We start from the raw sequence: 144,179 nt of genomic DNA, 5'->3' as shown, positions 1-144,179 counted from the left end.
ATCCAAAATTATGATATTTGATATTTGCTTTAATTTTCTATTACCTTCATTTAGCCATCAAGCGACTGAACCTATTGTGCTTGCATATGCTTGCATAATATTTGCTACATAACTGGTCACACAGTGAGGCTGCATATCTTGCTGCATATTGCTAAGTGGGCGCCCATATGGAGTGTAGCTGCATAGATTAACCACACATAGGGAGTGTAGTGCAGTCAGAAGATGAACTCTGCATATGTGGCCACATATACCGCTTCTTAAAATGGTGGATGAACTATTACTAGTTGCAGATTGTCCTTATATCAATCTCATTCAGAATTTGAAGTAGGCCACTTTTTCTTGGTTCCAAATCTGTTATGGTAGGTCCGAGGGTCTTTAGATAATTTTCTAGATTCAATAATTATTACTTTTTCCTTTGGAGACATACTCTGGGAATCTATTACCAGGGTTGAGCCCTGATCCTCCCTCTAGTAGAAAGGGATGGCAAACAGCTGATATAAGGTTGGTTGGGCAATAATTACCACCTTTAATCCTGATATAAAGCTTCTTTCATGACTAGCCTTTGGGATGGGGATGAAAGAGAAGAAAAAAAATAAGAGAGGAGAGAGAGAAGGGTTGAAGAGAGGGATGTTGAACTAACACATTTTTTTTGCATTTGGGAATAAGCATAAAATTCTAATTTTCTAGTCTCACAGACACCTGAATAGTACTGCAGGACGGTCCTAATGAATTTGCAACATTCCTAGCTCAAACTATCATACAACTGGGCTCTTTTGATTTAAGTGTATTAGAAATGAGATTCTAAATCAACCAAAATTTTGACTTCCTGAGTCAAAATGTATTTCTCTGTCAATCAAGATTTAGATCCTCAAAACTCTGAGGAGTTTTGAATTAGCTGTGGTTCTTTCAACACTTTATGAATTTTTAACACTTAAATAAATCTAAAATAAAAAAATAAAAATTAAAACAACCAAGCATCATATTTTCATTATTTGCTTCTTATTGTGGATCTTGCTGTGACATCACTAAAATGAACTCTTGTCTTTATGCCTGATTTTGCATTTCCACAATTTGACGGGACTAATCTGCACCACTTTCAATTTGACAATTGACTTTTGGCTGCACCCAATCTAGATCTAGGGTACAAGTTCACTAATATAGAGTTGAATGAAACTGCTGGAGTGAAAATGGACAGGTTATATTATTGGATATCCTTGCCCTATGATTCTCAACTCAATGGTTACATCTTGTCATGGAACATCATGCTAATGAGTGCGATCAGGGATCAACTGTTGGGTATTAAATGAGTGATCCATTAGCAATCCTCGATTCTTCTACTATGACATCTTGAACAAGCTGATCTTCAGTTGATGGATATTCAATCATATAATCTTTAAGTCATATGACTTCAATAGCACAATCAATGACTCCTAGATTTCAACCACCGGGCCTTCAATTGCTTGGCTTCTTGTGCATAGATGACCATTGGTGTTTTGCAGTGGATGGCCTTAGTATTCTACTTCTAGCATCATTATATCATCAGTTGATCTAGTACTGGACTCTTAATACCAATGAAGTGGGATTAGCGGCATTTTTTTTCTCAAAGGCTTAGGGCATGTTTGGTGTTGCTTCTGCTTTATAAAAGAGAAGGAGAAGCTAGAAGCAAGGTTTTCTATCTTCTCTTAGAAGCACATTTAAATTTTCTTCTTGTAGAAGCATTTTTCTGGTACTATTATCAAACACATATTTTTCAAGAAGTGCTTTGTTATTTTAAAAATTACAAAGCACTTTTTGAAGCTATAGCAGACACACATGTAACCTAATTGATTTAATTAAGAACAACTGTATCTAAACATAGCTATGCCTCAATATTTTTTCCCTTTTCTTTTTATTAGCCACTTCCATGCACTCTTGTCTTGTGGCTTTCCATGTCCTTGACATGTAATTGTGGACAACCACACTATTCAGCCTTTGGAATGATGTAGCTGATTGCACTATGAAGAAAGGGTTATGTAGTTTGGCTTTGATACCCAACTAATGTAGCCTGAGGAATAGGGTTATGTGGTTCTGCTTAGAGAGAGAATGAAGCAAGAAAACAAGAGGTGGAGAAGAAGAAAAAGAGGAAGAAAAGAGTTATGATAAATTACCACATCATTTTTCCAATGTATGATGATCCATCTCAAGGTACAATTTTCAGCCCTTATATCCTTTTGTAAAAGAAAAGAGTTAAATGCATCAAAATGTAATTCCAATAAGTGCAAAACTTTTCTTAGCTGACCTACTACCTGATTAGGAGCATTCTGATTTCTGTCTATAAAAGATTTTACTCCAAACCAGTGAAAATACTTAGTTTCCTGATCAATTAAATTTTGAACTCCCGAATTTGAGAAGTTTTCGACTACTTAAGACTCTGCAAGCACCTTCCTAAATTTCAGATTTCAAATAAATCCAAAAATATTGAAATTAAAATAATTTAGAATCTAATTTACATATTTGTTATGGTTTAACCTATATAAGGCATATCTGACTGATGGAATTCCTTTTGCCATTGCCTTCCATCCATGGTTGCTTCCTGTGCTCTCCTGCAAAGCAATATTTGTGTATATTGGCCAAGGTATCTGCATATCTTACCAGGTTTAGAATTCATTGCTCTCCTATGTCAGTCAAAATAAACCTAGGATCTTGGTTCATCCCGGTATTGTCCACCTACCTGCATAAGTGAAATATCTGATATTAAAAGCCTTCACTTCTGTGAACTGTTCAATGGACATACAGAGAAAGCTAATAGTTCTTGTAGGAATCATCAGGGACAGGTAGCGATCCTGTCCTGGAAGACCATCACCCATTCCAGTTTGCTAATTGCTTTATTTAGGCACATTGGAATCAACTGGATAACATGCAAAAATATTTAATATTTTTTTGCGGAGGTGTAAACGTGAAGAAATAGAGGTGCTACAGGTTCGTGATGGTAACTACAGTAGGAACTTTTGTGGTGCTTCTCCTAAATTGATTCACAGTTGCAATTTGCTGTATGGTCTTTATAGTTTTCTGTTTTGGTATCTTTATCCCCATTGCTGTTTCTGCTAAATTTCTAGCTATAATTAGTGAATAGTGCAGCCTTATTGTTCATATTACAATTTTGAGCTAGCTGCGCTTGTGTCTTTATCCCCAATGCTGTTTCTGCTAAATTTCTAGTTTATAGTAGTGAATAGCATGGCCTTATCATTCATATTATAACTTTAAGTTTGCTATCAGCCCATTTAGATTGTGCATGATGTAATTGGCCATGCTAGCAGCATCTTTACACTGCTATTCCAATTCCAGCATTAACAATTCTCAAATGCATAGTTTTCTGTGCGTCATTTTTTATAAAAAAATTTTTGTTTGAGTTTGGATAATTGAAATCAAATTACAACAGAATTTTGCACAATGGGGATTTATCATCTTTTTTAATGTTGTATTTCCTCCCTTGCAAGTAGACTTTACAATTATTGTATGCTTCTCAGTTTAACATGGCCAAACTGATTTCCCTCCTGATTAACTGTATCAGAGGTGGCCTTTCACTTTGTTTGCCACCCACTGTCAATTTTATTCTTGCTAGTGGTTGTCTTGACATCAGCCATACTGTTCCAGCTTGCAGCGGCGGATGAATCCTCAAGATCTTGATAATGAGGCTCTGGCATTTAAACCTGTACTGGGATCCATGCTTGCGAGGATTTACGATAATCCACATAACAAAGATTCTAACCAGTCACGGTTGGAGAAGATTTTACAGTTCTGGGCTTCGAAGGAAGTTTATGACAAGGAAACTATTGCTATCCTTGAAAATGAGATGACAGGTGGAGCACCTTTGCGTTCAACAACACAGAGAGAATCTTCAGATCCCACAGGTCTCTCTCTCTCTCTCTCTCTCATGTGCTTGCTCAACATGTTTCTGCACGCAGAACATCTGTGAGCTTTTCAGAGCTTATTTTTCCCCAGAATTGTTTTAGTTTCTTAGCTTTAATCAAGCCTTGAGTGAACCAAAACTTGAGCATGCTTGTGATTTCCCTGACCTTTTTTTGATAAGCATTCGGTGAGGTTCTTCACCTATTAACTTACCAAGCTTTTTGATGGACCACTTCAAAAATTGATCACGTACAGTACGTCCTTTATGAATAGCCTCTCAGAGCACTATGGTCATTGCACCTAAAATTTCACTAAATTTTTCATGCAAAATCATGTTTTAGCAACTTGTATAGGTAAGCCATCTGAGGGATGTACACAGTTTAAGAGAAGTTGATTGATTTGAGTGTGGTAAACTGAGCTAGTGACATCCTGGGTGAAAAAGCATTTTTTTTCCAAGTTTTGTATATCGTTGGTGGTGTATATGTAGCTTCAAGCCCTAACACCTTGCTGCATTTGTTTGTTCTGTCAAATGACCTTCTTAGTCCTGGAGCACTCTCCCTTGCCTAAGATTCCCATGCATCACTTGGACTGACGCACAGGTTCAGAAAAGCTGTTAGTTATAATGGTTGCAGGCTCCCCCACTCTATGCTCGAACTTTTTCTTTATGAGTGAGTTGATCTACCCTTTTGTACATTATCGTAAGGGCATAAGTTGTGTCAAGTGTTAATCCTGGTCATAATCATCATCTAAGAATATCCATGGAACACCACCTTTCCAAGTTCTAACTCAGATTCTCCCCCTAGCACGAGTTCAGAGGAGAGAGGTGCCAGCCAGTGACTGAAGTCCTCATGGCATGCGCCAAGGCGTAATGATTGGATGGTCAATAGTTATCAGTTATCTCTATGCAAATCTTGACTTCATTTTACAGAGACCTTGTAGATAGCATACAAAATAATTGCTAGTGTTATAGAGGATTTTATTCTTTTTGCTAATCATGCAACCATTTCATAGCTCTGAACACTTTGAAAACTTTTGTAATCTTCTGTTTTGACACTCTCTTGGCTCATGCATATTCCATGCCATCTTATGCAAAAGAGTCTTCTTTCCTACAAAATATGTTACTCCATTCTCATGCATGCTGGATATGTTACTATGTGATACCTTATAAAAGATCACCATTGTTTGGAGCCCTGCAGACCTACTTAAGCATGTACCTCTAATGATTACTATGGACTACAACTAGCAGTAGTGTGTATCTAAATCAACTTTGAGGAGTTTTATGGTTCTAAGCATTTTTTTTTTATCATAACACTCCAGGATTGCAACATATACCTCAACAGTGGCATCTAGATCAGCAGAACTCTTCACCAGGTTCCCTAGATCAACAGGAGATGGAGAAACGACTGCCTTCTGCATCAGCCCCACCATCCCAATTTGCACCACCTTTGTCTCAGCCATTCCTCACAAACCAATTACAGGCTGGCATTTACCCGCATGCTGCTACGAATTTGTTTCCAGGGACTGCACCAGTACAATCAAATGCCCCTATTGTGGCACAACCACCAATTTCTCACTTGCAACCCAATTCTGCAGCCAACATAACTGACCAAAGCCCCCCACCATATCCACTTTTTCCCCCTGGTCTCATTCCTGGCATGGTCAGGAAGATGCAGATTGGTAGTGGTGTTCCCTACTCTCCCATGAGCCCATTAGATATACCCACTGTGATTCCACCATCCACTGTGTCCCAGTCAGAGATTCTTGACAGAGTCTCAAAATTCTTCAAGGAAATTGGTGAGGTGAACCCATCCGAAGGGCCTATGAGATCATCCGAGTCAAATGATGAAGATGGTGAGTATGAACATGAGCCTCCTGTTCGCAAGGGAGGGGCTTGCATTCCTCCACCTCCTAACTTGCAGGTGGACCCAGAGACTGGAACTTATGCAGATGGGAGCGTGGATCGCAAACCAGGATCAAGCAGCTCAGGCCGGTTGGGACTGGGGGCTACTGCCAATCCTAATGAAGTGAGTCAATATGATGATGTCTATACTTCGTACCGCAAGCAGAGAAGCACCAGCTACCATTCTTCTATGAGTGCAAGAGCTGCAGCAAGGTGATGAGAAGATTCTCGTGCTCGATAGGATTTTCTGTTTTCTTTTTTCTTTTCCTCATCAGAGGTCAAGTTTCTATAATGCAAACCTGAATGTTGTTGGTTGTTAGGTTAACTTTGCTATTGAACTTTGCTTCCTTTGTTATGGAACCTTTTCCCCTGTGCAAGTATTATGATCAAGGAACAGGTTTTATTATCCTTTCCTAGTAACGAGCCCAAGATCAGGAGCCTTAGTTCATCTAGTTGGCTGTGGAATGCATAAACTTCCAATTTTTTGAAGGTGGTTTGCACTAATATAACGATCAACACGGCCAGAGTTTTGTTCAGTTTCAGTCATATTTCGAGGTCTCTAATAAAATGGTATTCTAATATCTGTAACGGGCATGGTCTGGATTGGTGTTTCATATACAAAGTGGACTAGCACTCAACCTCTGTATTGTGTCGTGAGGATTTAATTAATAATAATAATAATATTTTATATTAAAAATTATTTTCATCAATTAATTTTATGATTAATTTTTTTTTTTTTTAAAGATGATCTCTCAAATCAGAGAAAGTTATTGCATTTAGTATTATTTTTTTATTATATTATTTATATTTTTTATTTAAAAAATAAAAAATTTGACATGTGGTGTTGCAGGAGATTATCCTATAATCTTATGTATCAATATAAAATATTATCTTTAATATCTGTATATTATTTTATTATTATTATATAGATAGATAGATGGATTTTTTTTATCATATTATTTATATTTTTAAAAAATATAAAAGATAAAAAAATAAAATTTGACATATGATTTTATAAGAGATTATTTTATAATTTTATGTATAAAAGGTTGCTTTCATCAATTAATCCTATAATGAGATCAAAATGGTCTCTGATAGCTCTTCTTTCCAAAGATGGCTTTCCAAATTAGTGAAAATTGGTGTATTTGAAATTATTTTTTATCATATTATTTTTATTTTTTATTTAAAAAATATAAAAAATAAAAATAAAAATTGACACGTGACGTTACAGGAGATTATATTATAATCTTACATATCAACACGGAATGCCACTTTTAATACCTATATATTGTTTTACTATTATTATATAAATAGATAGATTTTTTATCATACTATTTATGCTTTTAAAAATATAAAATATTAAAAAAAATAAAACTTGATATGTGGCATTGCAGAAGATTATCCTATAATCTTACGTGCAACACAGAATGCTATCCCTAATAGTTGCGTATTGCTTTACTATTATTATATAGATTATATAGATAGATAGATAAATTTTTTTACATATTATTTATATTTATATTTTTTATTTAAAAAATATAAAAAAAAATTTAGACACGTGGTATTGCAAGAAATTATCTTATAATCTTATGTGTTAATATGAAATTCTATCCCTAATACTCGTATATTACTTTACTATTATTATATAGATAGATCTTACGTGTTAAAGGTTGCTCTCACCGATTAATGCCATGATGAGATCAAAAAGATTTCTGAAAGTTTTTTTTTTTCAAAGATGACCTCCCAAACTAGTGAAGATTGCTGTATTTAATATTATTTTTTTATCATACTATTTATATTTTAATTTTTTATTTCAAAAAAATAAAAAATAAAACTTGACACGTGGCATTATAGGAGATTATCCTACAATCTTGCATGTCAATACGAAATGCTATACCTAATACCCATATATTACTTTACTATTATTACTAGTACTCAACCTCCGCATTGCAGGGATTTAATTGATAATAATGATAATATTTTATATTAAATATTATTCTCACCAATTAATCTTATGATGACATCAAAAGGATCTCTGAGAATTTTTCTTTTCAAAGATGATCTCTCAAATCAATGAAGGTTGCTGCATTTGATATTATTATTTTATCACACTATTTATACTTTTATTTTTTATTTAAAAAATATAAAAAATAAAAAAATAAAATTTGATATGTGGCATTATAGGAGATTATCTTATAATCTTACATATCAACACGGAATATCACTCCTAATACTCGTGTATTGCTTTACTATTATTATATAGATAAATAAATTTTTTTATCATACTAATATATTTTTATTTTTTATTTAAAAAAATATAAAAAAATAAAATTTGACATGTAGTATTATAGGAGATTATCCTATAATCTTACATGTCAATATGGAATACCATCCTTAATATCCATGTATTACTTTACTATCATTATACAGATAGATATAGATAGATAGATTTTTTTTTATCATACTATTTGTGCTTTTATTTGTTATTTAAAAAATTAAAAAAATAAAATTTAACAAGTGACGTTGTGGGAGATTATTCTATAATCTTACGTGTTAGCATGAAATGCCACTCCTAATGTCCATGTATTGCTTTACTATTATTATATAGATATAGATAGATTTTTTTTATCATACTATTTATATTTATATTTATTATTTTTTATTTTAAAAAATAAAAAATAAAACTTGATATATGGTATTATGGGAGATTATTCTATAATCTTATATATCAATATGGAATACTACCCCTAATACCCATGTGTTGTTCTACTATCATTATATAGATAGAGTTTTTATCATACTATTCTACTTTTATTTCTTATTTCTTATTTAAAAAAAATAAAAAATAAAAAATAAAAATAAAACTTGACATGTGGTGTTGCGGAATATTATCCTATAATCTTACATGTCAATACAAAATACCACACCTAATATCTGTATATTGCTTTACTATTATTATATAGATAAATAGATTTTTTTAATCATATTATTTATATTTTTATTTATTATTTAAAAAATATAAAAAATAAAAAAAATAAAATTTGATACGTGCCATTGTGGGAGATTATCTTATAATCTTACGTGTTAGCACGGAATGTCATTCCTAATACCTATTGCCTTACTATTATTATATAGATCTAGATAGATTTTTTTATCATACTATTTATATTTATTATTTTTTATTTAAAAAATATGAAAAATAAAAAGAATTGATGTGTGGTATTGTGAGATATTATTTTATAATTTTACGTGTCAATATGGAATGTCATATCTAATACCCGTGTATTACTTTATTATTATTATATAGATAGATATAGATTGATACGTGGCATTGCAGGATATCGTTGTGGGAGATTATCCTATAATATTATATGTCAATACGGAATATCATCTCTAATATCCGTATATTGCTTTACTATTATTATATAGATTGATACGTGGCATTGTAGAAGATTATCCTATAATATTACGTGTTCCGTGTCACCTCTAATACCAATATATTGCTTTACTATTATTATATAAATATTTTTATTTTTTATTTAAAAAATATAAATAATAAAAAAATAAAACTTAACATGGGGCATTGCAAGAGATTATCCTATATCTTAATGTTAGCACGGAATGTCACTCCTATTATTCGTGTGTTGCTTTACTATTATTATATAGATATAGATAGATAGATTTTTTTTATCATTCTATTTATATTTATATTTTTTATTTTTTATTTAAAAAATATAAAAAAAATTAAAATTTGATATGTGGCATTGTATTGTAGGAGATTAATCTATAATATTACGTATCAACACAGAATGTCACCTCTAATACTCGTATATTACTTTACTATTATTATATAAATTGATACGTGACATTACGGGAGATTATCCTATGATATTATGATATTAATATCATCTTTGATATACATGTATTACTTTATTATTGTTATATAGATTTTTAACATATTTCATCCAGACACTCAAATTGTAGTTACTGGTCCCTCTTTTAATTGCAATATTAGTATAGAGGTTCAAATCAATTAACCTCCCATCAATGTAGACTAGGCGAAACCACCGGCTGTACATATTTGACTTTTAAATAAAATTACGGGGAAATACCTCTTTCAATCAAAAAAAAAAAAAAAAAAAAAAACCTAAAGCCTATCAGTAAAGGGCAGGAAACGGTGAAGCATGAGAGACTCGAAGCAGATGTTACTCTCCTTGCCTGCAATTTTGGGATTTCAGAATCCAACTAACATGAACATTGCGAGCCTTTTGGATTGTAAAACCTATGATCTCTACGGTCTCTTGGATTTCTCCTGCCTGACTTTTCAGATCTTTCCACGCTCAAGTGGGAGATATCACATGGATGCTTTGGTCAAGCGTCTCAAGAAGCTCTTCTGTGAATAAATCCAAAGCCTGGAAAAAGATCTCATGTCCTCTGAGGCCTCTGCAATCACCAGCCTTTGTTCTTTTCACTTTTGGCAAGGCCACATGGACATGTGCCCTCCGATGCATAGCCTATCTATGAGGCTTGTAGGCCAATCCAATCAAGACTCCAGTGTTCAAGGCATGCCTGTTTTCCTCCAAATTGGATTTTGTAAAAGTCGGAATAAACTTAGGAAGTGTTTAGTTGGGAGGAGTGGGATCTGAAATTGATGACTCCCATTCTAACTGTTTGATTGAAAAAAATCTCATTCTGATTTCGATTTCAAGATGGAATAGGAATTGCTCAATTTATATAAAACTCAATCCCTACTCTTCTTTATGGATTCAAATTTTCATTTCAATTTCGATTCCAATTCCCATCACCAACCAAACACTTCAAAAAATTTGACTATTTCCATTTTGCTTCCAAGCCATTCCGATTTTCTTTCCTATTTCAATTTTGATCACAAACCAAACACCTTTTTAGTACAATCATGGCTCAAAGATCATTAAAAGAACTCCAAAATTTGTAAGAGATATACATGTTCTTCCTTGAATTTCTTACTAGTGATAAAATCAGAAGTTGGATGGTTCAGCATCATCTGAAGTTTCTGCTGCTTCAGTTGTTTGCTGATCCAAATCTTAGAGGGGCCTTCTAGCAGCTTGCAAAGGAAACGACCAGACATAACATTTTAAATTCCTGTTGTTAGACATTTATACAACTTTTACATGAGATATAGTAATTATTAACACATTTTTTATATAAGAGCTTCACAACACAAATTAAACTGTCTAAAACGTAAAAGCTTTTACCCTTAACATGTATCACAATGCAGTTTAAGAAAATGTTGTTTAAGAAAATGCAGTTTAAGGTGGAATAACCCTACTGGTCAAATAATAGCTAACAAGGCTTTGAAGAATGTTGCTGCTAGAATAAGCACTTATCCAAACCCCAATGCAAATTGGCCTGTAAGTCACATAATGTTGCATCTACTTATCCAAGCCAATCCAGGACCAAAAATGCAGAAATTCAACTTCTGTTCTACACCATAATATCCAATTCACAGCAAAGTTACAGCCTTTATTGAACCCATCCAAATGCTATCGTTTCATAGAAACATGCAATACCGGGTTAAATTTAAGCATCCAGCGTTGCATAGGCTAGAATACTAGAACATAAATACCTTAACCAATTCCAGAAATTCAGTTAAAAAGCACATTCTTGACAATTGCTGTTCATTAAATTATTTCTTTATCCACAATTTTCAAATGTTACAGTATCAGAATGAAAGGCTGCCACTAAATCAAATCAAAATCATGAAGCTTGGATGGATTATCATGCCATAAAGCTTGGATTTTTACGCAAAGCAAGTAGATCTTCAGACTCATTTTGTCTAGCAAATTTTGATTGAATAAGTTAATAGAACCTTGTAGCTGTTCCTCTTCAGCTTCTGCTTCTCATGTTGATGCCACTAACAAGTTTCAACCACTAACAAGTTTCAACCAGTTTGCACAACCATGCTTTCAAATTTCCTGTTGGTTGAGCTTTTCCAGATCCACCATGACATCGAGCCCCATGTTTAACAAAGAGGTGACCATTGCAGGGATGTCAGTTTCAAAGGATTCAGCTAATGTATGGCCAGCGCATGCAAAAAGAGGTGCAGAAATATTAATGGGACAGCAGGAAGGGGGAAATTTAAATGCTGTCACAAGTTACCAGTCGGCAATTTTTCCAGAAAAAACTGTGACTACTAAAAAGGAGTAGCATAGAAAAGTTAACAGCAATATTTGAAACTAACAAGAATATAGAGGATATACAACAGAGCTTGAGAATGAAAAGGATCCACATGAACATGGCATGATATCATGATACACAAACAATTCAGAATAACCTTCTTGTCTTCTTTCTTCTATCTCTTTATCACCTCCGGTGGCCATTCACCAATGACTTGGGTAAAGACTGGGTACGGTAAAGGAAGTCATCCACAAACAAAGCCATGTACGACTTGCCATAATCCACTCAGAAGAAAGAAAACCTAATTACATGTTATGCAAAATCTTTATACACAAAATCTATCATAGATCTTACTAGTTCCAATCGATGCACTGCAAGGGACAAAACATTGTGATGCCCGTGGTATAAACTTCCTATGAAAGATTATTTTTGGGATTCAACCAACAGGAATTCAAGTCACGTTGCAAAAATAAATCTGGGATATTTGTTGAATGGACCCTTCATGGTTGGAGGAAATTTTGGAAAGATGAATTACTCTATGCTTTGCATATAGGGTAAGAGCGCACTGTTCTTCATCCAAGCTTTACTGGTGAAGCTGATCGCAGCCCAACTTGAACCGACACTTCAAGAAGCAAGCTATTCTCTAAGATACATCACTCTTATAAAATCTGCATCAGTTTTGCAGATTGTCTGGGCCATTCATGGATGGGAACCTACAAGATAGAGGGCAAGAGACGCACATGAGCATTATGATTAAAGCCAAACAAAAAAAGATGAGGAAGAACAAGACAGAAGAAAGAAAAAATGATTCTTGCTGCAGGAAAAACCACCAAGCTACCAGCTTCCACAATATCCTTTGTGACAGAGGTATTTGCTGCTAGTCCAACCGGATACCCAAGACAGGATCATGAGCAAATCAGTTCAGACTGTCATGGAATTGTAACAAGGCCAAAATAAGACAACTCAAGAATTCCCTACAATAGGATAAAAACACATTCTGATTAGAAATGCATGCTGGATGTGCTTTATGGACTTTGCAGTGGTGCTGTCACGTATCAATACTTTCATGTTTGTGAATTAAGAACGCATCACCCTCCCTGTGGATAACCAGACCACAATGTTACAGAAGCATGGGAAACTTCTCCAGAGGTGTTAATAGGTACTGTGGAGCTGCAGAGACTTGATCATGACCTGATGCTGAATTAACTAAATCCAGGCCAGCAAAGCTGGGCATGCTCATCATTGTATCAGGATCAAACCCACTGTTGAATAAGCAGTTCCAAAGTTCCATGGGTGGATACAAATGTATTGGGTCAAAACATGCCGAACGTGATAAAACCAGACCAAATTACATCCCTGTATCTTCCTCTGAGTTATATCCTCATGATCAAGTAGTGCAATCCAAAACTATGTCCACCCATCTAATGTTCTCAACGTTTGATGTTATAGCTTTACTGAATAACAATGGTTCTTTGCATTTCCAAGGAGTTCTGACTTTAAAGATCACAAGCTGCATGACTGAAATCATGACTATAACCATCATGGACAAGCCTGGATCATTTTTCCTTAACAATTCATATGACAGAACCTCTGGTCAAATTGCACACAAACTCCCAAAACAACAAGCAGCCAATCGTAAAAGATTGAAACATAAGGAGGTATGAAGGGAACTACCATCATAACAAATTTATAATTCTTCTTATGGAGTCAGCAATTGTACAAGTACATTAAAACCAGACTGTTGGATTTGGTTGAATACCTTTGAAGCAAAGGAAAAATGATCTTGTAAAGCTACCTACCTCCATAAGCTAAAACCTAAAGAAGAATGTAAGCATCCCACCAATTTAAGAAACCCAATCAGAATGAAGAATTTAGATATCTCAGTATCTCCTTCTATTAATCAACTCCAAGAGCTTCTTCTAAGCCTTGATCCTCCCGACAGCGCTCCGGTACCCATCTTGTGATCGTTCGCTCCTCAACAATGAATTCTTCCAAACAATTCAGCGAATTCCTATCACTTCCATATCTTCTAACCGTAAGAACTAACAGTGTCTTTGCAACAGAGCCACAGACTCGAAGGGTGCAATGCAGGTCAGACCACACCCTCAACCGACCACTGCTTGCATCGCCATCACCATCTGCAACCACAAGCACTGCATACTCTGAATGAACAAGAGCCGGGTGATGACGGTAAGCCACATAGTCCACGCCATACTGAATCCCCGAGCGAACAACCCAGTTCTTGGAACGAAGATGAAAATATGCTTTGTAAAACTCAGGAAATGCTTCCCTATTAGATCTGAAGTGATCCCATAACTCCATTTCACTCATGCAGGTTTCGTTGTCTCTCGAGACCTTAAGGCATTTTAAAGCATGACACAGATAGAAAGCCTCCTCTGGACCTAATTGGAACCATTGTTTGCCCTTGTTAGAGGTAACAATTCCTCGGCCAAAGGAGGCCTTACTTAGAAGATCAGCCAATTCCAGTCCAGCTTCAAGAAGAATGTCGCAGCCAGAGAGCATTGCATATGTCTTTGATTGGGTAAGAGAGACTTGAAGTTGAGTTACTATTTCCGACATAGGATTTGCATGGGCTATGTCTGCGAAAGCTTTCCCCTTCCATCTCGGCCGACCTAACTCCATGGAGAATAATGTGCGAAAAACGGATCCAATTGGGTGAAATTCCTGATAATGAAGAATGGCATGGAAGAAGAAATATATCAGCAACAATCTCCCCTAGAGTAGCATAATTAATCAAGAAAATAACAGGTTCATTTGGACTAGTGTGGTTTAGTTGGACATGAACGCTTGCCGGGCCCGGGCTCTACCTTCGCCCTCCTCCGCCGCATCCTCTCCCTCCCCACTCCCGACGGCCTCCCCTTGCCCTCCGCCTCCTCGCCGCCCCCGCCCTTAAGCTCCTGGTCGCCGCCCTCTGCCGCTCACACCGCCGCAACTCGCACAAAATCCCTTTGAGAAAAACCCCAAATCGGAACCTAAGAAACCCCTCCTATCTCCCTCAGGTGCTCTCCTTCCCACACAGATCTCCGAAAAAAAAGAATGAAATGAAAAGAAAACGAAGCGAAAAGGGGAAAAAAGGCTTGAAGCAGCCGAACAAGAAAGCTTAGACGATCGGGAGGGGCTTGTGTTTTGTGGCTATGTATAACAGTTTAAACGTATAAATATATATATCGATCAATTTAAAAATAGATGCAACTGTAGCTTATTGGTTAAGGCAGTCACAAGTTTCAGAGTTCACGTCTTCATAACTTATAATTATTTTTAATTATGATGATTAATATAAAATTTTGATAATGATAAATTTGTTATTTAAAAAAAAAAAAAAGAGATCTTGAATTTTATTTTATTTTTTGATTATAAATACTAAAAATTTATTATTTCAAAAATAAAAAGAGATCTTGAGTTTTAATTTATGATTATAAATTCTAGACATTCAAATTTATGATTATTTTTTAATTATGATGATTAATATAAAATTTTGATAATAATAAATTTATTATTAGAAAAATAAAGAAAAATTTTAAATTTTATTTTATTTTATTTTTTGATTATAAATACTAGGCATCCAAACATGCTCTTAATAAATTTAAGATATGCACATAAACTAGCATCTGAAGCACAAAATTAATTCTATAAGGAAAAGCAATTTATATTAAACTTATTGTTGCTTTGCTGATGTGGCAAAAAAAATCGAACATTTTACTCTCAGTTGTAATAAAATAGGTAAAATCTAATTTTGCATAACAAGTTGTCAAAAGCAGAAAAGGCTGTTCTTGATACAACTCAATTTTCTAATTTTAGAGCTTATTAGGATGTTTATATAAAAAGGGGTCTGGTATGGTATGTAGCATTATGTCTGGATAGCCCATAGCTTAGGCAATCATTGTTGTCTCTCTGCAAATGAATTTCTAATAACTAATTTCTAATAAACCAATAGAGAAGAAACAATCAAATTATATTCTTGAGATCTTCATATTAAACAATCAAATTATATTCTTGAGATCTTCATAGTTGTTCAGGCTTCGATAATGATCTGATTTATAAAATGATGTGACTTGCAAACCATTGTGCCAGTTTTCCCTTCAGGAAGATTGGAATCAAAGTTTGGACATAACCTTAAAATTGATATATTTTTTGTCCTTGACAAGTCTAAATTTCTTGTAAAGTTTTACTTTTAGCTATTATCCCTCCTTTTTATCAAGTGTTCCTTATAAATGTTGTTATGGATCTATGAGATGATCAGTGAGACTGAATCACATACTTCAGATGGAAAACCCATGTCATCTATCGACATGTATTTAATCCAATCACATTCCAGAATGGGATTGAGAATGCATCCAATAATTCTTCCAATTGATCATATTAGAGGACATCACATTCCAGAATGGGATTGAGAATGCATCCAATAGTTCTTCCAATTGATCATATTAGAGGACATCAAAACATGGTAATCACAAGTCATACTCTGTTATCAACAATTACTTTCGCCCATTTTTTGAAACTGCTAAATCTTAACGTAACCCAAAGAAGAGGTAAACAGATCACAACCACACACTTTGTCCATGAATCTGATGGAAAACTGATTGGATCCAAATACCCCACAGAGAAAAAATAATCAAAGAGAGAATAAAAGATTAAAGATCAAGATGGAGAAGAAACACAAAAGACTTTCTGAAAAAAAGGAAAAAAGGATGGGCACTCAAAAAGCTAGATGTATGTGGCGTTTCCAGGATCAAATGGCACGGATGGAGAAGCCATAGATCAGGATGACCACAAGAACCTAAATATAGCGCCCGAGCCATTATACCAGGAGGAACTTGTTCTCCCCCAGAATTGGTAATGGACGCATCTCCATTCCATTTCCATTCACATATTACCAAGATTATGTATAGATAAATTATGAAATAATAGGATTTGCATATTAGATGTAAAAGAAATAAATAACAAGATTAAAAGACTATCCTCATGCCTATAATCTAAATAACAAATACTAACTACAATAGATCAGCGATGCATTTTGATGTCCAATAAAATCTATAAAAATTGAGAAAAAAGACCAACCGAGATTTAAAATATTCATGAAAAGAAAACAAAAAAGAAGATTTAAAAAATATTATTAGAATATGATGTTAGAAGTACCGAAAGATCACTATGAATGGATTAATTTTAAATAGGAAAAAGAAATATTTCTTCTGAAAAAAAGAATGAATCTTACAGAGTCGAGAGCTCAGACAGCCAAGGGGTAGTCTTCAACCACTGGTACAAAAGACCAGGTATCAGAAACTCTAGTCCACATAAAGCCTCATCACAGCATCCTAAACTAAACTAATAGTAAAAATCAAAACCAAATAACCAGAAACTGAAACATTTTCAGGGAAAAAAGGGAAAAATTTAAAAAAAAAGAAAAGAGAAGAGAAGAGAACCCACAAAAAGAAAGGAGAGAGAGCCTGCTACGAAAACGCTAAAAGAAAGAATCCACTGATCAATCGATCAAGAGACTTTGAGAGAGAGAGAGAGAGAGAGAGAGAGAGCGAGGGAGATGACATTATCAGACCCATCAGTCGATGGAGATTTATAGGCGGCAGGGGTTAGGGTTTCCACCAGGAACCCGGTTAAAGTTTAGAGCCAGCTGAAAGATTGTGGCCCTTGGATTTGCATCGGATGGACGATTGTAGATGGCTCGTTGTTGGTCTTTGCAGGGAGAACTGGGCCATGCTGCCGTGCGTGAGCCAAGTATTGACTCCATGAACATTTAGGCGGAGATTGACTGCACAGTCCTTGCTCGGGCCCGGCCCATATCGACGGGTCTTGGGTTGGTCTGAGCCCATTTCCAGCCCTCCTCCTCCTAAACCTTTTTAATTCTACATTAATGTTTGGTGAAATTTTTTGTACACTGCATACGGTGCAGAACCGCATGCACCATCCATGATGATTGACTCATGTATAGAGTTGGAAAAAAAAAATTTTTTTTTTCTTTTCGCACGCCGCTCTTCAGCTCTGTGCATAAGCAAATCACCGCGGGCAGTGTGTGCATTCTGCACCGCCCGCAGTGCACTAAAAATTTCTCTTAATGTTTGTAATGCCGACCCAATTTATAATTGGCTATTTAGATCACCTGATCCAAGCCCAAATAAGTTCAACCAAACCTCCCAGTTATGTGTAACTCAATTTGTTTTGGGTTAAAAAACTGCATTGTAGCTTCAGATTTGGGTAGCCATATTTAGGGTTAGATTGGCCTTTAGCTTGATTTGATACATTCAAGTTGCAATCCTAGATATTGTGTTGATTTTTTATTTTTTTAATTTTTGTTGAGTAAGTTTATGTTAAATATGGTTTTACTAGAGTTGTCTGACCCCTATAAGCCTTTGATAGAGCTGAAAATACAATGTCATTGTTAAGGTGGTGGATTAGCTTTGAAACAATCGGAGATAATAGCTATATATCAAGCTTCCTTTGAAAGTCGTGTTCCAACGTTGAAATAATTGAAAAGCCCATCAATCAAATAATATCAACTTTTTTCGAATCACGAGCAATGAAAAGGCTTGATCAAGTGCATTCCTCGTCAACTCTTGTTGGAACAAGAAGAACCAACTGATTTCAACACTCTTTATGTCAATTTTAAACCAAAACTATTGAAATATTTTAAGTAAAACTTTATTGGTTAAAAAATGTTAAAGCAAAACTTTATTAGTTAAAAAATGTTATAATAGCATATGAGAGTATGTTTCAAAAAAATTATGCTTAATTTCTTAATTATCTTCCTCATATCCATCTTTAGTTTCTCGTCTATTAGTTTTCTTAAGTTATCAATGATGGTTAAGTCTGATGCCACAGTTGTCACACTCTTCTTGAAGGAGGTTTTGAGTTTGAACTCTAGGTGATGCGTTATCAAGAATCTGAATATGAATAATTTACATCTAAATGGATCTTCTCTCTCAGAAGAAGAAGAGGAAGAAGAAGAAGAAGATTTTAAACGATATAATTGGAGCATAGCTTGGGCCAAGGTGATGGAAACTACATAAACTATCTTGGACCTAAGGCGATCCAATAAAGAATAAAATTTATAAGCTATCAAATCTAAACATGCTTATCTGTAAGTGATCGATTGATCGAACATCGTTTACACTGTACAGTCATACATACGCAGATTCTAAGGTACAAAATTATGTTGTGCCAGCTTCATTATAATAATATCATTAAGATATATCCCATGCAAAGTTGATAGGTTGAACTTAATCACTACATCACTATATGCTAGCATATGCATGCAAAGAGAACATCAGGTTTTTCGTGACAAGTACTTCAGATTATAGGGATTTTGATATATTAGGCCTCCTTTAATTTGCCAATGCAATCCTAAAACGATCCTTTTTTGTAAACAATAATTAGGAACTTATTTTTTTTATTTAATGAATGTATCATGACAATCCATCCTTAACCTAGTCAACTATTATAAGTTTGTAACCTTATAAACATGAGAGAATAACAGGCCAGCAATTACTTAGCAGGATTGTTTTGTCCTGTTCACAAAACCAAAAAAACCTTCTATAAGGAGGATTGTTTTGGAATTGGATTAGAATCAGTATGTCAAGAACCCACAACATGTATCTTCTTCCTACAACATATACTTCAAAGGCAGGACTAAATAGCATGAAATGCTACAGCCTGTGACTTCTATTCCTCTTCACGATGGACATATGTACCTATAAAATTATTGGAGATGTCTGGCTAGGACCCCATCTTTCAAGATCTTTTCGATACCACACATCGCAGAAAAAAGAGAGAAGAAATAAAACAGAAACAATCAAATACGTGGATCAACCAAAAAAAAACTCGTCTCCACGAGGCATGCAAGCTTCATTATGAGAAAAGAAAAAAAAAAATTATAAGAAGAGATCACACCCTCAACTTTTGTACACCCAATCTCTCTCTCACAAGAAGCTCTTCCTTACAAAAGCTCTCTCTCTAGGAAGACCCTCCTGAACCTCTGAAGCAACTACTGTCCATTGTCTAACAGTCTGCTTGAAGCCTCTGCTCGTACTCCTGTTGGCGCCTTGCCTCTGTTGGTCTGGATCCTCTGCCGAACGAAACCGCATGCACACACACATCTCTGTTTATGGAACAGAGCTTTTAAAGCCTTAAATCCGTGAAAGAATAAGAGTACAGACTCTTCACAGCACCCAAAAACCTTCCTGAAATCTCGGATCATGACCGGCAGCACCGCAGGCCATTCGATCGCGACCTGGTCCATGAAAAGAGGCGTAGACCGCAAAAAACGTACAAGAAATGGCTCTCAATCCATGATGGACCACGAGAAATTGAGGAAAAATATCCTCTTGATCCACGTAGGTTGTCGTGGACCGTCGGTCCATGCGCTGTGTGGACCACGTGGGAAACACCTCGCACGGGCCGTGCAGCATGCGCCCGCATGGGCCGTGCAGCATGCGCCCGCATGGGCCTGGGTCGTACCTGTGTGCATGCGCCCAGGCCTGGGCTATGCACCACACGCGCCTGCGTGTTCGTGCACTCGCGGCCTGATCGCACGCCACCACTGCCTCCATTGGCCCGCCGCCGGCCTCCGCTGCTCTGCATTTTGTGCCATCTTCAATCGAACATATCTCCTTCATTCGGACTCTGTTTAAGATGATCTTGGATTCGTTGGACTCCGTTCGTCGTTGCGGACCTCCCCGTGGCTTAATGTGGACTAAATCTTGAAATATCAAATCTTAACAATCTCCATCTCGATTCGACATTCGATCTCCTTCTAACTCTGAGAGCTTCTGGATCTCCTCACCCTCATGTCTTGAGGCAATTGCCTACTGATTATGGATAGACAAATATGGGAGCTGAGTCAGGTCGCTCGATCTCATCTCCGTCGTATGCTATGCTCCTCCTGATCTAAGATCTGCTCGGGGTATTATCCTGCAGCACTAAAAATCTCACCTTGCGATATCGTCTATTATCCTCTCGAGTCTCGCATCTCATGCTTGATCCACCTCTACCTGAAGCTCCACCTCGCTCTGGACTTCTCTTAGCTCCTGAAGCTCCACCTCGCACTGGGCTCCCCGTCAGGTAGTAATGTCATCTCATCTTCTTCTTCTCCTCCAGAATAATCCTATCACTGCACAACATCTTCAAAAATTTTCCATCAGCTATCGTCTTGTAGCCTCTCGAATCTAGTCTACTCAGTGAGATGAGATTCTACCTGAAATCGGGTATGTATCAAATCTCTCTCAATCTCCTCACTGTACCATCATGTGCCCTCCAGCTGACCATCTTGATATCTCTGATCGCATAGCTCGATCCATCTGGTAGATAAACAGTGCTCTCACTGCTCTTCAAAGAGTTAAACTGCTCCTCTCTGCAACATACATGATAGGTGCATGCAGAATCTAAAATCCACTACTGGAAAAAAGTAGATACTGAAAGATTGCGCAGGGGTTTCATGCATGCATTTTAAAAATTTTTAGCGAAAAAATATTAGATTAAACTATTTAATCTATAAATACATGCATAAGATCTGATCTTAAAACTCCTACAAATAGATCTATGATATGAATTTTTATGTATAAAAATTTGAATCTAAAATGACAAGCATGTGAATCAAAAAAATAGTATTTAGTAATAGATCTAATCTACCACTTCTAGGATTTCGAACCCAATACCTGAGCATGTATAGTAGAACTTCATGATCGAAAATGTAGATCTGGAAGTCCTCTCGAGTCGCTCGTAGCTGCACAAGCGTTCGGCCTCTACTGATGGTCCACACGAAGCCCTCAGATTGATCAGCTCTCTGTGAGAGTGCTAGCTTGCGCTGTCGGCTTCTGATGGCAGATCTAATTTGATCTCTTCTTTCGATCACCTCGGATCTTTTCGATGTCGAAGATGGATTAGAGAAGGATACTGCATGATGGAGAAAAATCTGTTGAAGACTCTCTTCTCCTTAGTTTTTTTCTCACCCAAAAATCCTAGAACAGTTTTAGGTCTCTCACTCGAGAGGAGATCGGTCTCCTCCTTTGTTCACTCCAAGGAAGATAGAAGCCCACCCAAACCTTACACCCCAAAGAAGGTTTTTGGCCCCTCTTTCTCTCTGGTATCTCACGATGAAAAGTTCTCTCTTGTTGGCACACAAAATTGTGGCTTTTTTATGATTGTCGCACAAACCAGATTAGATAAGATAAGAGCTGGAGTTTGTTGTAATTCAAATCATTTTGAATTTCAATTTGACTCCAACTTTTTTTCACCCTTATCTGACTTAAAGAGAGACTTACCAGAGAAATTTTGACATGGAAAACAATCAGGAACTCTTCCTTTTCTTACACACAATGGGTGCTTTGAAAAGAAGCCAACATGTGGAAGGATAGGGATAGGGATTTAGATTGAAAGTCAAAAAATTTTGAATTCAATTCAAAACCAACCAAATCCTATCCTTAATGGGTGACAAAAGAAGGGTTAGCTTCTAATTTTTTTACGTACAAATTGATTTTGTGCAGTGAGAAAAGGTGTGAGACTTTTTGAGTGGCACAAGGGAGAGAGTCTCATTCATTTGGGACTCTAGGATTTAACCAATTGAATTTCTTTTAAAATCAATCCAATTAGATCCAAATAAAATATGATGAATCTAATCTAATTAGACTCCTATAATCTCAATTAAATCTGATCAAATTAACAAATTAATTGAGCCATAGATCTGATCAAATCAGAATTATTTCTCCCTTATTGATTAGGTCATCTCATAACCTAATCAGACCTGACCTGATTGAATCCAATTCAATCAAACTTGATCCAGACTTTAATGCTCAATAAAATTGAAATAATTAGTGATCTAATCACTAATTAATTCTTCATTAATGATAGAATCCAAGTCCAGTGAAACTCTTCACCAGAGTTTCCGTCCAATGGGACTCTTCACCAAAATCTCCGTCTACTAAGACTCTTCAGATTAGCCATGTGATCGGAGAGGAACTTCTAATGTGTGTGACCCTATAGGTTCGAATCTAATCCGGTAGCAAAGGAATAGATTTTTATACCAATCAGAGTAACCATCTAGCAATGGTATCCGACGTCCGGATAGGCTGAATGTATGCAAAGCAACACTCAAGAATCTATTTGGATTTAGTTACCGTATAATTCATCCCTTTGACCCTTGATGCTAGGATGACTTAGAGTTTAAACTATCAACTCTCAACAGTACATCCATTATATGTCTCAACCTAATAAATCCTGTGACCCCTCACAAAGATTGTCCTAGTCAAAGTCTTACTAAATTGAAACATAAAGTATTCTCTCCAATCCTCTGGAGTGGTCAATTCTATCTTGATTCATGCACCGACTTCATAAATACTTGACTGTACCCAGAACCTTCTGATTCTGAATTAAAAATTCAGGTAGTCCGGTATCAAAGCACAGTGAGTTGCTTGCAAGTCACCGTGGTGATCTTAAGTCAGAGGGATACTTATACCCATATCCCTTCAGAGTGACTCTTGACAGCAGAGTGCTCCGGAGTTGGTTACGTTTAGTGAAATATACTACTACAATTCACCTGCATGCCATATCAACGTCTCTATGCTCCTTGGTTAAGAGGACAACCAGTCTATATGCCACACAATGACCTATACTTGATATGTCTATGGTCCTAATAATAGCATATCATTTGGTCGTGAACTCATTTAAGGACTAAATGATAAATTCTCCTTTATCGATTTAAAATAGTTCTAAGGACTTTCATCATAACACAGAAGTTCGATATAGAAGATATACAAGCTTATGATAAAAAATTATCAAATAAATTTTTATTAATTAATTTATATATAATTACATCAATAAGCTCAATCATCAACAAACTAACGATTGACTTTGGGATATAATTCCCAACAGATACCTTATCAGATATCTCTAGGGCATCACCCTCTGAGTCGCTATTGGCTGTTGCTGTAGTAGCCCTCTTTCGATCTCTGAGTTGAGAGCAATATCTGACTAAATATTTCAACTCATCACACCAATAATATCTGATCTTACTCAAGTCCCTCATCTTGGACTTGGACCGCCCTTGTCATGATCTCCTGTCGCTCCGTCTACGGCCTCCTACTCCTCCAGAAATCACCAAAGCTGAGCTACCGCCTGAGCTCGAAGCTGGATTCTCCCTTCTAAAAATCTCGTTCTGAAGAATCATCACAGTAATCTCATCCATCTTGATGGTGCTTTTCTTCACTAGAAGAATAGTCACCAAGGACTCATACAAAGGGAGAAGTGACGCTAGCAAGACCAGCGTCTTGGTCTTCTCTTCAACTTTCTCGTCAATGCTGAGAAAGTCGGTGAGGATCTTTTGGAAGTGGCTAACATGCTCCTACACGTTCTGTCCCTCAATCATCCGCAGCTGGTAGAACTGCCTCCAAAGAAAAAGGGTGTTGGTGAGAGACTTCGCCATGTACAGCTCCTCAAGCTTTAACCACAGCATCATCCGGGAAGTCTTATTAAGCATATGGATCACTATCTCATCCGTTAGGTATATACTGATGGTACTCACCGTCTGCATCTGCAGCCACCTCCAATCTTGCATCTCCATGGTGGTCGGTTTCTCCTCGTACAAAAAGAGCATCGATCAATCTTTGTTGGATGTGCACGTCCTTCACCCTTGCCTGTCATAAGGAGAAATTATTTTTTTCATCAAACTTGTTGATCTCCATCTTGATTGATCCTGTCTTCTCCATCTTCAATCTTGCTTACCACCACCGCAATCTGCATTCTTGTACCACCTCGCTCTGATACCACTTGTTGGGGATGTCTGGCCAAGACACCACCTCCCAAGATCTTTTTGATACCGCACGTCGCAGCAGGAAGAGAAAAGAAATAAAATAAAAACAATCAAATACGTGGATCAGTTAAAAAAAAGCTTGCCTACATGAGGCATGCAAGCTTCACCATGAGAAAAGAGAAAAAATTACAAGAGAAGATCACATCCTCAATCTTCGTACACCCAATCTCTCTCTCACAAGAAGCTTTCCCTCACAAAAGCTCTCTCTTTCAGAAGACCTTCCGGAACTCCTGAAGTGACCGCTGTCCGCTGTCCAACAATCTGCCTGAAGCCCCTGCTCCTACTCCTATCGGTGCCTTCCCTCTGTTGGTCTGGATCCTCTACCGAACGAAACTGCATGCGCACACATATCTCTATTCACAGAACAGGGCTTTTAAAGCTTTAAATCTATGAAAGAATAGGAGTACAGACTCCTCACAATGCCCAAATATCTCCCTGAATCCTCGGATCATGACCGACAGCGCCTCAAGCCGTTCGATCGCAACCTGGTCTACGAAAAAAGGCATATAGGAAACAGCTCTCAGTCTACGATGGACTGCGAGAAACCGAGGGGAAATGCCCTCTCGGTCCATGCAGGTCGCTGTGGACCGCCGATCCATGCACTATGCGTGGACCGCATGGGAAACACCTCGCGCGGGCCACACAGCGCGCGCCCACGTGGGCCTGGGCCGCACTCTGCACGCGTGCACCTGGGCCTGGGCCACGCACCGCAAGCGCCCGCACATCCGCACGCTCGCGGCTTGGTCGCACCCCACCGCTGCCTCTGGCAGTCTGCCGCCGGCTTTCACCGCTTCAGATTTCGTGCTATCTTCAATCGAGCATATCTCCTTCATTCAAATTCCGTTTGGATGATCTTAGGCTCGTTAGACTCCGTTCGTTGTTGCGAATCTTGCTGTGGGCTCAATGTGAACTGAATCTCGAGACATCAAATCCTAACAGAAATGCTGCAACTTGTAACTTGTATCCTCTCGCTCTATCGTAATCATTTCGTTTATTCCTCTGTTCTTTATCTGCTTCTTCTAATAAGTTGGGTGGCTGTTTTGTCCCACCCATCATCACAAAAATTAAAAAAAAGAAAAAGTAGAAAAAAAAAGAGAAAAAAAAGGAACCAATGTCTTGATAACACCTCCCAACCGGATCATTGTCTTTGTTATAATCTGTCTCCATAACATCTTGTCATCATCAGCATCATAATGGTCATTAGGAAAAATCTGTTTTTAACAATAAAAAAACATAGCTCAACAGCTCTCTTGTCATCATCCGTATCACAATGGTCATTAGGAACAATATGTTCTTAACAATAAAAAAATAGCTCAACAGCTCAATTTAATTGCTAACCCGTGACTCACCCACGATGCTTCTCAATACTTTTGGACCATCCTCTTAATTTCCTATTCAACTTTTGCTGTCTCGCAGTTATAGATCGAAACACGCCATTCATTCCATAGAATTTTATAGAATTCTACTTTGAGACTTTTCCAAGCAAACATGTAACTGATGAAACTATTCAAATTAAACTGCAGCTAATTTGTGCTTCACAAACAAAAAAACTCCTTTGCGTTCCAATGCTTATTATTCCTTTCTACAACCCAATTTACTAAAGGTGATTCTTTATTGAAAGAAAAAAAAAAAGAAAAGAAACTATCTTTAGAGAGCAGAACTATAACAACACACCATTCAACATTTTTATTCTCACATACAAAACATAACATATCAAAGAACACAATTAAATGGAACCTGCCCTGATATATTTTATTCTAACTATTCACAACAGCACAATTCTTCCTGATCTCCCCAGTTGTTCCCGCCTTAACCTCAATCCTGCCCATCTTCTCCATGGACAAAGCGAATTCTTGGAAGAAAACTTCAGGAGGGCTATTAACAAGGTTCATAATGGAAGACTTGGTGGGAGCATTGGTTATCAGAGCTGCATCAGATTGAAAGAGACCTCTTCTCTTGAGTACATTCTTATAGTACCCAAGATCAAATGTTCTAAAACTTCCTGGATCCATTTCGACAAAAGTTACATTGTCGTTCAGGGACTTGCACGCCTTCTTCAAATTTGCAGCATAGAATCTGTCCAGAGAAGGATCCTGACCACCTTTTCCTGTGAAGTTGTAGAGACGACTGCTAAAGGATGAGCAATGGCCAATACCAATTGTGTGAGCTCCTGATACAATAGAACAAATGTTAGTCAGCTTTCTCTTTTAACAATGAGAAAATTTTATATAATCCCTCATTAAGAATATCAAAGTTGTCAAACCTCCTTAAGATCCTATGCTTCAGTTCGATATGCTACAGAAAACATGCATTAATGTTTGGTTGTTTTGCTTCAGTAAAAACTCAAGAATACATATATAGGCAAAGTAGTATTTGCTTTTTGTGTATTAGTTTACCAGATAACCAAATTAGATCTGTCACATTGAGCCCTTTGTTAGCAAAGGATGTTTGAAGCGCACTAAAATTAAATGTAGGGGCTGGAATGTTGTTCAAAGCTTCTGTGGAGTTGGAGATCAACCCATCCCTGCGCCCTGTTGGAACTCTCCAATAGGGTCCTCCCTATTGCAAGAGAAAAAGAAGAATTAAGTCATGCACCAAAAACGGAAAAAAAAAAAAAGAAAAAAGATCAAATTTGAGTCCAAAACTAGTAATTCTTGAGTATATATGGGCTTCTTACTATGACTCCCACTGCATCCCTTGCAACTAATGCAACAATATCTGCACATGAAACAACACCTGGGCACTCCTTCTCTACCAAGCTCTTCACACTGTCGATGAAACCGAACCCACGAAGGGTCAAGTTCGGAGTTGCCGCTTTCTCAGCTTGGTTGTTGCTAGTGGAATTAATGAGAACAGAGCCATCACAACCCTGAAAGTATAATAAACATAATTCATTGTTTGGTATTAGAAAAAAGAAGGCAATATGGTATATATAATGGAAGGAATATGATACATACCCTCACAAAGCAGTCATGGAAATGCATTCTAAGGAGAGGTGATGCCAAAGTTGGTGCGTTTGGGATGTGCTTCTTAACAAAGTCCGAGATGATCTTCTCCGCCTTGGGACAGCTTTTGTCGTAGAAGCCTAATTGCAGATCAGCTTTCACACAGCAAAATAGACCTAAGAGTAACCAAACAATAAAACCCATAAAGCTCATCCTCATCTTTGCTAACGAAAATATAGGCCACAAGCCTTCTGCACAAACTTTGGATTTCAAAGCATTCAATGCACTAAACTCTTAAGACATGGAGGCAGATTTATAGCCCTTCTCTAACTCCCCTGCCCACTAATATTTTGAAGCTTCTTCACCAGAATGGACAGCCATGTGCTGCCTTTCTCTCTTTTATATTTGTTATATTTACAGAGAGGTTAATAGTGGGATTTGGTTATGCCCAGGACAAGGTAGAGAAGATTTGAGTTAAAGGAATAGGCTTGGGGTTAGGTAGGTCTCCTCCTATAAAAAGACGTCAAATTTTACCACAATTTCACCAACTCCCCTTTGGAAAACGAATGGCGCTTCTCTTTAGGGCATATGCTGGCTTTCAGCCTTTATTCTCATGAGGCACTCACCCTTCCTTCACACAACCAAGAATGGTACCTTTGGATTTTGGAACACAGCTAATTTGCTCTTGTTGTTGATTTTTCCACAAGTCCTACCGCACAATAATGGATGAACAGCCTTACCACATGAATATATAATTCTAGAGCTAAAAGCATGGTCCCCAAAATGTCTGATTCCTCTCCTATCATTGTCGTCATTTGTATTCATTTGACTAAATTATGTGCATGTGCATGTCATTGCATGACTCAGTGTGTGGTGGCATCGCTTGCGAAGAAAGAGATAAATGTATAAAACTAAAGGCTCTTGCTTGTTGGCAACTCAAAGATTAAAAAGAAGCTTACCAAATCTTAATGATGTTGTTTTGTTATATGATTTGGTTCATAAATTTGTCACATGCTGTGAATGGGTGAGTGATTGAATTGGTTGAGTTTACGTGGCCTCTAATGATGACCATATAAATTACTTCAATAATTTTTCATTCTTTCCCTCAAAAATCAATTTTTGCTCTTCCTCATTGTCATTTCCATCTTATTTCATATTGACCAAAGGTTGCGGAATATAAATTTCAGTATGCCATGTTTCCATATTTGAGGACAGAAGTCTAGAACACAAATGATTGAAATTTAAGAATAAATACTAAAATAACTAGATATAGAGAGATGTTAGATTTATGTATTGTAAGACAAATAAATTAACCAGTTATTGTTGAATCTGAACCCATGGAGCATTTTAGTCTGGTCTGATAAATATGGCTGATTCCTTGGTATTTCCACCAGATTTTGTAGATAAAATGGAAGATTAACGGTAAAATATGGAAATTTACACTTCATGGATTTAGGGAACCTTGTGAAAATATATAACCAATGAATACTATGTTTCTTAAATTAACTGCACTACTCTGCTACCTACAAATCTACGGGGCAATCCGCATGGAAGCAAACTTCATACTTTTGTGTTATTACAAATGTGTCTCTACATATCACCTTAATTTTTTTTTATTATTATTAGTCAAATCTGTATTAAAAATATACTGATGGATATGTAAAACGAAATCTTACAAGGTTCCAATAAAAAGAGGTACTTCAGTTTGCGTTAAAGATTGCAAGAAAATATTGAAAAAACTTTTAAGTGACGTAAATAGAGGTTGTAAGGATATGAATAAACTTGACATAATACCAGAGAAAGTCCTAAATGGAAATCTTTGGCGAATGACGGTCCATAAAACCGGCTCCAAATAGTTGGAACAAGACTGGATAGTCATAGTTATGATATTTAATTAAATACTCACAATTGCTTGCAAGACATGGAACATGTGAGCTGGCCAGCACAAGAAAGAGGATATTTTATGCACATTCCTTGAACTCTACTATGAATTCCAGTAAACAAAAAAAGGAAGATTGTAATATTAACTATAAAATTTCGTTACTTTATTGAAAAAACTATTTAACCATGTCACGCTCACTGATCACTAAGAGATACTCTATTCTAAGCTATAGTTAAATGACCTAGTTACCTTGGCATCATTATCTATATTTTTATAATCGAATTGTTCGGTCCAGTCTGGTTCCCAGGAAAACAGAACAAAGCCAGATAAGATTAGGTGACACTTTATTTCAATTTTTAAGCCCCTTTCTTTTGTCCTTCATATGATTCCTTTTTCTTCTATCTTCATTAACTGATCCAATTCCCAAAAAATTCAATAGACCTAGGTACTGAATTGATATTTGATATTATGACTACCTAGCTTAACCCAAGGCCAACATCAAGTGTGACATGGAATGGGACAAGGAGTGGAGTATCCAAGCACAAGATGCCGGCAAACAAACTAGACCAGTGAAGTTGATCAAAACTTTCTCATGGAAGCAAAATTTATGTCGGATTCCGCAGATGTTTAGAGCTCCATTAGTTGGTCATTATTTCTTTATTCTTCATTTTGCTTCTTAGAGCTCACTTTCATCTAATAGTGCAACACATCCTGTTTTCTTGCCGTAAATGCTTCCATATGGACCTACATTTGGTCCACGGATTCAGGAGGACAGCAGTTTAAGGGCAACCATGTCTTAATTGCAATCTTTGGTGGAATAAAACAAAAGTAGGAAGGAAAATAAGGAACATTTTGGCATCTTTTCAACTATTTTAATTTCACTTAGGAGATTTAGGTCAACACTATCCATGTGCAACTTTTGGACGGTGACCAAGCCATTAGTATAACTGTATACATTATGGTTGTTATCACTTAGGAGAAAAGGAAAAGGAAAATGTTAATTTATGTAACCATACAGCCTCCAAGTTCAATTGTTAGAAGGATCACAAAGTGGTGGGCCTCTCTATGCAACAGTAGCAACCTTAGTTCTCACTTTCAAATGTGTTGGTACCGGAGTTTGATATTTCGACCAAGTATTTGTACTAGTCTCATATACTGAATCGTGAGGATCAATGCAAATATGTATTTGATTTCATGAGAAATTATTAGATAGATCAGATCTATGGTGGACCTAGCGTGAAATAATCTTACATGAATTTATTTCATTCAAGGGTAAAATTATTAGATAGATTCATTTCATTTTAAATCCATGCTAGATCTAGTCTACCTAACAATTTTCTATTAGTCTCACGTCAGCTATATAATAGATAGATATTAGATACTTATACAATCCAAGAAATCTACATAACACATTCCGACAAGTTCTTTTAAGGAAGGTTCCGAGTTGTTGCATGAATACAGTAAAATATAGATGGAGTTTAGGTACAAAGACTAGAACAGGATTTCTTAAAAATAGATTTTGGATGGCCAACATGGGTCGATCAATTAACAATTAAGGCTATTTTGTCTATTAGAAACATGAAATATATAATATTAATGTACAGCAGATTTTTCATTTTCACCGTGAAAGCAATGCAAAAGCTAACCGACTTGTACTTGCAATGAAGCTAGAACCAAGAATTAAGTTTCCTTCTCTCTCTCTCTCTCTCTCTTTTTTTTTTTTTGGTAACATCTTTCTCTTTTTTTTTGCCCTTCCTTTTCTTAACGTAAAGGTGGTTCAGCTATAACTTCCTTTCTAATTTTTTGATGAAAGTTCGGCTATAAATTTCATTGAGACAATAAACTAGAAAGAAGTACAACACACCAAAGACTTGCTAACTTAACAAAAAGAAAGACCTCAAGATAAGGAAAGATAAGAGAAAACACAGGGGCCATGATAGGACAAAGAGAGGTGTTCTGCAGCCATTACGAGGCTTTACTTTTCTCTTATTCTTTCGACCCTTAATTTAAGATTTCGGCAAACGAGTGTCAATCACACACACACGCAGATAGAGAGAGAGAGAGAGAGAGAGAGAGAGAGAGAGAGAGAGCCCAAATGTAGCTCGAGTTGGCTTGGGATTCTAACATTTCTTTCGGTTGATGCAAATTATGTGCGAAGATTTAGGTGGAGGATGTGAAGATTTTAATTTAATTTAATTTTGTTTTTTTTGATGAAAAGAGAAGCAAAATCCATCCACACTTATAAAGAAAAAAACGAGTACAGGAGAAAAGGTATAGAAAAGTAGGAGGAGCCTCCAACAACCTCTCAGTATGGAAATGCAAATTTCAAATTTTCTCAACATCCGATCAACATTTAAAATTCAATTTTTTCTATACAAACAAATCACTATCTTTTAAATTTTAAAATTGAGAAATCACTATCACTTTACAATTAAGAGTAGAGCATAGCCGACCGTTAGAGAAGATCATCAATTCATGAATTTATCCCAAGATAGGAGAGAAGGGTTCAAATCCAGTTTATAGTCTAAAGAAAGGGACTGGTGGCTGCTCAACGATCAAATTTAACCTACGAGATCTATCAGAAAAAATAATAGGACTAGTACTACAAAGCAATTGGCAAAAGCCAAATTTTCCCCCAAACTTGTACTACTCGAGTGAGGTTGGTGCCTGGGTCCTTTCAAATCCATATCTAATGACTTACTTTTTCATGCAAGGTGGGGGATTTATTTAGTGCATTCTTGGAGCATCTCTCTCTAACGGCTAGTATGAGCATTCCCTTTCTCCTCTTACACCTTATCTAAAAAATAAAGTAGTGAAAGATAATATTTTTTTATATTTATAGTTATTTATTAAAAATATAAGAGTATATATTTTGATTTATATTCTTAATTTGACCATTTTAGGATGTTTTAGTATCCAAATTATGTTTTTGTCTTCCTGTTGGATTCAAAATTTTAAATAACATTGACCGACATATCTTTAAAGACAGCTTTGGTTTTTTGAAAGATAATATTTAAATTAATTAAATATTATAAAATAATAAAGAGTGCAAATATAGATTTTTGAACATTCCATGTAAAGTAGACAGATTCAAATTTTTGATAGGAGGAATTTGGTTATACTTTATCGTACAGCTAAACATTTATTATTGAAAAAGATGGCTCACAATCTTCAGAAAATATATAAAATGATATAACATTATCAGATAGTTGCACATCCAAATGCACTGTAGCCATGATCCCTCTTATGGTTCAATTTTATTTCTTTTATTTATATAATTTGTTCAATAAATTTTATTTTTAAAAGGTACATTGAGATCTGGTAGATGCAATTGAGTTTTATCATCATGAAAAAGAGCATCAATAAATATGACAATTGCATTGAAAGACGTATCAACGGATCAATACCCCACAACTTCCTGTGGAGGACCCGAGTGCAAGTTGTTTAAGAAAAATCTATTGCTATTTTACGCAAAATGCTTCTCAATTGTTATTTTTTTATTATAAATTTTAAGAGAAGATTCTCGAATATTGTTATGCAGCTGGAAACTTCATATTATATAATCTAAGATCTAAAGAACGTTACAACTTCAGAGGTACGAAAATCTAGTCCTCATCTAGAATATTGATCCCAACATAGTAAAGAAAAAAAAAAAAAAAAGGCCAAATAAAAGAAGGTGGAAAAAAGAAACCTCTCTTGGAATATATAAAGCGGATGAAAGCGAAAGTTTAACAGAAAACTCAAAAAGTAGACAAAAAAAGGTTTGGCCAAAATTCTAAAACAACGTGGAGTGGGTCACGGATGTCGACAAAGCAGTAGAAAAAAAGTGGTGTGCTAAAATCGGTCACGTCATTGCTCCCTCATGCGGTGATTCCATCCTTTTCTTCCCTCCCCCCCCCCCTCCTTTGATTTGTTCATAGACGTTGCTGCCGATATGACCGAGAGGCGAAGCCTGGTCCACCAGTTCATGTCACGCCAACCTTAGGAGATGCTGGAATTTTGTAATCCCTCGGGCACTATGAATTGATTACAAGAAAAGTTAAGCTAGAGAGAAGGTCGACGAGGGAATAAGAATAATGCCAATCATGAGGCTCAGAATGAGATCCAAAGGCCATTGGATTCCAGTCCAAGTTTGCATTATTAATTATGGAACCTAACTTTGGACAAACACAAGGGAAGGAAATCTTGTACGGTCCCATTATTTATTGATTTGAGAAAGAAAAATTATATCCTGCATGTATCACATAGCTAGCTGTCCATACTACCGATAACAGCTGCATTCTTTAAACATTCATCTCGATGCATCACTATAGAAACAAATAACTATAATTATCAGCATGCATGACTATATAGTGCATGTAGTGTATGATATATAATTTTTTTTTGAGAAGTAGACAGGCATGATGGTTGTGCATATGACAACCCAATGATGGTTCAAAGCCAATTTTGATCAATCTTTTATTCAGTACAGTATATATATTGCACATTGTCATTTTTTTTCTTTTTTTTCTTTGTGATAAAACGAAGGAAAAATGAGAACAAACATGTTTACATAAGAGTACACATGGTAGAGCATACAGCCAAAATGAAATAGAAACAGCTTCCTACGATTGAAACAAAAACACGGGCTTTAAAGGCAGAAACAGAATCTGTCTTTGGAGATACAACATATAAGTAACACTCTGTCATCTCATTCAACGACAAGAATAACCATATAAATTGGCATATATATACATACACACACAATATTGTTAAAATAGATTAGTATATGGGAGAACACAAGAGAGAGAGTTTTCCACTATGCATAACGTCCATGCAAAATCACAACTGATAATATTTAAAGATTATTGGATGGTATGTAACAATCATTTTGCTAAAGGTGTCGCATGTCATTGTCGATATTAGGTTGGATTTCACAAAGCCAGCACGTTTACGGACAAAGCCCTGAGAGAGTGAGGCAATTGCTGTCGAAGATTTTGATATGTTTTTAAAATATCTAAAAACCAGTACCATGCTGGCTAGAGCTGATTATAAGATTGAACTCCATTGCCTCCATTTTGGAGAGAGAGAGAGAGAGAGAGAGAGAGAGAGAGAGAGATTTTTACGTAAACTAATCATGCATGTTGGATAATCTTTTTGATTGTTAGTATTTAATAGAAAAGTACTATGCCTTCCTTGCTGATTCAAGCATTAATTGCTTTCATTTGAAGGTAATTATCTTTTTCTTTATTCTTTGTCTGAATAGGACTAAAGCATGCATTGCTTCCTTACCTACGGCCATCGTGGCTGCTATTGAGCTACGTTAGCTTTTTAATCATATGCTTCCTGTACATGAAAGCCTGTTCGAATACGTTCTTTTGTGCTTAGCTTCTCCCTTTTTCCTCGCAGCTTTATTCTTTTGATGAAGAAGCGATGCCAGGGCTGTGAATCTTTTCTTTTAAGGACCCCCTCCCCTCTCAATCTCCCATCATCGATTTAATTTCTTCAACTCCATTAATGTTGCATCAAGGGGAGATGACTATGAAATAAGAAAAAAATAAGTACACACTACTTTTTTAGATCAGTCTATTGATCTATATATATTTGTGGATGAAAATGATAGAAAAATTTCCCTCTAAAAAATTGAAGATTATAGAGTCCAAAATTTTCTCTCAAATTAATCCTAACCTCCAATATACTCAATCTCTAAAATACTCAATTATTTTCTGCTTTTAGGGTTACAACACACACATATATAATAGAGTAGGTTAGTTTGGACTCAAAACTGTTTGATAATAATTAAGTTAGGCCGTTCTATTCCACTGGCTTCGCTCTTTGAGCTCCTCTCTGCTTACTTTGCGAGGTCTATTTCAAAAAAAAAAAAAAAAAAAGGTCTCTTTTTATTTTTCTAAAGCTCGAAAACTCAAACTGTACTCTTGAAAACTGTTTTATCAGTGGATATAAATCTCACCCCAGTTTCCATGGCTTAATTGGCAACGATCAAAATTTCGTTTACTTTTCTTATTGTTGTGGTTCTAATAATGTAGAGGACACCAATAATCTCACATCAATTGTAAGTCAAGAAAGACTCGTGTTTATAAAGAGAAAAAAAATTTTCCTACGTAAGACGTCTTTTAAAAGATAAAATCGTAAGGTCCATGAACCAGAGTAGATAATACTTCACGGAGCTCTTGTCCGTAACAATGATGCGTTAAGTAGGAGACATCGTCAAATATATATATATATATATATAAATATATATATATATATATATATATATATATATATATATATATATATATATATATATATATATATATATATATATTATGAGAAAAGGGGGAGGGAAAACCCACTGCACTGAACTAGTGGCAGCCAACGAAACATGGCCCACCAAGCCCCGCAAAACTCGCACGTAACCCCCTGGCAACCAAGGTTTCAGAGCTGGAAAACAAAACCAAGGCAGAGCGGCATAGCTTCTCCAAGAGTTGGAGAATATTCCAGTACTCCTCTCCAACCAGATACTAGAGATTAAAGCCTATCACTTTTGGTCCCTTGCTAGCCTCCTAGCTGGGTCTCGGCACGTGCCAGATCAGCACATTTGGTGGACGCCGTTAGACTTGATCCAGCCCTTTTTCTTAGCCCAGAACATCTACGGCCCAGATACACAAGCATATGAATAATTCTAGACGTGGATTCTAGTTGTATGTTTTGCACGAAAGAATGATTCACCATTTCTCATGATATGCACCGTTGGATTGCGCAATAGCCGCCATGAGATCTATGTAGACAGATGAAAAAGAAAGTTCGGAGTGCTTTGAGAGCTGTGCAATGCAGGAACCAAAGATTGTTGCCGTGAAAAAAACATCAATCATTTTTTCACGCGAAAGATACAACCAGATCTCCCATAATATATATTTTCAGGTAGACTGGAGGAACCCCACCCCGGTAAAGTGATCTAAACATATAAATTAGCGGTCAAAGCAAGTGCCAGCACCTTGGGGAATCAAACCCCTGTGGAAGATGATAACACCTGAAACAAAATTCTATATTTTTCTATAAAATGTAGATCTTTCGTCAAGTAGATCTATCATACCCCTGGCCCGAGATCGTAAGCAGAAGGTCGCGGCAACCACCGTATACTTATGAAGAACTTTCTCTATAAGCATACAAGGCATCTCATCACGATATCAATGCATCACAGTAGAATAAATTCAAATAATTATTATTCAATTTTAATTCAAATAATTAAATCAAATATCTTATATCCAATAAAATTTTACTAAAATAAAATAATAGATCTAAATTCAAAGAAGTTGACAATGCTAAATCTCGCCTCTAAAAGCTCTGTTCCAATATTTCTTCCCACGCTAGTAATTAATTATCTGAATCTGAAAAATAGAAAGAAAGGTAATGAGCTAGACAGCCCAGTAAGTAACAAATATCTCAACTAGATATTTTAGATATTATATAATTTTCAAGAACAATGCTGCAAATAAACATAAAAGTATATTTCATACTGATTTTATACAAATCCAATCTTTTAAAATATTTATATATAATATAATCATAAATCCGATTCGATTCAAAACACTCGTAACTCAACAGTCTCGACTATGACGAACGTTTAACCCCCATTGGCGGGATCCACTGAATACTAGAGCACAACCCCCACTGGCAAGGTCCACAAACACCAGCATACAATCCCCATTGACATGGTCCACTAAATACCAGCGCACAACCCCCACTGGCAAGGTCCACTGAGTACCAACGTATATCCTCATTGGCGGGGCCCACTGAAACATAGTTAGGCTGAGAGCATAAATCCGATCTGTATTAAAACACTTTTGTATCATAACATATCATAATTTTTCACTGAACATGTGCATAATCGACGTACCATAATATTTCAAAAGCACTTTTCTTTCAAAATATAATTTCATAAATCATACGTAATTTCAGAGAATAATTATTTATTTTCAGAATAAATATGAAATATCTCGAGAAAATGATTCATTACTTACCTTTCACAGAGCACTGAATAAACAGATCGACTAACTTCTAGGAGATTCTTCAGTGCCTATTATCCAAAATTATATTTTTATATTATTTTTAATTCAAAATTAAATCTAAACAAATTTCAAATCAAAACCTCACTTGGAATCGGACTCTTCCCTAAACTCGATCAAAATCATCAAAATGAAGCTTTTCACTACGCTAATCTTAAAAGGATAACTTTAGAGAAAGAAATCCATCAAGAGAGAAAAACAATCTAGAGAGAAAAATTTTAGAGAGAAAAAGTTGAGAGAGAAAGTCCAATTTTAGAGAGAGAAAGTAAGGATTCAGACTGAAGGAAGAGAGAGAAGAGAGAGAAACTCTCTCTCTCATTTTTATTTTGTTATTATTTATTTATTTATTTTTTTCTTTTCCTTTTTTTTCTTTTTCCTTTTTCCTTTTCCTTTTTTTCTTTTTCTTTTTTTTCCTTTTTCCTTTTCTTTTTCTTTTTTCTTCCTTCTTCTACTTCTATTTCTTCCCGTGGCTTCCCCTGGGTGAAAAAAAATGAAACAAGGGACCGAATGATCCCCTCATACGGTTGGCCAACCGACGATCGATCGGCACGAGAATGGCCGACAGTCGGAGGAGAGCGGACCGCCATCCCAAGGGTCCCAAACCGATGGCCGGCGACGACCACCGACGTTCGAAAATAAAAAAAAAAGAAATCTCTCCCACGATAAAATCCGACAACTTCGATCACCGACGAGCGTGCACACGGCACGAAAAAGAAGGGAGAGAAGAGAGGAAGAGAACCACATGCTTACCTCGAGCTCCGGCGACCTCTCCGGCGAGGAATTGCAGCGGGCACGATGATGGTTTCTGCGAGCGATTTTCGGCGATCTTCGTCGTTTCGCTTTAGGATTCTTTGGTAGGAAGAAGGAAGAAGAGTCTCCCCCTTAAATAGAGCTGGAGGAGAGGAGTTTGACTCCTCTCTGATGAGATTTCAGACTCCAATTAGAAGCCGGTCGGGAGAAGAAGACTCCTTGCGGGAGTCTTCTTCATTTTTTTTTGTGCGCTGGGTTTAAGGCCCAATGGGCCGAATGTTACATTCTTTCTTCCTAAAAATAAATTTCGTCCTTGAAAATTTTCTTACCTGTCACCATTGCATTGGAAGCCTGTGCATTCTGTTGAGTAAGCACATAAACTCTTCCCTGGATTTTAAAAATCTGTCCACCACCCTTATTTTGTCCTTATTAAGTTCTTTGGCCAACTTGATTTTTAGTATTTAGCGGACAGCTTACAATTTTATGATCCATCTGACCACATTTGAAACAAGCACCTGTATTCCAATGGCAATCCTTGTCTGCATGATTTTTGCCATATCTGGAGCACTGCTCACTATCAATCTGTTGAGTCTTATTATCTATTGCTCTCTTAGTTGAACTTTTGATGTTTTTATTATTCTGCCCTTGTGTATCATTTGATTTTACTCTTTTTCTTTGCTTTCTTTCCCTTTCCATTCGTTCTTCATTGACTTCTCTTTCAATTATCAGTGCTTTGTTTACCACATTTGCATAAGTTGTCAATTCATATGGAACCACTTATTTTCGAATCTCAGTTCTCAGTCCCATCTCAAACTTGTGAACACGTTCTTGCTCACCATCCACTAATCTCGGAGCAAATTTTGCTAACTCTGTAAATTTTGCTTCATATTCAGTCACACTCATATCCTTTTGCTTCAAATAAATAAACTCTTGCTCTTTCTGGATCCTTATACTTTGAGAAAAATACTGATCATAGAATGCAATCCAAAATCTTTCCCAGATAAGTATTTCTCCGTCTTGTTCATACTTGCACTGTAGTCGCTGACACCAGTTGTATGCTTTTCCTTGTAGTAAATAAGCTGCATATCGAATCTTTTCTTCATCATGACACTTTTGGACAGCGAAGGCCTTCTCCATCTCCATTATCCAGTTATCAGCCTTCAAAGGTTCAGTAGTTTCCTTGAAAGCTGAAGGAGCAAGCTTTTTAAATTCTGAAATATTGTTCCGTTGTACTAGTTGCTCTCCATATTGTGGTGGTGGATGCTGATGTTGTTGTGTATCTCATTGTATCTGCTGTTGTTCAAGCATTTGCTGCTGTATTTGTTGTTGCATTTGTACCATCTCGATTAGGGTCTGCATTAACTGAGCCATATCTGATTTCTGACGTGCTCTCGAAGTACTCCTATTAGGATCTACGACTCCCTCCTCCTGAGGGGTGCCACTGGTCAGATGGAGAGTGCTACCATCCTGTGGTTGTGATGTCTCTCTTGCAATTCCTTGAATAGTTCTTGTCATTCTACGGGAAGGCATAATAATCTTGTAGCAGTAAAATCTTATTAAATTCATTTATCTATTTGTTAGGATGGGTTTATTATGATGCTCATACTTTAACATCCCAATATTTCTAATGTCTACCCACCTACACTCATACTATGTCTAATTCTATGTGTCATAATTTATCCACTTAGGCTCTGATATCATATTTAATTGTCACGCCTCCGGTCCGAGATCACGAGCAGGAGGTCGCGGCAACCGTCGCATACTTATGGAGAACTCTCTCCATAAGCATGCAAGGCATCTTATCACAATATCAATACATCACAGCGGAATAAATTCAAATAATTATTACTAAACTTTAATTCAAGTAATTAAATCAAATATCTTACATCCAATAAAATTTTACTAAAAATAAAATAATAGATCTAAGTTCAATGAAGTTGACAATGCTAAATCTCGCCTCTAAAAGCTCTGTCCCAATATTTTTTCTTATACTAGTAATTAATTATCTGAATCTAAAAAATAAAAAGAAAGGTAATGAACTAGATAGCCCAGTAAGTAATAAATATCTCAACTAGATATTTTAGATATTATATAATTTTCAAGAACAATACTGCAAATAAACATAAAAATATATTTCATACTGATTTTATACAAATCCAATCTTTTCAAATATTCACATATAATATAATCATAAATCCGATTCGATTCAAAACACTCGTAACTCAACAGCCTCGACTATGACCAACATTTAACCCCCATTGGCGGGGTCCACTGAATACCAGCGCACAATCCCCACTAGCAGGGTCCACAAACACCAGCGCACAACCTCCACTGGCAGGGTCCACTAAATGCCAGCGCACAACCTCCACTGACAGGATCCACTAAGTACCAACGTATAATCCCCATTGACGGGGCCCACTGAAACATAGTTAGACTGAGAGCATAAATTCAATCTATATCAAAACACTTTTATATCATAACATATCATAATTTTTCACTAAACATGTGTATAATTGACATACCATAATATTTCAAAAGCACTTTTCTTTCAAAACATAATTTTATAAATCATGCATAATTTTAGAGAATAATTATTTATTTTCAGAATAAATATGAAATATCTCGAGAAGATGATTCATTACTTATCTTTCACAGAGCACTGAATGAACAGATCGACTAACTTCTACGAGATTCTTCAGTGCCTATTATCTAAAATTATATTTTTATATTATTTTTAATTCAAAATTAAATCTAAATAAATTTCAAATCAAAATCTCACTTGGAAGCGGACTCTTCCCTAAACTCGATCAAAATCATCAAAATGAAGCCTTTCACTATGCTAATCTTAGAAGGATAACTTTAGAAAGAGAAATTCATCAAGAGAGAAAAATAATCTAGAGAGAGAAAGTCTAATTCTAGAGAAAGAAAGTAAGGGTTCAGACTGAAGGAAGAGAGAGAAGAGAGAGAAACTCTCTCTCATTTTTATTTTGTTATTTATTTATTTATTTTTTTCTTTTTCTTTTTTACTTTTCTTTTTTTTTTTCTTTTCTTTTTCCTTTTTTCTTTTCTCTTTCTTTTTTCTTCCTTCTTCTACTTCTTCCCGTGGCCTCCCCTGGGTGATAGAAAATGAAACAAGGGACTGAATGGTCCCCTCATACGGTTGGCCGACCGATGATCGGCCGGCACGGGAATGGCCGACAGCTGGAGGAGAGCGCACCGCCATCCCAAGGGTCCCAAACCAGTGGCCGGCGACGACCACCGATGTTCAAAAACAAAAAAAAATCGAAACCTCTTCCACGACAAAATCCGACGACTCCGATCACCAGCGAACGTGCACACCAGCACGGGAAGGAAGGGAGAGAAGAGAGGAAGAGAACCACATGCTTACCTCGAGCTCCGACGACCTCTCCGGCGAGGAATTGCGGAGGGCACGATGACGGTTTCCGTGAGCGATCTTCGCCGTTTCGCTCCAGGATTCTTTGGTAGGAAGAAAGGAGAAGGGTCTCCCCCTTAAATAGAGTCGGAGGAGAGGAGTTTGACTACTCTCCGATGAGGTTTCGGACTCCGATTAGGAGCCGGTCGAGAGAAGAAGACTCCTGCGGGAGTCTTCTTCATTTTTTTTTTTTGGGCTGGATTTAAGGCCCAATGGGCCAGATGTTACAAGATCCCTTCTTGATTAATAAGTCTAATGAATCTTGTTTGGGTCATCAATAAGACCTCTGCACTGTTACTGTTGGTGCAAATATATTACGTAATTTATATATAAAGATTTTTTATGTATGTTAAAAAAAATTGGGCTAAATAACTGTACGCAAATTTGTAGATTAAACTATGAATTATGGGTAGAAGCTCTGCTGATAAAGAAGGGAAATCCGCTGGTAGTGGTGTTTAAGGTGGATGTTTATGATGAAATTGCCCTCAGAAGGGAGTCTTTTTGCCAGGATGAAATTGCTTATTTCGGCGATCTCAGTCTATAGCCCGCACCAAAACAGCATAAATCAATCACCGACCAGGTTGACTGGGCTTATCTTCCAAAAGATCACCTAGCACAAGGCCCTGATCGTTTTTTTTTTCTTTTTCTTTTTGCTCTTTTCTCTTTCTTAATGGGAGGAAACAAAATGCTTCCCCCAACTTTATTAAAGGTGTGTTTGGTTATCCATTAAATCAATATTTTTTTTTATTTTTTGGTTTTTAAAAAATAAAAATCAAAAAACAATATTTGGTAACACCATTAAAAGCAAAATATAAAAATCAAAAAAATTAAAAAAATTACTTTATATGTAAAATAATTTTTTTTATTTTTTAAAATTTATTTTTTTATTTTTTTTTGCTTCTGCATGTTTAAAACGTCAAACCAAAAGGTAAAGAGCCCGAACCCTTCTTCTTCGTCGAGCTCTTCACCTCTCCACCCCCTTCTCTCTTTTTTTTGAACCATTCTCTCTCATCGAGTTGTTCACCTGCCATTCCTAAATGTTACTTTTTGCTTTATAACAACGTAGTTAACAAATATATTTTTTATTTTTTATTTTTATTTAATAATAAAAATAAAAAAAAATAAAAAATATTTTTTAAAAATTAAAAATCAAAAAGTATAACTAAACGCACTCTAAAGAAATTTAAATTGAGATTACATAAGCAATTATAATTCAACCATAAGAAACCCCAAATTACAGCTATGCACAGAAGACACCAAGGGAAATGAGCCACCCATGTTCATTCATTTGTGGCAGCAGAGAGCCAGAAACTGGGCCAGTTTTGCGGTGGGATTCTTCTGCTTTTCTCTCACATAATAAGATCCCCTAGAGTAAGAAGGAATGTGGAGCCTTATGGAGAGTTGCATTAATAGAAGCCTTCTTCTGTAAAAAGACACTGGAGTTGTTTATCTTCCTCTGTGTCTAGGATGTCCAGAGATCTCTAATGTTGATGGCCAACCCCTGATTTTATGACGCATTATAATAATGAGCCATAAGCTGGACATTTTAAAAATATATAGATCACTGATTTCACTCTAGATCCATGGAAGATGCAACTGGCTCCATCTCCCTATCTTTTTTTTTTTTTTTGCTAACAAGTTGCCCGTGTGCAGGCGTTTTCCAAAGCAAGCCATATGAACACTTTCACCTTTCAGGGAATTGATGCTTCTAAACTTGTCCTTCTCCTTCTAAGTGCTGTTACTATCTTTTCATATTAATCTATATGGCTATGTTTCTTACCAGAAAAAAAGGGGAGCACCATAAAATCCTGGAAAGTGGAGGGTGGAGAGAGTGAAGTCGTTCATTATAAACATTGATACACACACACACACACAATTTCATGCTTTTTCTTCCTTTCTTGATGCCAAAGTGATTGCACTTTCTTCATCTTTTTCTTCTTTGTGTTCTTACTTTCACAAGGAAAAGGATTGCCCACCAATTTAATGAAAAAATTAGAACATAGAGCGGTACATGGATATTCAAGAAGAGCTGGCAAAAACTTGTGGCACCATCACAGTGTTGTTTTCCAAGGTTTAAATGAGAATCTAAACTCTTAACCAACACGTGCACTCGAGCATGCGCAAAAAGATAATGATAAGAATATGGAAATGAAGAGAATTGTCCCATAGAATATTGACTATATTCTTTTTGGTGAAAAACAGGGCCAAATCCTAATTACACTATCCTTTTGGAAGTAACAGTACAGAGATCTTACTGCATAACGCATCTCAATGAGTCACACAAATTTATACCACCATGTTTTAGCGCCTCAAGGCTCCCCTCAACAGCATTCCAAATTATCAAAATACAAAAATGATCTAATTCAATATTTACACCCTTGGCCGTCAAAATTCAGTTTTTGTTTACAAAAACTTAATGAACACCCATAAACAATTTAGAATAAACTAATAGCAATTCTGCATTTGAATATGATGTGAAATTCTTTATAGACCTCATCTGATAGCTTTTTATACCTAGAGAGCAATACTTCACCAAAAACCTGCTGCGGAACTGTCTTGTATATCCCATTATTCTTTTTTCCTTTAAAAATTCTCTTCATCCGCTACCATTTACACCACTTGCAAATAACATATTTTCAAAAAGCTGCTTCTATTGATTCATGTAGCACTGCGATCTGTTCATCTTAAGGCTCATTCAATCATGAATCAACTCCCATCAAATCTGGGTGAAAGAAAACTCCTCAGCCTCCAATACATCAAAATGGTCATCAATTATGGTCAGAAATCCTGGATAACAACATATTTATCCTCCTTGGATAACAATCCCTGTAGAAGAGTCTATTTCAAATTTATTTTTCTTTGAATAAAATATATGAACTTATATCATATAATTTGAGTACTCTTGTCTGGACTGTATACATGTTCTGCTCAGATTCACTGGGTGCACCTGATCTTTTTACATCTCCCATGAGCAAGGTTATCCTGTAATGCAAGATGAGAGGGTTGATTATTGAAAGTCCTCGACAAACCCTGAAAATCAAAAGACCTTGTCAAAATCTGAAAACAATTTTAAGTTAATTTATTGACGGGTATATAAGTTGTGACTCTCTATATACCCGCCATCGCAGAACCAAAATGGGAGCTCTCAACTAAAGCTTCAAATCTGCCTCCCAAATATGACTGCCATGGCAGAACTTCTCTTCTCATGACATGATTCAATGCTGATGCAGAATTCCAGATAGACCAGAATGCCAAATAGTTTGTCCCATAGATAGGAAGACCAAAGTGATCTGCATGGATGATCAGGAAGAAGAAGCTTGATTACAAATCAGTATGGAAGAAAACAGACAATTCAATTGTCCTAATCCAGAGAAGGAAATATAGTTACTTACCCTATGTTAGATACAAATTTAAATAAAATGTATGCTTATCAGTAATTTTAATCACAATCATGCATTAGCAAGAGATAAACCATAGAAAATAACTACATCCTAATATTGCCATGACCACTTCTGCAGTTGACGACAACACCAATTATTTTAAGCAAAAGACTAAAATAGGGGTTTTACTGGGTTAACCAATGGACAGGCCATAAAATATTGGATTGCTTTGGCTAATTGGAGGCCAAGTAGAGAACCCATGAGCAGGAATTTAGATAAAAATCAAGGCTCTACAGGCAGCAGGCTCACGATCTCCTAAACCAACCTGTATAGCCATTTATCTAAACATGAAACATGTTACACACACCCCCTTTAATCTACATCCAGAACCAACCAGCCATTAGTCCCTTATTTTCCATGATGTTTGATAAGGACCGTGAGTCCCATAATCAACGCATGACATTCTTCAATCAATTCTCCTCTCTCCGAAAACAAGAGAAATACAAAATAGAAGGTGAGAGTTGATTTACAAGTTTCTATTCTATTGTGCGTGCAAACTTCCCTGGGCATTAGAAGCAACTTGATTCCCTATTAAATGTAATTACCTCTATTCTTCAAGATGGAAACAAGAAGGGCACATAAATGAAAGAAGAGTGGATATACTCACAGTAGCGTTTGGCATGTGAACATGCAAGTGATGCTTTGGTTGTGTTCGTGAGTAGCTCAGTTTATATTCACTGCTACAACACTCTTTTGATACAGACAGAGGGTTACAAGAGCTCCTTAGTTGTGACTCTCTATAGTAGTGCCTTTAGATATCTTACATTTAAGAAAGAGTGAATGAAAGAAATGCACCTCGTAAAACAAAAGTGTTATTAGCTATTACTAGTTCCCAAAGTTTTTAGAGTTAGTTCAAGGGCAAAATTGGAAAAGAAAGAGGAGGGGAATCTCTCCTTGCAGTCTTGGAGTCAAATCGGCTCAAGAATTTGATACTGGTGTCTTTATATGATAAACAGGATGATATATACGAAAACTATGTATGTGTGTATGTAAATATGAGTGTACGTGCACATATACATACATAGTGTATGCATATATGTATGGTTGTATATCCATGCATGCATGCATGCATGTATGCATGTCTGAGTTTGATGACAAACTTCTTGCTAATGCAGGGACCAAGGCTGAAAGGAAAAGGTGAAGAATTGACAGGAGATTACAGCTAGTTTGTAAGAGTGTCAAATTATAGAATGGATCCAAAATGAATATCCATGAATGTTAGTGCAATTTACCACCTAAATGAAAAAAAGAAATAGTGAAGAGGATTCATAAAGGCAGTCCCAGATAGTTGAGATAAGACGATGTTTAAGGTTATGACCACATTTCAATCTGGGTATCAGAATAAACAACATTTTATCTATAGATATGCACCAAGAAAAGTGTCTACATTATCTTTAACACCAGTGCTATTACCTAAGCAACAAATACCATTCAAGACGAAGCCACCTTTTAGGCTCTTTTGGTGCACATCAATGGCCAAAACGTTGTTAGACACAAGATTTGACAAGAAAGGTACCGATACATATAAACATATATGCCCTCTGCCGAGGTTAAAATAGCTTTGTCAATCAATAATTGTGCAACAAGAAGTACATATATATACACACTCATTAGAACATTTTTTTCTAATTGTTATTTGTCTTACAACCAAAAACCGGTCTTACACCTGAATGCTACTATATGACCATGTGAATATGCAGGAACTAAAATAAAAATATATGAACTCTGTCCAACAACCTAGGCACAAAACCGTTATCTATGCATGCAGGAAACTCATATATACTTCAGATTCATAAGGGTAATTAATTAGGTTTCAAAAATTAAATCATGTTTAATATTCTCGAAAAAAGGTGAACAACTAAATAAAGCATGTATTATCAAACCTTTTCTTCTTAGGCTGCACATTTGTTTTACAGCTACCATCCCAGGTAAAACATTTGCCCATCAACTCAAAAGTATTTACCTCAAGCATCTTCCCTTTTTGGCCTTTAACTTGATAGCTATAAGAGTTTTTTAACATGTGATACACATGTTTAAAAGATAGGGAGATAGGGACACAATTGGTGCGTATGTCTATGTCTGCATATGTAGGTAGGTATAATATGTACATACACATTCATACATAAGATACTGTGGAAGTAGGGTATGCCCTAAAAACCATTTGGTTTATTAGACATAATATTTTGAGATATTTCATGGGCATCCCTTCCACATACACTCATCAACAGTTAGAGGGTTGTGTTATATGTTGGTCTATGAGTTGGAAAAGAGTCCACACCTACCACTTGTATGTAGAATGAACAAGTGGATGGTTGTGTTTTTCCATGGGAAGAATTGCATCATTCTAGACACTTGAAAATGCTTCACAGCTATGGGTGAGGTTGGGCATCACGGCTATGGGTGAAGCAGAAAAAACCTATGTTGAATATTTATTTTAGAATTATCATGCAATCTTCATGAATATTTATACAAGAGCAAAGACATACCATTATAGACATGTATTTCTTTGCGAAACATTTTAAGTTTTTCCTCTCAAATAATCCACATCTCTCCATTCTATAGAAGAGCCTCAATTGTTAAGCATGCCTAACATCTAACCACATCATTGACCTGATTCTCAGATGGGGCTTGAGCATCAACTGAAGGTGGACAGTAGCAGACACATATGTGATGTTATGCACTCCTCATCAAGTAAAATGTATATCTCAAATCTGATGAATAGAAATTTCGGTAAGGAGAAGAAATGTATTTTCAAATCAAAGTCATCCATTATTTAAAATGGAGCAAGTAGCAATTGCAGGCTATGCAGCATTGTGGTAGGTGAGCATCATCATATTTTTTTATTGGTTAAGAAGAAATTAATGACGGTTCAAGTTTTACATGGTTTTTCTCTTTTCTGTTAATGTTAACTGAGTAAAAGGGCTAAGCAAAATCTGGAGGAGGAACAGCATACCTGAATACATGAGCAAACCTATAAAGAAGCAGCAGCATAATTGAGAATATATGATCCTTTGCTGGAAGTATAAAATAATAAGGATGTCCAACTGATCCTGCCAATTCGGATATTACATATTTTAAGAAGATATTCACATATAAATCATACTCAAGCTTGTTGATTTGCAGATTGAAAAAAATACCTGTCCTGGATATTTCAACATTTTCCGAAGTCCTGCAAGAACTCAATTTGTTTAAAAAATGTTCTCTTTTTTTTTTTTTTTAAAAAAATTAAATATAGCTACAGCCTGCATCTTTCTTTGTAGCTCTTTGCAGCATCAACTTCCTTATCTTCCAGGCACTCTCCCACAACCCTGCTGATGCATACGTATTTGCTAGGACAACATAGTTTACTGATCTTTCAGGATATAAATTAAGAAGATACCCTGCAGCAATTTCCCCAAGAGACGTGTTACCATGCATTCTACATGCCCCAAGCACAGCAGCCCAAAGTGATGCATTAGGCTTAGCATCCATCTTGCATACAAAATCATATGCTTCTTGTAATTGACCTCCACGTGCAAGAAGATCAACGGCACATGAATAATGTTCAGCTCTGGGGTGGATCCCATACTTGCTAACCATAGACTTGAAATACTCCATTCCTTTATTAGTCAAGCCAGAATGACTACATGCAGATAGAAGAGAAAGGAATGTAACATCATTTGGCTTCACCCCATCATCCTCCATCTTCACAAAGAGTGCTATTGCACCTTCTCCAGAACCATGCTTTCCATATCCAGCAATCAATGAAGTCCATGAAATAACATTTTTATACTGCATCTCATCAAAAGCACAACGGGCATCCCAAAGTTCTCCTGATTTTGCATACATGTCAATGAGAGCATTGCTCAAGGCTATATCATGGTTGGACTGTTTCTTAATTACATGAGCATGAATTTGTCTTCCCAAGCTCAATGAAGCTATATTGGCACATATATTAATCATGGAACATAAAATCACATCATCAATTCTCATGCCCATCCTATTTATTTCACAAAAAAGCTCCAATGCCTTCCCACTGCAGTTTCTTTCCAATGAATACCCAGTGATTAGTGCAGTACAGGAAATCAAGTCTTGTTCATACATCGAGTCATATACCAATCTAGCATTCTGCATGCTCCTACATTTTGCATATGCATCAATCAGTGATCCAGTGACAATAGATTGATTCTCATAACCCAATTTGACACTGAAAGCATGAATCTGATTCACATGCACAAGAGTTCTAACTAAACCACATGCCTTCAAAAGACTTCCAAAAGTGAAATGATCAGGCTGAAGACCTGTTAAAATCATGAATTAAGAAAGCAAAAAGGTTCCACAATAAAGAAATCCACACATTACAGTGGTTAAAATAAAATCTCTGGAGACTTCATAATAAGAAGGAAAACGATATTATTAAAAAATAAATCAACAACGTGGTGAGTAGCATCTAATATGCAACGTCATTTGTTATCAACTAAGAATGAGATATGAACAGTATCCAATATCGAAATTGATTATGCGGAACCAACAAAAAGTAACAGTGATCGTCACTGTGCAGATATTGGCCCCGTCATTTACTTAAAAGTCATGTTCATGAGTGACTTATGAATCTGTAAACATTTGAACCAGAATGATACATGCTAGCTTCAGATTACACAGGCACAGAAATACTCTTAACAGCCAAGGTGTGTACTTTATCGATTAACATAGGTGTTGATTAATATACGTGATAATTAATGCATAGCAACTTACAAAATGAACACCTGAAGCATGATATTCACAAAGATAAAAGTAATGTTGTGCAGTAGCTCATAACAGTGCATGATGGGCTATCATCTATTTTTCTTGACATCATGGAACACAATCTAGCACAGAAGCCAGATACTCACAAGCATTCACAATTCATACAAGCATCTAATAAGCTTTTAAAGCATAAGTTTTAAGCAATACCATCTCGAAGCATCAAGCAAAAATATCCAAATGCGTCCTCTTCAAGCCCCCGCACCGCACACCCTCCAATCACCGAATTCCAAGCAACCACATCTCTCTTCTCCATCATCCCAAACAAGCACCAAGCGTCCTCAACCGAACCACACTTCAAATGCAAATCCACGAGAGCACTCTGCACAAACAAATCCTCCACAAATCTGCTCTTCACAATGCACCCGTGAATCTGCCCCCCGCTCCTAACACAACCCAGACCAGTACACGCCCGCAGAGCACTACCATAAGTGAACTGATTTGCCTTAACACCCAACCGACGCATCCAAGAAAAAACCTTTAGAGCTTCATCTGAATACCCATTCTGAGAATACCCAGAAATCATCGCAGTCCACGACACGACGCTCCTCTCGGGCATTTCAACAAACACCCTTCGAGCAGCGACCAAGTCTCCAACTTTCGCGTAGAAGATCACAAATTTGGTGCACAGATGCAGATTTGACGCATGCCCGATTGCTGACAGGTAATCGTGGAGTGATCTTCCTTCTTGTTTGGCATTGCAATCGATGCAGAGCTGGAGTAGAGAGGAGTAGGTGGAAGGGGATAAGGGGGTGGGATGGGAATGGAGGACATCAAGAGCTTCTTTTAACCTGCCGAGCTTGCACAAAGTGAGAACTTTGGATTCCGGATTCGATCGGCGGATAAGTTCTGCGAAATTGGCAATGGATTTTGTTTGGATTGCGTTCATAGATAGATAGAGAGAGAGATTTCGTTGGAGACAAACTGGTTCGAGTTCAGGAGAGCCTACTGATCTCGCCGGATTCTGAAAACCAACGGTTCCATAAACCGAGAAGATTTATTATCTCGGTGGAGACCGAAGTCTGTTATTATCTTCCTGCTCTTCATTTCGAAAAACAAAAGAATAAAAGATAGAAAATATATGGAGCATCCACAATCTTAGATTTTGGAAGATCTCGGCAGGGTTGAAATCTATAATTAGTAATTAATTTAAAATATTAATTAGAATATCTTGTATAGTGAAGAAAAAGGTGATTGGGAAAAATTTGGCCCAAAGTTTCCAGATTGCATCAACAAGCAACCAAAGGTTTATCAATTTGTAATAGCTGGGATTTAGCAATTTATATGGGCTAAGATAATAAAGTTTGAAATATTTTATATATACGTGGAGAGATGTGCAAATCAAAATTTGGCACTTGGCCGGCTTAAAAACAGGTTTTTCTTAAAGGGCCAGAGAATTAATTTTTGGTTATTTTTATTGTGTCTTCAGGGAATAGGAAGTATAACAAATTTAATTAAAAATGTTACCAAATATGAATTCTAACTAGCGTAATTTAGGTTGAGAAGTCAATTAGAAAAATTTAAAAAATCATTAAAGATGTTCACACAAATGGTTACTTCTCACACAAATGGTTACTTCCATGGTTCACCCTCCTTTGCTACAGCATATCCTTTTTCTTCTTTTTCTTTTTCCCTTTTTTGTTAGGAAAGCGGAAGGGGTCATCCAAACCCAGCTACTTAAGACTGTAAGCCGGATTCAAACAAGGTGATTGGATACCAGCTCCAATGACTTTACCAACTTTGACAAGTTAGAACCTGCACTTCTACAACATAATTGAACTAGCTGAGAAAACTTTGCGCACCATGATCTCCTGATGCTTTGCATGGTAATTAAGTTTTCACGAAGAAAAAGAAAAAAAAGGGGTGAAGAAAAAGTTGAGTGGCCAATAACCTATGCTCAATAATTTGTGAAAAAGGTGAGCTGAGCGGTAGTATCGAATTCAAAAATTCAAAATTGGAATATGTTGAGTAGCATCATTCCTCAAGAAAATTCAGCACCAGTAAGTCCTGGGTGTGCCCCAGTGCTGAGGCTAAGAAATTCGACACATGGTAATTAAATTCCACGATAATCACGCAAAACTTAATAGCCAAAACAAGCTGGAGAGCAAATATAATAGCAAATTGCTGACACAACACGTACTTCACATAAAACACAAACCAAAACTGCTTCCGCTCCTACCACTAGACATAAAAGCACAAACCAACACTGCTCAAGTGTGTCTGGGGGTTCAATCTCTGGGAAGAATGCAATCAACCCAAGCCAAACAATGGAACCGCAACAACAAAAATTATATGCGAGGAATCAAGTTGGATTTTTTACTTTAAACAATGTTTTAAATTTACTTAAATGAGATCAACATGTTACAGGGGTAGCCACGGGATAAACAATAAACAGGAAGTAAATTTATATATCATCGAACCGAGTCAACAGACTGCCATATAATAAATTAAACATAGTTAATGCCGATCAAAAATAAAAAAAGCCACACTGTGCTAATCCCAGTAGGAAACCACCACCGGGATATGCTTAAGAGAATAATGTACGAGCTAGTTCCCACAACAACGACAAAATAAGAAAAGCACAATCACACATCAAGCAAATATAATAATAATAAGCTAAAGCCAGAGAAAACCATATCTAAAATACCAAATACCACTATATTATTACCACTAGTTACTGCCGCTCCATCGGGAGTTTCGTATTTCATATAACCATGAGACTAAAAAAGAAAACAAGAGGTTGAAATCGGTTCAACCCACCATGAACACTGGACAACACACAAATACGGCGACACTTGACAAAGCAGCACAGACACTAAATAACAGAGACCTTGACAGTAGGAGCAGCAGTATGTCTTGAGACCAGAAATTACTGGCCACCACGGAGGCGGAGCACCAAGTGAAGAGTAGACTCCTTTTGGATGTTATAATCCGCCAGGGTGCGGCCATCCTCCAGTTGCTTTCCAGCAAAGATCAAACGCTGCTGGTCCGGAGGAATGCCTTCCTTGTCCTGAATTTTAGCCTTCACGTTGTCAATCGTGTCCGAGCTCTCGACCTCAAGAGTGATGGTCTTCCCAGTGAGGGTCTTGACAAAGATCTGCATACCACCACGAAGGCGGAGGACGAGATGGAGTGTAGATTCCTTCTGGATATTATAATCAGCCAGGGTGCGGCCATCCTCCAGTTGCTTGCCGGCAAAGATCAGCCTCTGCTGGTCCGGGGGAATTCCCTCCTTGTCTTGGATCTTAGCCTTGACATTATCAATGGTGTCAGAGCTCTCGACCTCCAGGGTAATGGTCTTCCCAGTGAGGGTCTTGACAAAGATCTGCATACCACCACGAAGGCGGAGGACGAGATGGAGTGTAGATTCCTTCTGGATATTATAATCGGCAAGGGTACGGCCATCCTCCAGTTGCTTGCCGGCAAAGATCAGCCTTTGCTGGTCCGGGGGAATTCCCTCCTTGTCTTGGATCTTAGCCTTGACATTATCAATGGTGTCAGAGCTCTCGACCTCCAGGGTAATGGTCTTCCCAGTGAGGGTCTTGACAAAGATCTGCATACCACCACGAAGGCGGAGGACGAGATGGAGTGTAGATTCCTTCTGGATATTATAATCGGCAAGGGTACGGCCATCCTCCAGTTGCTTGCCGGCAAAGATCAGCCTCTGCTGGTCCGGGGGAATTCCCTCCTTGTCTTGGATCTTAGCCTTCACATTATCAATGGTGTCAGAGCTCTCGACCTCCAGGGTAATGGTCTTCCCGGTGAGGGTCTTCACGAAGATCTGCATGCCACCACGGAGGCGGAGGACAAGGTGAAGGGTGGATTCCTTTTGAATATTGTAGTCGGCCAGAGTACGGCCATCCTCGAGCTGCTTGCCGGCAAAGATCAGCCTCTGCTGGTCCGGGGGAATTCCCTCCTTGTCTTGGATCTTAGCCTTCACATTATCAATGGTGTCAGAGCTCTCGACCTCCAGGGTAATGGTCTTCCCGGTGAGGGTCTTCACGAAGATCTGCATGCCACCACGGAGGCGGAGGACAAGGTGAAGGGTGGATTCCTTTTGAATATTGTAGTCGGCCAGAGTGCGGCCATCCTCGAGCTGCTTGCCAGCAAAGATCAAACGCTGCTGGTCTGGGGGGATGCCCTCCTTGTCCTGGATCTTTGCCTTGACGTTGTCAATGGTATCCGAGGACTCCACCTCGAGGGTGATGGTCTTGCCAGTGAGGGTCTTGACGAAGATCTGCATCTGTAATAAGAGATCCAAGAGATAAAATCATTAGGGACATCAAAGCAGAAGATCAACCATAAAAATCCCAAAAAATCGACTAGAAACCAAAAGAAAATAGAGAAAAAGACAAAGATCGGCTCAGATAAGCAAATAAATAGATCGAGGAAGATACCATTTAAGAAAAATTTAAATCGACGATGGCCTGAGCATATCACACCAAAAACCATGAAAAGAAAGAATCTGTGACACGAAACATGAAAAAGATACAGATCCGAGAAAACTCCGACCCCCAAATTTATAATCTTAAAAACACAAAACATTTCAAATAGAAGGTTAAGTAACAAATAAACCAGAGATCCTTGAAGCCAGATAGGCAGAAACCAAGAACAGAAAACAAAATTAACTAAGATTCGATCATCAGATAACCGACTCTCATGATCTATAATACCGAACCAGATCGGATAACTAAAATCCACAAATGAAACGCAGATCGGATAACCAGTGGTAAAACAAATAACCACCAGACGGAGAAGATCAGATCGCATAGATACCACAAAAATTAAAAACGCAAGATCATAACCAATAAACCTAATAAAAATTACTATACGAAAACAAAATATCAAACGCAGATTCACCGATGCGCACGTACGCTCACCATACAGAACGAACGATCGCCGGTTAAAGACAAATAACGTAAACGAAAAAAATTAAAAATAAGCAACAAAAAGAACATAAATTAATAATTTTAAAACTAGAGAAGAAATAAATACCTTGAGAGAAAATTTAGGAGCCTTTTCCCTTAGCGATCGGAAAGAGGAATAGAACGAGAGGGGAACGACGGGTTGGGGCTCTATTTATAGCTGCAATCGACCGACTCCCTTGGTTAAGATGACAGCCCTAACGTTACCGCCACGGGCTACCCTCCAATAGAACCGTCACACGTCGATCCGTGGGACGTCCGCTTCGACGGGAAGTTTACCGGGAGGTGGCGGGAGAAAAGGAAACGAGGCGGTCCCCGCGTTTTAGGTGACCGTTAATCATGCCGTTAAAGATGACGGCACTAGAGCTGATGAGAGTTGTTTATCTCATGTTTATTTGTCTGTTACCGGTAGATATTCTGATATTTTTCTCGGAATTCGGATCGGGTCGGACTAGGATCGGGCCCTATTTAATATTCCTTAAATATTCAACCCGGGTCCAAAAGGAGTATCTTGAGAGATTCGGAATTCGCAAGATGGGAGGATCCTGACCGTTTGTACGGTCCACAATAGTCTATCAGATCGTTCTAGATGCCAACGATTCACTGACCCTAACCAGCTACCCATGGTCACATCCGCATCACAAATATTCCACTCTCATATAATTTATATGCCCTCTTCAACGTAAAACGCTTGATCTTTTAGTTTTGATGAACTTGGACGGCAGATGTTGTTCCCGCATAGATATTTTTATGAAGGCTTGCGTCCAAGATTCTATCTAGGGCCGGCGGCTCCTAGTTATTTAACGAGGGTAGGTTCTAGATCTCTCACCTTATCCTCAGCCTTCGATCTCTCGTCTTTCGAGTTTTTGGCGCACCGATTTGTAGGGTTTTGCGAGTTGGGAAGCCCGATCTCCGACCAGGTTTCGAAGATTTGTCTCTGTTGATTTTGCTACGTTCTTTGATGGTGGAATTATGGTTTTATTCGTGGTTCCGTGGATTATTTTCTTCAATTATGTTTACTTTGTTTCACTTTAGGGATTTCCTTTTGTTTTGCCCTATTTAATTCTTCTTGATGCATGAAATTTGTTATGTGACGGTTTCTTGGTGGGATTCCTTCGGAGTTAATTGGGAAATTAGGTTTTTTTTTTTTTATATAATTTTTTTGTTGTTGTTTGAGGGATTGGAATCGGTTATGGTTTGTTCTACATGACTGCTTGAACAAAAAAAAAAAAAAATGCTTTTTTTTTTCTTTTTTCTGTGAGGAGGTAGGTTTAGATGTTATGGATCTAATGTCGGTGCTACTGTTTTATTGTTGTATAATTGATACCTGAAATTTGGTTGATTATACTTGATTTCTTTTCGTAGTTCATCTAGATGTAGTTAGTTCCATTAAAGAAAAAGATAGTTGCCAAACTTTAAATAAGAATTAGTCTTGGTACATGATAATTCTTGTACTCATATTGCATCGTATATACAACTTTTGCTATTTAATTCTAGTAATTATATTACAAGACATTATATTATTAATTGGTTTGCATTTTTCATGTTGGTTGACTGAATTTTCTGTTGTATATTCACGATAAAGTTACTTATTATTTTTTTTAATGAAATTTTCCATTCTATTCTTCCATCATTCGTTGTAATTTATGATATGCTTGCTGCCATCTTGACGTGCGCATGCCTAAGTTTTGGAGTTCAAACTAGTCTTTGCTCCAAAATCATGTGGGCTCAGGACACTTTGATTCCAATCTTGATGTGGTGACCTGGATCTGATTGTAACTCTGAATTGATTTGGTAGAGTCTAGTTTGGTTCAACCAGAACATTATCTAGTGGAGTTAAATTAATTAGTTTTTTCGAACATTGTTTGTTTAAGATTCGGTGTTGCAGAAGACCGAACTTGGGTTGAGCTCGCTGTTGTTTGTAGGTTAGGTGTCACATAGGACTACTTTTCCTGTCCTTTTATTATTTATTTATTTATTTTTAAATGAAGTGAGCGGTTCAAAGTACAAAATCTAAATGAGCACCAGGATTCATTTGTGAATGTGACTTGTTGGAACATTGTGAAATGGATTAATAACATTGTGCTGCATAATTTGTGAATGACTTGATAAGAATGATTTTTGCCATTGGATTGTTTATAAAATTGTCATACTTCAAAATTGAGTTTAATGTTTAATTTAAGGGAATGTGCATAATTGTCTTAACATTATTCCTACAGTACCAGGTTCTAGCTATGAGTTTCTCTGTGTTGTATACCAATTTTTGGAACAATATCCATCAAGTTCTGCTTCCTTGCTAATGGTACTTTCCTGATAGAAAAATGGTTTGCCAAATTGTTAGCTGACAATGGTTTTGCATAATCCTCCTTAAGTAAAATTATGGAATATATGGGAATAATGGCTGCTTGAATAAATAGCCTAAATTGAATTTGTAGCACAATGTTTTTTCCGTTAAAACATGGATTTTATTTGATCATGGAATGCATGGTGATGTGAATCTGCTATATGTTTGATGCCTTGTAGTTTAATATACATTGTAGCGAGATGTATTTTAAGGATGGAGTTCCAAGTTTAAATTTCAGCAAGACAAGATGACTATGAGATTCAACCGTTTTGGTAGTTTGGTTGAGGTTAGAAAAAAATGAATCAGTATAAAAATTATGAATGTTTTAGAAAAATAAAAATGCAGTATTTCTATGTCTATGGATTTCTCAAGGCTGTATACTGAATCCGTTGACTATTATTTAATATAAGATAGTTATAGAATTTTGTTTAGTGTGGTACATCATTTAATATATTTGATGGAAATATAATGTATGGTAGCATGTTTAAAAGTTAAGATCTAGGATTCGTGAAACCTATGTCAAAAAACTTATTTTTGCTCTCAAGTCTCGTAAAACTTAATATTGCAATGGTACCAAATATTGGTAAAACCTTGAAACTTGAATTTTCAATTAAACAATTCCTTTCTGATTTTTAGCACATGGATTTAAGTGCTAACTGGTGTACATGGCATGAAAATATGTACCAATTTAGTGCTTTTTAGCAATGTTCAGCACTAGTGCAGTACCTGCTGTCTGCTGGTAGTTGGCATGCTGTTGTACCAGTGTGTGTCAAGCACTAGAACTGCAGGGGCGTGGTACATATTGAGCTAGTATGTACCACCCTGTTGACTTTAAAGAAAGTATGAAATGATAAACTTTAGCAGAGACACCTGATAATGGCTCAGCTACTTTTGTTTTGAAATATGAAACAAACCCTAGTGTTGGATCCTTTTGGGCTACTTTTGTTTAGAAATATTTGATTTTGGTTTGGATTTTTGGACAACATTTGAAAATAAAACATCTGTTGAGGAGCAAGGCAAAATTGAATTCAACTGAAGTCCGAACTAAGGAAACACATTGTCTTACTGTTCCCACTTTTTTCCTCCCAGAGTGATGTGTGCTTCTTTACATTGAAGTTGAATAACATCTGAAAAGCCTCCTGTCTAGTTATTTCTGGAAATGGGAAAAAAAGCTTTGTCAGATTTTTCATGAGCAAGTGGCATTTTAACTCACACATGGAAGATTAATAGTGTTCGTCTCATACTTTTTCAGGCCTAACTGATAAGAAAGCAAAGCATTGTTTATTTGTTCTCTTCAACTCGCCACAGTCAAGAGTTCATGTCTGATCTCAACGTCCAGCTCCCCACCACATTTGGTATTTTAACTGATGATCGTTGATTATGAATGTGGAGATTTCTATTACAACTATTGATATGATAAAGGCATGCTAAACCTGCGTTAATCTTTTGGGGTTTAGATCCGTTTGCTGAAGCAAATGCTGACGACTCTGGTGCTGGTGCAAAGGAGTATGTCCATGTGCGCATACAGCAGCGGAATGGCAGGAAGAGTCTGACCACTGTGCAGGGATTGAAAAAAGAATTCAGCTATAACAAGATTTTGAAGGATCTCAAGAAGGAGTTCTGCTGCAATGGTACCGTTGTCCAGGACCCTGAGTTGGGCCAGGTATTATATTGTTATATGTAGTTGAGGGATATGACATGTGAGTATTCTCATATATATGCGTCCATGAGCTTGTGAAAAGATTAATCGGTGTCTTTCTTTTCATCATTTATAGGTTATTCAGCTTCAAGGTGATCAGCGGAAGAACGTCGCTACTTTTCTAGTTCAGGTACAACTTGCTACTTACCTTTCTGGTTAGAGTCTCTGCTATGGTGTGATTTAGAAGGCCTAGTGCATGAACTGATAGAATGTAGTACCAACATAGAGACCTTGAAAAGTTCGCCATTTATAAATTTCCTTCTCATTTTGTGGGCCTGTTTGGACGCCCAAGAACCATTTCCTGTGTGAAAAGGGGAGCTGGAGGATAAAAAAGTTGAAGATTGTGGGGGACGGGTCCAGCAAATTTTGATGTATTTGGAATGTTACAAATTTCCAATTTAGATTGATATAGCATCACAGGGGAATGTTGGTGAACACATGGATTAGGGGATCGATTGTCTTCTAATTCTTCCTTTCTTTTCCCCTCATCATCTCTCATCCGGTACAGTGGTCAAGAATCCATACAGGGGATGTTCGTGCACCCATGAATGAGTAGACATTGACATTCAAACAACTCCCTTATTGCTTAAGAGGAAACCAAACAAAATGCGCACAAATACGTGTGTGCACTCATAAACACGCTTGTCATCTGTGTCATCTTCATGAAGAAGATGGTTGATCTTGTGCTTATTGCATACAAAGTGAATTGTTCGTGGGGACACTGAAAGAGCTCTAACAGCCTTGGTTTATTATCCATGGATGCATCATCCTGGCTAACCTTGTTTTATTTTATCTGCAGGCTGGCATTGTTAAGAAGGAACATATCAAGATTCATGGATTTTGAGTACGTACGTATTGAGAAGAAACCAAACCAGTCTGTAGGTTTTACAGACTGTAATGTTATTGTCGAGCTAGTGACGCTGATAATATTATTTATGTCTGTTTCTGGTTTGAGGTTTTAGTGGATCTGTTGGCAAGATGACCGGCTTCTATGTCCTTATCTGTAATAGGAGAATATCATCTTTCCTGACTTTTGCTTTAACTTTTCGATTGTCCATTTACATGTTCAGGATTTATGGATGTTTCAATCTGTTGTTATGGGTTATAACGCAGGGATTGACATCTAGCCTTCCAACTTCCAGTAGCTGTAAGACATCCTATGTTTTCTTTTAGTTGCATCGATATGGCTGTAGCTGGTGCTCGAATTTTGCAGGGGTTTTGGTTAGCATGCGGCTGACACTGGTTTCACAGGAGGGTGGTTTTGGGAGGATCAATATCAAGTGGTCAAAAAGTGTCCGGTACTTTTGGCTGAATTTTGTTAATTTATGAGCATCCATTACCGGTTGAAAGTGAGCGACCCTGTTCTTGGAGTAGTCTTTGCCTGCTAGGGTTGGCTTACGAAGCTTTAATATTTTTTTTTCTCACAGGGCTTGTTTAATGCTGGACGTATTCTTGAGAATGATTTTTACTCTTGGATGGCATTAGAAATTATTCGAGCAATACCCATATATGGACGGTACTGGGAAGAAAAAAGATTCTACTAATTAGAGGAAATTTTAGGATCATAAAATTCATAGATGAGCTGGATATGGTGACCTTCGTGGCTCTGTCAAATTGGCTAGCCCTTTGTATTGCTGTTTTTGTTTTATTTATTTATTTTTTTAATAATTATAATGGTTGTTCATTTCACCTCAATTACAGTTTGAACTTTGGATAAAAAACATAGGATTCTTGGGTAAATTGGAGGGTCAACTTGTGGATATAAAAAAATTAAGAAAGCCATAGAATGCAAGTGAGGCGGGACCGGGTGAGCTATTCATTGCTATTTTGAATTATAAGCAAATGATCTATCCTATTGAATATTTTGTGCTTCCTCTAAGATCACATGGGTTGAAGGTGGCTAATCGATCACCTTTTTTGAAAAGGCTTGCTAAACAATCTGCTAAGACCATATCCATTGGTGGAAGGTTAACTTTGATGAACTCTGTTCTGTCTTCTTTACCGGTTTATTTCATCTTGGACTCCAGGTTGGGTAATCAAGAGGCTACATCGGAGGCATATTTCTACATTTAAGGCTGAGGAGATCTTGAGTTGAAGTATTTGAGGGAGATAAACATAGCATTATGAGGTAATGGAGATGAGCAGATTTGGAAGATCGTGTGTGAATTATGCGAGGATGCCTCTAAATTTAGATAACCTCTCAAGTCTTCTCACTTCTAGAAAGTAGTTCTAAGGGTTAAAGATATTTTTCGCTACTGTAATACCCTTCTTTTGGGCAATGGGGGGACTATTAAATTGTGGCATCATGTATGAAACAATGATTTACCATTTTGATATTTTTAAGTTGTACTACATTGCCTCGATTGAAAATGCTGCTAGCGCTTCTCAGTGCCAAATTTCTGATGGGGTTTTCAGGAGTTTGATGTTCAAAAGAAATCTGGAAGATGGATTGGTAATTGAATTTAATAATCTCATGGATTTCTCAAACCTAATTAGGCCAGCCGATGGTTGTGATAGACTTAGAGGTGGTCAAATTTTTATCATCAGTTCATTTTACAGATTTCTTAAACCTAATTACGTGCCTCTACTGTGTGCAGACTTCAGGCTCCTGATTAGATGAGAAACTTTATTTGGTGTGTATTGGCTGCCAACAATCTGGTTATGAGATCATAGCTGGCTCCTAGGGCTTATTTTTTCATGTCATAATGTGAAAGAAATTGCCTATATTTTGTTTTGGAGATGTCCCTATTCCAAAAGGATCATTTTAAAATCCAAAATCAACTGGAATGGTTGGCCTAGGCACTTGTTCTCTTGTTAGCATATCTGGAGAGTTAAGAAAATAGGAAGAAGCTAAGAGTTGGCTGGGATATGTTGCTGGCTGCTGTATGGCGGAAAGGTTGCGGAGTAAATTATATGCATATTATATATACATATATATATTCGTCAAAGCGAAGTACCTAATTTCGAAGGGGTTAATAGTATTTGGGCACAACCATCTCTACCTGTATCTGCTAAATTTCAGAAATATATTGATCTTTTTTGAAGTGATGAATTGATTGAACTTACTTTCATGAAATGTGGATAGTCTGTACCCATCTTTTCCTCAGAAAAAGAAAAAAAAAAATCAAGGGTTATTAAGCTATTGAAAAATATACCAAAATTGAAGATATTTGTGTAAACACATGAAAAGGCAAACTCGTAAATCAGAAATTTGTAAGTACAAAATTTTATTTTTAACATGCATCTCAACAACAGTTCGATTTTGCTCCTTCAAGATTTGATGAGCAGAGTTATTTGCTGATCTTTATTATTATTGTCATTTGGTTACATGCTCATAAGAGAAATATTTTAAATTTGGAGAATAATTGTGCCACTCATAGTTAAGTGGAACATGCGCATGATCTTTTTGTTTTTTTTTTTTTTTTGATAAGAACATGCATATGATCTTCACATAGAGACAAAGACAGGATTTCTGTCCTCAATCAGCACAGACTTGACGTGATTAAGGACTTGATCCAGGAAAATCAACCCATCGCAAAGCAACTAAAATAGCGTTTCAGCTTCTTCTTTTTGGGCGTATACTGCAGACAGATATTAAAAAGAATTGTCAAAGGATGAATTATTTTGGGTATTGAGAAATAGAAACCACACATGATTGTTTAATAATTACAAAAAACCTGCTTAGCTTCATCCTTTCTTCTCCTTAAACAAACACACTAATGAAATATAGTAATTTTCCATTTATTTCTCGTATGTTTTACAAAAATATCTTCTATTTGAATAGAATACCACTATACATAAGAAATGTAGATAAATTCAGTATCAGATGTATGTTCAACATCATTTGACACAACGGTGTTATGTGTCTCTATTAAGATAATACTTATGAACCAGTGTATGTCTATCTCGACACTAAAAATACTCGATCTAATACCAATATATTTGACAATTACTCTGCTTCAAACCATAACTAATTAGGCCACACACTTCATAAAATAGTTTATTTGATCTACCCACCAATGCTCAATGATCCTAGTCTGAGAAGGTTACTTTGTTACCCTAATTTTAACTAGGGCTGGATATATTTGATGCGTGTGAAATGAAGCACCGATTGTTGTGGACCTCCATTGATGTATTCCCAATATTTAGCTGGTGCACTTCTCTTCTTTTCTCTTTTCAAGCAAGACCCGAGCTTATTGTGTTATATTTTTACTAAAGAAGGGGGTATGTACAGAGAACCTTCCAAACCAGGGCTAAAAGACATTTGGAACAAGACTCAAAAGTAATTTATGTTATGACAGTACATATATTACCCAATAAATTTGATGCCATAAAAATGTTCTGGTTTTGTTGATCTAGATATTACCCTTCCAAGTTCCTAGATATTTTACAACCAACTGCTAACCTATCTGTACCCGAAAAAGAAAAAGAAAAAAAACAACTGCTAAACAATAATGTCAAAGAACTTGGTATCAAGAAAGTGGCCTGCCAATAAACTTACATAATTAATTTCTCTCAAACTTTATAAATAAAAGAGAAAAGAGAAAGAAGCTTTCAATGCTAGAGTTGATGGAGGTCCAATATTTAATTACTCACTAGTCTATTGTGGAAATTTCTATATGTCACGCTCTAAATTCGGGACATAATACGATCATGTTATCGAGGGATGGAGCCCACGATAACACGAAGTCAATCCATCATAATCATCTAAAATCCATCAAATAAAAAGATTCAATTCCATTATTCATCAAATAATTGAACCAATATTGATTCAGAGCATCTAAATCCAAAAGCAAGTACTAATCCGAATCTCAACATTCATAAATAACTATAAATCCGTGATCATAAAATAAACTAAACTTTCGCTACCAAATTTTCAAGCTTGCTACGCAGATCTTCAAGTTTAAATCCTTCATCGATCCTAACCTTTTTTTCTCTATAAAAGAAAAAAAAATAAAAAGAATATGAGCTATACTAGTCCAGTAAGTAGAACTTGCGCTTTCTTATCAGATCAAGCATAAGTTTTCTATGATAATATAATATTTAAAAAATAATAAATAATATAAAATAAAGTATTTCATAGAACATATAATAAAACAAATCATAAACCAATCATGTATGCATAAAATCATGAATCATAAATTATTCTTATCATGTATTTATGTCAAGTTTCAAAATATTGCTCCCAGATATTCGTGCTAAGGTCACTATTATACCCATGACAAGGCCATGTTTCTTAATCGACAAAGTTCTTATTTCATACGCCAACTTTATACCTGCTGGCAGGGCCATGTTTCGTGTAGATGCTAGCTCCGGTTGTCGACCTTCCCAAAGGGATTCGTTTGTAGCTCTCTGAGAGCCTTTGAAATCCTTATATCTTTTTCTTAAAACATACATATACATAGATGAAAAAATAATGAAATTCATGCTTCATAATCATGCTATTTTCATAAAACACATTAATGGAATCAATGCTTATAATAAAATATATTTTTTCATATCATGTATGCTGATCCTTATTTTATGAAAAATATGATTTCATCAACAGTAATTTTTTACATAAAAATATGATTATTTAAAAATAAATAAAGAGCATAAGATCTACTTACCTCATTCATCTTAGATCTTCAGACTTCGTTAGAAGAATCAGCTAATCCTATTTAAAATATCAAATCATCATCAATTTCTATTCCATGTATATAATAAGATTAAATCATAAGGAAAGAGGACTATTGATCGGATGTGTCGAACTATCCAGATACCAGGACAATTCAGGGTCTCTGATCTAAGGGTCAGATTTAAGTGATTTGATCAAGAAATTGTAAAGCACAGATTAGATCAAGATCAATCAATAGAGTTCATTAATAATGAATTTGAAAGATACTTTGATATGATCAAATGAAGTTGACATACAGTACGGATATCGAAGCAACTTCAGATCATCTTATTAGAGTCAATATGAGCCCTTAAAAGATGAAGGCATGACTCGGTACAGGATCCATAGACCTTCTTAGAGAGAGAAAATTGATCATGAGAGAGAAAATAGAGAGAGAAAGTGGAGAGAGAATCTTCGTATCCTTCAAAAGTGGCAATCATGATTGAGAAAGATACTTGATATGATCAAATGAGGTTGACATATAGCACGGATATCAAAGCAACTTCGGATCATCTTGTTAGAGTCAATATAAGCCCTTAAAAGATGAAAGCATGACTGGATACAGGATTCATAGACCTTCTTAGAGAAAGAAAGTCGGTCATGAGAGAAAAAGTCGAGAGAAAAAGTGGAGAGAGAATCTTCGTATCTTTCAAAAGTGACAATCATGATTGAGATCATCAAAGGTCATATCAGAGTGACTTAATATGTATTAACTATGATCGATGTTATCAATTTCAAATAAGGATCGGATCGGGATCCAATCTACTGCACGAATTTTGGAGCAATCTCAGATCATCATATTTTCATCTCAAGTTTATCCTAGGGTCTATGATGTAATCAGAGAGAGAGAATGATCTTAGAGAGACAAAATTCATAAAAAGAGATAAAAAGTCTAGAGAGAGAAAATAGAAAAAGAATTTCGAGAGAGAAATCAGAGAGAGAAGATAAAGAGAGGAGAGCGGAAAAAGAAAAAAAATTTTCTCTTTTTTTTTCTTCTTCTTCTTCTACTTTTCTCTTTTTTTTTTCTTTTCTTTCTTTTTTTTTCTTTTCCTTTTCTTTTCTTCTTCTTCTTTTTTTCTTTTCCTTTCTCATTTCTCTTCCTGGCCAAACAGAGGAGGGACCGAGGGGAGGGGCTCGGTGGCTCGAGCTCCGATGAAGGGCGACGGCACGGTCGGAGGTCCGGCAATGGTGGCCGACAGCGGGGAGTAAGAGATCGCCGACAGTGAGGCTCGGCCAGTGAGGGATTTAGAAAAAAAATAAAAAACAGGAGACCCGTCCCTTTTCTTGGATTTCTCCGATTATTGGTCGATCACCGGTGGCCATGATCTTCAGAGAAGAAGACTAGGGAGGTGGGGGTCATGACCCATGGGTGCGGCACCATGGGTGGCGATGCTGGTGGCCGAAAAAGAGGAAGAAAGGGCTCGACCGAATAGGGAAAAAATAGGGCATGATGTTTTGTGGATTTTCCGACGATCCCGATGGCCGGCGAGGGTGCACGAAGCTATAGGAAAGAGGGGAAGGAAGAGAAGAAGGAGGGTCGGGGCTTACCTTCGACTCCGATGAGGTCTCCGATGAAAAATTGAGGCGAACACAAAAATAGGATCGGCAACTTCAACGAGAAATTTCGAGAGGAAGAAGATGGAGATCTCAAGGCTGGTCATGGCTGGCTATTGAGGGGGAGAAGGAAGATTTATAGGAGTCTTCCCAAGGTTTTTCAGTGGCCTTGGGAGTCCTACTCTTGGTCGGATATGGGGAAGAAGAAGACTCCTAACGAGAGTCTTCGTTCTTTGTTTCTTTTTTTTTTTTTTTTCTATGGACCTGATGGGGCTAGATTTTCAAAACTGGATATTACATTCTACCCTCCTAAAAAAAAGTTCATCCTCAAAACTAAGTTATATTGTTTGAGATATCTAGGATTCTTCTTGGCATTATCTACAATAAAATAATCTACTGATAAAAATTATCGAACTATGATCAGATTAGATTAAGATCTATAGTATCCTTTCTTTATCAATAAAATTCTTCCTTATTTACAACTAATGTATTCTATAATATCTTTTGATTTAAAAGATTAAAATTTTTAATCAATTCAGACCACCATGCTTTTGCTATGCACTATGATCTCAACTTACCAAATTATCTAAGTCTATTAATAATAAAAATATCTTTGTATGTTAAATCAATCAAAGATAGATCCAACTTCAGATTTCATATAAAACTTAGTGCAAAATTTTAAGTTTTCTTATCATTACTATCTCTTAGGCATAGTACATCAAAATTAAATCTTCATCCACCTTCTATGTTTGAACTTATTACATAAGCTTCACCACTCCTCAAGAATCCCATATATCTAAAATTAATTTAAGTTAACCTTCGATTTACCTTACAATCATTTAGACAATTTTCAAACCAACCTTTCTTTGCAAAAAAATTAACATCAAAATCAGCAAAGTTATCATGTCCTTTATCCATATAAGTTTAGCATTTTAATATCATCAAATATACCCAACATAACATATCAATACCTCTCATTTCATTCTAGGATCATCACTTCTCATACTCAGGTCAACCCTACTAATTGAAATCTAAAATATAACTCATCAATTCTATTATAGACATCATATACCACTTATGCATCAATTTCATCATAATACCTATTGATTCGAAATCAAATTATTAAATCTTTTCTTTTATATCTATCATGTTCCTCATGATCTTAGCCTCAAGTTCAAATATCACTAAAGTCACAATCTCGAATAATGATAACCTTAAGCTCAAATACCACTTAAGTCATATTCTCTAGTGATCATAACCTAAACTTTATATCATTCATTCACGTCCTTAATGATCATAATCTTAAGCTCTGATATCATCCATCATACTCCACTCTATCACATCCTATTGATCATACATAAAGTTTTATTATCACTTCATAATCTCAGTGATCTTAAACCTAAGCTCTGATATTATTCTATCATATCCTAATCACTTATATCATAATCTCCAATGATCATAACCTAAACTCTGATACCATAAAATGTCACGTCCTAAATTAGAGACATAACACGGCCATGCTACCGAGGGATGGAGCCCACAATAACACGAAGCCAATCCATCATAATCATCTAAAATCCATCAAATAAAAAGATTCAATTCTATTATTCATCAAATAATTGAACCAATATTGGTTCAGAGTATCTAAATCCAAAAGCAAGTACCAACCCAAATCTCAACATTTACAAATAACTATAAATCCGTGATCATAAAATAAACTAAACTTTCGCTACCAAATTTTCAAGCTTGCTACGCAAATCTTTAAGTTTAAATCCTCCATCGATCCTAACCTTTTTTCTCTATAAAAGAAAAAAAAATAAAAAGAATATAAGCTACACTAGCTCAGTAAGTAGAACTTGTGCTTTCTTATCGGATCAAGCATAAATTTTTCATGATAATGTAATATTTAAAAAATAATAGATAATACAAAATAAAATATTTCATAGAGTATATAATAAAATAAATCATAAACCAATCATGCATGCATAAAATCATGAATCATGAATCATTCTTGTCATATATTCATATCAAGTTTCAAAATATTGCTCCCAGATATTCATGCTGAGGTCACTATTATACCCGTGATATGGTCATATTTCTTAATCGACAAAGTTCTTGTTTCATGCGCCAACTTTATATCCGCTGGCAGGGCTATATTTCATGTGGATGCTAGCTCCGGTTGTTGATCTTCTCGAAGGGATTCGTTCATAGCTATCTGAGAGCCTTTGAAATCCTTATATCTTTTTTTTAAAATATTAATATACATAGATGGGAAAATAATAAAATTCATACTTCATAATCATGCTATTTTCATAAAACACATTAATGGAATCAATACTCATAATAAAATATGCTTTTTCATATCACATATGGTGATCCTTATTTTATGAAAAATATGATTTCATCAACAATAATTTTTTGCATGAAAATATGATTATTTAAAAATAAATAAAGAGCATAAGATCCACTTATCTCATTCATCTTAGATCTTCAGACTTCGTTAGAAGAATTAGCTAATCCTATTCAAAATATCAAATCATCATCAATTTCTATTCCATGTATATAATAAGATTAAATCATAAGGAAAGAGGACTGTTGATCGGATGTGTCGGACCATCCAGATACTAGGGCAATTCAAGATCTCTGATCTGAGGGTCAGATTTAAGTGACTTGATTAAGAAATTATAAAGTACATATTAGATCAAGATCAATCAATAGAGTTCATTAATAATGAATTTAAAAGATACTTTGATATGATCAAATGAGGTTGACATACAGCACAGATATCGAAGCAACTTCAGATCATCTTATTAAAGTCAATATGAGCCCTTAAAAGATGAAGGCATGACTCGGTACATGATTTATAGACCTTCTTAAAGAGAAAAAATTGATCATGAGAGAGAAAGTAGAGAGAGAAAATGGAGAGAGAATCTTCGTATCCTTCAAAAGTGACAATCATGATTGAGAAAGATACTTGATATGATCAAATGAGGTTGACATACAGCACGGATATCAAAACAACTTCAGATCATCTTGTTAGAGTCAATATGAGTCCCTAAAAGATGAAGGCATGACTCGGTATAGGATTCATAGACCTTCTTAGAGAGAGAAAGTTGGTCATGAGAGAAAAAATAGAGAGAGAAAGTGGAGAGAAAATATTCGTATCCTTCAAAAGTGACAATCATGATTGAGATCATCAGAGGTCATATCAGGATGACTTAATATGGATTAACTATGATCGATGTTATCAATTTCAAATAAGGATCGGATCGAGATTCAATCTACTGCATGAATTTCGGAGCAATCTCAGGTCATCATATTTTCATCTCAAATTTATCTTAGGATCTGTGATGCAATCAGAGAGAGAGAGTATGACCCTAGAGAGACAAAATTCATAAAAAGATATTAAAGGTTTAGAGAGAGAAAATAGAGAAAGAATTTAGAGAGATAAACTGGAGAGAGAAGGTAAAGAGAGGAGAGAGGAAAGAGAGAAAAAATTCTCTCTCTTTTTTTCTATTTTTTTCTTCTCCTTCTTTTTTTTTCTTTCTTTTTTTTTCTTTTCCTTTTCTTTTCTTTTTCTTCTTTTTTTCTTTTCTTTTCTTATTTCTCTTCCTAGCCGAACAGAGGAGGGACCGAGGGGAGGGGCTCGATGGCTCGGGCTCCGATGAAAGACAGCGGCACGATCGAAGGTCCGACAGTGGCGGCTGACAGCGAGGAGCAAGAGATCACCAGCAGCAAGGCTCGGTCCGCGAGGGATTTAGAAAAAAAAATGAAAAACAGGGGACCCACCCCTTTTTTTGGATTTCTCCGATCATTGGCCAATCATCGACGGTCATGATCTTCGGAGAATGAGGCTAGGGAGGTGGGGGTCATGACTCATGGATGCGGCACCATGGGTGGCGGTGTCGGTGGTCGAAAAAGAGAAAGAAAGGGCTCGACCGAATAGAAAAAAAATAGGGCATAATGTTTTGTGAATTTTTTGACGATCCCGATGGCCGGCAAGGGTGCACGAAGCTATAGGATAAAGGGGAAAGAAGAAAAGAAGGAGGGTCGGGGCTTACCTTCGACTCTGGTGAGGTCTCCGATGAGAAATTGAGGCAAACACAAGAACAGGGTCGGCAGCTTCAACAAGAAATTTCGAGAGGAAGAAGACGGAGATCTCAAGGCTGGTCGTGGTTGGCTATTGAGGGGGAGAAGGGGGATTTATAGGAGTATTCCCAAGGTTTTTCAGTGGCCTTGGGAGTCCTACTCCTGGTCGAACATGGGGAAGAAGAAGACTCCCAATTGGAGTCTTCGGCCTCTGTTTCTTTTCTTTTTTTTTCTTTTTTCTACTCACTAGTCCATTTTGAAAATCTCTATATGTATATTGAGATCTAAGATAAGATTTTAAGTCTCATGAGACAAAGATGTCTATAGAACAGGATGCCTTGCTATCCCATCCCATCCAATATATATCCGTCATCTTTCTATGCTTTTTATTTCCTTTCTTTCTTTCTTTTTTCTTTCCTTTCTTATTTTCTTTCTTTTCTTCTACCTTCTTTCATTCCTCCCTTCTTCTCTTTTTTTTTAATCCCTTCCTTTTTTTTCTCTTTTCTTCTTCTTTCTCTTTTCTTTCTTCCTTCATTTCTTCCTTTCTTTTTCTTCTCTATATCTTTCTTTCTTTCATTTTTCTTCTTCTTCTTCTTTCCCTTTTCTTTTTATCTTTCATCTTTCTTCCTTTCTTTCTCTCACTGCATAGATGGGTTTCAAAATTCCGACCCCATCCTGATCCTATTTTTTCATAGAAACAAGATGGAACGATCGAGATGTCTGTTGTCCCGTCAGGATATAAAACCTTGATCTAAGGTCAATGGGGTAAGATTTTAAAGTGTTCTACTTCTATAAACTGATGGGTGTAGAATCTTGGAAAATCAAGTAAAAGCCTTCTAGAATACCATCTTGTGTCTCTATCATTGGTCACTTGAATATACTTAATTGCATAACAAATCATTTGCTTCTAATTAGAAAGTCCTCTTTCCATCTAATGAAGTTAGCCTTTCTTTTTCTCCCCTCATACATTTCTTTTGCACTTAGATATAAGAATTTTTCCACTATGAAACAGTTATTTGCTTTTTCACTCTTCTGATCCCTCTCTAACATGTGGGACATGGATTGTGCAAGAAGATTACCATTGCTAATTGTTGGGGAATACCAACCGACTCCGCTCACGCCAGCTTATGATCGGGCATACCGACCGATCGACCGACCGACCGACTGGACGCCATCACCGGCCGATTAACGGCTCTCTGCCGACTGAAGATATGTCGGTCGAACAGACCTTTTCCACTCTCCCGACCGACTGAACCAGGAAGTCTGATGGCCGACTCTCGCAACATGCCCGGCTGACCGTCAAAGGGATCCGGATCTCCATCCGACGCCACACAGCTGGCCACCGACCTAGGGTCGGTCGACTCCTCCGATCGCCGTACAGCTGCCAGAGACTGTCAGCCCTGACAGCAGCACGCAGCACCGCCGCCTAAGGGCATTGTCAACCCTAGCGATTTGACAGCCCCACGGCGATGTGACACTTTCACGACGACTCTGGCAGTCTACGGTGAGTTGACAATTCCTCACTTGTCCGCGCCATTAATGACGGCGCCATACCATGCTCCACTATATATATCGGGGAAGGCTACAGTGCTAGGGGCCCGGGGGGAAAAAACAGAGGCTTGCTCCCTTTCTCATTCTCTCTCGATTGAGCTCTCTGTCTTCATTTCACTGTTGCCCAGTCACCTTTCTGACTTGACCGTCGGAGGGTCCCCGTCGGAGCCGCCTCCGGTCAGTGTGGACTTCCTTTTTGCAGGCGCTCGTTCCCGGCGACCAGACGACGAGGGGATTGGCCGTAACAGATTGGCGCACCAGGTAGGGGACCGCAGGCATTCTCAAGCAGTAGATACTAATGACAAAGACAAGAGCCCAACGATCGAGAGTCACCGGGTCGGCGAGGCGCTCTTCCCGTCGGGAAGAGGCCTCTCCGCCACCCTCCGCGGTGGAACCCAGCTCTCCGCACCCCGCGGTGACCACGGAGGCACAGATCGCAGTAATCGTACGGCAGATGACCGTGCTGACGGATGCGGTCAAGAGCCTCCAGCAACAACCGACGGCACGTCTGATGCCCTCTAGGAGCAGCCACCGACGCTCGCGTCGATCTCTGTCGTCTCCGCGCGAACGCCTGCCGCAGCGCTCCCATGGAGAGGAGGAGGGGCGGCCGCGGCGCGATGCCCGTCAGTCCCAGCGGCTCTCTCCCTCCCAGCTGGAGCGAGCGAGGAAGGAGAAGCAGCCGCGAACGCCGTCCGCCTCCCTCTCAGAATCTTTCGGAGACTCCACTCCTGGGGTCTCCCAGCACCGGCGGACGGACGACTACGAACGCAGGTTCGAGAAAATCGACCGTCGGCTTGCACAGTTGCAGGTGGACGGATAGAAGTCTTCGAACGACGTCGACTTTCAGACTGCCCAACCTCTTTTCCGACTCATTCTCGACGAACCGATCCCCAGTCGGCTCAAGATGCCACACGTGGAGCCCTACGATGGCTCCACCGACCCAATCGAACACCTGGAGAGCTATAAAGCTCTAATGACGATTCAGGGGGCAACCGACGTCCTCTTTTGCATCGGCTTCCCCGCCACACTCCGCAATGCTGCCAGGGCCTGGTACTCCGGTCTTCGATCGGAAAGTATCCACTCCTTCGGATAGCTCGAGCACTCTTTCGTGGCTCACTTCAGCACCAGCCGGAAGCCACCGCGAACATCGGACAGCCTTTTCTCCCTCAAACAGGGAGAAAATGAGACGCTCCGACACTTCGTGGCGCGATTCAATACGGCCACGCTTGAGGTCCGGGACCTCAACGAAGATATGGCTATCTCGGCCATGAAACGGGGGCTGAGGGCATCTCGATTCACCTACTCCCTGGACAAGACCCTCCCCCGTACATATGCCGAATTGCTGGAGCGCGCGTACAAGTATATGCGCGCGGACGAAGGAGCCTCCGACCGGCGCTCAACCGAGTTCAAGGGTCTGAAGGAAAAGCGAAGGAAGGGTTGGGACCCCGCCGAATCTAGCAGGCCCCCGACTGATGGTCAGGTCTCGCCCCCGCGACGAAACCGAAAGTCGCCCCGACGGCAGATTCCAAGGCCGACACGCCCCAGATATGACTCCTACACTTCTCTCTCCGCTCCCCGTGCGCAGATTTTGATGGAGATCGAGGGGAAAGAATACCTGCGACGGCCTCCACCTCTGAAGGCAAAAGGCCTCGACCGACGAAAGTACTGTCGATTCCACCGGGGCCACAGCTATAATACCGAGCAATGCATCCAGCTTAAGGATGAGATCGAAGCTCTCATCTGTCGAGAGTATCTCGATAAATTCTGGAGGAACCCACCGACTCGACCTGTGGCCGACCGACGGTCCCCGCCGACTGAGGAAGCGACCACCAATCAGCCGACGATCGGGGTCATCAATATGATTTCCAAACGACTTGGCCCGAGGACGTCTGCTAAAGGGGAGCCCATGAAGAAGCTGCACCCGGACGACGTGATTACTTTTACAGAGGAAGACGTTCGGGGCATCCAAACTCTCCACGACGACGCTGTTGTTGTTTTGGCAATAATAGCAAACTATGATGTAAAAAGAATTTTTGTAGATAATGGAAGTTCGACAAATATTTTGTTTTACTAGACCTTCTTCCGGATGCAACTATCAACCGACTGACTCAAGAGGGTCTCTACGCCCTTGATGAGCTTTGTCGGGGATGCCGTCGCGACGGAAGGTGAAATTACCCTGCCTGTGACGGCCGACACCGAACCACGGCAAAGCACGATTCATTTGACCTTTGCGGTTGTCCAAGTACCTTCGGCCTACAACGCCATACTTGGAAGACCCGGACTTAACGCCCTCAAGGCGATCGTCTCGACATACCATCTCCTAGTTCGGTTTTCGACCAGAAACGGAGTCGGGGAGATGTGCGGAGACCAACAGCTCGCTCGTCGATGCTTCCAGATCTCTGTCCGGAATGACGAGTTGAGGGGCTCCCTAACGATCGACAAACTAGACCAACGGGAGGAGGAAGAACGGGGCTCGCCGGCCGAACAACTCGTGTCAATCCCGATTGCGGAAAACCCCGACCGGAAGGTTTGGGTCGGGTCTCAACTACCCGACCCAGAACGGCAACGGTTGACGGAACTGCTGACGGCCAACGCCGACATATTTGCTTGGTCGGCAGTAGATATGTCGGACATCCCCCAGAGACAATAACCCACCGACTCAACATCGACCCGACGATGAGGTCGGTGAGGTAGAAGAAAAGGTCCTTTGCTCCCGAAAGACAGAGGGCCATTGACGAAGAAGTGGACAAGCTGCTCGAGGCGGGCTTCATCAGAGAAGCCGCATATCCCAATTGGCTCGCCAATGTCGTCATAGTCAAGAAAGCCAACGGAAAGTGGAGAATTTGCATCGACTATATCGACCTGAATCGGACCTGTCCAAAAGACAGCTTTCTACTTCCAAAGATCGATCAGCTGGTGGATGCGACGTCCGAATTTCGAATACTCAGCTTCATGGACGTCTTTGCCGGGTACAACCAGATCCAGATGGCGCCCGAAGATGAGGAGCACACTGCCTTCGTGACCCCCAAGGGCCTCTACTGTTACCGGGTGATGCCCTTCGGGCTGAAGAACGCCAGCGCCACCTACCAACGACTTGTCAATAAGATCTTCAAAGATCAGATCGGGCGCAACATGGAAGTATACGTGGATGACATGCTGGTGAAAAGTGCGCAGATTCTGGATCATATTCAGGATCTCGAAGAGACCTTCCGCACTCTACGACAACATCGAATGAAGCTGAATCCGACTAAGTGCGCTTTTGGGGTGACCTCAGGGAAGTTTCTCGGATTCCTCATTTTTCAGCGAGGGATTGAGGCCAACCCTGAGAAAATAAAGGCGATCATTGACATGCGTCATCCGAACACCAAGAAGGAGGTCCAGCAGCTGAACGAAAAAATCGTCGCTCTCAGCTGGTTCATTTCTCGATCAGCTGAAAGGTGCCTCTCATTTTTCAAAACTTTGCGGCAGGCGAAGGGTTTCTCTTGGTCGGATGAGTGCCAACGAGCCTTCGAAGATCTGAAGAAATACTTGGCTTTCCCGCCGCTACTCGTGAAGCTGCAGGTCGGGGAGACCTTGTATCTTTATTTGGCCACCTCCTCTGAGGTGGTCAGTTCGGTGCTCGTCCGAGAAAATGAGAGCCGAACCCATCAACCCATCTACTATACCAGCAAAGTGCTCCGCGGTGCTGAAGCTCGATATTCGGAGATGGAAAAGATGATTTTTGCCCTGACCGTCTCTGCACAACGACTCCGTCCATACTTCCAGGCGCATGCTATCGTGGTTCTCACCAACCAGCCCCTGAGGGTAATATTGTGCCGACCGGACACATCGAAACGACTGGCAAAGTGGGCGATGAAGCTCAGCGAGTTCGACATACAGTACCGACTGCGGCCTGCCTTAAAGGCTCAGGTCCTGACGGACTTCATCGCCGAATGCCCGACCACCGACCAAGGGTCGGGAGCTGCGGACCCAGGATGAGATGCAGTCTCCGAGCCAGACCCGGTCTCCACTTGGGTACTGCACATCGACGGAGCTTCAAACGCTCAAGGGAGCGGGGCTGGGTTCCTGCTCACCAACTCGGATGGGGTAGTCACCGAGTACGCCCTCCGATTCGATTTCAAAGCCTCCAATAACCAAGCCGAGTATGAAGCGCTCCTCGCCGGCTTGAGGATGGCGAGGGAACTGGGCGTCGACAGCCTCCGGGCATTCTTCGATTCTCAGCTGATCGTGGGGCAGGTCAAAGGTGAATTCGAGGCACGAAATCCGGCCATGGCCAAATATCTCCAGAAAGTGAAGGACCTCGTAACGCGCCTCAGGTATTTTAAAATTTCCCACATCTCTAGGTCGGAGAACGTCCGGGCCGACGCACTTTCCAGACTGGCGACTTCGACTTTCGACTCTTTGGGTCGGACGTTCGTGGAGAACCTCGAGCAGCCGAGTATCGACCAGGTCGAAGAGGTGCTACAACTAACGGCTGAACCAAGCTGGATGGATCCGATTGTTCGGTTCCTGACTGACGAAATCAGTCCTGACGATCCCACGGAGGCCAGACGGCTCCGATGGTCGGCCTCCCAATATGTGATCATGGATGGCTGACTCTACAAAAGGTCGTTCTCCCTTCCCTTGCTCAGGTGCTTGGGACCGACCGATGCGGATTATGCTCTCTGAGAAGTGCACGAAGGAATCTGCGGGAGTCTCTTGGGGGGGAATCCCTAGCCTACAAAGTCCTGCGACAGGGTTACTATTGGCCCACCATGAGGAAGGACGCGGCTGAGTTAGTCCGAAAGTGCGAACCTTGCCAGAAGTACGCCAACGTGCAGCACCGACCGGCCAGCCAAATCGCTCCTATTGTCGCTCCATGGCCCTTCGCTCAGTGGGGGGTCGACATTCTCGGTCCTTTCTCTCCAGCATCAGGTCAAAGAAAGTTCACAGTCGTCGCCATCGACTACTTCACCAAGTGGGTGGAGGCTGAGCCCCTGGTGCATGATTTATGTCACAAATTGACATAAAAAGTATCAATTAATATCTAAATTATCTAACTTTATTAAGAAATTGATACTTGTTATTATATTTTGCAGAAGAAGAGATCATCAATAGAAAGAACAAGGAAAGAGGATTCCAACGGCGCAAATTTTATGCAAAACGGAGTTAAATTGACCCAGGAATTGAAGAATGAAGAAAGAAGACTCAATTGGGTCAAACCCGAGTCAAATCAGATCAAAATTGGTCAAAAATCAACTGATTTGGTGATCTGGTTAGCCGCCTGGTCCACAGCAACAGGCGCATGGACCATGGACCCATCGGCGCACCATAAACCCCCTAAAACCTCTTAGTCCCACATCGAAAATTTTGAAAACCTTATAACCCCCAAATGCCTATAAAAAGCCCCCAAAGGCCCTTGTTTTATGTATTCTTCCTTCCGATCAAGCTTGTAACCCTAGATAATGGGGTTTTTAGCTCTCTTTTCAAGCCTCGAGCTTTGAGATTTTTGTAATAAATTTTTTTTATATATAAAATCTTATTTTTATGCAATTTCATCTCTTTACATTATGCAATTTATTTTTCTTGCAATTAGGATAGTTTAATTTATGCAATTTAATTTTATGCAATTAGGTTAGTTTAAATTATGTAGTTTAAATTTATGCAATTAGGATAGTTTAATTTATGAAATTAGGGTAGTTTATTTTTCTGTATTTAAATTTTGTAAGTAGATTTAGATCATGTCTAGCTAAGCATCCCTTCTAGGGTTTGCGATGAAGCTAGATCATGAGTAGGGATTTTACATAGGGTTCTTTCTTTTTCTTAGGGTTTCTTTTTCTTCCTCTTTTGCCAAGAATTTTTGATGAACTACAGTTGGGTCAGAGTCCCTTCATAGTTCATGCTTGATTCAGTGCATAGGAGGAGAAAACCCTAAGGGATCCTAGTTACTACTCCCCTGTAAAGAATCTTGATAGGTTATCGTTGGGCCTTAGTCCCTTCATAATCTATGCTTGGGAAAGACAAGAGGAGTAGTCGTTAGGATCAATAAGAAAAATTTTAGGTAGAATTCCCTAATCTAGATCTAGTGGATTCAAAAACCCTAGATCCTTAGTCTTATTGTCTTTAGCAAACAACTTTCGACTTTCGATTTTTGTTAAAGCTCACTTGAGCATAGATTTGAAAATCATTTTTAAAACCAAGTCTCTGTGGGATCGACCCGTACTCGCTGGTCGTGCTACTCTGCACACCGTGCGCTTGCGGTTTTATTTACAAATTTTAAGATTTGAACATCAAGTTTTTGGCGCCGTTGCCGGGGATTTGGCGTTTTAAATTATTTTCAAATATTTGTTCTTCATGCGTTATAACTCTCTTTTTTTTTTCTTTAGGTTTCTATATTTAGTTGGTGATTGCTGGAAAACTCAGGTACGCTTCTAATTTCTCTTTTATTATTTTTAGTTAATTACTTTTGCTTTTAGACCTAATCATTTGAATTTACTTAATCACAAAAAAAAAAATATAAAACAAAACAAAAGACATTTCATAATCGTGAAGTAAAATATCAAAATAAAAAAAAATTCTAAATTAAAATCTTTTACATTCTTGATCATCTTGTTTATTTGTATTTGCATTTTCATAATTAATCTAAGGGCATCAACCCATTAACAAGATAAGGTGGGGATTTCATTACCCTTCCTTAGCCCAAAAATCATCTCCATCATATTGCATTACCTAGACTTTTAATCTTAAAATCAATTAGACGTCAACCTTAAGGAATTCGAGCTCAATAGGACAAGGAACCCTAAGAGTTCTACCAAGTTTGAGTTGTTTGATTAGTTGGTGTCTAGGCAAGTCCCTGAGGGTGGTTTGTTAAATTGGTTCAGTTGCTGGCCTGGCCAACTCGTTTGGTGTCTAGAAAGGCAACGATGAGTGAACCTCCCACCTCTTATACTTACCTGGCTAACTAGTTGATCAATCTCCACTTGGAAGGTTTGAAGGGTCATCTTGGAACAGTTAGGAGCTGTCTAGATTTAGGTTAACCCTAGGATAGATTGAGTTTAATTTATTGATTCACTTGTTTGAAAAAAAAAAAAATTTAAAATTTAAATTAATTTGGTTACTTTTCTTTAGATTTAGGACTCCTTAGGATCTTCTCTTTAGAACTTTTTCTCTTTTCTTTCTTTTCCTTATACATAAAAATTTTATTAAAAAAAAAAAATTGTATAAACATCGAGAACCGTACACTTCGTGTGTGGAGAAGAGTGTCGGGTCGTCTAGTTAGAATTGAGTCAATTCCTATTGTTCCAATGGCTGAACCAATCCAACCCATGACCCTTAAGGATTTGTGTTATCCAGTTGGCTCCATCCAACCATCTTGTATCAGGTTGCCACAACCCACAGCTAACAATTTTGAAATCAAACCTCAAATCATAAATATGCTTCCAAAATTCACAGGATTAGAGGATGCTTATATATTTATTAGAGAATTTGAGGAGGTATGTGCAACCATGAAACTGCAATTAACAGAGGATGAGGTCAAACTTAGATTAATCAACTTTGCCCTTAAGGACAATGCTAAGAAGTGGCTTTATAGTCTGCCAAACTATTCTGTCACTACCTGGGAGGGCTTTGTGAGAACATTTTTAAAAAAGTATTTCCCCCATCATAAAACAGCTAGGATTAGGAATAAAATAAATCAATTTTACCAACTAGCTGGTGAATCATTTTGGAAGTACTTTGATCGTTTCAAGAATCTTTTGACCCAATGCCCACACCATGGAATAGAAACTTGGAGACTATGCCAGATCATCTATGAGGGGTTAGATTCAAACTCAAGAACCATGCTAGAGTCCATGTGCCAAGGCCAATTTATGGATAAAGAAACTACTGAAGCTTGGCAATTCTTAGAAGACCTAGCCGAGAAAAATTTATAGTGGGAAACAACTAGGGAACCTGATAAAGCTACACCTTCAAGAGGAGGAATGCATCAAATTCAACCAACCTTAGCATCAGAGGCCAAGATTGCAACCTTAACACGTAGATTGGAAGCCTTAGAATTACAGAGACCAGCCAATGTAAATCAAATATCTGCACCCATGTGTAAAGGGTGCAATGGACCAAACCATGTCTTAGAAGAATGTTCCTACTCGAATGAGTGTGCACAGGTGAATGCCACCTATCAAGGACCATTGAACAATCCTTATGCACCCACATATAACCCAGGTTGGAGGAATCACCCGAATTTCTCATGGTCCCAGAATCCTAATGTAGGTAATCCAAATTTCAATCAGCAAAATCTAAGGTCCAACCCAGTGATGAACAACCCGCCAGGCTTCCATGATAATGACAAAAAAATTACCTCTTTAGAGAAAAGCCTAGAAGCCATGATGAAAACACATACCAGCTTTATGCAAACTACGGGTCAACTCATAAATAATAACACCCAAGCTATAGCCCGTCTGGAAATGCAAGTAAGTCAGCTGGCTTCGACCATTAGTGAACGAGAACATGGTAGGTTACCTAGCCAACATGAGCCAAATCCTAGGAACCAAAATGGTCCACGACCCCAACAAGGAAACCAAGTTAATGGTATAAATGCCATTCATACCTTAAGATCAGGAAAACAAATAGACAATAAGGTAGTTGCACTTGATGATATAGATGACTCATCTGCCGAGTCACCTTCTAAAACTACTACCTTTCAACCTCAAGCACCAGAAACTGAAAATTCACCTAGTCCAGTACTTAAAAGTCCTAGAGCTCCTTTTCCAAACAGACTGAAATCCAATAAATCTGAACATTTAGACAAAATTTTAGAGGTATTTAAACAAGTCCAAGTTAATATTCCTCTTTTAGATATAATCCATCAGGTTCCAACTTATGCCAAATTTTTAAAAGATCTCTGCACTAGGAAAAGGACCACTAATGTACCAAAGAAAGCATTTTTGGCTGCAAATGTCAGTTCATACCTATCTAGCCATGTGCCAATTAAATATAAGGACCCTGGAGCTCCAACAATTTCTTGTGTTATTGGAGAAACCAATATAAAAAAGGCCTTGCTAGATCTAGGAGCTAGTGTGAATATCCTTCCATATTCGGTGTATGAACAACTAGGATTAGAAAAACTTCAACCTACTGGGATCACATTACAGTTAGCCGATAGATCTCTCAGGATCCCTAAGGGAATGGTCGAGGATGTTCTGATAAAGGTTGAAAATTTCATTTTTCCTGTAGATTTTATTGTTTTAGAGACTGAGCCAGTTGCGAATCCTAAAGGACATATACCTGTCATTTTAGGAAGACCATTCTTAGCTACGGCCAATGCTGAAATCAATTGTCGAAATGATCTAATGAAGTTATCCTTTGGAAATATGACCATTGAGCTTAATGTTTTTAACTTAGAACAGGAATCCTCTTCTCATGCTGATGTCAATGTAGTCCAAGATGGTATTTATGAATCCATTGACATTAGTGATGATGAAGTCGACCTAGAGTCTAACCCCTGGTTAATCCATGAGTCTGAGGATGTCAATGAAATACTTAAAGAAAATCAGATTAATCAGGAATCGACACTTCCTACTGAACCAATCATTGAGATGGTGAACTCATCACCTAAACCATCGATAGAGGAAGCACCCATTTTAGAACTGAAGCCCCTCCCAGAACATCTCAAGTATGCATATCTAGGACCCAAAGAAACTTTGCCTGTAATTATTGCATCAGACCTAGATCCCAAGCAAGAGGAGGAGTTATTGTCAGTTCTAAAAGCAAATCAAGAGGCAATAGGTTGGACCATAGCAGATATCAAAGGAATAAGCCCTTCTATAGTTCAACATAGAATATACTTAGAGGAAGAGGCTAAACCAACAAGAGAAGCCCAAAGAAGGCTTAATCCAGTTATGAAGGATGTAGTTAAAAAGGAGATTCTAAAACTCCTAGATAGTGGAATAATTTATCCTATTTCTGATAGCTCTTGGGTAAGCCCAGTTCAAGTAGTACCCAAGAAATCTGGGGTAACAGTGGTCCAAAATGATGCAAACGAACTTATCCCAACTAGGACCCAAACGGGATGGAGGGTCTGTATAGACTATAGAAAGTTGAATGCTGCGACAAGGAAAGATCACTTTCCTTTGCCATTTATTGATCAAATGTTGGAAAGACTAGCCGGACAAGAGTTTTACTGTTTTCTTGATGGATACTCCGGTTACAACCAGATCCCCATAGCCGCTGAAGATCAAGAAAAGACTACATTCACCTGTCCATTTGGTACTTTTGCCTATAGACGAATGCCCTTTGGACTATGTAATGCACCGGCAACCTTTCAGAGATGCATGATCAGCATATTTTCAGATATGATAGAACGATTTCTAGAAATTTTTATGGATGACTTTTCTGTTTTTGGTCTAACCTTCTCCGAGTGTCTGAATCACCTGCAATTAGTTCTAGAACGATGTAAGGAGAAGCACCTAGTTCTCAACTGGGAAAAATGTCAGTTTATGGTCAAACAGGGAATAGTTCTTGGCCATGTCATTTCTAAAAAGGGGATTGAAGTGGACAAGGCCAAAATAGATCTAATTGCAAGTCTTCCACCATCTAAATCTGTGAAAGAAATACGTTCATTTTTAGGTCATGCTGGATTCTATAGAAGGTTTATTGCCAACTTTAGCAAAGTAGCACGTCCACTGACTAATCTTTTGGCAAAGGATACTAAATTTGAATTTACTCATGAGTGCTTGGAATCCTTTGAATTTCTAAAAAATGTACTTGTATCAGCTCCAATCATTCATCCTCCTGTCTGGTCTGAACCATTTGAATTAATGTGTGATGCGTCCGATCATGTTGTGGGCGCAATCTTAGGTCAACGAATAAATAAGCTGCCTAGAGTGATATATTATGCAAGTAAAACCTTAAATGATGCGCAGCTTAACTACACCACAACTGAGAAGGAGTTCCTTGCCGTTGTCTTTGCTTTAGAGAAATTTAGATCTTATTTGGTTGGGACCCACACCATTGTTTACACCGATCACTCAGCCATTAGACATCTCCTAGCAAAGAAGGATGCCAAGGCACGTTTAATCAGATGGATTTTGCTCCTTCAAGAATTTGACCTAGAAATTAGGGACAAGAAAGGCACTGAGAACGTTGTAGCAGATCATTTGTCCCGAATTCCAGTTGCACCATCTAGTGAACCACCCATCAATGAATCTTTCCCAGATGAGCAACTCATGTCTTTGTCTACTGAACCTTGGTTTGCTGATATTGTAAATTATTTAGCCATAGGCAAGATACCTTCTCATTGGACTAAGCAGGATAAATATAAATTCTTTGCCCAAGTGAAGTATTTCATTTGGGATGATCCTTATCTTTTTAAACAATGTCTTGATCAAATTATTAGAAGGTGTATCCCAGATAACGAAGTCATGAATATTTTATCTTTTTGTCATGATCAAGCATGTGGGGGTCACTTCGCGTCTAAGAAAACTGCTGCTAAGGTTCTCCAATGTGGTTTTTATTGGCCCAATTTGTTTAAGGATGCTCACGAATATTGTAAAAATTGTGCTCAATGTCAGAAAATGGGCCGAATCACCAAGCGACACATGATGCCACTCAACCCAATCTTGGTAGTTGAAGTTTTTGATGTTTGGGGGATCGATTTCATGGGACCATTTCCAAATTCCTTTGGAAATGAATATATTCTAGTAGCAGTTGATTATGTTTCAAAATGGGTAGAAGCAATTGCATGTAGAACACCCGATAGCAAAATGGTCATTAAGTTTCTTAAAGAAAATATTCTCTCCCGTTTCGGTATTCCTAGGGCAATCATTAGTGATCGGGGAACCCATTTTTGTAACCGACCTTTTGCAACATTGATGAAAAAGTATAATGTCACCCACAAATTGGCCACACCATATCATCCTCAAACTAGTGGGCAAGTTGAAGTGTCAAACCGACAAATCAAACAGATCCTGAAAAAAACTGTTAATGCCAATAGAAAGGATTGGTCTTTAAAATTAATTGATGCACTTTGGGCATACCGAACCGCTTTCAAGACCAATCTAGGAATGTCTCCTTATAGGATTGTGTTTGGTAAACCATGTCACTTGCCTATTGAGATAGAACACAAAGCCATGTGGGCCATCAAACAACTAAATACAAATTTGAACGATGCTGGAAACCATAGGAAGCTTCAATTGAATGAATTAGAAGAACTTAGAAATGAAGCCTATGAAAATGCAAGGATATACAAGGAACGAACCAAAGCATTTCATGATCAATCAATTATAAGAAAAACTTTCAATATCGGACAAAAGGTGCTCTTATATAACTCTAGATTACATCTGTTTCCAGGAAAGCTTAGGTCTAGATGGACAGGACCATTTTTAGTAAAGGAAGTTTTTTCACACGGAGCTGTTGAGATTGAAAACCCAAGTAATGGTGTTATCTTTAAAGTTAATGGTCAACGATTAAAATCATTTTTGGAATTACCTGTCAAGACTGTTGAAGATGCCATGGTTCTTTATGAACCAACTTATTCTGATTAAGTTGCTTCGAGGTTTGGTCTGGCTGAAGACATAAAATTTAGCGCTTCTGGGAGGCAACCCAGCTTATTTAATTTCTAATGCTTTCTTTGTTTTCAGTTTGCTTAGGACAAATAAATTAGATAAACTCCATTGGGAACAATGTCGGTCAAGTTGAGGGGAGAGCTTGAACAAAATCAGGTGTTATCATTTCCTTTTCCTTCCACTATGAGTTATTTCTTGCATTTAATATATTATGTAAAAAAAAATAAAAAAATAAAAAATATATATATATATATATATGAAATAAATTAATCTATAAAAGAAATAAGAGTAAGTTAGAAAGTATTTGCTAATGTAGTGAGTCACGGAGAAGATTAGCTGGTTAGACTCTTGGTGGCTTAGGTCATTTAAAGACTATTAGCACTTCCAATTGCACATGCACACTAACAAGGTAAAGTAGGTGTTAATTGTAAGGTCAATTAAGGATTTGAGTATTATTTAAATTAGATAATTTTCTCTACACCTCAATTGAAGAAATTTGAATTTAAGGAAAGAGCTACCTGCCTGAAATAAAATGCAAAACACAGAGTAAATGTGGATTTCCCTAAGCCTAGTAACCGGGTCTCTTCACCTAAGTCAAGTGTTGAGATTCGCGTCAAACGGTGGTGGGAAGGCCAGGATGCTCAGCAAAAAAAAAAAAAAAAAAAAAAAAAAAAGTGTGAAAGCTACCTTAGTTCTTTGTTTAATCTGGGGTGTATAGAAAATTAATCGAACTAAGTTATGAAAAATGATACAATTGGCCTGTACAAGTTAATACTGAAATACTAAGTTAGTTATCACTCACACAAGTGCTATAAAACTTTAAGTGTACTCTAAGAAAGCTTCTAAGTAGACTGACTACCGATTCTAATTCGAAGCTCATTACTTAGTAATACTAGAAAACTTCTTGAATTTCGATCTTAAATTAATTTGCAAAGGAAGGATCTTTTTGAAATATGATCTTATTTTGGTACATTGCTAAGGGACTAGCAATGATTAAGTTGGGGGGTGTGATTTATATCACAAATTGACATAAAAAGTATCAATTAATATCTAAATTATCTAACTTTATTAAGAAATTGATACTTGTTATTATATTTTGCAGAAGAAGAGATCATCAATAGAAAGAACAAGGAAAGAGGATTCCAACGGCGCAAATTTTATGCAAAACGGAGTTAAATTGACCCAGGAATTGAAGAATGAAGAAAGAAGACTCAATTGGGTCAAACCCGAGTCAAATCAGATCAAAATTGGTCAAAAATCAACTGATTTGGTGATCTGGTTAGCCGCCTGGTCCACAGCAACAGGCGCATGGACCATGGACCCATCGGCGCACCATAAACCCCCTAAAACCTCTTAGTCCCACATCGAAAATTTTGAAAACCTTATAACCCCCAAATGCCTATAAAAAGCCCCCAAAGGCCCTTGTTTTATGTATTCTTCCTTCCGATCAAGCTTGTAACCCTAGATAATGGGGTTTTTAGCTCTCTTTTCAAGCCTCGAGCTTTGAGGTTTTTGTAATAAATTTTTTTTATATATAAAATCTTATTTTTATGCAATTTCATCTCTTTACATTATGCAATTTATTTTTCTTGCAATTAGGATAGTTTAATTTATGCAATTTAATTTTATGCAATTAGGTTAGTTTAAATTATGCAGTTTAAATTTATGCAATTAGGATAGTTTAATTTATGAAATTAGGGTAGTTTATTTTTCTGTATTTAAATTTTGTAAGTAGATTTAGATCATGTCTAGCTAAGCATCCCTTCTAGGGTTTGCGATGAAGCTAGATCATGAGTAGGGATTTTACATAGGGTTCTTTCTTTTTCTTAGGGTTTCTTTTTCTTCCTCTTTTGCCAAGAATTTTTGATGAACTACAGTTGGGTCAGAGTCCCTTCATAGTTCATGCTTGATTCAGTGCATAGGAGGAGAAAACCCTAAGGGATCCTAGTTACTACTCCCCTGTAAAGAATCTTGATAGGTTATCGTTGGGCCTTAGTCCCTTCATAATCTATGCTTGGGAAAGACAAGAGGAGTAGTCGTTAGGATCAATAAGAAAAATTTTAGGTAGAATTCCCTAATCTAGATCTAGTGGATTCAAAAACCCTAGATCCTTAGTCTTATTGTCTTTAGCAAACAACTTTCGACTTTCGATTTTTGTTAAAGCTCACTTGAGCATAGATTTGAAAATCATTTTTAAAACCAAGTCTCTGTGGGATCGACCCGTACTCGCTGGTCGTGCTACTCTGCACACCGTGCGCTTGCGGTTTTATTTACAAATTTTAAGATTTGAACATCAGTGCAGATTACCGAACGGAAGATGGAGGATTTCATCCAAAAATCTATCATCTTCAGGTTCGGATTGCCGCATACCATCATCACTGACAATGGGCGGCAATTCGACAATCAAGACTTCAGAGACTTCTGCGCAAAGTTTCACATCACGCACCGACTGACTTCAGTCGGGCACCCACAGTCCAACGGCGAAGTCGAGGTGACCAATCGGACCATACTACACGGGCTCAAAACCCGATTAAACGAAGCCAAAGGCCTCTGGGTCGACGAGCTGGGCTCCGTTCTGTGGGCTTACCGAACGATCCCCCGCGTTCCGACCGGGGAGTCGCCTTTCGGTTTGGCCTATGGGACGGAGGTGATGATCCCACTCGAGATTGGGCTGCCATCTACCAGGATCGAGCGGTATCGAGAGTCGGACAACTCTGATTGTCGGAGGGCCGACCTAGACCTCCTCCCCGAATTACGAAACGAGGCCCAACTTCGCATGGCTTCATACCGACAGAAGGTAGCCCGGTATTACAACGCCAAAGTCAAACCGAAGCTTTTCAGGCTTGGTGACTTAGTCCTGAGAAAGGCAGAGGTCTCGAAGCCCTGGACCAAGGGAAGCTGGCTCCGAACTGGGAAGGGCCCTACACGGTAGCAGACACCTATGGTCCGAGGGCCTACCAACTGGAGACTCTGGAAGGAAAACCCATTCTCCGGACATGGAACGCCGACAACCTGAAGTTGTATCACCAATGAACTTTGTACTTGTTCATTCGGAATACAAATCCAGTTTGAAATTTTGGAGTTTTGACTCTTCGACTGACGGTCGACGCTCACCAAGAAGGTCGAGTCCCGACGTTCCGACTCGGACTTAGTATCCGCGTGGAACCAAAGGTCCAACCGCCGACTACGTATCGGGCGCTCACAAGGGCCATCCACGGCGACGGGAGCTGACGCTCCTTCTACGGTCGAACTTTCGGGCCAGACTATCGGCTAACTTACCGATTGAGCCCCGACCAAGGAAAGGCGAAATGCCTATGTGACCGCCGTCGCAACTTGCCGACCGAGCTACGGTCGGTCGAAGGATATTCGGCTTACCACCGTCTATCACACGATGCGACCACAGTCGCGTTCATAGCTCACCGACCGAGCTACGGCCGGCCGGAAGGTATTCGGCTTATCACCGTATATCATTTGGCACAGTATAAATACCCGATACAAGGGTATCGAGATCCGACTTATCGACGTTCCCCCGACTAAATGCGCCGGACAACATTCGACTGAACGCGACGAAAGAGACCTGACTACCAAACCTTTATTCGGCGGTCGGTCAGCTTCTGACTCAGCGAACGCGCCCGACATGCGGTCGGGGGAAGGATGCCCGACTTACGACCTCGACCATTGGAGGTCGATCCAAAGTCGGGACATGTCCTACCTTCGTGGCGGCACGAGTTGTCGAACGACCTAACCGACCTATATGGGTTGGCGACTTACGTGTTCGGATGCATTCTACAACACAAGGAAAAAAGTTTAAGTCCATGACTTTGACTTCATTAAAGGTCAAAAGAGGCTTACAAAATCGGACCGAAGCCCGGTTACAAGTGTTCTGGGAAAAACAAAAAGGATAAAAAAGAATGAGGCCACGGTCATCCTTCCGAGTCAATCTCCTCGACCGATGGAAGCTCGGGGATGACCGGCGTGTCCACCGAGATCGGCACTGGGTCGACGGCCGGAACAGGATCGTCGGTCGGTGATGGACAGGCGGTCGGTGCCAGATCACGAGTCACGGCCGTCTGTTCCTGGACGACCTCTCCCGCCACGGCGACGCCTCCCGACGACGGGTCGGCCATTTCTTCCGTGGCTTGGTCCTTGACTCCCGGCGGGACGATGCTGCTGAGATCCAGCTCCGGGTACAGGGCTTGAATCGTATCCCGACCATCCTCGTACCCCACCCGGTACGACGCGAAGCCGGACTCCAACATCTCCTCTCGGTACTGGTCGGTGCCGCGAAAGTCATCCACTGCCCGACTCGCCGACTCGCCGACTCCTTCGCTGACCTTGCTTCCGCTTCCGCCCGGCCGAGAGAGTCCTTCGCTGACTCCGCCTCTGCCTTCGCTATGTCGGCGTCGGCCTGGGTGATCGACAGGTCCTCCTCAGCCCTGGCGAGCTTCTCCAGACTGACCCGGAGCTGCTCGCGTTCGCCCTCGAGTTCGGCGGCGACGCCGTCACGCTCGCGCCGCAGACGGTGCACGGTCCGACCCTTGCGTTTGGCTTCTTTCCGGGCCGACTTGAGCTCGGAACCAAGACGAGAGACCTCGTCCACCAACTTTGCCTCCCGATCGGTCGACTGCTTCAGGTGGTCGACCAGCATTGCTCGGTCGGCTTCGGCCGCCGCCGCCCTGTCCTTCCAAGCCGCCCGGATGTTCCCAAACCTCCGGTACCCGGCTTCGAGTTCGGACATGGTATAGATCAGCTGCGAACACGGAAACTACGTCAGAAAAATGAAATAATGAAGACACTAAAGAAAAGGGGGGCGAAGTAGAACTTACCCCGACCATGGTCGGGTAAAACGAAGATAGCATCTCGATCACTTGCCGAGACCTCAGCACCTCCACGTCGGTCGGGAGGAGGATCCCCTGGCACAGCCTCCTGGCCAGGTTGTGGTCGGCCAGTGCCGACGCTCCTTCGGGGAACTGAGCACTGGGCGGCACAGTGCGACTCCCCGACCTTGTGTCGTCAGCGGGGTCCATCGGGGCTTTCCCCCGATCAGCCACCCCAGCCAGCGGATCCGGTAAGGAGGGGATGCTCGAGTTCGACGCGGCACCCCCCGTTGCAGCCGCAGATGCCGCCGGATGGTGTTCGGGTTCCCGAACGGCATCCGACGCCACAATCACCGGCGAAGCCGCCGACGTTCCTTCGGCCGCTTCCTCCGCCGGCCGCTCCTCCGGTTGCACAGCCGGAGCCGCGAGCGCTATCACCAGCTCTGACTGGTCGGTCGCCGACGCCTCGACGGTCGGCACCGCTGTGGAGGGTTTCTTCGACGGACGCGAAGGTCCGGTCCCTGATGCCGGCCTCTTCCTCGCCGCGTACTGTCGGATTTCGGCGTCGGTCGGCCTCATCCTTGGAGGTGTCCCTGCGATACTGACAGAAATATAAATATAATCACAAAAACGAAGGCCAAATGAAAAGACAACCGACGGGTCGGGCGATACCTAGGCGGGGGACCAAACTCAGGCTAGCGTCATAGAGGGCTTGTTCGGTAACAAGCTCCCTCTGCTTCGGGACCGACATGTCCTTGAGTCGGTGGAAGTCCTCTCGGTCGTCCGCCTCCACCCGGCTGTTCTCGTTCGCCTCGGTTCGGGGCACGCCCCAGTGAGAAGGGAAGCCCCAGGGAGAAGAAGATGAAACAAAGAAAAACTAGTTCTTCCACCCGTGGATGGACAATGGAAGACCAGTGATGAAGGAAAGACCCTTCCGGGGGTTGAAGAGCCACCACCCTCGGGCCTTAGGGTGGGGTCGGAGGACAAAAAATGCCCGGAAGAGAGAGATACGAGGGTTGGTCGGCAGAAGCTGACACAACAGGGCGAAGCTGATTATTAGACGGACAGAGTTCGGCGCCAGTTGCGCCGGACAAAGTCCGAATAATCCAGCAGATTCCGGACGAACTCCGGAATCGGAAGCCAAAGACCCGCGCGAAGATCTTCGACGTACAGCGCCACCTGGCCTGACGGAGGGTTGTTAACCCGACCGCCGACCCCGAGGGCGGAAAGTTGGAACTGCTCCGGGATACGATACTGATCCCGAAGCCGATCAACGTTCGGCCCCGAAAGCGAGGAAACCTCAACTTTCGGAGTCGACCGAGGGTCATCGGTCGGATTTTCCGATCGAACCCCCCGAGATGAGTTTCCGGCCATCGCACCAGAACCAAGAGAAAGGCAAGACCAAAGAAGGAGGAGATGGAAAAAAGAAGATCTAAAGGAAAACTACGACTGAGGGGAAGGATCACGAACCCCGGGTGGACCCTCGCGAGAGCGGAAGGGAAGGCAACTGTTGGCGACGACGGAAGAAGTACTCGGGCAGAGTCTCTGCAGCAAATCGTCAAGAATGGGGCTTCAAGCACAAGTGGTCCTATATATATAGGGCCGTTCGACGGCCGAGATGCCCCCGCATCGATCGAGATCCCCCGGATGGGCGACACGTGGCGGCATCCGAGCCCTCCCTTCGACCCGATGGTTCGGCGCGCCCATCCCGGGAAGGCCGCACCGCCTTCATTTAATGCGAAGGATGCCGGCCCAACCACCTCCGACACGTGGCGAAAGGGCCGCGATTCTGGGTTAAATCGCCCGTGGCGATTCGCATTCCCGATGGGACGCCTGACAGCGCCCCGCGCTCCCAGAATCGGTGCTGGGCGGCGGTTTGCGTTCCCCAAAAGGCACCGGACACCCGATCGCCTGACACCAAATCGTCCGGCACCCGATCGTCTGACACCGACGTAACACCTGACGCCGACAGGACGGGACGTCTGACACCGACGTAACACCTGACGCCGACAGGACGGGACGTCTGACACCAACTGGACACCTGACACCAACGAATCACTCTGCATTCATGAGACGCCTGACATCGTATCAACTCGCGGTACGGTCGGAATTTGGCATATGGTGGATCCACTCCTTTTCGCCCGGTGTTGCTGCCCAAACAGAGGCATCGACCAGCGCACCGTCCGACTCAGGAGTGGAGGGGGGCAACTGTTGGGGAATACCAACCGACTCCGCTCACGCCAGCTTATGATCGGGCATACCGACCGACCGACCGATCGACCGATCGATCGACCGGATGCCATCACCGGCCGATTAACGGCTCTCTGCCGACTGAAGATATATTGGTCGGGCAGACCTTTTCCACTCTCCCGACCGATTGAACCAGGAAGTCTGATGGCCGACTCTCGCAACATGCCCGGCTGACCGTCAAAGGGACCCGGATCTCCACCCGATGCCACACAGCTGGCCACGACCTAGGGTCGGTCGACTCCTCCGATCGTCGTACAGCTGTCAGAGACTGTCAGCCCTGACAGCAGCACGCGGCACCGCCGCCTAAGGGCGTTATCCCACCTAGGGCATTGTCAACCCTAGTGATTTGACAGCCCCACGGCGATGTGACACTTTCACGGCGACTCTGGCAGTCTACGGTGAGTTGACAATTCCTCACTTGTCCGCGCCATTAATGACGGCGCCATACCACGCTCCACTATATATATCGGGGAAGGCTACAGTGCTAGGGGCCCGGGGGGAAAAAACACAGGCTTGCTCCCTTTCTCATTCTCTCTCGATGAGCTCTCTGTCTTCATTTCACTGTTGCCCAGTCACCTCTCTGACTTGACCGTCGGAGGATCCCCGCCGGAGCCGCCTCCGGTCAGTGTGGACTTTCTTTTTGCAGGCGCTCGTTCCCGGCGATCATGCGACGAGGGGATTGGCCGCAACACTAATTAACTCTAAAGTACTAAATTATATACTAGAAAATCTTATGGGCTATGGCTAGGAAAATAATTTGAGAAAGTTTCAAAAATATTACTAGAAAAAGTGAACCCACTTATTAGAGTACATGATCAAAATCACAAACATCTAAGGAAGGGTTTTGGTTATTATTATCAATATGCTCGTATGATTAATTTCAAGATCAACTTAACTTCCTGTGTGAAGGAAACTTGATAGAGATTTCTAATTTAAACAAGGAACAAACAATATATCATGCCTTTCCTCAACTATTTAGGGTCATCTTTATGATTCTTATTTGCCAAGTTTTCCCATCTAGGGTTAGCCTTAATGAAAAAAGAGAGCCTAGTGATATTGAATATTTAGTTGGATTTCATATCATAATTTGGCAAGCCTTCTACAATCTGGCTGGCAACCTTGTGGCAGCCCTCCACCTTTTTATCCAAGCTTGGGACTGGCAATGACAATGTTCCCATTCAAATATGTCTAGTATATGTACTCAATTTCTTGCTGTACTTGTTTGACATGTGAACAATATATTGTAAGCAATAGAAAGATAAAGGATGCTTGATGAAGAAACAGGTTCAGGCTTGCAATATGTTGTATGCTTTAATGCAAGTGTACAAGATTTCATGGCATAATGAATTCTTGCTGCTTTTTTATCTTTGAACACACAATGTTACAATAAAACGCAATGTATATATTCTTGAAAAAAACGAAAAGAAAAAAGCACTCAGTAGTTAAAAATTTTATTGCTTAAGTTATATGCAAAAATATTACAGTATTTAACTGCAAGTGAATTAGCCTCAATGTTGAGATCCTTGAACCCTTTAGCAATCTTTATCATGAAGTGAAGCCATGCACATTTGCTAACCTACGACCCAACAATTCAAGGAATTTTATTGAAAGTAGTATTACCGCATCGAAGAAAAAGAAAATAGAAGAAGTAAAAACTAATTACCGTCTCGGAGCCAGTTTCATATCGCTGGTATGCCATGAGCTCCTTTTCATTTCCAAGGCTTATTTGCTTTATCTCATTCTTGTATTGCTGCCTATTAGCACGAGCTTTTGAAAAGACCATGGAATAATCCATGGCACCTGTCTTTTGATCCCACCCTCCAAACTGAGGGACAGCCATCCATGTATTCTTCTGGAGGAAAAAAAAAAAAAAAAAAATCCATCAATCAATAAATTACTATATACATATATTCTAAATAACGTCTTCAGGTTATGTGCAGAATAATTTGTAAGGATAACAACATTGAGGCCAATGTTCTTTTCATAGACATCCAATAAATTTGGAGCAATACAATGAAAATTAGCATGGTGAAATTCTTAAAAGATTAATGTACAAATAGAGAAAGGGTCAAAATGACAAGGTAAAATGAACAACATGAGGCGCATTTCATGTAATTTTAATTTACCAATTATTATTGAGTCAAACAATTGCAGAAAAAGGAATGAAAATGCTAAATATTAATTCAAAATACAAAATCGAGTTCTAACTAATAGAAGGAAAAGATTTTCAAAACTACATTAGATTGGAAACAAATCCTGTAGATTGTAATGGCTAACACATTTTAAAACTAAAAGCAAAATCATTGGATGGTAATAAGAAAACTAGATTATCATTATATAAAAAAAATGATTTTCTAAAAAATTAGAAGAGGGGAACAATCATATCTATAATGCTTTAAAAAGGAGAAATAATAAAAAAAATCCATCAAAATAACGATTAAAATGCAAAATTGATTTCTCTATCATTCTTTCTCATCTTTCTTTCTTTTCTTTGTTTTCTTCCAGGAGTACCTCCTTGTAGCTCGCCATGGCTGGCCCAGAGCGGAGGGTTGGGGATCATCAGAGGCAATGAACCTTTGCACATATAAAGAGATTGTTGAATTCTAAAAAGTAAGGAGAATATTTTAGTTTCCGTTTTCTATGGGTGTCCATATATCTCATCTTTGTGGTTTTTCAATTTACTTTTCTCCTCCTCATCTCTCTCTCAAATTTTTAACCCCTAATAATAGAAGAATTCTCTCAATCACACGTGAAGGGTACGCGGATGCTAAAGCATTGAATGTAGCCGAAACTTACTGGTAGGTGAAGACGGTCCTAAAGGTTGGAAAAATTCCAATTAACTATGCATTTCACACCCCAAAAATTCCCCACTTCAACTCAAACAATTTGTCCGCCTTTTCCTTAATAATCTCAACAAAAAGGCCTACTCATCCCAAAAATGTCTCCATCTTATCCTATCCTAGAGCAACATCATCTAAAAGTTCCTCAAAAGGGGATAGAAAAAATAATGCACGAAAAGTGTTGGATCACAATTCTAGAGTTAATTGGGTGAGTAGGGACAAGCTTTTTACATTATATCAGTAAATTTAGGATTAGATCCCTAAGGATTATGTATAGGTCGTATATATAAACTTTTTCTGTTGAATAGTCAAACAGCCTGCTAGATTTTCCAAACAAGCCTCAAGAGATTTTTGAAGCTCACGCAGCCCATTTTAATTTCAGCCTAAATTCCACCTTTGGGCCTCTTAAACTATAGGATGAAAAAGGAGATATATATTAGGATCCGTAAGAGTCATTTATCTAAGAAAATAATTGCAGAGAAGAATAATTTTTACTATGTTTGGTTGGCGGAAAAATTACTCTAAAAAATAGCACTGAAAAAAGATTATTACATTTGGTTGGAAGCAAATCTATATAGAAATATGATAATCGAGATTCATTTTCCCATGTTAGATTAACCCTAACCCAATGGACCCTAAAAATTTCTTTTTCTCCTTTCACAAGATCTGGGCTCGAGAGGGATTGGGTTGATAATAGACTATGAAACCAATTATCCTATGGGAAATCCAAACCCAAAGAGACCCTAAATAGCTAAGAAATCTAGCCTATATTGCATTGAAGCTAAAAGATAATTACAAGATGAGGGGAGTTAACTAGAAGAGAGGTGAGGATGAAAGTAGGTGCGAAGAAGAAATTAGGGAGGTGGCGATGGGTGGTAGGAAGTTTGTGAAAAGATGGGAGACCAGTTTTATCTTTTGCTGGCGGTAAAAGTCCAATCCTTGAACAAGATTAGGAGTTGGTACAGAAAAACTTAGAAAACGTATGGTATCCATTGATTTCAAACTTGAAGACAAAGATTTAAAAACTTAAAAATTTGGAAAGTAGGGACTCTAGTTTAGTGTTTTAAAGACCAGGCATGTTGAGTTTCTCCACCTTAAACATTCAAATAAATTAATCATATCTATAGCTGGTTTCGTGCTGAGAATAAAGTTCAAAGAGCCATTCTAAACTATGATCCACTCTCCAAGCAGACGCGTTTTGGATATCAGGTTAATTGTTAATGAAATATTCCATTATCTTTCTAACAGAGTTTTGTCAGGGACTGATTTGGATTTTCCTTAAATTTATAGTGATCATGGAAATGATGAGGACTAACATGCAACTTAAGAAAGCATGAGGTTTGGCCTGCAAAAAGCCCAACGAATTCATTCAGAACTCATCATTTTAGAATGGTATAGAACTTGAAGAATTCTGATGAGATGTCCATATTCTTCTCTTTGGTTGTTTCCATTCAAGGTAATGGCGACTTCCAAAGATCCCATGGTTGCCACTCATCAAGGAACAACCAACAAAACGTGGCTCCAACTTTCAGACTCCCATAAAATAATTTAGCAGTCCATGATTAATTTATAAGAGAGCTAGCTTCTAGGTTCGAAATATAGCAATATATATTGGAGCTGGAGGCAAATGCTATGCAATAATAACAGTATGTAACCAAGGAGATTACATCTGTATAATATATATGATGAAGATGACACAAAGATACTGTGTTTGGTACAGCATGAATTGAATCATAGAAAGCATGTTAGGCACATGACAGACAGAAGCCAACCCAACTCTCTCTATGTAGTTTTGACTTTTGAATGCATTCCTTTTTGGCAGTGTATGATGCACCCATGTCGGTGGACTCTAGCTATGAGATATATAGATGTGAGAAGTTCATAAGTATGATATCAAAATATAAAGTGTTGTATCAAAGGAAGGAATTCCTTTTCCATAGTCATGTGAGCAAATCAGGCCTTACATCTTGAAGATTCTTAAATTTAGTCAGATTCAATTAGAATTTCATTAGAAGAGAAGGAATTTGCTCAATATTCTTCAATTTTTAAATTGGAAGTTGTTTAATTATTGATAAATTTTGCTTTGGCCAACATGTCCAACAGCAGCAAAAACAATAACAACAAAAAAGCAATAATTGTAATATTTTAGTTGCGGGGTGTATTAATTAAATGGGTCATTTGTTGTTGTATATTCATATATACTGGTCTTTGTATGTTGACAAAAGACAAAATATTGTTTAAAGAAAATTTCTACAATTTTAGACCATGATGTACCTAAGAAGAAGTTATTAATTATTTTATATTTTCTAATTCTTGGAGTTCGTTTATGCTCAAAATATTTACTTAATTTTGACAGATGTTAACAAAGTTTTCATATTTTATTTTAGTTTCAAATTCCTCATGTCAGCCCCATGGCCTTAAAATAATGATGCTCATTGCATATATTTTAAGATCTCGTGCTCTATATGCCCCATTCATAAAAGGAGTGTACTACTCTATTCTAATAAATCAGCCCATCTGATTTTGGCCCATCAAACCCACAGAAAAAAAAAATTTGAACAAAGACTCCCAATGAGAGTCTTCTTCTTCCTCCCCTTGCCTGACTAGATCAAAGACTCCTAGAGCAATTAGGAACCCTAGGAAGAGCCTATAAAATTCTCCTTTCCTCCTCCATAGCCGACCACGACGAGCACCAGTTTTTTCCTCTTCTTCCTTTCAAATTTTTTCGTTGAAGCCATCCACACCCTCTTCGTGTTTGCCTCAAATTTTTGCCGAAAACCTCACCGGAGTCGGAGGTAAGCCCCAGCCCTCCTTCCTCTCTACCTTCCCCTCCTTTTCATGGCATAGCGCACCCTCGTCGAACGTCGAATTCATCGAAAAATCCACAAAAGAACAAGATTCTGCTTTGCTCTATTTGGCCGAGCCATCTCCCTCCCTTTTTTGGCCACCAGTGCCGCCGCCCATGATGCCGCACCTATGGATCATGACCCCTACCTCTCTACCTATCTTTTTCGAAGGTCATGGCCATTGGTGATCGGCCAATGACCAGAGAAATTCAAAGAAAGGAGGCGGTCCCCTGCTTTTCCTATTTTCTATTATTATCTGCCACCGGCCCTCCCTTGCTCCGTCATCGTTGACCAGACGCCGCCACCTGTTATCGGATCTTCAATCGTACCACTACACCTCATCGGAGCACGAGTCACCAAGCCCCCCTCGTGTCCCTCTGTTCGGCCAGGAAAAAGAAAGAAGAAAAGAAAAGAAAGAAGAAAAGAAGAAGGGAAGAAAAAGAAAAAGAAGAAAAAAAAAGAAAGAGAATTTTCTCTCTCCTCTCTCTCCCTCTTTTTCTCTCTCCTCTCTCTCTCTTTTTCTCTCTCTAAAATTTTTCTCTCTCTCTCTAAAATTTCTCTCTCCTCTTTTCTCTCTCTAAGAAAGACCTATAGATCTTATATCGGGCCATCTTTTCCTCTTTTACGGATTCATGTTGGCCTCAGCGAGATGACCCTGAATCGATTTAGTGTCCAAATGATTTATCGAACTAGTCATCCAGTCAACTATTTTTTTTTATTATTTATTTTTATTAAATACATGAAATAAAAAGTGATCATGATTTAGTATTTTAAATAGGATTACCTAATTTATTTAAAGAAGGCTAAAGATCAGGGACGATCAAGGTAAGTGGATCTTATGCTCCTTATTTATTTTTAAATAATCATATTTTTTATACAAAAAATTATTGTTGATGAAATTATATTTTTCATAAAATAAGGATCAGTATATGTAATATGAAAAAGCATGTTTTATTATGAGTATTAATTCCATGAATGTGTTTTATGAAAATAGCATGATTATAAAGAATAAATTTTATTATTTTTTTTATTTATGTATATATATATTTAAAAAAAATATATAAAGATTTTAAAAACTCTTATATAGCTATGAACAAATTCCTATAGGAAGGTCGACATCCGGATCTAGCATTCACAAGAGCACAGGCCCTACCAGCAGATAAAAAGTTGGCATATGAAATATGAACTTATCGATTAAGAACACTGGCTCCATCACGGGTATAAAGTGACCATAGTAAGAATATCTGTGAATAAGATTTAGAAATATGACATGGACACATGACAAAAATGATTTACAAAACATGTTTATGAAATGTTCATGATTTATACATGCATGATGGTTTATGACTTATTTTATTATATGTTCTATGAAATACTTTATTTTATATTATCTATTATTTTTAAATATTATATTATCATAAAAAATTTGTGCTTGATTTGGTAAGAAAGCGTAAGTTCTACTTACTAGATTAGTATAGCTCATATTCTTTTTATTTTTTTTTCTCATACAAAGAAATAAGGTTAGGACTGGCAAAAAAAATTCAGGCTTGGAGATCTGTGAAGCAAACTTGAAAATTTTATAGTGAAAGTTTAGTTTATTTTATAATCATGAATTTATAGTTATTATGAATATTGAGACTTGGGTTGATATTTGCTTTTAGATTTAGATGCTCTGAACCAGTTTTAGTTTAATTAAGAATTTGAATTGAATCTTTTTATTTTTTTTTATTTATAATATATTTGTTATTATAATTGAGAAAATGAATGTGAGTTCGTGTTATCGAGGGCTGCATCTCTTGATAGCAAGGCCGTGTTATGTTTTGGATCTGGGGTATGATATTTTATGGTATCATAGCAATAGATTTGATTATGGGTAGACTTAAAGTCTAGTAATGGATAGATAAATCTCGTTTAGCTAAATCATATTTAATTAAATAAGAATAAATAAGTTTTTTTTAAAGTTCCTGTTGCTCATTTAAGAAAGTTAATTAATGCTAGTATTTTTAGGTGATAATGAGCAACAAAGAGAATAAAGTCTCCATGAATCTTGCCAGTAGAAAGAGAGGAGCAAGAAAAACTACGAGGGGAGATGCCAACCAGTTCACTGAGCATGCTCCTAATGCACCAGCCACTCAGACAGATATTATTAGAGTATGTCAAGTAGTGGCTCAGTTTATTTAGCAACAACAGCAGACACAAACTGCTCCTCAATCTTCATCATCTTTAGAGTCATATTATGAGAGGTTTAAAAGGCTTAATCCACTATTATTTGAGGGTGGACCTGACCCTCCAGTTGTAGAGACCTGGATTTGAGAGATAGAGAAGATGTTCAATACCCTACAGTATCTCAAGAACGTGAAGGTTAAATTAGCCATACCTATGCTGAAAGGAAATACTGAGTTTTGGTGGATTGCAATAAAAACTTTCTATGAGAATATTGATGACCAGTTGATTTAGGAGGAGTTTAAAAAGATATTTTATGATCAATACTTCCTTGGGATAATGAGATTAGTAAAGGAGAATGAGTTCTTGGCTTTGAGGTAAAAAGATAAAATGACAGTATTAGAGTATGCAAACAAATTCAATGAGTTACATCGCTTCTGCCCCCGACTTATAGAGTCCGAAAGGAGCAAAGCTAATAGATTTGAGCAAGGATTAAGATATAGGATTTAGTCTCGATTGTCTTTTCACATTTTTAATGATTATAAAGATGTGTTAGAATGAGCTTGAAAGTAAAATCTGAGATAAAAAGATCAGAACAGGAGAGGAGTAACAACAAGAGATCGAGACCAACAGAATATTTAAATGAACAACAGAAAAATTCTACCAATATTACAGAGAATAATAAAAAAGTTATGATCTGTGGATATTATGGCAAAAATCATTATAGATCTTGTCTCAAAAAGTTGGGAGCATGCTTTTCATGCGGCAGAATAGGACATATGGCACGAGATTGTCCTATTAAGAAAAAGGATAGTTCAAAGACTTCCAAGCTAGTAGATCGAAAATAATAAGAAAATGTACGGGTGTTCGCTTAACTCAACAAGATGCCAGTACAAGCAATCAAGTAATTACAGATATCATTCTAGTCACTCTATAGATGCTCATATGCTATTTGATTATGAATTTTCTCATTCCTTTACATCTTTCAAGTAATAACTATATAGAATTGAATTAGCCACTATATGTTATATCTTCTCTTAGGAAAGTTGCTTTCATCAATGTCTTGTTAAAAATAAATAAATAAATTTTAGATGAGGAAGTTAGGATTGATGGAACCAGATCTAAGAGTATAGTAAGGATAGTATAAAAATTAAGGCCCCTATTGATAAAAGAGTGAAGATATACCAAGTTTTGAAGATAAATTTTTTTTTAAGGGGGGTAGAATATAATACCCTATTCTCATAAACCAGTCCAACCAATTTTGGCCCATCGGGCCCATGGAGAAAAAAAGAATTGGAACGAAGACTCCCAACAGGAGTCTTCTTCTTCCTCCCCTTGCCTGACTAGATCAAGAACTCCTAGGGCAACTAGGAACCCTAGGAAGAGCCTATAAAATCTTCCTTCGTCCTCCATAGCCGGCCATGATGAGCACCAATTTCTTCCTCTTCTTCCTTTCAGATTTTCTCATTGAAGTCATCCATGCCTTCTTCGTGTTTGCCTCAAATTCTCGCCGAATACCTCATCGGAGTCGAAGGTAAGCCCCGACCCTCCTTTCTCTCTTCCTTGCCCTCCTTCTCATGGCATGGCGCACCCTCGCCGACCGTTGGATTCGTTAGAAAATCCACAAAAGAACAACATCCTGTTTTGCTCTGTTCGGTCGAGCCATCTCCCTCCCTTTTTCCGCCACCAACGCCACCACCCATAGTACCACATCCATAGATTATGACCCCCACCTCTCTACCTATCTTTTTCGAATATTATCTACCGCCTGCCGCTAGTCCTCCCTTGCTCCATCACCGTCCACCAGATGCTGCCACCTACTGTCAAATTTTTGATCATGTCGCCACACCTCACCGAAGCACGAGCAACCAAGCCCCCCTCGTGTCCCTAAGTTTGGTCAGGAAAAAAAAGAAGAAAAGAAAAGAAAGAAGAAAAGAAGAAGGAAAGAAAAAGAAAAAGAAGAAAAAGAAAAAAAAAAAAAGAGAGGATTTTTTCTCTCCTCTTTCTCCCTTTTTCTCTCTCTCTTCTCTCTCTTTTCCTCTCTAGAATTTCTCTCTCTCTTTCTCTCTCTAAAATTTCTCTCTCCTCTTTTCTCTCTCTAAGAAAGACCTATAGATCTTGTATCGGGCCATCATTTTTTTTTTAAGAGATTCATGTTGACCTCAGCGAGATGATCCTGAATCGATTTAGTGTCTGGATGGTCTATCAGACTGGTCATCCAATCAACCATTTTTTTTATTATTTAATTTTATTAAATATATGAAATAAAAAGTGATCATGATTTAATATTTTAAATAGGATTATCTAATTCATTTAAGGAAGACTAAAGATCAAAGACGATCAAGGTAAGTCGATCTTACGCTCCTTATTTATTTTTAAATAATCATATTTTTTATGTAAAAAATTATTGTTGATAAAATCATATTTTTTATAAAATAAAGATCAGCATATGTGATATGAAAAAATATATTTTATTATGAGCATTGATTCTATGAATGTGTTTTATGAAAATAGCATGATTATGAGGCATAAATTTTATTATTTATATATATATATATTTTAAAAAATATATAAAGATTTCAAAAACTCTCAGATAGCTATGAACGAATCCCTATGGGAAGGTCGACATCTGAAGCTAGCATCCATAAGAACACAAGCCCTGCCAGCGGGTATAAAGTTGGCATATGAAATATGAACTTGTCGATTAAAAATACTGGCCCTGTCACAGATATAAAGTAACCATAGTAAAAATATTTGTGAGCAAGATTGAGAAATATAACATGGACACATGATAAGAATAATTTACGAAATATATTTATGAAATGTTCATGATTTATGCATGTATGATTGGTTTATAACTTATTTTATTATATATTCTATGAAATATTTTATTTTGTATTATCTGTTATTTTTTAAATATTATATTATCATGAAAAACTTATGTTTGATCCAGTAAAAAAGTATAAGTTCTACTTATTGGGCTAGTGTAGCTCATATTCCTTTTATTTTCTTTTTCTTGTATAGAGGAATAAGGTTAAGACCGGCAAAAAAAATTTAGGCTTGGGGATCTGCGAAGCAAGCTTGAAAATTTCGTAGTGGAAGTTTAGTTTATTTTATAATTATAGATTTATAGTTATTATGAATATTAAGACTTGGGTTGATATTTGCTTTTGGATTTAGATGCTCTGAATCAATTTTAATTTAATTAAGAATTTGAATTGAATTTTTTTATTTCTTTTATTTATGATATATTTATTATTATAATTAAAAAAATGAATGTGGCTTCGTATTATCGAGGGCTGCATCCCTTGATAGCATGGTCGTATTATGTCCCAGATTTGGAACGTGACAAGAAGGTCCTTATTATGTACCATTGGTAAACTACAGATCATTAATAGATTCTTTTGCAATTTAAAGAAGTAGGATAATTATTTGAATCTTGAGATTATATATGAGCATAAATAATAGGGTCAATGATAGATGTCATCCACAATTGATGTTTAGTAGTGACTCACTCCATTTGATTATATGCAGTTAATTGCCATATCACCGAGCATACGGCCACTAGAAACTACGATCGCCTATCTTTCTCTGGATCATATAGTTATTGAAATGTAAACAAGTTAATTATTCCCGGCACATTCGAATCAATTTAAAGTTAGAAAAAAAAGAAAAAGAAAAAAAAACTACTTTGGCACTGAAAAATATCTCCTGTTACAAAGGGGCATCAAAGGTTGATTTTTTCATATCCTTAGTTTAGGTAATCAACATGAATAATACTTATCTTTTATACTTGAAGCCTGGCAATGTTTTAGACATTGACCACATATACAAACTGTTTGATAATTTTCAAGTAATTCTATCTCTCATGATCTAAGTTGTGCTATGACCGATAGTAATGACCATCAAAGAAGCTTAATTATGATACATATTTTTTAATTTTATTTTTAGAGGTGCAAATCAGTCGAGCTGCTCATGAGCTATTTGAACTCAACTCGATCCGATTATTATTGAGCTTAAGTTGAGCTTGAATAGTTTTTTAAATCAAGCTTGAATAGCAGGATACTTAATTCGAAACTCGTAGGCATATTCAAGTTTATATATATTTTTAATAATATTATTTTTATTTATAATATAAATTATTAGTAAACGAAGGTTTGAATTCGAGCTCGAGTATGGTGATTGATATTTAAGTCGAGTGAAATTTGAGTTTAATATTTTTCTCATCAAGCCAAGCTTGAGTTAAAAATATCAAGACTCGACCATTCTCAAGTTGGGCTTCAAATCCAAATATCTTGAATTGAGTCGAGTTCAACCTTTTAGCTACTTGATCTGGCTCGATCGATTGCACCTATACTTGTTCCTTGGAACTAATATATTATGTGTCACGCCCCGAACCCAACACCCGGGTCGGATACGTGATGGCCGCACACTCCTTAGAGCAAGTCCTAAAGAATATGCAAGGCCAAATTAAATCACTACAACCTTAACATCCATAACAATTAATTTCAATAATAATTCATAAAATCTTGTATAATTACAATTAACATTCCTTCAATCCTCTGATCAGGTATCAACGGTACTCTATCTATGCATCCGCTCATTCACAAATCCATACCATAGCCAACCATGGACATCTTGTAACTCTGAGAAGAAAAAAAAATAAAGGGGTGTGAGCTTTACAGTCCAGTAAGAATTCCCATATCACACCAATATAATAATATAATCTGAAAATAATGATAGGCAATAACACGTAAAAGTCGATGTTCACTGTCCAGAATACTGCAAACATTTATAGATTATCTGTTTTATCAAAAGAGATGCATCATCATATGTTAAATAAGTGAAACAATTTTATTCAACGATTGTTTCATGTCTTATCTTTCTATTTTCTTCTATTATCACATCATCTTTAATCCTTTCTTTTTGGCTTTAGCTTTAGCTTTGGCTTTGGCTTTGGCTTTGGACTACCAGGATCATGCGACGATCTTTTATTCGAATCGATTTCTGTGATCTTCCTCGGATCGAAATATTCATGATCTTTTTCGAATCAAAGTGGCCATGATCTTTCTCGGATCAAATCATTCATGATCTTTCTCGGATCGGATTCTTCATGATCTTTCTCAGATCATATTCTTCCACACATAAGCCTGTGGGGGCTGTCCCAGGCATAAGCTCCTGGCAAGATATTCCACATGACAAGGCCAGTCCAAACCATATTTCTCTTTCTTTTTATTTTCATAAAATTATGATATTTAACTTTATTAATCAATTCATCTTTTGCAGTGTAATAAATATGTCATACACATAATCATGCCATCAATCGCTGATACATATGTATTGATATAACATACTCATGCTCAAAATCACATAAATAAATAACAGTGTCTCAGATATAACAAATTCATCGATCTCAAATCCAACGTTGCAAAATCAAGGAGATAAAACCAATGATAAAATAACATATATAATGATGATCATGTACAGAGATTCTTACCTTTACCGGTGACTGATCCAAACACAGAAATCAATGTTCTTTTTTTGACTTATGAATTTTTTTAACAAAATATTCCACTCGATATTATATGCAGACAATCATCTCTTCATAATCCTGATCAAATATAAAAATCATATATAGAGAAAATTACTGATAATCGATCTTAATAACACAAATCGAGGACCTCTCTTAGGATTAATCAAAATTAGGATTTATCTAAGTATCTGGATCCTCCACTGATCCATAAGACTTTTAGAGAGAGAAAATCCATGAAGAGAGAAAAAATTCTAGAGAGAGAAAGTAGAGAGAGAAAGTGGAGAGAGAATCTTCGTATTCTTTCGATGAGGCAATCATGATCGAGATCATCAAAGGTCCTATTAGGGTGACTCAATATGAATCAAGTGTTACAAATTTCAAATAGAATCGGACTGGAATCAGATCTACCGCACGAATTTCGAAGCAATCTCAAATCATCATATTTTTATTTCAAATTTATCCTAGGGTCTGTGATGTAATCAGAGAGAGAGTAGAAAGATTCTAGAGAGATAAAATTCACAAAAAGAGAGAAAGATCTAGAGAGAGAATCTAGAGAGAGAAACTGGAGAGAGAAGGTAGAGAGAGGAGAGAGAAAATTTTTCTCTCTTCTTCTTCTTCTTTATTTTATTTTATTATTTTTTTTTCTTTCTATTTTTCCTTTTTTTTCTTTTCTTTTTCTTTTTTTCCTTTTTCTTTTCTTTTTCTTTTTCCTTTTTCTTTTCTTTTCTTTTCTTCTTCTTCTTCCTTCTTCTTTTCTTTTCTTCCCGTGGCTTATTTTTGACCGAAACAGGGGATCTTTGATCCCCTCCTTGGTTGGCCGACCGGCGACGCAGTCGGTGCAGGGATGGTCAACGGCCAAAAGAGAGATGATCCGGCGGTAAGAGGCGGCCAAATCGGTGGTCGGCGGTGACCACCGGCGATGAGAAACGGCAAAAATAAGGATTTTTTTCGCAACAAAATCCGGCGACTCCGGTCGCCGGCAAGCGTGCACATCGGCACGGGAAGGAAGGAGAAGGAGAGAGGAAGGGGAGGAGGCTTACCTCCGTCGCCGACGAAGCTTTTCCGACGAGAAATTGGACGTCACAGTGATGGGTCTCCGTAAGAAATTTCCGGCGATTGCCGCCGTTTTGCCCCTGGATTTTCGATGGAAAGAAGAGAGGAGGGATCTCCTCCTTAAATAGGGTCGGAGAGAGCTTGTCTCCGACTCCGATTGGGAGCCGGTGAACGGAGGAAGAAGACTCCCAAAGACTCCCTTTGGGAGTCTTCTCCCCTGTTTCTTTCCCTTTTTTTTTTTTTTGGTTTGGGCTGTAGCTGATTTTGGGCCGGGGTGCTACATTCTCCTCCCCTTCAAATATTTTCGTCCTCGAAATTAAGTTATGTTGTTTGAAATATATTTCAAAGTATATATTCTTCATGTCATTCTCAAGCTTACGATAATATCTTATATATTATTTATTTCTCATGATCTTCCAACAAATTTTATATGTAGACTCTCATCTTAAAAAAAATCTCAATCTTCTATATCAGTTTAAGTAACAATATTAAATTTTTTTTAACAATATGAGATCTATATTAGGACTTTCTAAGTTTGAACTAATACCAGAATTATCAAGCTGTTAATAAACTTGAGATATCTAAAATTTTTTGGCATTATCTACAATGAAACAACCTACTGACAAAAATTATCAGGCTATGATGATCAGATTAGATCAAAATTTATAGCATCCTTTCATTATCAATAAAATTCTTCCTTATTTGCAACTAATGTATTCCATCATAACTTTTGTTTTAAAGGATTAATATTTCTAATCAATTCAGACCATCACGCTTTTGATGCGCACTCTGATCTCAACTTATCAAATTATATAAGTCTATCAAAGATAAAATATCCTTATATGTTAGATCAATCCAAGATAGATCCAACCTTCAAATTTCATATAAGACTTAGGACAAAATTTTAAGTTCTTTTATCTTTACTACCTTCGGGTATAGCATATAAAAATTAAATCTTGATCCACTTTCTATGTTTGAAATCATTGCATAAGTTTCATCACTCTTCAAAAATCTGACATGTCTAGAATTAATTGGAGTTAATCTTAAATTTACCTTACAATCATTTAGATAATTTCTAAATCAATCTTTCTTTTTAAAAGAATTAATTCTAACTTAACAACTAAAAGAACTCAAGCCAACATCTTTATGAGTAGAATCAACTTGATTATTTCTTATAGAGCTCTCTTCATCACAACCCTTAATATTAATCGATAAATCTATAGAAAATCTTGTCCCTTGTATAAGTCATTCAAAATTTAACACTAGCAAGATGTCTTAGTTCAATTTAAAAATATATCTAAACTTTGACTTGAATAATTAATACACTTCACCATCTTCAATAATCACCAAAAAAATTAAAAAAAAATCTAATCCAAAGATAGTAATACGAATTATTAAGAATTTCATCATAACCTGTATATCATACTTTGACAAAATAAATTTTCTTCTTTAATTTAACAACAATATCAAAATACTTTTGATCCACTTAGAAAAATAAACTATTGACTTGAAATTCAATACAACTTGAAAGATCAAGGAATCATATTCAGAATATGATATTTTGAGTAACCAAAAATTTCATCAAGATGTGTATCTCATATTCTCATAATAAAATTTAAGTATGTATATATATATATATATATATATATATATTTTTTTTTTTCTTTTTCATCTAAGATTGGGTTTCATATATGACCTCTTATAGGTTCAGTGTTCAAAAATATTTCTCTCTCATATGATGTAATTTCTTCTTAGACCATACCCTAATTAACTTTCTTTGATAAGTCTAAATTCATAATGCTCAGACAATTATCATCGAAATTAAAAAAATTATCATGATCTTCAATCATATAAATTTTACATTCCAAAATCCTCTAGTATACTCAACATAACTTATCAATACCTCCCACTTTATTCCAAGGTCAACTCCTTTCATACTTAGGTCAACTTTATTAATTGAAATCTAAGATAGAACTCGTCAATTCTATTATAGATATCATATGCCACTTATACATAAATTTTATCTTAATATCTATTGATTCGAAATCTAAATATTGAATCTTCTCTTTTATATCTATCATGTTCCTCATGATCATAACCTAAGTTCAGATATCACTAGAATTACAATTCTGAATAATTATAACCTTAAACTCAAATACCACTTAAATCATATTTCCTAGTGATCATAACCTAAACTCTAATATCATTCTATCATACCTTTAATGATCAAAATCTTAAACTCCGATATTATCAATCATATTCTAGTGATTATAATCTCAAAATTTTGATATCACTTATATGACAATCCTAGTGACCTTAAACTTGGGCTCTAGTACTGTTCTGTCATATCCTAATCACTTGTATCATTGTCTCCAAATGAACATAACCTAAGCTCTAAGCTCAGATATCACTCTGTCACATCCTATTGATCTTACATAAAGTTTTGATATCACTTCATAATCTTAGTGATCTTAAACCTAAGCTCTGATATTATTCTATCACATCCTAATTATTTATATCGTAATCTCTAATGATCATAACCTAAGCTCTATTATTACTCTGTAATATTTAAATCACTTATATTATAATCCTTAATGATCATAACCTGAGCTCTGATACCATTCTGTCACGCCTCGAACCCAACACCCAGGTCGGATACGTGATGGCCGCACACTCCTTAGAGCAAGCCCTAAAGAATATACAAGGCCAAATTAAATCACTACAACCTTAACATCCATAACAATTAATTTCAATAATAATTCATAAAATCTTGCATAATTACAATTAACATTCCTTCAATCCTCTGATCAGGTATCAACGGTACTTTATCTATGCATCCGCTCACTCACAAATCCATACCATAGCCAACTATGGACATCTTGTAACTCTGAGAAGAAAAAGAAAATGAAGGGGTGTGAGCTTTACAGCCCAGTAAGAATTCCCATATCACACCAATATAATAATATAATCTGAAAATAATGATAGGCAATAACACGTAAAAGTCGATGTTCACTGTCCAGAATACTGCAAACATTTATAGATTATCTGTTTTATCAAAAGAGATGCATCATCATATGTTAAATAAGTGAAACAATTTTATTCAACGATTGTTTCATGTCTTATCTTTCTATTTTCTTCTATTATCACATCATCTTTAATCCTTTCTTTTTGGCTTTAACTTTAGCTTTGGCTTTGGACTACCAGGATCATGCGATGATCTTTTATTCGGATCGATTTCTGTGATCTTCCTCGGATCGAAATATTCATGATCTTTCTCGGATCAAAGTGGCCATGATCTTTCTCGAATCAAATTATTCATGATCTTTCTCGGATCGGATTCTTCATGATCTTTTTCGGATCATATTCTTCCACACATAAGCCTGTGGGGGCTGTCCCAAGCATAAGCTCCTGGCAAGCTATTCCACATGACAAGGCCAGTCCAAACCATATTTCTCTTTCTTTTCATTTTCATAAAATTATGATATTTAACTTCATTAATCAATTCATCTTTTGCAGTGTAATAAATATGTCATACACATAATCATGCCATCAATTGCTGATACATATGTATTGATATAACATACTCATGCTCAAAATCACATAAATAAATAACAGTGTCTCAGATATAACAAATTCATCGATCTCAAATCCAACGTTGCAAAATCAAGGAGATAAAACCAACGATAAAATAACATATATAATGATGATCATGTACAGAGATTCTTACCTTTACCGGTGACTGATCCAAGCACAGAAATCAATGTTCTTTTTTTGACTTATGAATTTCTTTAACAAAATATTTCACTCGATATTATATGCAGACAATCATCTCTTCATAATCCTGATCAAATATAAAAATCATATATAGAGAAAATTACCGATAATCGATCTTAATAACACAAATCGAGGACCTCTCTTAGGATTAATCAAAATTAGGATTTATCTAAGTATCTGGATCCTCCACTGATCCATAAGACTTTTAGAGAGAGAAAATCCATGAAGAGAGAGAAAATTCTAGAGAGTGAAAGTAGAGAGAGAAAGTGGAGAGAGAATCTTCGTATTCTTTCGATGAGGCAATCATGATCGAGATCATCAAAGATCCTATTAGGGTGACTCAATATGAATCAAGTGTTACAAATTTCAAATAGAATCGGACTGGGATCAGATCTACCGCACGAATTTCGAAGCAATCTCAAATCATCATATTTTTATTTCAAATTTATCCTAGGGTCTGTGATGTAATCAGAGAGAGAGTAGAAAGATTCTAGAGAGATAAAATCTACAAAAAGAGAGAAAGATCTAGAGAGAGAAAATAGAGAGAGAATCTAGAGAGAGAAACTGGAGAGAGAAGGTAGAGAGAGGAGAGAGAAAATTTTTCTCTCTTCTTCTTCTTTTTTATTTTATTTTTTTTTTATTTTTTTTTCTTTCTCTTTTTCCTTTTTTTTTTCTTTTTCTTTTTTTCCTTTTTCTTTTCTTTTTCTTTTTCCTTTTTCTTTTCTTTTCTTTTCTTCTTCTTCTTCCTTCTTCTTTCCTTTTCTTCCCGTGGCTTATTTTTGACCGAAACAGAGGATCTTTGATCCCCTCCTTGGTTGGCCGACTGGCGGCGCAGTCGGTGCAGGGATGGTCGGCGGCCAAAGGAGAGATGATCCGGCGGTAAGAGGCGGCCAAATCGGTGGTTGGCGGTGACCACCGGCGATGGAAAACGGCAAAAATAAGGATTTTTTTCGCAACAAAATCCGGCGACTCCGGTCGCCGGCAAATGTGCACATCGGCACGGGAAGGAAGGAGAAGGAGAGAGGAAGGGGAGGAGGCTTACCTCCGTCGCCGGCGAAGCTTTTCCGGCGAGAAATTGGACGTCACAGTGATGGGTCTCCGTAAGAAATTTCCGGCGATTGCCGCCGTTTTGCCCCGGGATTTTCGATGGAAAGAAGAGAGGAGGGATCTCCTCCTTAAATAGGGCCGGAGGGAGCTTGTCTCCGACTCCGATTGGGAGCCGGTGAACTGAGGAAGAAGACTCCCTTGGGGAGTCTTCTCCCCTGTTTCTTTCCCTTTTTTTTTTTTTTTTTTTTTTTGGTTTGGGCTGTAGCTGATTTTGGGCCGGGGTGTTACATTATGCATTCTAATCTTTCCGGTTAAAAAATTGATAGACAAGCACATCTCTCTCATTTTTAACATTTAATTTTCCGATTGTTATTCAATAATTTAAAGAGCAGAGTCTCCTCACTGAAGAAAATCTGCTGTCTCCCAAACCAATATTTGCATTAAGAACCCTCCATTGAATCTCTCTCTCTCTCTCTCTCTCTCTCTCTCTCTCTCTGCCCATAATCCAAAACAGAAGTCTCTATACTTCTTTATTCTGGTCTTTTTGAATGCTAGCTAGAGAAGAACATGAGCTGGATGGAGTCATTGATCTGAAGAAAGTTTTCTTTTGAAACTCCCTACACATTATACCCTGCCCATAATCCAAAACAGAAATCTCTATACTTCTTTATTCTGGCCTTTTTGAATGCTAGCTATAGAAGAACATGAGCTGGGATGGAGTCATTGATCTGAAGAAAGTTTTCTTTTGAAACTCCCTACACATTATACCCAAGGCTTATCATCACCATTTCCATAGAGGTATGCTTCCCCTGCTTTGATATATGGGTTTTCTACTGGAATTATCATTTGATGGATTGGAAATTGGAAAAAGATCTCTCTTTTTCAGCTTTTGAGCAGAAATGGTTTAATGAGTTTTAGTTTGACGTGTTCGGTATTCTTATCTGAGTCCTGATGTCATTGTTCAAAAGGACTGCCATTTGATTTATAGCAGAAGGAATGCTTCTCTGTTGTTATTAGACCACTGCATACCATTTGGTCTATTTCAAAAGACCAAAAAGAGCGACAGCTTTACCATACTCCTTTTGATGGTCATTTCTATCTTGCCTCACTTTCTTGTGTTAGAAGTTTTGTTTTGGCAGGAGAGCCTCCACTCCCAATGGCAACCAAGATGAAAGGGCTCTTCAAGGGATTGAAATATATCTCTCAGCTCTTTGGTAATGATCTTTGCCTTCTCACTCCTTTCATTTGTACCTTTTCCTCTAAATAAAAAAGGCATAAAGTTTTATTTCTTTCCATTGTTTGCATCTGGTTTTATGTTACAGTACAAAAGGAACATGAGATGGAAATTGGATACCCAACGGATGTGAGACATGTGGCACATGTTGGTTGGGACAATCCATATGGCAGTGCCCCTGCTTGGGTGAAGATTGCATTGCATTGCATGATGGCTTGGACAAATGCCTTGGTTCTTCTTCTCTTTTCATTTTTTCTTTTTCCATTGAGGTAGTCTTCCAAGTATATGTGATATTTGTTATTATCTTCTCGGATTTGCGTACTTTGTAGTGCAGTTGAGTGAATTCAAGACATCATCAGATTATTCATCAGCCTCTCTTAGCAATTTGGGGCAGTCCAGAGAGGTCTCTTGGGCTTCTCAAGGTGCGTTCCTCCTCTCCTCTTCTCTCATTCTAATTGTTACATATCCATCATATAGTTAATGGAAAAAAATTATTCAGAGCTGATATGATTAGACTTGTGATAGGCCATCGCATGCCTCTTTGGGTGGTAGACGGAACATAAATATAGACACCTGAAAAAAAAAAAAAAGAAAAAACTTTCCTTAAAAATAATAATTAAATAGATAAGTTAAAAAAAATAAAAAATAAGCCCTTGGTTTACAAATGCGGAAGATTTGTTTATGTAGGTTGAATTTACATAAGTGGAGTCTCCTGTTTGATTTAGATGTTGAAGTCAAATATGAAGCCCTATAATATGTCCATTTAAAAAGGATTTCTAGATTTAACAAGCTTTGTATGCTTAGTTTCGGTTTGATGAAAAGGGTCAGAAAAACAGAAGTGGGAGCTTAGGATGTTTAGTTTTGGTTTGGTAAAAGGATTGAAAAAAGAAACGAGTGGAATCATACTAGAATTTTTGGAAACATGTTCAATAAAGTCTAAGGTTAATTGTCATGTCACATTGAGGAGCAGATATTAAATAAAAAATTATATGATTTGGAGACTTTTCAGTTGTGCATTATGTTGTAGAAAAATCTTAATACAATTACTAATTATAACCATAATCATCTACTTTTTTAGCAAACTATTTTAGGTTTCACTATATGGATCCTTATTTGCCAAGTATTCATCTTCAAGGCTATCTCTAATATTATTCCAAGCTTCTTTATATCCTTCCTCATGGACTCCATCCATATTATCTAAGATTTTTCTTTTCTTTTTAAATGCTATCAACACAAACTAAAGTATCTCTCCTTATCGGAGCTTCCTAAAGTCCCTATCGTACATATACCATTTCATCGATTTTCCTTCAATTTGTCCTTAATTTATGCAACTCTTACAAGTCTTCTAATATGCTCATTTCTTTTTTTTTTTTCTCTATTTATACTATACATCTATCTTAACATTTCCATTTCTTCTATGTTTAACTAGCTTTCATGTAATTTCTTTATGGCCCAATACTCTGAGCCATATAAGCAGGCCTTATATAATTCTATAATTTTTTTTTTTTTAAGTCTTCAAGGTACACCTATCAATACTATGCCATGACCTAGTCTTTGACTGGTTGTGCAAGCTCGTAGAGCTATATTGTCTGGATTTTTGTGGCTCCCATGTTCATCAGTGTAGAAACATTATTGAGTTATCTCATCCCATGAGCAGTGGGGATGATCCGCCCATCATGATCTTATCGTGGTATCAAGGTGGAATAAATTTTATTTGGGTTCCTTGGAATATAGCCCTTTCAAGTCTTTGACAGAATAAATAAATAACTAAACAAAGATGATGTGGGCTTTTAAGGATGGTCTATTACACTTGCGAGTTCATGACTCATGCACTTCATGAATTATTAGAGACCCAACAGTGTCACCCACGGTTTTAACCTAATTGTAACCCACGTAATTGTGTTAATTAAAGTCTCCAGCTGATATTTATTCATGGGTCCATCCTGCCTTGATTGTTTCCAAGCTAGTAGTAGATTAGGACCAAGTACTTGAGTCTTGAAATTAGTTTTAAGACTCTAGTCAGAGTAAAGCCATGCATAAGCCATCATCAATTCTGTGACAAACAAGAAGAAGGATCAATACTATGACAAACACAAAGAAGGATGTGGTAGGGTTCTTGGTCCACCTCCTCTCTGGGCAACATAAGTAGATGTAGATCCCTAGAATGGCCCCAAGAACATGCATGTAGAGCAGGGTCATAGGTTGGTCTCTGTTTGTTGAGTTTGCTTCAAGGAGAGCCCACTTTAAGTGGCATTCACTATGGCTGAGCAATTAGACCCTAAACTAATCATGGTTCTAAGCTCTGGCTAGGGCAGTTGGGGGCGCCTAATCCTTTCTCTGCATTCAAGGAGAGCCACTTTGTTGCTTACCTCACTCTGATTTGAAGGCCTTTTCCTTTTCCTTAGAATTTTAGATTTTTTTTCTTTCTTTCTTTCTTTTTTTTCTTCTTGTTACATTCTTTTCCCTTTTTCCCAAAAGGTTGGTGGCAACTCACTACTGTGGACCCTTCCCCACGCCCATCTACAATTAGGCAGAACTTCAGGTGTTACATATAGAACTTTAGATATCAAGTTAATTGATCTAACTCCCTTATGCTACAAGCACCTTCAACCTTCCTGATGAGGATAATAAGAATAATCAGTGGGGTCAAAATCTGAACTGTAGTGGAAAGCTCATAATAAAATTAAGACTCTGATCCTCTTTACTTTGATCGTATACTTCTGACAAGGAGTGGTTTTCATACCTGTATTTCTGACTAAAATTTTGAAAGTGCAAGAACCTAATCCTGGCACTATTATGACGGATTAAACATGCTGTTCAAAGAATCAAACTCCACCAATCACTGAGAGCCATAGCTAAATAATTTGATAAGCATCTCATTCATTGTCTAATATGTATCTTATTTGCCAAAACATATTAGACAAAGATTTTTTGAGTTGGGAGTGTTTAGATAACATAGGTAGCATGAAAAATTGTGACTTTTTAACTCTCTCTGCATCTGTGTGTGTGTGTGTTTGTTTTTGACTAAAACAGATAATTGGAATGCTGATTGTTGACATGGTCTTGTAAACTTTTTGTTTTGTTACTTTTGAAAGCATGTTTGCTTAAATATCACATCGAAGTTTGTTAGCCAGAGCATGGCAGATCTCCTATTTTTGAAGCTAGTTCGACTATTATTGCTCTGTTAAAATATGTTGTGGCTAAACATTGGCTCAAAAAATTGTTATGTCGAGAATTTTTGTTTTATTCTGAAAAATGTTGTTCCTCCCATCAAATAATTTGCTATTTATGATTTTAACAGATTTTGATCAGCCTAAAGAACTTCAACCACTTTCTGGGATTTTTGCTGATCATCCTTGCCCAGATATACCAAAAGCTCCTAAAAGAACAAGGAGGAGAAAAGCTAAGGACTCATCCCCATCCTTATCGTCGTGATCGTCAAAGTCGAGCTTCATATACCACTGCAATTGAAGACACCAGTGAAAAACAAAATGAATATGAAATGGTTTAGAGATTTTTTGATGTGTTTGTGTTAAATTTCATCTTCTTAGTTAGGAAGACATTTGATTCCTGTTCAGAAATCTCAATGTTTAGCTAAGAAAGATAAATGCATACATTTTCATTTGTCATTTTGAAAAGAAAATTTCAATATGTGGCTCTTGTTTTCGAATAAACTTGAATATGAATCATACTTCATTATCCTTTCTGTAACATTGAAGGCTATAAATACTCATGTATTTGCTAAACTAATGCATTTAAATAATATGACCTCCAGCCCACCTGTACAATAATGGACCAAAACATTGTGTTCACAGTACATTAAAATGGTGGTCCAGATTTTGAATTAAGGTTTTTCTTTTATTTTACATTTTTATTTTGTTACATTGAGCCGTTTAGGGACTGAATTTGATCATAGAGTATTGTCTCTAGGCATATGTTACGCTTTGAGATATTGCTGCACTTTGAGATCTTGCACCTTTATTCCACTAGATCCTCATGTTGGAAATTGCCTCTGGCCCCAAACCCATCTGCATTAAAAGGCAAGCTTTATTGCATGAGCCAGATTGGGTTTTTTTATAGGACTTTCATAAAGGACCTAACTGACATATGGTTGGGTGAAATTAGGAAGCTTTTGAGAGGTACAGTTAGGATTTAGGAGGCTTTTGTTTCCTTTCTTTCGAGATCAATGACGGTCCCAAGAAAGTGTCACCTTTTTGAAGATATTTAGATGAAAGGTTACACAATTATTTTCATAATCTGATGCATATTTTTAGCCTAGTTCATTCTATGTGAGAGCCAGATAGAGTAAAACAGAGATGGTCTTCAGATGAGTCTTCCACAATCAAATCTTTCTATGAACTTCTGATTTGTGGTGGAAAATTTGATTTGAAATCCATAACATTTGGAAGGTTGAAATTCCAGCGTAAACAAAAAGCATTACTAGGTTGGCAACAAATAATAAATTTTTTAAAATCTAGGATTTGGCACAGAGACTACATCAAGTGCCTTGTTTCATGTCATGGAGCTGAAGAGACTACATACCTACCTATCAGATGTCCTTGTGTAAGATATTCTGTCACTTGAAGGATAAGCTGAAATTAGGAGGGTGGCCAGGCCTTTTGTTATTTTTTATGTGCTACAAGAATGAAATGAAGCTGAGGGATAATTAAGTGATCGTTGCTATTGCTGTTTGAGGGAAGATTTGGAAAGGAATGTAAGATGTTCATATTTCTTCTAGTGTATTTAATCATCTATGAGGAGGTTATAAACATCCGGCTAGAGTTGGCGTTTAAAGTATATTCTAAGTACTGAGTAATGTTGAATATTTTAAGTCGAATCATTTCTGAACTAGGATACAGTTTTTAATGCTGTATCAGACTCAAGTAGGTAAAGTTAGTTTGGTTATGGGAGATCATATGGGTGTTCGCAGTTAGATCATTTTTGAGGTTTCTCAGTAATGGTGGAGTTTTTTACATCTAATTGTCAAACACCTATAGCCACTTTACACACCATGCAAGATAAGAGTTTTGATGTGTATATTTTTGAAGATTAAGCAACTAAAAGTGGATAGTCAGAGGGCAAGATTTTATGTTTTGTAAAAGAGGTGCCGCATAAAGTTAGGAAAATTGGAACTACACCCAAAGCTTTCAGATTGACATGAAGCCAGTCTAAGGAATGCTTGTCGAAAGTATAGTTTGTAAATTGTAATTTGTCTGCTAGGTTGTAGTATAAAAAGCCGAAGGCAAGAACTAGTTTTACTAGGATGAGTGTAAGTTTCATGTGGAGAATCTGTGAGGTGTAGTGCAGAGGCATGGCCCATGTCTTCCGCTGTACTTCAAGTTCTTTGTAGCTTGCTAGGCCCAGTTCCATCCTATTTCATTTATCAATGAAATGAGTTGTGGGATCTTTGATTAGTATTTTTGTTGATGTACCACATTTGGTGATCTTAACAAAATGTTCATGTGTTTTGCCTTCCCTCAATCAGACAACAAAATAATCATATAGATTCTAAAAAAAAGTCAAGAACTAACGTAACAGCAGTTGTTTCATACCATCCTTGAGGACAAAGAAAGAAGCTACTCTGATGACCTCTCAACAAAGCCAAGCACTTAATTCTTCCAAACCTTTCCAAGCTTCCAACTACCTGACCACATATAGGATGCTGATTTGTCCTGGACATCAAATCTTGACTATTGGCTGTCACACCAAATATAAGCTTGTCCTTTTGCTTGCATTGTGTCACAGCTGAAAATTAGGTTGATCAATGGTCATGGTTGCTTGGAATTTCATCCTCACTGTTTGGAGCAAACTGAAAATTGTTGGTGTGAAACTTGAAACATATCCAAATGGGTTTATCTCTGGAGACCAAGCAACCACTGTATACATATGCATATATACTCACAAAGTTTAAATTAACCATCAACACTTGTAACTTCAAAGAGCATTTATCATGCTTTTCAGCTTTGTATAATTGCAGGTAAATACCAGCCACCATGAAAATTATCTATGAAAACTATGGCTCAGCCATAGCATGGGCTGGGCAAAGAAGCTTATTGGGCAACCAAACCTAAGTTTTTTCCTGATTTCTTTCAGTTTCCTGCAAAGACCTCGGTGCAAAGTTCCTCTTGATCCTGTTAGCTCTCCTGTACATTACCTTCCTGTTTTGTCTAGAATTCGCTTCAGCTACTTCTGTTTTGTCTCTACCACCTTAGGGTGGCTAATGGGACAGCAGGCTATTGTAACCTTATTCTTTTAATATTAGTTGGGTGGTTCTACCTCCCATTTTATCAAAAAAAAGAAAAAAAGATGGCTACCCTTGATATAAACTAATGAACAAGCTATGAATATTCCTAGGCCACCAAGCAAAGTATAACTTCAAGAGGTATTCTGCTGAAAGTAAATATGAAAGCACAAAAAGGCAACACCAGCCCTAACCATAAAGTGTCCCATATGCTTTGCTCCCCAGGCTAAGATATCAAAAAGAAGAGACTTTGTAAAAGGGGACTCTTCCAAAGCTTGTAGAGTTCATAGAATAGGTCTACAAATACCCCAAGCCATAGCATCCTTCTTCTCAGGCCTCAACCTGCCATCCTAGTTTTAGTCTCATCCCCTTCTTCCCACTGCAACCAAAAACATTTTCGTCATGGCAAACCTCCATGCCTCAGTGTTTTTTTGTCTTGCTCTGTCAATGATGGCAATGGCCAGTGCAAAACAATTCATGGTTGGACGTTCAATGGGGTGGACTGTACCTGGTCCCAATGCAATGTCATACAACCAATGGGCAGAAAGCAATCGGTTCCAAATTGGAGATTCACTACGTAAGTTGATCGATCACATAGATTAGATCAAAGGCATCCTGGCAATCATTGGATTGTTCAGTATGGTTCTGATTTGTCGAATAATTTAGTGTTGAAATCACAAACTTATGGGTCAGTGGTCACCACCTTAGGTTTCAAGGATAATGCAACTCTAGCAGATAGTGACTTGAATGACTAAACCTAGGAATGTCATAGATATTTCTTCCATGCCAAATGCATTGGTCTATAGCTATTTGTCTTGTTACAATGTTTGGAAGTCAAGGGTGATTGGACTTTACCACTTCTATAATATTTAGAATTTACACTGCTCGAATATTGATCAACATGTTTATCACGAGGAACCAAGATGGTTCTATGGTTAAAAAATAATCAGGTTGGCCCAGGATCAAAACCTTGCATGAATTTAAGGCTTTTGTTATTAATTTTAAAAGCCATTAATATCAAAAAATATATTTATTTTTTATTTTTGCTATTCTGCACTATTTTGCACATTATTCATCATATTTATTTCAAATTTTCTCATTATTGAGTCTGTCGTTAATATCGAATCATTCTTTGGATTTTACATCACTACAATGATGGCTCCTGTTCAATTGACCGCATGCGTTGGTTCCTTTTGTTTTAAAAAGGGGTCATTAAAGATCTAAAACCTTAGGAGGCTCGGCCTCCCTGTTCCTTTCTATGTTGCTTCATGCTTTAGGGATAGTATAGTTTCATAAACTCCTAATTTATATATTAAGGCCAGAAAAAGAAGATTTATGGCAAAAACAAAGTGATAATTCATGTTTATTTGCATCAAGAACCTTATATTAACTTATTACTTCCCTCCTCCCGCCAACACACATCTCCACACAGAGATTAAGGAATCATTGCTATTTAAATATGTGTTGAATAAACCAGTGCTATTTATAATGATTAATAGCTATAAATCACACATACCATGCCACAATGAGAACATCAATCACGTTGAAACTAATAAAAACCACTCCCAGTTTAGTCACCCTTGTAACAAGTTTCATATTTAATACAGTGTTTGTCTACCCACCTGGCCAAGACTCTCTGCTCCAAGTTGAAAAAGAAAGCTATGACACCTGCAACACAACGACGTACATCCAAAGGTTTGATGACGGGAACACCGTGTTCACCTTCAACCAATCCGGCGCGTTCTACTTCATCAGCGGAAACGAAGCCAACTGCATGAAGAACGAGTCATTGGTGGTCGTCGTCTTGGCCGAGCGGAGACAACCGAGCCCGCCACCTTCTCCTTCTCCAGTCTCCTCTTCGTCTCCTCCTCCATCCCCAGCTTCTTCCTCTCCTCCTTCACCACCTCCTTTGACCTCAACAGAAGTGACCCCCTCACCAGCTCCGACTGGAGAGGAGACCAGAACTCCACCTCCACCAAATGGGGCTTCTTTGAAGGTGGTGGGCTTCATGGGCTCGGTTGGAGCCTTCCTTGGTTGGGTTCTTTTTGTTTTCTAATTATGTGTTGAGTGTGAGGGGTTGTGGGTGTTTTGAGTTATTTGATTTGAGTTGGAAGCTTGGGAATAAGCTTGATGTGTCCATAGTACATGTCTTATTTTACTATAATTTTTTCTTAATTTATTTTGATCTGTAAAATAATTGACATCCAAGCTTGCAAGGGAACTGGCAAATAAGCTAGTCAGTGTATATTTGAATTGTTTCTGGACTTTGGGGACAAGGTAACGAATAAATGGATGAAGGTTGAGAAGCTGGATTGATTGTCACCTTGAATTTGATCTTTATATTATTGTATATAACTAATTCCACTTATTGGATTTCCTACGACATTTCTTCTGCTACAAGCACGGCAAATTATTTTACTTACTAAGATCTCTAATGACCCATTTCATCTTATGCAGGCCAAAAGATATAATGATTTTCTACTATTCTATAGTGACTCCTCTTTTAGCAATTTTGAAGAAGCTGCACCATCACTGGTTTTTAGCACAGCTCCCCTCTTAAGTTTTTGCCTTTTCTTGTGAAAATTAGACCTTAATTCTTTTTAATGAACTGGTCCCTAACCTACCTCTCTCTCTCTCTCTCTCTCAAAATGGCTTCTAAATGGTCTGCTAATTTAAAATCTAAAATAACAATACCCTACAAGCTAATTGCATCGGTGATATGATAGAACTTTTTTTTATAATCTTTCAACTCATGTAATGATATTTATGAAATAAATGAGGTATTGATTCATCATTATAGCTGCATTTTATTGTGTTTAAAATTATGATGAACCCTATGAATTAAGATAATGATTTTAGGACCATGAAGAATTCATGCCTGTGAAACTTAAAACTCCAAATTTCTAATCTCAAAATATATCTGATCATAAGAACATTGAGTCAAAGATCAATGTTCCGGATAGACTAACAAATCCTATATATACTCGATAAAAAGGATGGCTGATCTCACAAGTGACTCATGTGAGACACTAATACAAGAATGTGGATGCTCATTAAGGAATGAGTTTATTGAATTGATTCACCGACAGAAAATATCTTATGAAGCTTTACTTGCATATCAAAAGATGGTTTTTTAAATAGGAGTTGTGCAAGTGATCCTTAGACCTGAGATCACCATAGAATCTTATACATATGAATCCATATTTTAGTTTATACCCAGGCATGACATTAAGACATGTATGGGATGTTCTAGATACTGTGGAGTATGTATGGAGGTTGTGAGTCAATCAATAAGGAATCGATCACTCCTAGTAAGAGGAAATGGCATCTTATACATTCTCATCTCTAGATGACTCAAAAAGTCTTTGGTCAAAGTAGAATGAAGATTAGAAAAGGTTCTAATGCTTCATCATTGGGGCCACCACTGATTAATGGAGAATCGATATTATATATATATATATATATATATATATATATATATATATATATATATATATATAAGTTTGATATGATTCCATACTCATGAACATATTCAAGATACATGGATGATCGAAGGATTGAATTACACAGTAACTTGCCACTGAAGAGTATATTCGATATTTTCATCAAATTTCATATCTTCTAAATAGTCATGATACGCTGCTATATATCAATCTTGAGTTTTAGATTTGATCGAATTAAAGAGTTTAATTCGATCATCAATTAAAAAGAGTTCTATTTGCTGAACTCTGATTAGCATGATTTGGATCTTAATCGATTAGAAAGAGTCTAATCAAATTAGACCAACTTGCATCTGGATCTATTACTGGCTAGATGAGAAATCCAATGGGTCACACACATAAGAAAATTGATCAAAGATCCATTTGATATGGTTGATTAGAATTTTGGATCCAATTGGATTTTCGATAAGCATACTAGCACGTGTAGAAATCCTAGCTCCTTGGGAGATCAGATTTGATCTCAAACCTTACTATTTGGCTAACCCAATTTGATGAGCGCATGAATTAGATTTAGCCATCTAGAGGGAGTCCAAAATGGGGCTCCTAAAGCCCTTATCCACGTCAAGAAACCAAGAGTCTGAGTGGTTAGGGACTTTTGGCATAGATTTTAGAGAGGGTACATGCCCACTCTAGTTTTGGCATGCAGAAAGCCTAGAGTCCTTCTGCTCTGAGTCTCTGACCTATATGGCATGTAGATCAAACTCCTTGGCACCAATTTAAAGGGTGAATAAGCCTTGTAGATGGGCGTGAGAAGCCTTGCAATTGTTGGCGCATGCGGGTGATAAGAAATCACGTGAACAGTTGCATGAAATGTCCTTCTGCTTTAAGCAGAAGGAGTCAGCACTTATCTGCTTCTCTTTTCTTGTAATTTCATATTCGAATGCCCTTACCAAATGGTAAATTACGAGGCAATTTAAATCAAGAAGGGATGCCAATAGCATCTCTTTTTTTTTGAACATGTGTGGGAAGGTAGGAATCGACGTATCAAGTCTGATGAGTCTTTCTGCTTGAAGACTCTCATATTTATAATACGTTGATGTGATAAGACTCTTCAAAAGGGGCGTTGTGGCTTCTCATTTAGCACCTCCTCTTATCCTGTAAATAGGAGACGGCAGATAGATTGATCATTCAATTTTTACAAGTCTTATCCACTCCCTCTCTTACAACTCTAATTCCTTTAGGATAAGGTTTGTCCTTTTAAGACAAGCCTATTCCTATTAGGACAAAAAGTTTAAGCTATCCTAAAAAAAGAGGTCAAGACTAGAAGGAGCTTCTGAGAGATTCAAACTCAAATCTGGAGAAGGATCTGATCAGTTGAGGCTGATGGAGTTCTATAGGCTAGAACTCCAGAAGCAAGGTTAAGAAAGGAGCTCTATCCTTGGATTGATTCTGTCACACCCTAAATCTGAGATATAACATAGCTATGCTATAAAGGGGTGCAGCCCTCAATAACATGAAGCCTATCAATCATGATGGCTGAAATCTATTATAAATAATATATAATAAAAGATTTAATTTCATCATTCATCAAATAATTAAACCAATATTGCTTCAGAGCATCTAAATCCAAAATCAAATACCAACCTATATCTCATAATTCATAAATAATTAAGTACAAATCTATGGTCATTCAATAAACTAAGATGTAGATGCAAAATCTTCAAGCTTGCTATGCAGATTTTCAAGCATGGATCCTTCGTCGGTTCTAACCTTATTCCTTTATAAAAGAAAAAAAAATAAAAAAAGATATGAGCTACACTAGCTCAATAAGTAGAACCTACATTTTTTTATCAGATCTAACATAAGCTTCACATGATAATGCAATTTTTAAAAAATAACAGATAATATAAAATAAAATATTTCATAAAATATATAATAAAATAAGTCATAAACCAATCATGAATGCATAAATCATGAATATTTCATAAACATGAATTATAAATCATTTTTATCATATAGTCATGTTATGTTTCAAAATATTACTTACAGATATTCGTGCTAAGATCACTATTATACCTATGACAGGGTCATATTTTTTAATTGATAGAGTTCTTATTTTATATGCCAACTTTATACCCATTGACGGGACCATATTTCATGTGGATGCTAGCTCCGAATGTCGACTTTTCTATAGAGATTCATTCATAGCTATCTGAGAGCCTTAGAAATCTTTATTTTTTTTTCTTAAAACATACATATATACATAGGTGGAAAACCTATAAAATTCATGCTTCATAAACATGCTGTTTTCATAAAATATATTCATGAAATCAATGGTTATAACAAAGTATACCTTTTCATATCACATATGCTGATTTTTATTTTATAAAAAATATGATTTCATCAATAAAAGATCATATGTATGAAAAATATAAAAATTTAAAAATAAATAAAGAGCATAAGATCCACTTATCTTGTTTGCTCTAGATCTTCAAACTTTATTAGAAGAATAAGCAAATTCTATTAAAATATTAAAAATATAATTAATTTCTTATTCAATGAATTCAACAAAATTAAATCATAAGAAAAGAGAACTATTGATCGGATAGTCGATCCAACAGACTGTCCAGACATTGGAATAATTCAGAACCTTTTAGTTGAGGATCAGATCTAAATGACTCGATCAAAAAAATATGGAGCACGAATTAAATTAGATCAAGATCGATCAATAGAGTTCATCTATAGTAGGTTTTAAAGAGACTAGACATGTCCAGCATGGATTGACATATGTCATGAATATCAAAGCAGTTTTAGGTCATCTTGTCAGAGTCAACATGAGTTCATAGAAGTGAAAGACATGACTCAATAGGGATCCATAGATATTCTTAGAGAGAGAAAATGAGTGAAGAGAAAGAAAATAAAAAGAGAAAGTGGAGAGAGAATCTTCGTATTTTTTTTTAAAAAAAATCTATGGTCAAGATCATCAAGCATCATGCATGGTAACTCCACAGGGATTAACAGTGATCAGATCTATAAATATACAATAAGGGCTAGACTTGAATCGATAAGCTGCACGGATATTAAAGCGAATCCAAATCTCTCTAAAAAAGATCATCTTAGGTTTATACTGGGGCCCATAGATTAGTAGAGAGAGAAAAAGAGAGTAGAGAGAGAAGGAGAGAGAGATAAGTGAGAGAGAGAAGTTCTCTCTTTTTTTTCTTTTCTTTCTTTTCTTTTCTTCTTCTTCCTTTTCCTTCTTTCTTTTTTTGGCCTAAAAGGGAGGAATATGGATGGGGGCCGGTAATTCTTAGCCAGAAGACTAGCAACGGACAGCGACAGCAGGCAACCGACGATGATGGAATAAAGGACAATCGGTGGTGAGGATTGGCCAATGAAGAAAATCATGGAAAAATCATGAAAAATAGGGGATCCGCCCCTTTTCAAATTTTCTCCACTCATCAGCTGATCACCGACGACCAAGACCTTCGAAGAAAGTAGCAGCTAGGTGGGGGTCACGATCCAAGGGTACGGCACTATGGGCGGTGGCGCTGGTGGTCGAAAAAAGAAGAGAGAAGGCTTGTTCAAAATAAAGAAAAACAGGAGTTCTTCTTTTTTTGATTTTTTTGGCAAAGCCGGCGGCCGACGGCAAGACCTGGGGCCAAGAGAGGATGGATAAGAGAGATAGGAGGAAAGATCGAGCCCTTACCTTGGCTCCGACAATGTTTTCAACTTCAATCTACGACGAACATGGTGAAGGAGATCTGGCGAAAATTGAAAGAAAAATAAGAGAAAGAAGAGAGGAAGAAGGCCAGGCTCATCGTGGTTAGCTTTGGATGAGGGAGGAGCGGGTTTTATACAATGGAGGGGAGGCCAAATCTTTCTCAGATTCGACTTCCTCTCCGATGAGGTCGCGTGGAAGAAGACTCCCAGTGGGAGTCTTCAACATTTTTCTTCTTTTTTTTGTCTCTTTTATTTTTTTTTATTTTCTTTTTCATGCCCTAATATTCGTACAAGGAGATTTTAGAGCCGGGTATCACAGATTTCTACGTGAATCACCATTGGAGGGCAGACACTTGTATGCTTTGTAGAAATAATACTTCACCAAATCAGAATTCAAAAAGTGTGCTTCTTAATACTTCTTGTATATTTATGCTTTGATTGTTATTATCAAGGATTTATGGGCATTAAGATTTCAATGCATTAAGGTGTTTTGAATGAAAAATTTTAAAAATTTTAATCAATATAGATTTGAACTATTTCTGGACTTCGGGGATATAATAGTGAATAAATGGATGAAGGTTAAGAAGCTGAATTGGTTGTCACCTTGAATTTGATTTTTATATTATCGTATATAGCTAATCCCTCTTATTGGATCTCCTACAATATTTCTCCTGCTACAAGCATGGCAAATTATTTTACTTGCTAAGATCTCTAATGATCCATTTCATCTTATGCAGATCAGAGATATAATGATTTTCTACTATTCTATAATGACTCCTCTTTTAGTAATTTTGAAGAAGCTGCACCATCACTAATTTTTAGTATAGCTCCCCCCTTAAGTCATTACAAGAAATTAGACTATTAGCAATGGCTAAAAGCCGTCACTAATAATAAAAATGCCATCGCTAATGGTATTAGCGACAGACGTCATCGCTAAAATCCCATCAATAAAAAGTGCTAGCCATCACTAATAATAAAAACATCATGGCTAATGGTATTAGTGACAAACATCGTTGCTAAAATCTCATCGATAAAAAGCGTGATGCTAAAAGTATGCACTAGCGACGGTGATCTCATGGTCACTAATAAAGTCTATTAGAGACGGTCTTTAACGACGATATTTTATCGCTTATAATATTTTTTAAATTTTAATTAAAAAATTTTAAAAAATTATTAGCAACGGCTTTTTTTGTCTCTCATAAGCTGTCACTAATAGACTTTTAGCAATGAAACTACAGTCGCTAATAATTTTTTAAAAAAATTAATAATTATATATATTATAATTTATTATAATTTAATTAACAAGCAACATATATTTATGGATATTATAACAACTAACAAATTATATAAATAATATTGTTTAAATATCAAATATATTACATCAAAGCTGAAACAAAATCAACGGAGATCCTCCTCCTGCTCTTGTATATCCTCTGCAGCAACAGGTGGATAAATATTAGATGTCCCAACATCCAATAACGAGAAAAAATAAACTATTATTAATAACTTTAGAACTTAATTAATTAAAACTGTAAAATTAAAGTAATTGATGCACGTCAAGCCTAAACCTTTACGAAGGAATATATTTATATATACGATATAATTCTCGAATGGATTGTTTTTATATATTTCATTCGATGATACGGAGCTATAGACACCCCTAACCAGTACTCCGTCAGATGGTTAAGTTGAATTTTAACCTCCTAGATACTCTCTCTCTTCTGCTTGAAGCTTAAACTGGCACGAAGGGATATATTTCGATATACTCCTTTAATTCTTAAATGGATTGTTCGTATATATTTTATTCGATGATACAGTGCTATAGACACCCCCAACCCGTCCATCGGATTGTTAGATTGAATTTTGACCTCTTGAGTACCCCTCCCTCCCTCCTCAAGCCTAAACCGATACAGAGAGGTATATTTTGATGTACTTCTTCGATTCTTGAACGGATTATTCTTACACATCCCATTCGATGGTACAAACATATCTATACCTCCATGGATGGATAGATTGACTTTTGACCCCTAGATCCCCTTACTCTGACTCAAACCTAACTATATGAAGTTTCTAAATATAAAAAATTAAAATAAATAAATAAATTTATTAATACTGCTTAACTTATCTGCTGTGATGGCTGTGACAATGAGCTTAGCTGATTGTAATGTAAGAAAGATATTATGTTCTTTCATACACATCTCAGATGATAGATTATATGGATTAATAAAAACTGACCAATATGAATAAGGAGCTATTGCATGACTGAATGGTTTAAATCCATTGGTAGATAGATCCAGTCTGACATTGCATGTTTTCTAAGTAAATAAAAGATAACAAGCATCAAATTTTTTTCATGCCTCACTGTCTGACAGATGAGTCATCAACTCAAAGTGCTTACGGATCTTTTTTTTGTACCATCTCATCTGACCGGCAGTACTCTTAGACAAGTAGAGCCTCCAAAGCCTAGGAGTGAGGGATAGGTATCGAAGAACTTTGTATAGTATGTCGTTTTGATTCTTATCCTCTTACCTCGGCTTAAATCAGCTTTCACCATATACGTCACATGAGCTCTTCGGTTGGTCTTCCTTATAGAAAAGCATGCAATCATTACGATATATATCTATCTTCTCATATCCTATACCTAATCCTTTCATCATTTTTTTTAAAACATAGAAACTCTCAACATGCTTCTCATCCTTCAGTAGCCCTTTCTTTATAATTGCTATCATTCTATCATAACAGTTGACCATTATATTAAACTCAGCATTCAAGTTTAACAACTCTAATACAGTTGATAATACAATATGTGTTTTACATTTCAACCATAGTGATTCATCAATATCTCTCAGTATATGATAGAAATCACCATTGTCAGTTTCTAGATTGTCCTCCACATCTCAGTTAAATTCAGAACTAGCAACATCCATAATTATATCTACTATTCTATCTGTGTCCATGTCCTGCTTATTTCTAATCCTTACAACTATCTCTCACATCTCTCCATGCAGGTACCAATGCTTATAGTTGGATACAAATCCACTCCTATATAAATGGCCAGTCATTATATTCCTGTCAAGCATTTTTCTATTGTCACATCTCTTACAAGGGCAACAAACCCACCCCTGATGTAAGAGTGCCACATTTCTAAAAGCATACTCACAGAAGTACTCTACACCCTCCTTCTATTCAGTAGAAATCATCCCATCGACTACTCGATGTCCATCCAACTACAGTCCATGGCGCACTACCTAAGAATTCTGTACATACAAATAAAAGATAATTGCTAAATAATTATTTTAATATTTCAATTGACTTATATAATAATTGCATCCTATCATCAACTAATAGGTATAGAAGGTTTTATCTCATTTAGAAATTGTATTAATTTTATAGATCAAGTACAGTAATCAAACGATATACAATATGGGTCAAAAAAAATTTCGACAGTATCTCTCCTTAGTTCTCCCCTGCATGGCGTAAGATGTGTGAGAAGAACTAAAAAAAAATACTGTCCAAAATTTTTTTCAAACCCCATCGTATTGTTTGATTATTGTAATAACCTATAAAATTAATTACATTTTCTAAACTGTCTATACTGGATAATCAATTGACCAACGTACATAATTCTTCCATTCATATTAAAATATATCCATGTACGGATATCATAGAATATGTACATTAATCAAAAAATGGATCTATGGTTCTATGCAATGCAATATTTTTAAAATTTTTTAATTAGGGGGTTCCAAAATATCGAGTAGCATTGCAAATAGGGAGGGCCAGGATGCGCGTCCCGTGCATGTGGACTTAGGGCACGCTAGATGACTAGGCCATGCTAGCACACCAGTATACAGACAAAGACAAATCCCATTTTAGAGATTCAAAAGTACTGAGCAGCATTGCAAATAGGGCTGCAAATGGGCCGGACTGGGCCAAGCCACACCCCTACTTAAGCACGGCCCAAAAATTTTTGCAAACTTCGGGCTGGGCGTAGACCTTAGAAACTTTTAAAATATGAGGTCCAAGTCCAGCCAAACCCAATCAAATCGATCCACATTATTTCTACCAAGGTAAATGAGAAGGTCAAAGCCAGTCTAGTTGCAACCCGATCTCGAACCATTGCCGTCGAAGGCAGTGGGGCTACTCTCACTGGAGAGCTCTCTGGAGTGGTTCCACCTCCCAAGAGCACCACCGGATATGAGATTTCATATAGCAGCGGCGCTCATCTGGATCTTACCGGTGATTGAGAATGCACTTTTCATGCACAAATTACATCAAATATTATAAATTAAATAAATTTGATAAATATAAATTTAAATATTAAAAAAATTAAGAGGAGGGAACGACATGTGGCGACGGGTCCATTGCTGTCGCCATCACTAAAAGTCACTTGGTGGTGTCGAAAAGAAGAGGAGTCAATGGGGGACTGCGGACAGTGGCTTCTAGCGGCGGTGTTCCGACGATGCGATCGGGGAAGAAGGAGAGAGTCTTAGGATAGCAGATCCAATGAGGAGAAGCTCGAACCAATGCGAGGACATCTAATTCGGCGTGAGGATGGCGGTGGGGGAAGAATACGGAAGGCTGGGAAGAAGGGGGATGCCAAGGTGCCGGGATGAGGCTCTGGTGAGTGTCCGGCTATGCCGAGGAAGAGGCGGGAGGCGGGGAAGAATGGGAAGAGCCGACATGCGATTGGCGACGATCGATTCGGTGCGAGATGCCAGATCCGAGGAGGGGATGGCGGTGCGGGGTCTTGGGCATGAAAGGCAAAAATCAGAGATGAAGGCGACGGTTTAAGAGGTGGCAGGGAATGAGAAACAAGACGATGGGGGACCCAAGGAAGATTTTAGGGCAGACTATTAGTGACGTATAATTTTCATTACTCAAGTCGTCGCTAATAGGTAATATTTAAAATTAAATTTATAATGCTGGGATAGATTTTTGTCATAACATGTGGTTGGTAAATAGCGCAATTAGCGACTGCATGTTTGCCGTCATTAAAAATCATCATTAATATATTATTTTTTTGCAGCGAATTTTTGTCTTTTGTTTAATGCGCCCCGGCCCCCCCCCCCCCCCCCCCCCCCCTCTCTCTCTCTCACAAAAAGGCTTCTAAATGGTCTGCTAATTTAAAATCGTCTTTTGTTATCAATATCTTAGTTCCATTTGTTGTCTTCTACTTGTTAAGTAACGACACAAAAGATCCTTATTTGATCTAGCGAAGAAATGCATTATATAACACAGACTGTTTAATTTTCTTAAATGATTTAAAGCCATCTCCTCGTGGATAAAACATTTATTGCCAACAACTCGAGTCAAAGATGCAGAATCATACATTTCTACCAACTAAAATGCCTACATCAAACTGAGCTTCATGATCAGTCGCACTCACCATATCTCGTATGAATAGTTCAGTGAGCTACAGTCTGATGGTTGTTGAACTGGTTGGCAATAAGACATGGCACGCTGCAAGTATGTAAGCTGTAATTGCAAACCTATTCCCACTTATGGGTCGCTACTTGTTATTTTATTCTTTCCAAGGGAACAACCTCCACCAACACAATCACCTCAATTCCTTTTGCATGGCTTTCTTTCTGGCTTCCCTTTATGGGTCCTTTTGTGGTTGCTGCAGCTACTTGTTATTTTATGGTTTTTTTTTCTCAGTTGCTACGAGATTAGCTGTATCCCGGTAGCCTCCCACGATATTGCATCAATTAATTTCTGATATCCTAATATATCCTTTGGAAAGATTTCCGGTTGAGGGCTTGTTTAAATGTCTGGGCCCACAATTATGGGATTTATGGGTTGAGCAGACAACCAACCAAGTCAAACTAGGTTATGTAATTTATAAGAATCCAAAAAATTGTTGGAGTGGGCCGATCCGAATCTCATAAAAAAAAAATTTATTGATTCTTTGAATATTTATAAAGATAGATCTAATCCAGCCTAATTCATTTGGTTACGTTGGCTCAACTTATGAATTTTATAAGATTTTAGGCCCATATATTGAAACAAGCTTTAAGAAAATGTTTGGATATTCCTACGGGATTGGCTAAAAATCCTGTAGGATATGTGGATTCAGTCATCCTTTTAAGCATGACTTTATGGGAACCAAACATCATCCAACCCAAATCTTATGGGAAGAAGAAAAAGACTTCTATAGGTCTTTTTTTTCTTCCTACAGCCCAAAGATCAGGATTTGAGCTAAGTTTGGATAGCTCCTTAAGTGCAAGCTAGATGGTCAACAGACTTGATTCCTTCAAGATTTTCAGTCCAATCCTATAAGGAATATCCAAAAATGCCTTAATAATGATTTTAATACTTCACCAAAAAAATATCTCAATTGTCAGGGCCATTTTGTCCAATATTTTTGCTCGACTCTAGCCTCTGACACTGTCTTATATATACCTTGTAACTAGATAGCATGAGCAACCGTCATCAGACCACTTTTTCTTGTTTTAGTGTATATTTTGTGGTGTTTTCCTTGTGCGGAGCCTTCCTGCGATGAGCCAAAAAAATGTAATACCCCTCGATCTTTTGGAAACCCCAAGATAGAATTTGGGTGGATGCCCCGTTTGTATAGTATGGGCAGAGTGGGGAAAAACAATCCAGCAGGGTAGTTTCTTTGTGGATTTTTGTGGTGTCTATTATTACCTCCTCTTCCTTCTGAGCCCTTTTAATTATAGTCTGAGTGGCAATTATATGGACTTGCAATCCTTCCATTTCATTAATGAAAACATTGTTTTTATAGTTTCATATTTGAGTGTATTGTCTTGCTTTTTTTTGTGTCTTCGTGTGTTTTGCCTTGCTTCGGTTTTCATTGACCGACTCCTTTGTGCCGATAACATTGGAGCGCTGCATGGATTTTGTCTACCAATAGGTTAAGTCCATGACACAACGTTATCACCCCAGTATCCGCCGTTTGATCACAATCCACCATCCCTGTCTCCCGTATGATATTAACTTTCTAAAGGAAGTTATCAGGACACATGATACTGTTATTGAGACTGTTTGCCATGAATGAAGAAGCCATCGGAACAGTAGCAAAAGCTTGTCAGGATATAGCATACAGCAGTCAGATGACAATCAAAATCAACAATCTGTACTTACGCTTATAACCTCAACTTGGGCCTTTAAAGGGATTTATGGAACAATTTGTGGTTGTTTACGGGAACAAGTTTCACCTATTTGTAGAACTCAAGTGTTTACAACACTTGTTTTCCTTCCGCAGGTCATTTCATCTTCAACTAGTTCTTCAAATTCTGATTATTCTTGTTGCGGCCAATCTCCTCATTATCCGATCGTCGGTGTCGCGCACCTACAAGAAAAGTCCTCACAGACCGGAGATGCCTCCGACGGAGACCCTCTGACGGTCAAGTCAGAGAAGAAACTAGGCAACAGTAGAAAATCAAAAGCTCAGTGGGAGAGAGAGAAAGAGAGTTCAAGAACTTAGAGGCGCTTCTGAGAGCTTGAGAAAACTTGCTCCCCCCTTAGAACTTACCAATACTGTTGCCTTACCCCATTTTATAGTAGAACGCGGTATGGTCCCGCCATTAATGATGCAGACAATTGGGGAGTTGTCAAATCATCGGGGGCTGTCAAATCTCCGTGGACTGTCAAGTCACTGAGATCAATCTATGTCCTTGGCAGGACAATACTCCAGGGTGGCCATGCCGCAGGTCCTTGACAGGACGACTGCCCATAGCGGTCGTACGGCGTTTGGGTAGGCTGGCTGACTATATGTCGGTATTCAGCTATCAGGACGTCGGGTGATGATCCGGAGACACCGTCGACTGGTCTGGTGCCTTGCGGAAGTCGGACGTCGGCTGCTATCCCCGACAGTGAGTCGGTGATTTGGACTCGACCGCTTGGCCGGTCGGGAACAGTATGGGTCTGTTCGGCCGACATACCTTCGGTCGGATATTATCGGTAGCTATTGTCGGCAGTCATCGTCAGAGCCGTCGATCGGTCCAGTCGGTAGAGTCGGACGTCGGTCGGACAGATCCGAGGATAAGTCGGCGTACAGGGGTCGATCGGTATATCCCAACAATTCTTAATCTCAAATATTTTTCAAGAGAGAGCATTTGAAGCAGAGAGGACCCATGATACCAACACATCAATATGTAGCTCAAAAATAGTCCATTAAGAATATTGGTCAGCATATTGACAACTACAAATCTTAATCAACTTTTTTTTTCCTTCCAGATCTCCATAACTTTGGGATAGAATTTGACAAGCGACCTCCTTGTCAACCATCAAGGACCTACCAGCTGAAATCTCAACATTCTAACTCCTTGTTTGTCCAAGACAATTTGAACAGATGGCAGTCACTGCCAGCTGTTACTGACCCATTACAAAAGCCTTGCTCTTTTCTCTTCCTATATTTATCTTTTGGTTTAACTGCACCTTTTAGTTGCATATTGTTTTCGGAATCTTGCCACTTGGCCAAGTTCTGGCTTTGTAGATTTCTTTGCTGTGTTCTTAGCACCTATTAGATAAATATCTCCTTCGAAACTTTAGTATAATATCCTTGGCATCCAGACTTGTGACAAATCTTGCATCCACTTTCATATTTTCAGCACCCAGTCTCAGATGTTTTGACCTCAATAAGCTTCAGACTTTGATATATCCATGATAGAATTTCATGTATGTAGCTCAAAGATCTCTTTCATTCCCAAACTAGGCATGTGTTATTCTGAGAATGGTTGGCATCTTGCTCTTTCATTCCCAAACTAGGCATGTGTTATTCTGAGAATGGTTGGCATCTTGCTTAATTCTTTTTTTCCCAATCCACATCATTCTTTTGTTAAATGACATCTTGCGGATAAAGACAGAATCCTATCCAGCTGCATTTCTTCCACTGAAAGATCATGTGAAATAAGTGTAAGCAGTCCACATGCTTAAAGGGGGCACTATTGCCCATTAGTGTGTTCCCTCCTCTTGTAGACTTATAGAGAGGTAACAAACAAAATAGCCAGCATCTAATAAACGACCCTAGCAGGCAAAAGATGACCTAACAAGAAACACCTCATTCTCTGCATGTAATTGACTTGGGCCTCCTTCCTTGGAGTTTGGAACAGTTCTTTTGTTTGCAACAATCTATATGCCCTGGCCTAAGGTCTAAAATGCTGTGCCAACTTGATCAGCATGGGACCATTGCACTATGTTCCTCCACTCTCAAGCAAAGTCTGGATTGGTCAGCTTTAACATCCTTCCATATGCTACAAACCTATACTACCTCTGAATTGAATTCTTGAAGTACTTTAGCATGCATGCACATCTGGTTTCCTAATGTTTGTAGCACCATCCTAGAAATTGTTTAGCACTACCTCAATCTCCTTGGAGGTTCCGTTCGGCACAGTATCTTAGCCTCCTGGAAATCAACTCACTTCGATTACAAGAAACTAACATGGAGGGATCCAAAGCATAGATAGACATGAACATGCAATGAATGCGCTAAAGTTTTCGATCAATAATTGTAACTGAGGTAACACTATTCGTAGCATATCTATCTTTCTTCACTAGTAAATACTATAGATAGCTTGATGAATGTTTCTGATTTAATGTGCAGATGGTAGTCTTGTTTGAGATTGCTATTTTGTGTAGGCCCACTAGAGTTAGTACTCTGACCTGGTGTACCACTGTGGAATGACCTGGTGGCTGCTATGAGTGGGGCAGCATCGCATTGAATCGTTCCTGCAGGCCAGATTCTTTCCAGATTGGGTCCATAAATATGAGCCCCTAAATGGACCCAAATGGAGTTATTGGACTCTTAGAGTGTTGAATAGTGTCTGGACTGTGTACTGAAATCTTGTAGAAGCAATAACCAAAGTATGCATCAATACATACATGCCGCTCCAAGTTCCTTAACTTCCTATGTACTAGTTTCATGGTGGATGGATGCTAGTTTTTAGCTCTTTATGTACACAATAAACTGAAGGGTTGTCCAGAACAAGGAAATGGTATTTTATTGAAAACTTTGTTGCATTTATGAGTTTTTAAGCTGACATTGCACTACCCAGAAACTTGCCAACTCTCTCTTAAGTGCCAAAACACTTCTTTTAGCCTTTTTGTTCAAGAGTTATGCTGCAAAGTGTTGTCCAATGTGATCTGGAATAAGTTCTAAGCACAATCCAGCAGGTTATGATTCATCTTTACAATCGCTAGCAAGCCTATTTCCATTTATCTATATTTGATCTAGTTTATAAGATAACCGGGTATTGCAGTCCATTTCCGTAATTTTACAGATCTTTGTTATCTATTGATGCAACTATGAATTTCTTATTTCCATTCTTGTTAAATTGGTATTAGGCATGTCAATTATACTTTTGAATCAGGATCATTTCCACCTTGTGATTGAATTGGAGAGACTTAAATTTACATCTCAAATTGTCCATGTACTACGCAATGGTTGGTGATTAAGGGGGTCAGGACATTTATGTGCCATGGTGTCCAATCACCAGCCATTGCAATACATGGACAGTAAATGATGTGGAATTAGACCTCCACAATTCAAATCCTGACATGGAGTATTTCAGCTGGAGTGGATCATAATTCCATTTTTTTTAATCAGAATTATGGCCTTTGTTGTGGTTATATGAATCTTTGTTTAAAGAAATGGACAATTGATGGCAGTATCATGCATTAGTGGGGCTTGCATATTTTCAGTACATTGTTGAACTAGAAAAATCTAGTTCCATATCATCCACCATTTATGTATTCCAGGACAATGATTGATTTGATGGGTGTGTGATATATATGTTTATCATGCAACAACAGGTGATTAAATTGGACCCACCAAAAAGGATCTAGACTCAATATTACAAATCTCATTGATCAAATGATTGGTTTCTTTCAATCAAATTAGACTTTAAGCTTTCATCCACTACAAGGTATTTGACCATCAAATACCAATATGGACCAGCTAGCTAGGAGTAGCCCCACTATGTTTAGGGAGGACTAATAAATGCTGCACTAAGCCTTCAGGACCATGGTGTCCATGGTCCCAAGTTGAATAGCATTTCCCTTTTCCAATGCAGGGTGAGCTCTGCAACATCTCTATAGAGATGCTACTTAGGCAACCTTAAATGCAACAGGATTTATTACTGAAGATTTACCATCCTCTTTTGACCCTCCACTCCTCTCCAAAGGTTTGTCTTCTCAGTCATGGAAAGAAGTTGTTAGATATTGGTAATTAAACTAATTTTGAGCTAATGCTTGTAATAAGACTATTTTGATAGAAAGAAAGCAGGTGATATTGACTTTTCAAACTTTTTTTTTTTTTTTTGAGATGAAAGAATTTCCAAACAAATTGACAGGTAAAAACAAGAAATGTATAAGATAAGTTGGCCATGGTGTGGTTGAAAAGACCATATATATCAGAAAATGTGACATAAGATTTATGAAGATTTAGTTAAAGAAATTTTGTCATGATTAGCACTGTGGAGGTTTCGTTGCCTTTGAATATTTAGGAGAGAGTGAAATTAGATAATGATGATGATGATGATGATGCATGGAATACACGCAACGAAGAGTTATAAGATTATATGGAATTTAATTGTTTGGACATAATATATACAAAAGATGCAAAAAGAAGTTATATTGACCAACTAATGTTTGATTTAGCTCATCAAATCTCAAGAAATTCTAAGTAGCAGTATTCATCTCATCAAAGAGCTATAGATGATAAAAGAAAATGTAATGCTTGAAAAGCATGGATGCTAAATCAAATATTGAGAGATCAAAAATTCTATGTTGAGTAGAAAATACTGTACATAAAGGGATAATAGGACAACGACATGGTGATCGAACCTTTCTTGCACATGAAGAAGTTATGTGATCAGATTCTTTGAAGGATTGTGAGAATCTCAATCAAGAGTGTCCTAATAACTTATTAGTATAATTTTGTTAGCAGTGCACGTGTTAACAAACTTTAAGTACAGTTCAATATGATTTTGTATGAGATAACATTAATCGCAATAATGTTGTATGGTCCAGTAAAGTTTGGCATATCTGAATCAAATTAATATGGTTTATTATTTATTTACATCCCAAGAGCCTTATAGCTTGTTTGGTACCCTATAGTCGGAAACAAGTAGGTGTCTAGCCCTAGACTTGATTTGGACCTTATCCAATTTTGATCTCATCCTGCATTAATGGGCCTGGCAGAACTAAATGCTGCAGGTTTTCTTAATTTAACCCTATAATGCCCAAAGAAAATGGTTAAAATATGTCAACTTTAGTCCATATCCACATCTAAAGGAACTCGTAATGGTCGTAAATATTTAGAGGGGCTGTTATAACATTAGAATGAGCTTTATCTAAATCATAGTTGGTACTAGATGGTTAAAAAAATGAAATTTTTTTTTTAATGTTAATTTAAAAAGATAGGTATATGATGCTCTTTTTGATTTGGATCCTATCCAATCTTAACCTCATCCCACCCAAATGGTCCTTGCAAAACCAAATGTTGCACGGGTCATCTTAATTTAACCCAATGAACCCAAAATGGAAAATGGTTAAAATATCTTTAACTTTTATCCATATCTATATCTAAATGAGCCCGTAATGGTCCTCTTAAATATTTATAGTGGCTGTTAAAACGTGATAATGAGCATTATCCAAATCATTGCTCACGCTAGATGGTCAAAAAATGGTTTTTTTTTTTTGTGTGTGTTGGGGGGGGGGGAGTGTCTTTGGTATTAATCTCATATTAAAAAAAATGATTACCTGATTAATCGGAGGGAGCAAGATTAACAACAATGATATATTAGGCAAATTAGATCATTAGTCTTGGACCAAAACTTTTTTTCTTGGATTCAGTTAGGTTAGTCGTTGTATTTAAAGTCCAACTACGCAAAGGTTATTATCACATATATTAAATGTTATGTTTTTTGTGTTTATTGTACCTTTGTATGTCCTGCTATAAAAATTATTATATTATAAGACAATAACTGCCATATCAAATGGGTGCCATGTTGCACTTATATCATATTTAATATAATTTTAATACATTAGTACACAAATGTATTACCCAGTCTTCCTGAAGTAACAATTATCTCTATGTCACTCATAACCCTTTATTATTTTTTTGCTGCTCAGTATCCCTTTATTGTGGGATGAAAGGATAGCCTTGAGGTGGAACCCAGTTGGATAGAATTCATGAACATCCAGATCATATAGATTTTTCTGTTTCTGGCGATCATAACATGAAATCAATTCACCTAAATGTGCGAACAGTCCCAGGTCCACAGCACAACTCCAGGTTGCAATGAAAGTTTCATGAGACCTACATTGCCTCTAAGCTGCATTTCTTTTAGTAAGATAGATTGCATTTCATTTCTCTATTAAGAAGGGAAAACTAAGCTATGTAGCAGGTACTTAATTACAATGCAACCTTACACTGAGCAGTCTGAGCTAGGACAGCCATTAGCTCCCCCATAAATGGGTCAGTCAATATATATTCTGAATTATTGTAGTTGGTTTCCCATACATCAACCCTGTTAGCTTCTCTAATGAGCATGCAGAAATTTTGCTTTCTGAAAAAGATCCATATGTTCTTAAATTTCCAACAATTAACCTAATTATCCAAGGTCTGGTTCTTGATGACTGTTACCATTGAGGAAGAGGTTCTGTCAATCAGTTCTTGGATTGCCAGACTCATGTGTGCTTAATGACTTGGAAATGTTCCGATAAAAGAGAGGATTTACCCCAAGAATCAATTTTTTGCGGCAACTGCTATTAAATTACTGTGTGCCATCCATTTTACAAGAGGCTGCTAGTTGATCCAAATGGATGATGGAGGAATTAACCACTAGTTTCATTTAAATCTTGATTCGACTTGAATTGATGTGACCTAGTTTCGAGTATATTCTTTTGATTTTGTGAACTTCTATTGCACCGTTTAAAATAATGTTCTAGATTAAACCATTCATGCAAGCTAACAATACCTTTTTTATCAACTATGAGGGAATAAACTAACGTGGGCATTTCAATGACCTTGCCTCTTCAGCCACTCGCATACTGAACAATTTTTCAGTCCTTGCATTAGGAAATCTCTATTTAAGCTCCTGGTTTATATAGAGAAATTTACTTGTACTTTGGGGTGGGGGAGGTGGGAGGCTTCAGGGTCTTCACCTTGAAATTAAAAAAGAGAGCATCATGGTAAGCTAGAAAATGTGAAATGAAAGATGCATTTGACTTAATTTTTCTAAAGGTATAAAATTGGAAAATGATGGGCTAGGATACATATTGGCATTAAAAGCTTCCTGACCTCTTAAAGGAAATGCCAAGGATACTTCATATTTGGACTAAATGTAGAGGAGAGTAACAATTAATACAACTTCAGGTTGTACCATGAAAGGTTTCATTCCTTGCTAGTGTTCTCTTTAATATTTTTAGGATTTGGCTGCCATACGTATGTATACATATTAATGAGAGCATCTAACAAAGCAACATGTGGCTACCATATCCATCATCAGGATGCTTAATAATTATTATTACTTATTTCCAAAAGGAGTGATAGAAGAATATATCCACCACCCACTTGAATTCAGAAGTGGATGAGATGAGGCATAAGTATAAGAGAAGATGTGGTGATGGGAGACCCAAAAGGGTAGGAGTGAGACAAGGGGCATTTCAACTTCTAACCATCTTCTTTCTCTAAGGCGCGCTATAATTATTGCAACCACAATGATGTAGATGCCCATGCTTCTTTGGAGGAAAAGGTTATATCACATAAATGGATGGCATATTCCCATCAACATATGCAATAATACAACAAGACTCACACATGAATGCAGCCTTGATGTCAATGTCAAGATGCCATTGTTGATAATCCTAGTGATTTTGATATGAAAAAGGGAGAGTATTGCATGGCCTGTGGTATTTAGTAGTTAAATTTTCATGGTTCCAGGGATGTTGATTACTTTGGCTGGCATTTAAAATCCAAGCCTAAGCTCAGTTAATCTATTCTTTTTTTGAAACTGAAAAAAAAAACCAAAACATCAGTTAATCTATTCTATATAACTAAAATGAAGGTTCTGTCTATTAGCTATGTGGGCATTAGTATTAATGAAACTGATTTTATATACTTATTCATCATTGAAGTTTATTACTTAGTATACAATAGATATTAATGATATCGACATTAATATGCTTGATCATTATTAAAGTTTAGTGCTTAATGTGTCATAGAAATTTAACTATTGAAATATTATAAAGTTGTACTATACTTCCAGAATAATTGGAAAAAGGCGAAAAGAAAAAAAAATCATATATCATTTTATCATGCGGGGTGGTATTAATGATGCTGATACTAATTATAGTAATTTTTGCATAGTTTCTTATATATAGTTTTTCATTCATCATATGATGTAGATATTGGTATTAATGATGAAAATTTGTGTTTGAAGAAAAAATCATTTCTCATATGTTTTCCCCAAGGCCGGTAGTAATGATAGAACTTCTAAATTGAGAGTCAACTTGTACAAAATTATTTGTCCATTATATGAGTGTTGGTATTAATAATGGAAGTTTTTATATGCCCATCGTAAAAAATTACTGTTCCATATGCAACGAAAATTTAATTATAATTAAAATCTTTTATTTATTATAATTTATTATGCTATTATATTATATTTCCAAAATAGTTGAAAATAAGAAAAAAAATTATATTTCACACATCATGCAGATTATATGCTGGTGATGAACTAGTATGCCAGCAAAAAGTTAGCTCAAGTCATTGATACCTCTCGCTAGATGGTCATAAATTAGGGTATGGTGTTGGTACCCCAAAGAGATGAATGCTTCCCGTAAGGCCTTGTGCAGGCCACATGGTAGATGACCGGATATCCACGTCTTATTCCAATGCCTTTGCCCCTATTTCAAGGGAAAAGGATGTGAGTGGATAAGAGCTAGCAGACTACTTGGACTGGCCTACGTCCGTGCATTCTAATGGAATGTTAAAAAATTATGTATCCACTTTCTACATCTAGGCCTCGAGTCAATCCTTCAAGGACGAATAATTCTAGGCAATTGAACCAGTTCGAGCTTGGTATTCGGATTGGTCATCTTAGTCATAATTAATTAGCTGATTGGGATCTTTATAAATCTTATTGACAAGGATCAGACATGCAAGTGGGTGGAGTAGACCAGTAAAACCATCGACTCAAACGGACATAGTCCAAACTTTAATAATGTAGACCTAATCTTGACCTACATATATCTTTTTTTTCAACTCAAACATATAAATATGAGTCTAGTATGGGACATTCAATTTGGATTATTCAGCAAATAGTACTATCAACATAACGATGCCTTATGTTGTTAAGTACGTGTGTGCGCGCGCGTGTTTTCTTCCCCATTTTTTTTTTATTACAAAAATAAAGAGTAACCCACTGTTATTAGAAAACATACAAAAGCCAGGCTTAGATCTGAAAATACAAAACCAATTATCAAGCTAGTTCAGATTCATTGTTATCCATCGGTACCACCCAAGCTCACCGATTAATGATGAAGCGCTTTTTGTACTGCATGTCTAGCGCCAAAGCAAATCAAGAAAGATGGTTATAGCCCCATGCAGTTATGGAATGCGATTTAGGGCAAACGGTTACAACTCATCCATCAATCTTAAAGTCTAAATCACAACAGTATTATGCCCTGATCTTTGTATCAACAGGAATTGGGAACTATTCAGTATAAAGATATTTCTCTCTCACTCTTAGATTTTATCTATTCCACCAAAACTCTATCTGACTTGGATATTAGAGGATCTCCTACTAGATCAGGTATAGCAACCTTCGATCTCTTCTTTCTTCATAGGTTGGACTCTCTCTTCGGATAGATTAGTACATCGGCCAACTAGTCGATGTTTACCGGTCTGCCCAACTCCATCAAATCGGCAACATCAGGATAAACCAATAAGGACAAATAGGAGGTTGCTAAGATCCAATCCAAACACTTTTTTTTTTATGGCAATATAATCCAAAGCCTTGAGCTGACAGAAAGACAGATGTACAAGTATGTGAGACCAACTAGAGGTTTTTAATTAATTAATGTGAGACTGTTCCTCGACAGCTCCTCTCACTTGAGTACGAGGAAGTGAATTGGAGCTTCAAAAGACAGGTGATACATGGATTATTGAGTAAAAATGTGGAGACATGGTTATAATTAAGAGGAATAGTTAGCTCTGATACCATATTATGGTCTTATTTATCTATTTACCTTCTAAAACTTTTAGGCTGGACTTTAGTAAAAATGATCAACTATCTCAAAATTTTTATCATAAAGCAGATAGAGATGGTCCAATCCAATGTCTCTTAAGTAAATTTTCCATTACAAGGACTTTGTCATGAATAGTTGGTAAAGAATTACCTCATCATTCAGGCATCCAACTTCGGATGATGAGAAGCTAAAGCATGATAAGCCTCAACATCTAAGAAAATTATGAAAAGCACTCTTGTTTTCTCTCTCAAACTCTGCTTCTCTTTGACAAATCACAGCCGTCCATTCCTTTCCTGCAAATACCAAAGACTAGTATGAGATTAAAATGGCATGGGAGGACATGTTTGCCATTTGACTGGGAGCATGGGGTGCATAGGATCTTTCCCAAAGGGAAGGGGATGTACTATTCGCACACTTGAAGACAAGAAGAGATCTTGAGTCCGATCAGAGCTTGATTTAGACGGTACGGATTGCGCGTTGTACTTAAAGAGGAGAAAGAATCGACCAAACATTAAACAAAAAAACAAAAAAAAAAAGTCAAACTGCACTATTTTAACGAAGACCTCGTAGAAATTATTTATTCAATTTAACTCCCTCATTGTTTGCAGATAACCCCTCCTTAGAATGTTTCAAGGGAGGCACTTTCGGTGGTCCTTCGCTCTCGCTAGTCATGTTTGGTTCCACAGCAATAAATTGCTGTCCTGCTCAATCACTACCGTCAACTATGAGCTGGACGGTTGGTACATTTGTGGACTCTATCATGGGGCCATTGTTGCGCGCCATCATCTACCCTTTTGGCCCCACACCTACCATATATGTTTATCAGTTCATACCATATTTTGGTAACATGTCATGTTATGCGATAGACTTTAATATTGTGGCGTAAGAGAAAGGGCATCAATAGTCCAACATTAATTATGAGTCAAAAGAGATTCTGACTTATATGAGATAGAATTTTGTTTGCCCCTAAGAAATTTTTTGAAGGGCAAAACTACGAAGTCCCATACCATAGCGGCCAAAGATTGAAGCGGACAGTACCTTACATATATGAAAGTGAAGATTGACCCGCCCTAGCCACGAGCCTTTGAGTGCAATACTGGTGCGATTGAAAGAGTCGATGTACCTCCGATGGACTATTATACACCTCCCGCAATCTTAACCAAAGTCCCCCTTGACAGGGATTATATTTTGATGTAAGAAGAAGGACATCATTAGTCCCACATTAATTGAATCAAGAAGGACCCTAATTTATATAGGATGGGACATTCTCTCCCTCGTAAGACACATTTTGTCCTCCGATGTAGATGGTTTTGAAGAATAAAACCATGAGGTCCCATGCTATAGTGGCCAAAGGTCGAAGCGGACAATACCTCATATACTCAGGAGCGGAGATCGACCCATCCAAGCCATGAGTTGATGGTTGTGAGTAGTAGAGTCATTGGCATAAACTCTCATCCTTAGCACAATAAAACCCTCGGGGAGACCTCGACCTCTTCTTTACCATGCTCCAAATCATCTTGGCAGTAGACTTCATGACTGCAAAAGCAGAGCAAAAAAGTTGGTCAGAAAATGCAAGGAGAACGGATGC

General features: G+C 37.7%; 8 protein-coding genes and 4 non-coding genes across 18 annotated transcripts in view; 4 read left to right on the top strand and 8 right to left on the bottom strand.

The window, feature by feature from the left end:
* LOC105052649 (uncharacterized) overlaps positions 1-6,194 on the top strand; it is an 8,831-nt gene extending 2,637 nt beyond the window's left edge. Inside the window, exons 3-4 of the mRNA XM_010933534.4 lie at positions 3,634-3,890; positions 5,206-6,194. Coding sequence (XP_010931836.1) covers positions 3,634-3,890; positions 5,206-6,005 — 1,057 coding nt within the window. The 3' untranslated portion in view covers positions 6,006-6,194. The remainder of the gene's footprint in view (positions 1-3,633; positions 3,891-5,205) is intronic.
* A 5,742-nt stretch (positions 6,195-11,936) lies between these two features.
* On the bottom strand, positions 11,937-17,498 carry LOC105052648 (probable tRNA-splicing endonuclease subunit Sen2). Of its 4 annotated transcripts, none has more exons than XR_002165552.3 (3): positions 14,773-15,272; positions 12,783-14,629; positions 11,937-12,657 (listed from the first exon to the last, which is right to left on the bottom strand). XR_002165552.3 is itself a non-coding variant. In XM_010933532.4 (3 exons), the coding sequence occupies exon 3, from the start codon at positions 14,585-14,587 to the stop codon at positions 13,841-13,843; it is 747 nt and encodes a 248-aa protein (XP_010931834.1). In that variant the 5' UTR covers positions 14,588-14,629; positions 17,178-17,218; positions 17,390-17,498; the 3' UTR covers positions 11,937-13,840. The 4 variants fall into 4 exon arrangements, 3 of the variants coding, with proteins under 3 accessions (XP_010931834.1, XP_010931833.1, XP_010931835.1); XM_010933532.4 differs by lacking the exon at positions 14,773-15,272 and adding exons at positions 17,178-17,218; positions 17,390-17,498 and having other exon boundaries at positions 11,937-14,629; XM_010933531.4 differs by having other exon boundaries at positions 11,937-14,629.
* On the bottom strand, positions 16,672-16,800 carry LOC114914605 (small nucleolar RNA snoR80). The gene has a single exon (XR_003802087.1). It is a non-coding gene; the product is annotated as a small nucleolar RNA snoR80 (small nucleolar RNA).
* Positions 17,182-17,280, bottom strand: LOC114914602 (small nucleolar RNA Z157/R69/R10). The gene has a single exon (XR_003802084.1). It is a non-coding gene; the product is annotated as a small nucleolar RNA Z157/R69/R10 (small nucleolar RNA).
* Positions 17,499-26,369: 8,871 nt separating the features above from the next.
* On the bottom strand, positions 26,370-28,292 carry LOC105052647 (peroxidase 3). Its single transcript, XM_010933530.4, has 4 exons — positions 27,734-28,292; positions 27,454-27,645; positions 27,173-27,335; positions 26,370-26,946 (listed from the first exon to the last, which is right to left on the bottom strand). Exons 1-4 carry the CDS (start codon positions 27,938-27,940, stop codon positions 26,534-26,536), a joined length of 975 nt encoding a protein of 324 aa, XP_010931832.1. The 5' UTR covers positions 27,941-28,292; the 3' UTR covers positions 26,370-26,533.
* A 15,691-nt stretch (positions 28,293-43,983) lies between these two features.
* On the bottom strand, positions 43,984-52,545 carry LOC105052646 (pentatricopeptide repeat-containing protein At3g20730). Of its 3 annotated transcripts, none has more exons than XM_073244792.1 (6): positions 50,207-52,545; positions 48,412-49,554; positions 48,228-48,324; positions 44,951-45,124; positions 44,754-44,864; positions 43,984-44,660 (listed from the first exon to the last, which is right to left on the bottom strand). In XM_073244792.1, exons 1-2 carry the CDS (start codon positions 50,943-50,945, stop codon positions 48,500-48,502), a joined length of 1,794 nt encoding a protein of 597 aa, XP_073100893.1. In that variant the 5' UTR covers positions 50,946-52,545; the 3' UTR covers positions 43,984-44,660; positions 44,754-44,864; positions 44,951-45,124; positions 48,228-48,324; positions 48,412-48,499. The 3 variants fall into 3 exon arrangements, with proteins under 3 accessions (XP_073100893.1, XP_029122708.1, XP_010931829.1); XM_029266875.2 differs by having other exon boundaries at positions 44,782-44,864; XM_010933527.3 differs by having other exon boundaries at positions 43,984-44,864.
* Positions 52,546-52,693: 148 nt separating this feature from the next.
* LOC105052645 (polyubiquitin) lies at positions 52,694-55,206 on the bottom strand. Its single transcript, XM_073244793.1, has 2 exons — positions 55,052-55,206; positions 52,694-54,299 (listed from the first exon to the last, which is right to left on the bottom strand). The coding sequence occupies exon 2, from the start codon at positions 54,297-54,299 to the stop codon at positions 52,926-52,928; it is 1,374 nt and encodes a 457-aa protein (XP_073100894.1). The 5' UTR covers positions 55,052-55,206; the 3' UTR covers positions 52,694-52,925.
* Positions 55,207-55,746: 540 nt separating this feature from the next.
* On the top strand, positions 55,747-60,085 carry LOC105052644 (protein translation factor SUI1 homolog). The gene is made up of 5 exons (XM_010933525.4): positions 55,747-55,901; positions 58,578-58,680; positions 58,783-58,988; positions 59,101-59,154; positions 59,824-60,085. Exons 2-5 carry the CDS (start codon positions 58,644-58,646, stop codon positions 59,866-59,868), a joined length of 342 nt encoding a protein of 113 aa, XP_010931827.1. The 5' UTR covers positions 55,747-55,901; positions 58,578-58,643; the 3' UTR covers positions 59,869-60,085.
* Positions 60,086-62,427: 2,342 nt separating this feature from the next.
* On the bottom strand, positions 62,428-94,099 carry LOC105052643 (uncharacterized). Of its 2 annotated transcripts, XM_029266877.2 has the most exons (4): positions 93,992-94,099; positions 93,144-93,332; positions 92,963-93,056; positions 62,428-62,605 (listed from the first exon to the last, which is right to left on the bottom strand). In XM_029266877.2, the coding sequence occupies exons 1-4, from the start codon at positions 94,007-94,009 to the stop codon at positions 62,568-62,570; spliced, it is 339 nt and encodes a 112-aa protein (XP_029122710.1). In that variant the 5' UTR covers positions 94,010-94,099; the 3' UTR covers positions 62,428-62,567. The 2 variants fall into 2 exon arrangements, with proteins under 2 accessions (XP_029122710.1, XP_073100895.1); XM_073244794.1 differs by lacking the exon at positions 92,963-93,056.
* On the bottom strand, positions 79,527-79,633 carry LOC140852286 (small nucleolar RNA R71). The gene has a single exon (XR_012135188.1). It is a non-coding gene; the product is annotated as a small nucleolar RNA R71 (small nucleolar RNA).
* A 17,238-nt stretch (positions 94,100-111,337) lies between the features above and the next one.
* On the top strand, positions 111,338-115,548 carry LOC105052642 (uncharacterized). The gene is made up of 3 exons (XR_012135050.1): positions 111,338-111,950; positions 112,059-112,392; positions 115,272-115,548. It is a non-coding gene; the product is annotated as an uncharacterized protein (transcript).
* Positions 115,549-118,529: 2,981 nt separating this feature from the next.
* On the top strand, positions 118,530-120,523 carry LOC105052640 (early nodulin-like protein 18). Its single transcript, XM_010933520.4, has 2 exons — positions 118,530-118,788; positions 119,819-120,523. Exons 1-2 carry the CDS (start codon positions 118,614-118,616, stop codon positions 120,265-120,267), a joined length of 624 nt encoding a protein of 207 aa, XP_010931822.1. The 5' UTR covers positions 118,530-118,613; the 3' UTR covers positions 120,268-120,523.
* The last annotated feature ends 23,656 nt before the right edge of the window (positions 120,524-144,179 follow it).

Source organism: Elaeis guineensis, chromosome 10 (assembly GCF_000442705.2).
Source record: "Elaeis guineensis isolate ETL-2024a chromosome 10, EG11, whole genome shotgun sequence".
NCBI lineage: Eukaryota > Viridiplantae > Streptophyta > Magnoliopsida > Arecales > Arecaceae > Elaeis > Elaeis guineensis.
This window is presented reverse-complemented; position numbering and strand designations above follow the sequence as displayed.

Bases quoted from the DNA above. Each gene is read 5' to 3' on its own strand.
- LOC105052648 (XM_010933531.4), bottom strand. From the start codon at position 14,793: ATGCGGCGGAGGAGGGCGAAG. The intron at 14,630-14,772 runs GTAGAGCCCGGG...CTTCATTATCAG, and splicing joins TGCGGCGGAGGAGGGCGAAG to GAATTTCACCCAATTGGATC.
- LOC105052645 (XM_073244793.1), bottom strand. From the start codon at position 54,299: ATGCAGATCTTCGTCAAGACCCTCACTGGCAAGACCATCACCCTCGAG.
- LOC105052644 (XM_010933525.4), top strand. From the start codon at position 58,644: ATGTCTGATCTCAACGTCCAGCTCCCCACCACATTTG. The intron at 58,989-59,100 runs GTATTATATTGT...CATCATTTATAG, and splicing joins AGGACCCTGAGTTGGGCCAG to GTTATTCAGCTTCAAGGTGA. The intron at 59,155-59,823 runs GTACAACTTGCT...TTTTATCTGCAG, and splicing joins TCGCTACTTTTCTAGTTCAG to GCTGGCATTGTTAAGAAGGA.
- LOC105052643 (XM_029266877.2), bottom strand. The intron at 93,057-93,143 runs GTAATTAGTTTT...GTTGGGTCGTAG, and splicing joins ATGAAACTGGCTCCGAGACG to GTTAGCAAATGTGCATGGCT. The intron at 62,606-92,962 runs GTAATATTTTTG...ATCTGTCTGCAG, and splicing joins TTCACTTGCAGTTAAATACT to TATACGCCCAAAAAGAAGAA.
- LOC105052640 (XM_010933520.4), top strand. From the start codon at position 118,614: ATGGCAAACCTCCATGCCTCAGTGTTTTTTTGTCTTGCTCTGTCAATG. The intron at 118,789-119,818 runs GTAAGTTGATCG...TATTTAATACAG, and splicing joins CCAAATTGGAGATTCACTAC to TGTTTGTCTACCCACCTGGC.
- LOC105052646 (XM_010933527.3), bottom strand. From the start codon at position 50,945: ATGAACGCAATCCAAACAAAATCCATTGCCAATTTCGCAGAACTTATC. The intron at 49,555-50,206 runs GTATTGCTTAAA...TGATTTTAACAG, and splicing joins TTGCTTGATGCTTCGAGATG to GTCTTCAGCCTGATCATTTC.
- LOC105052647 (XM_010933530.4), bottom strand. From the start codon at position 27,940: ATGAGGATGAGCTTTATGGGTTTTATTGTTTGGTTACTCTTAGGTCTA. The intron at 27,336-27,453 runs GTAAGAAGCCCA...CTCTTGCAATAG, and splicing joins GGGATGCAGTGGGAGTCATA to GGAGGACCCTATTGGAGAGT. The intron at 26,947-27,172 runs GTAAACTAATAC...CTATTGTATCAG, and splicing joins AGATCTAATTTGGTTATCTG to GAGCTCACACAATTGGTATT.